Here is a 144,179-nt window from a genome sequence, read left to right as displayed (position 1 = left end):
CTAGCCACTTCTAAGTCAGTCACTGATGTGACTGGACAATCTAACAGGGCTGAAAGTAAACATCACACCATATCCAGAGCCAGTGAAAGACACCTGGCTAAACATATTAAGAAATCATGCAAATGGTATGCCAAATAGATATGCCTGGCAGTCCATCCATTCCAGAATAGCCTTCCTATTTGTGCTCCAAGTCCCTAATATTCAAGTGGGTACTCAATCTCAAGGAAGTAATAATTGTTCGGTGAATCAAAGGTGCTGCTATTGGCTACATTGCTACTAATAAGCTTTCCCGCAAACTTATTATCTTGTGTTTGTTTTTCTATTATATTTTGTATTTTTCTAATCTTTTTCATATTTTGTTTGAATTTATGATAACAATTACCTTAATTCAGCCTTGGAGACAGTAAGAACTGCAAATGCTGGAAGGTAGAGTCAATAAACCCCTGTCTGCTTTCCACAAAGACCACTCACCCTGCGGCTCCCTCATCAGCTCCACACTCCCAACCAACCCCTCCACCACACCCGGTACATTTCCCTGCAACTGCAGGAGGTGCTATACGTGCCCCTCCACCTCCCCTCTCTCTTCCATCTGAGGCCCCAAACAATCCTTCCAAATCAGGCAGAGATTCACCTGTAATTCAAGTAACCTCATCTACTGCACCTGTTGCTCCCAATATGGTCTCCTCTATATGGGGAAGACCAAACGTAGACTCGGGGATTGGTTTGCAGAGTATCTGCACTCTGCATGCACTAACCAACCAACCTTCCAGTTGCTTTCACCTTTAACTCCCCCTCCCACCTCTCTGGTGACATATCCATTCTTGGCCTCTTCCACTTTCAGAGTGAGACCATATGTAAACTGAAAGAACAACACCTTCTTATTTCGCTTGGGAGCTTACAGCCCAATGTCCTGAATTTTGACTTCAACAGATTCAAAATTTCTTCTCCCTCAACCTGTCCATCTTCTAACTCACCTATTTGCCCCACCCTTCCCACTGACCAACGACGATAACCCCCTACCTGCATCTACCTATCTCCATCTCACCTACCATCACCTCAGTCCCAATTCCCTCCCTCTATTTATTCCTGGGCTCCCCTCCCCAGTCTTGATGAAGCGTTTCAGGCGGAAACATTGACTTTCCTGCTCCCGAATGCTGTCTGACTGGCTGTGCTTTTCCACCTCCACATTTATTGACCTTAATTCAACCTCTAGCTACAACAGTGGTTGACGTGAATAAAAATTTTCATGAATGTAAAGAAAATTACACACTGTCAGAGTCATGGACATTGTGCTAGAGTTTTTTTTAACTGATCATTACATTCTATTAATAGGTTAAATGACTGGGAAATATATACTTATCCACTTGGCAGGAAGAACAGAAAAGCAGTATGCTGTGTAAATGGAGGAACCTTATAGAAGTTGGTACAGAGGTATTTGTGATCCTGAATCAGGATGCAGGTGCAACAAGTAATTGGGAAGGCAAACGGAATGTAGGAATTTTTTGCAAATGCAATAGATGTGAGTAGGGAAGTGTTACTACAGCTGTACAGGCAATTGGACAGAAGACATCTGGAGGATTGTACAAAAACAAAGTTGCTGCAAAGACTCAGCAGGTATGGCAGCATCTGCGAAGAAAAAATAGGAGTTAATGTTTCAGGTTCAGTGACCCTTCTTCAGAACTGGAGAACTGTGTAGAGTTTTGGCCTTCCTGTTTGTAAAAGGTATAGGGGCAGAGGATTCCAGAGGAAAGGGTGGAGTCCCAGAAGGAAAGTTGGCAGCCAGCTGACAGAAAGAGCCTTCCCACAGCTATAATCACATTAGGTGGGCTAAATTGCTGCAGAGTGGGACTTGGTCCCATGAATGGGAGAAAGTCTCTCAATCTGGCTAGCTGCAGCAGATCTGGCAAAACTAGAGCTTTCTACTGGATGTCACCGAGGCTGCAATCAGTACCCATGAAGGAGGCACACTGGAAACCTAGACCCCAGTAAGCTGGAAGCATCAGGCAAGGAGGGTTTTGCCACCTTAGGAAGGAGACAAGGGGAGTGATGAGGTAGGATTCTAACTTCTGGGAGGGTTCCCTAAATGTGCATCAGGCAACCCTCCAAGTAGTACCCATCTTCCTGCCATTTGCAAATCTGTATTAAGAAAAAGGAATGCCCAGTCTTGCCCACCTGCCCATGTCATCTGTGTTGTGGCATGGTCCATAACTTTGGTGTCAACTGAGCTTTCAACAAGCTAACTGATAATAAATTAATTATTTAAAAAGGTGGGTGGACTACTGACTTTTGGCATCAGACCATTTCCGTATTATAGAAATAAGCTCAAAGATGAGCTGGAAAATGGTGGGCTGGGCATCTACCCTATTTTATGTAACCCCCTCACCATCATGAAAACACAGGCATGTAATATCCAACCTAAAACTTCTTTCAAGCAGTTCTGAGAAGGTTCACTCAACCTCACCCCATGATGGACGTCCTATCTTATGAAGGAAGGTTAAAGCAGTCTGCCCTTTACCCATTGGAAGGTAGAAGAATTAGCAGCTATCTTATTGATATGCATAAGTTCTTGAGGGGGTTGGATAGGATAGACTCTTGTTGGGAAGAATAAAATTGGGAGATGTAGCTTAAGAATAAAGGTGCTGTCTCTTGTTAAGACAGAGCTGAAGATGTATTTCTTTTCTTTTCATAGGCTATTAGACAGTGGGATTCTCTTCCCCAGAAGATAGTGAGGCCAGGTCTTTAAATTTATTTGGCACTGAGTTGGATAACATTTTGATTGACAAGGGAACCAAGACATTTTGGTGCAAATAGGAGAGAGAAGTTTAAACCACAACTAAATCAACTAGACCTTACTAATTGGTAGAGCACGCTCAAAAGGCCAAATTGTCGACACTAGCCTTTTTGTTCTTAGGTTCTAACTGGTTGACTGTCACATACTGGGGAACCAGGATGCTGGTTGTGTGATAAGGAAGCTGAACATGAAATTCTGGGCCCTAAAAAAGTGTTGAAAAACTCCAAAGGGATTACAAAAGTTAGAAACCCCATATATTGATGTGCCAGCAAGAGATAATTAGTTCATCCTCAAAACTCTTCAAAAATGAGAGAAGATAGAGAGAAATATATCAATCTGGAAAAACATGCAGGATCTGCAGCCAAACTATGAGTGGGTCACGGAAAATTACGAGTGTCAGCAAGCCTTGCTTAAGGCAAGAGTGCCTCCTTCTTATGCTACCAATTTTCCTCCACCACAGTAGAGAAAGCAGCAGCTGTAGATCCTGACCAGGAAAGAGGATAGTGGCAACAAATCCCCCGATAGCTCACACGTGACTAATGGTTAGAGTTGAATTTATTAGAGACATCTGCTTAAACAGGTTGGACTGAGAGAATACTTTGGTAGAATATCACACTCACATGGATGGAAATGCAGTTCAAAAGTGATCTACACAGATATCAGAAGTACAGTTGTAATCAATGGCTATGAAACAGGAAGCATTTTAATCAAATTTTAAACCATTTAAAGCCGTTGCACCCCTGTTACTCAGGATTCTATAACTCAGGTGCTCATAACAAGCCAAGTATCATCTGCTGCTGGAAGGCTAGCTGAAGGATGAAAGATCATTTTTTGATCTACTTGAAGTATGTTGGTATTCCAGTGTATGGCGTTGCCAATGACAGCGTATTCAAAAGATCAGGACAACATATTGAGCAATGCACTGATGCTTGAGGTAGCTACAGCAAAAAGCTCAATGGTAGAGGACCACAGCTCAAAGCTCTCCCGTCATTGTCCAGTGAGTGACTGGAATCAGTGCACACCTCTTCAGAATCTATGCATCAGAAATGTTTAAGGCAAAGTAAATGTAGATACATTGTAAGTGGAGTGAGGCAGCCTTGATTGTCATGCACTGTTTTCAGCGTAAGCAATCCATATTCCCCTTTGTGTATTGTGACATTGGACAGTACCGTAATGTTATCTTACAAATATTATACTTAAAGTATGTTTTTGAAAAAAAAGTAACAACTAGCTCCAAGATAATAAAATGTGAGGCTGGATGAACACAGCAGGCCCAGCAGCATCTCAGGAGCACAAAGGTGACGTTTCGGGCCTAGACCCTTCATCAGGGAGGGGAATGGGGTGAGGGTTCTGGAATAAATAGGCAGAGAGGGGGAGGCGGACCGAAGATGGAGAGAAAAGAAGATAGGTGGAGAGGAGAGTATAGGTAGAGAGGTAGGGAGGGGATAGGTCAGTCCAGGGAAGACAGACAGGTCAAGGAGGTGGGATGAGGTTAGTAGGTAGGAGATGGGGGTGCAGCTTGGGGTGGGAGGAAGGGATGGGTGAGAGGAAGAACAGGTTAGGGAGGCAGAGACAGGTTGGAATGGTTTTGGGATGCAGTGGGTGGAGGGGAAGAGCTGGGCTGGTTGTGTGGTGCAGTGGGGGGAGGGGACGAACTGGGCTGGTTTTGGGATGCAGTGGGGGAAGGGGAGATTTTGAAGCTGTTGAAATCCACATTGATACCATTGGGCTGCAGGGTTCCCAAGCGGAATAAGATTCCTGCAACCTTCAGGTGGTATCATTGTGGCACTGCAGGAGGCCCATAATGGGCATGTCATCTAAAGAATGGGAGGGGGAGTGGAAATGGTTCGCAACTGGGAGGTGCAGTTGTTTATTGCAAACCGAGCGAGGTGTTCTGCAAAGTGGTCCCCAAGCCTCCGCTTGGTTTCCCCAATGTAGAGGAAGCCACACCGGGTACAATGGATACAGTATACCACATTGGCAGATGTGCAGGTGAAGCTCTGCTTAATATGGAAAGTCATCTTGGGGCCTGGGATAGGGGTGAGGGAGGAGGTGTGGGGGCAAGTGTAGCATTTCCTGCGGTTGCAGGGGAAGGTGCCGGGTGTGGTGGGGTTGGAGGGCAATGTGGAGCGAACAAGGGAGTCACAGAGAGAGTAGTCTCTCTGGAAAGCAGACAAGGGTGGGGATGGAAAAATGTCTTGGGTGGTGGGGTCGGATTGTAAATGGCAGAAGTGTCGGAGGATGATGCGTTATATCCGGAGGTTGGTGGGGTGGTGTGTGAGAACGAGGGGGATCCTATTTGGGCGGTTGTGGCGGGGGTGGGGTGTGAGGGATGTGTTGCGGGAAATGCGGGCAACGCGGTCAAGGGCGTTTTTGACCACTGTGGGGGGAAAGTTGCAGTCCTTGAAGAACATGGACATCTGGGATGTGCGGGAGTGGAATGCCTCATCCTGGGAGCAGATGCGGCAGAGGGGGAGGAATTGGGAGTAGGGGATGGAATTTTTGCAGGAGGGTAGGTGGGAGGAGGTGTATTCTAGGTAGCTGTGGGAGTCGGTGGGTTTGAAATGGAAATCAGTTACAAGCTGGTTGCCTGAGATGGAGACTGAGAGGTCCAGGAAGGTGAGGGATGTGCTGGAGATGGCCCAGGTGAACTGAAGGTTGGGGTGGAAGGTGTTGGTGAAGTGGATGAACTGTTCGAGCTCCTCTGGGGAGCAAGAGGCGGTGCTGATACAATCATCAATGTAACGGAGGAAGAGGTGGGGTTTGGGGCCTGTGTAGGTGCGGAAGACGGACTGTTCCACGTAACCTACAAAGAGGCAGGCATAGCTGGGGCCCATGCGGGTGCCCATGGCCACCCCCTTTGTCTGTAGGAAGTGGGAGGAATCAAAAGAGAAGTTGTTGAGGGTGAGGACGAGTTCGGCTAGGCGGATGAGGGTGTTGGTGGAGGGGGACTGGTCAGGACTGCGGGACAGGAAGAAGTAGAGGGCCTTGAGGCCATCTACATGCGGAATGCAGGTGTATAGGGACTGGACGTCCATGGTGAAAATGAGGTGTTGGGGGCCAGGGAATTGGAAGTTCTGGAGGAGGTGGAGGGCGTGGTGGTGTCACGGATGTAGGTAGGCAGTTCCTGGACCAAAGGGGAGAAAATGGAGTCCAGATAGGTGGAGATGAGTTCGGTGGGGCAGAAACAGGCTGAGACAATGGGTCGACCAGGGCAGGTAGGTTTGTGGATTTTGGGAAGGAGATAGAAACGGGCCGTGCGGAGTGGGGAACAATGAGGTTGGAGGCTGTGGGTGGGAGGTCCCCTGAGGTGATGAGGTCATGAATGGTGTTGGAGATGATGGGGGTGGGGATCAGAGGTTCACCTGCACATCTGCCAATGTGGTATACTGTATCCATTGTACCCGGTGTGGCTTCCTCTACATTGGGGAAACCAAGCAGAGGCTTGGGGACCGCTTTGCAGAACACCTCCGCTCGGTTCGCAATAAACAACTGCACCTCCCAGTCGCAAACCATTTCCACTCCCTCTCCCATTCTTTAGATGACATGTCCATCATGGGCCTCCTGCAGTGCTACAATGATGCCACCCGAAGGTTGCAGGAACAGCAACTCTTATTCCGCTTGGGAACCCTGCAGCCCAATGGTATCAATGTGGATTTCAACAGCTTCAAAATCTCCCCTTCCCCCACCGCACCACACAACCAGCCCAGCTCTTCCCCTCCACCCACTGCATCCCAAAACCAGTCCAACCTGTCTCTGCCTCCCTAACCTGTTCTTCTTCTCACCCATCCCTTCCTCCCACCCCAAGCCGCACCTCCATCTCCTACCTACTAACCTCATCCCACCTCCTTGACCTGTCCATCTTCCCTGGACTGACCTATCCCCTCCCTACCTCCCAACCTATACTCTCCTCTCCACCTATCTTCTTTTCTCTCCATCTTCGGTCCACCTCCCCCCTCTCCCTATTTATTCCAGAACCCTCACCCCGTCCCCCTCTCTGAAGAAGGGTCAAGGCCCGAAATGTCAGCTTTTGTGCTCCTGAGATGCTGCTGGGCCTGCTGTGTCCATCCAGCCTCACATTTTATTATCAGAGATAATGGGAACTGCAGATGCTGGAGATTCCAAGATAATAAAATGTGAGGCTGGATGAACACAGCAGGCCAAGCAGCATCTCAGGAGCGCAAAAGCTGACGTTTCGGGTCTAGACTTTCTAGACTCTCCTCTCTGATGAAGGGTCTAGGCCCGAAACGTCAGCTTTTGTGCTCCTGAGATGCTGCTTGGCCTGCTGTGTTCATCCAGCCTCACATTTTATTATCACATTTTATTATGTTGGATTCTCCAGCATCTGTAGTTCCCATTATCACTAACAACTAGCTCCACCTGCCCATCAAACACTGTTAACACAAGATACTTTTACTCAGGCTTTTCTTTGTGTTGAATATTGTAACTAGTAAAGAATGGTTAAAAAGAGCCCTATAAAAATGTGTGTTAAAAGAATGCATATTCTGCCATTCAGAAGTCAGTTACAATACCTCTATACTTAATTCATTAGATATATAAAATGCTTAGAGTCAGACTTAGCTATCTGTCTCTGTCTTGGCTATGTTAGCCAATCCCATTCAGGCTAGTGGTGGAGGAAAATATTCTGATGTTGCCAGGCTGGGGAGTTACAAATAAAAGAGTACATGCCTAGTGAGCCCTGCTAAAGTGTATGACACTAGATTAATATAGAATTGAATTCAGTTGTAATGGTCCTGTAATCTAACAATGGGTCATGTTAAAGTGAGAGGCAGGTGGGTATGTACTTATTACTTTATTTCACTGTCTTGTCGCCTGTTCGAGACATCCCATTGCACTATCAGTCAGTTAGATTTCCTGAATGCTGAGACCTCTTAAACCAGAAAATCACCCCAAATTAAAGTTCGCAGGCTGACAAATTACACTGATTCCTATTAATAGGTCTCCCAGTAGTCAGAAAATACACCATCATGATAATTGGTTTTTGTGTGCAGTTTTTCTGTATGAAATGTCATGTTTTATTAGTGATTCCAATGTGGCAACAAATTTTTATTGTGTCGGTCTCTGAAATATATTGCAACAAATGCCTACTTTGTGTGACATGATCAAATGGCCTGACTTTTAAGAAGAATATCTTGTTGCACATGGTGTTAGAGAATCAATGTATTGGTAAATGTGTATAACATACTCTCACTTCTGATTTAAGGGAAAACTAGGAAACTCAGCCAAGCAGCTGCTAATGTTTTTCTTTCTTTTGGTCACTGCTTTTGTCTTCCTTTTCATAATCCCTCCCACTATGTCAGTAGCATTATCAAAGAGTTGGCAACATCTCAAACATATGTGGTTTATTTTGATAGTAAATTGGTACTTTAACACCTTGCATTGAGTGAGTTGTTTTACATTTTGACAGTAGACCAGGAGACAGCATTTTAGTGAACTTAATATGTTTTATTTTACAAAGTTATGGTACTTATATAAGTATTATAAATATTAAATAACAAATATTATAAATGATCCAGTGTTACAAACTAATAAACTGTCTATTGTATTTGATGAAGGAAAATAATGGCATTTTTTTAATAAATGCACACGTAAAATGCATGCAACTAAAATGCCGTAATGAAAACAACCGAGCTAAGTATGATATTACAATAATGTACTGGGAAATATCTAGAATGATTTACCCTATATTTCTGCTTTAAAGTAACTGAATGAATTGATTTAGTTACTATAACTGATAGAAGTCTTTTTTCCTTTGCATGACAGTCTGGTATTCCCACAGGACATCAGTGTTCTGATAGAGGTCTACTCCTCCTCCAAAATTGTATTAATGCTCCACTGAAATAAACTTCATTTTGTAATTTATGGACAGTCAAAATGGCAGGAAATAATGTAATTTGCCATATTCTACACAACAAACCCTGCTTTCCTATGAAAGGTAATTATCTCTAAAAAGAACGACATCTTATATTATGCTAAAGTCCCATCAAGAAGAGAAAGAGTGCCTCATTCCATCAAGAAGAGAAAGAGTGCCTCATTACATGTAATTACCAGGGAATTAGAAACATCATTTAACTTAATGAGCGAATAATGCTCAGGATATTGAAGAAACTTGCCTGCACTTCTCCAGAACACTCTAAGACCCATTACAAAAATTGCACCTCTTTAATGGAATAATTTCAGGCTTGTCTGCATCACTAGAAAATAAAGGGTTTCCAAGATGGAAAAAGGGACACAAAATACTGTAAACAACTGTTGAAAAGAGCTAGAAGGATAGAGCAGTCTGCATTGAATACAAAAATCAAGGCTGACTCATAATGTAACATAATGATGACAATACAGCTAGTGGGTTGTTAAAAAAAAGTGCAGCAGCTTTTTCAGGCTTCACCATGTGTGCTTACTGAGTCTGCACTATTGACTGATTATATTGAGTGCAAGGATCAGCAATTGTATGTCCATCATAGCTTCATATAGTCAGAAAGCAAAGTTTCTCCTTGTGAAGTTGTGATTTCATGCTATTACGCAAGGAAGAATATGTGCGTTTTTCTATCATTTTAATTCTTTTATTTCTGTGCTAATGCTTCTGGTGTATGTATCAGAAACAAAGCTATTTTGGCAAAACTAAATACATCTGACAAGAACAAATCTGTTTAGCTATTAACAGCATTGTTCCAAATAAACTAATACCTATTAAGACAAATTAGGAATTCCATTAAATATTTGTTATTCTGCATATGAACCATAGGATCCCTACAGTGCAGAAAAAGGTCATTCAGCCCATTGAGTTGACGCCAAACAGCATCCCAGTCAGACACAGAGCCCCACCCTATCTCCACAAACCCACATTTTCCATGGCTAATCCACTTAGCCTGCATGTCCCTGGACACCATGGACAATTTAGTAAAGCCAATCCACCTAACCTGCACAGCGTTGGAAGTGGGAGGAAACCGAAACACCAAGAGGAAACCCACACAGATGCAGGGAGGCCATGCAAATTCCACACAGACAGTCACCCAATGCTGTAATCACCCCTGTGTTCCTGTCACTATTAGGTAGCAGTGCTAAATACTGAGCACCGTGCCGCCCAATATGGTTTTTATTATTTTTCAAAATTATCATGACAAATTCCAATCAATGAAATAAGATGAATAGAAGAGGTTATTAATTTAAGAATGTCAAGAAAAGCAAGCATTTAGAGCAGAACCTTGCCAAGCGCTGAATAACATGGCCATTGGCAAGAGTGTTGGGAGAATTGTGTCAAGTCATTAACGAGGAGCTTCCACTATTGAGAGGATAAGTTCTTATTTTTCAACCAAGTGTTGAACACCAAGATGAGATTTTCAGTACTTAGTCGTGAGAGGCCTATTTACATCCATTGCATGCAATAATTATTCCATTATCTCACCTCATCGATATGCTGCTGTATCATCCACTGGGCTGGACAGTAATAATTCCGAATCTGAAAGTCAGAGTGGTAACTTTTGACTCCAGGTCTTCATCAGTCGCTAACATTTCAAGCTGGCTCCAAGGGCAACACCTGTACACATCTCCAACCAGCAAGACATCCAGGCCCCTGCCAGCAAAGTGGGGTCCCATATGTCCAGGAAAAATAAAGCAAACCGTGCCCATAATGTCCAGGGATGTGCAGGCTAAATGCATAAGCCACGGAAAATGCAGAGTTGCAGGGAGAGGGTAGAGGTTGTTGGTCTGTGTGGGATGTTCTCCAGTGGATTGGTATGGACTCAATGGACCAAATGGCCTGCTTCTACACCATAGGGACTCTATGGTTCTTTGGTTGGCCGGGTACAGGGCTTATTTTTAAAGATGGCACAAGTGCCAGGAATCTCAGGACATCCCAGCAGTGGCCAGGAAAGCAAGATGCCATAGGGGTGTGGTGCATAGCTAATGACACTATTTTGAGAAGGTACTGCAGAAAAGTCACTTTGACTCAGAAGTAAAAGTTATGAATTGCATGAAGTCCAATTTCAATATGATAAGATGGGATTTGGTAAAAGTGGACAGGATGTTTTTTTCACTTGAAGAATGAGGGACAGCCTGGCAGAAGTTCATGAAATTGTGCGAAGCATGGGTAGGTAGTTGGAGTCTTTTTCCTCGGGTGGAAATGTCAATTCCAAGGATACATGAGCTTAAATTAAAAGGGGATAAGTTTAAAGGACTGTGAGAAGCAAGTACTTTTACACAGAGGGTGATAAGTGACTAGAATGTGCTGCCAGAGGGGGTGATGGAAGCAGATGCAATTGCAATGGTAAGAGGAATCTTGACAGATACATATTTAGAAAGATAGTAGGAACTGCCAATGCTGGAGTCTGAGATAACAAGATGTAGAGCTGGATGAACACAGCAGGCCAGGCAGCATTTCTAGAGATGGGTCCAGACCCGAAACATCAGCTTTCCTGCTCCTCTGATGCTGCCTGGCCAGATATATGCTTAGGCCTGGAATGGAGGGATATGGACCATTTAGAGGCATAAGGTTTAGTTTAGAAAGAAATAATGCGTTGGTGGAGGCTTGATGAATGGTAAGGCCTGTTCCAGTGATATCTGAGGAATGGTCACCAGATTCTGAGGAAGGGTCACCAGATCTGAAACATTAACTCTGCTTTCTCCCTCACAGATGCTGTCAGACCTACTGAGCTTTTCTAGCAACCTTGTTTTTGTTCCTGTTCCTGTGATGTTCTGTTTGTTCTTTGTTCTCTTTGTTGAAGCAGCTATTGGGTGATAATCTATAGCAGAGCAATGGGAATCATTTAAAAAAGGAAACTGTTAGAGTGCAAGGCAAACATGTTCTTGTAAAGTTGAAGGGTGGGACCATTAAGTCCAGACAGCCATTGATGCAAGAAAGTATAGAACGTGCAAGGGGTTACTTAGAATGAAATTAAGAAAATAAGGGAAAATTCAAATGTGCTTTATAGGTAAATTAGGAACGAGACAATAATCAGGAAAAGAGTACGGTTCACCAGGGACAAAAGTGTAAAGATGTGGATGGAGCTGGAGGAGAGAGATTAGGTTTAAAATGAACGTACTGTATCTGTATTCACAATAAAGAAGCTTGAAGAAAGAACTCATGTGGGTATCTGTAATATACTTGAATGAATCAGCATTGAGAGGGGGAAGTATTAGCTGTTTTAGTGGGCTTAAAAGTGCTTAAATCCCTTGGCTGAGGTGAGATGTACTTGGGGCTGTTGTGGGAGGCAAGGAAGGAAATTGCAGGGATTTTAACATTATTTTTCCAAATCTTCTCAGGCTGAAGGAAAATTGCCAGAGAACTGGAGGACAGCTAATGTGGCATCAGTATTCAATAAGAGTGGTAGGAATAAACCAGGAAACTACAGACTAGAGTGTCTAACAATAGGAACCCATTTGAAAAATATACGAGGGACAGAATTAAACTTCATTTGGAAAGACAAGGATTAATCAAGGATAGTCAGCATTACTTTGTCAAGGGAGATCATGTCTAAAACATTTGATTGAATCTTTTGAGGAGGTGACTAGGTGCATGGGTAGAGTAGAGGGTAGAGTAGTTGATGTAGCCTACAAGGGACCCAAAATGGCTTTTGACAAGGTCATGCATGGCTAAACTGGTCAAGACAAACCCATGAGATCGGGGGCAATTTCATAAATTGGGTTCAAAATTTGCTCAGTGGCACAAAGCAGTGAGTTGAAGGTTGATCTTGTGACTGAAACCTCTGCCCAGTGGCATTCCATAGGGTTCAGTGCTGGGTTCTTTGCTGTTTTCTGCATGAATAATAATGATCTAAATACAAATTTAGCAAGTATGATAAGCAAGATCACAAATGACACAAAAATTGTGAATGAGATAACTAATGAGGAGGAACGCCTCAGACTACATAATGATAAAGATGGGCTGGTCAAATAGGCATAAATTGGGAAACCAGGTGATGGATGTCCCTCATCCTTTAATAATTATATGTGACATTGCTTCATCTGATACCATTCTCTTCTCTGACTCAAAATGTTATAGATTCAAACCAAACTGCAAACCATAACTGAGCTGGATGTTTTAGTTCATTAGCTCTACATTGTTAGAAATGCTAGATTTTGGAAGAGATATTAAGCAAAGGGCCAATTTCTTTGCTGAAGTAGGTGCAATAATTTCAATGTTCATTTCACAGTCAACGTTCCTCCCTCAGCATGGGAAATATATTTTACAACAAGCATGTCTATTAAGCGAATAAATCATTTTAACTAAAATTACTGGTTGCCATAAATATAAAAGTAATTTAATCAATGAGCTTGGATTACATCATAAACAATTAAATAAAAACTCAACCAATTTCCAATGATGATCAGGATGTGAAATCAGGTCACACTGTTCTTGGTACTAGGTATAGAATATATGTTTTATATGTTTTATATAACATCAGTTTTGTGCAGATAATGGTTTTATATTTGCACACTAACTTTCAATAAACCTATATCCAGGATGATGTTCAGACTTGAAGAAGAATGACTCCAAACTCATTAGCACAGGATAATTTAGTAATATTCTATAGCTGAATACCAGGAATTGCATTATTAATTATATAGTTTAATCTCCTTCACAGATGCTGCCAGACCTACTGAGCTTTTCTAGCAACTTTGTTTTTGTTCTTGTTCCAGTGATGTTCTGTTTGTTCTTTGTTCTGTTTGTTGAAGCAGCTATTGGGTGATAATCTATAGCAGAGCAATGGGAATCATTTAAGAAAGGAAACTGTTAGAGTGAAAGGCCTACATGTTCTTGTAAAGTTGAAGGGTGGAACCGGTAAGTCCAGAGAGCCATTGATGCCAAGAAAGTATAGAAGGTGCAGGGGGTTACTTAGAATGATTTAAACACACAGATAGCCCAAAAGTAATGAAGCAGGGACTCTTCATTCCACTGGGATCTGGCCTTTACAAGCATGAAAATTAAAGTGAGGAAAAATGCAGTACTTACATGGAATTAAGCCTGATGTTCACATCTGGTTGAGAAAATTCTGTCTGTCTCTCCCTCTCTCCTTGAGGCCTCTTCTTGGCGAAGACATCCTTTCTTTCAGAGAAGATGTAGTGAACCCATGGAGATGAGTAGGACTTGATCACATTCAAAGAGGACATAGTATGGAGACTAGGCTGTGAGATGCTACTGTAAGCATAAATCAGTTCCCAAAGGTAATCAGGCCACTTTTGTTGACTCTTATGAGGCAAGGTGCACAGCTGGTCAGCTCCTACGAATGCTACAGATCTTGTAAAGCTCCTGCAGGATCTTGTTCTCAAAGTTGTGCCCAATTCACAATGAATCTGACACAGAACACAAAAACAACAAGCCAAACCCATACCTACAATTTGGTTACAGTTGAGGCCTTTTAATCATAAGTGAGAATGAGTACATCCGTTAAAGATGTGTATGAATGACCTTGGTCCCATTATTGCTGGGCTTGAGGACCATAAAATGCTCTGCAAGGACCTCAAAAAATATCTTGATATTCAGAAATCTAAAGCATGGGTGAAGTCACGTTCCAGCTTTGACCAAGATACACCTCTCAGAATTCCAACAGTAGTCATCGATATCAGCAGCAATCCCAGGGTCTCTGGTCGGGACTTTGGCCCTTTCCAAGCTTCATGTCCTACTTGATCATGAACTGCAACCAACATTATCACATGTGGCTGTTGGAAAGGATGTGTTGCTTCACCTCTCCGACATTTCTATGAACCAGCCAATAAATGATTTTATTTTTGAAAGATTTTAAATGATTTGACATGATTTTATTTTGTTGTCATATGTATTTCATGGTGAGAAAAACAGTAAAATAAAGTGAAAGGCTATCCCACTGTCACCATGATCAGGTGCCATTTTGAATAGTTCTCAGAATCAGAAAAAATTCGAAAGATGGAGGTTAAAGAGATTGTGTCAGTCCTGAGCCAGCTCATCATCAACAATGCCTGTGCCACTATCCCTCCCCCTTGCTGCGGCCCACACCAAACCCAATCAACGTTGAAGTTGCCACTTGCAAGACACCATCTTTTGCCACCGGGCTGATTCTCCTCCACCACTGCCTGCACCGGACCTACTAATGTTAGAGTCACATCTCTCACCACTAGGCCCACTGTGATTTCACATGATGCCCTTCCAACATGGCTTTGCCCTTACCAGTGCTGACCCAAGTGATAATAAAGTCACCAACCCGTCAGGTACCATCTTTTGCCGCCTAGCCTACCTTGTTGATATAGCCTCCGGCAATGTGACAGCCACCAATTCCAATGCCAGGCCCTGTGCCCGCCATAGAAAAGTAAGTAGGGTCTCGCTCGCCACCACCATGAGGTCCCTGCTGGGTCTGCTCAAGTCCATGCTGGAATTCTTTGCCGCCTTGCTGTCTGAACTCAGGACAAGAGCTAAGTTTAAAAAAAAGAAAAGAAAGAAAAAAAAAATAAGCAAGAGAAATGATCAGAACGGAGGAGCTCCTTTGTGTTGCCATCTTGATGATGTGTTTTGATAAAGAACTCCATCCTCTCCCGGAACCTTTTCCAGCATCGCAACAGTTTATCAATTGACATTTGGTCACCGGACACTGGGTCTTCCAGTAGTGCTGCAGTCCACTGTGTTTGCCTACAGAGGTCCTCCCCAAGATAGACGGCAAATGTAAAACCACACCTGACTCTACTTTTCTGGACCTGGTTTTCATCTCACCCTTAAGCAACACTCTACTGAATCTTAGTCTGAATGTCTTTGAGAAATGTATAATTCTGTAAAACATAATTCTGCCTTTGACTTGATGCATGGGCATGCCACCAACCAAATTGGCTCGTGAATGGACAGAGGTGAGATCCCTCCATGGTCAATCTTGCAACTAAGGGCACTATGCTATGATAATAAAATGTGAGGCTGGATGAACACAGCAGGCCAAGCAGCATCTCAGGAGCACAAAAGCTGACGTTTCGGGCCTAGACCCTTCATCAGAGAGGGGGATGGGGGGAGGGAACTGGAATAAATAGGGAGAGAGGGGGAGGCGGACCGAAGATGGAGAGAAAAGAAGATAGGTGGAGAGGGTGTAGGTGGGGAGGTAGGGAGGGGATAGGTCAGTCCAGGGAAGACGGACAGGTCAAGGAGGTGGGATGAGGTTAGTAGGTAGCTGGGGGTGCGGCTTGGGGTGGGAGGAAGGGATGGGTGAGAGGAAGAACCGGTTAGGGAGGCAGAGACAGGTTGGACTGGTTTTGGGATGCAGTGGGTGGGGGGGAAGAGCTGGGCTGGTTGTGTGGTGCAGTGGGGGGAGGGGATGAACTGGGCTGGTTTAGGGATGCAGTGGGGGAAGGGGAGATTTTGAAACTGGTGAAGTCCACATTGATACCATATGGCTGCAGGGTTCCCAGGCGGAATATGAGTTGCTGTTCCTGCAACCTTCGGGTGGCATCATTGTGGCAGTGCAGGAGGCCCATGATGGACATGTCATCAAGAGAATGGGAGGGGGAGTGGAAATGGTTTGCGACTGGGAGGTGCAGTTGTTTGTTGCGAACTGAGCGGAGGTGTTCTGCAAAGCGGTCCCCAAGCCTCCGCTTGGTTTCCCCAATGTAGAGAAAGCCGCACCGGGTACAGTGGATGCAGTATACCACATTGGCAGATGTGCAGGTGAACCTCTGCTTAATGTGGAATGTCATCTTGGGGCCTGGGATGGGGGTGAGGGAGGAGGTGTGGGGACAAGTGTAGCATTTCCTGCGGTTGCAGGGGAAGGTGCCGGGTGTGGTGGGGTTGGAGGGCAGTGTGGAGCGAACAAGGGAGTCACGGAGAGAGTGGTCTCTCCGGAAAGCAGACAGGGGTGGGGATGGAAAAATGTCTTGGGTGGTGGGGTCGGATTGTAAATGGCGGAAGTGTCGGAGGATAATGCGTTGTATCCGGAGGTTGGTAGGGTGGTGTGTGAGAACGAGGGGGATCCTCTTGGGGCGGTTGTGGCGGGGGCGGGGTGTGAGGGGTGTGTCGCGGGAAATGCGGGAGACGCGGTCAAGGGCGTTCTCAATCACCGTGGGGGGGAAGTTGCGGTCCTTAAAGAACTTGGACATCTGGGATGTGCGGGAGTGGAATGTCTTATCGTGGGAGCAGATGCGGCGGAGGCGGAGGAATTGGGAATAGGGGATGGAATTTTTGCAGGAGGGTGGGTGGGAGGAGGTGTATTCTAGGTAGCTGTGGGAGTCGGTGGGCTTGCACTATGCTATGCATTTGTTTTAGTCTGACCTATACCAGATTTGGAACCAAACTGAGAGAATGCAGTGGACCATTTGCTCCTTCTTGCTGCCAGCTTGGCAGAAGTTAGAAATTAGCTGAATGAGATGTTGTCTGTAAATATTTCACACTTTGCACCAATCAGAATGTTTCTGAATTTCTGTGAAATAGACCACCTCAATGCTTATAGTTAAAGTTTCATTTTGGAAAAACTTGGCACATTTCTTTCTTTTGGCTTAACACTCCAACTGACATAATCGCTAATCACTCTTCCTTGCCCATGAACCTGTAGTAGTGCTACTTTATGGCCAAAGAAACTGATATTTGTGCCCAGTATGAAAAAGGAAATGAGCAGCTTGGCAACCAATGGAAGGTGATGAGACAAGCTTCTCCAACAACCAGTGATGTTCTATGAAGTATCATTCCTTGTATATCCTCTTCCGTTGGCTTCTTCAGCATTGTCTGATTACTTCATCAAGTCATGGAGTGAGGTGGTCAACTGTGAATAACCTTGCACATGCGTCCAACCAGAAACAAGCAATGATCCATCGTATTTCCATAGGCCAAGGCCACTCCCATTGTCAGTCGTAATGCTTTCCTTAATAATGAAATGTCCAAGGTTTTACTTTTGTCTAGAAAGGTTGGCAGTGCTTTGGCTTGACTTTTAGTTGAAAAACAACAAGTGAGCCAAGACAACATCTGGTCTTTCAAAGGTCTCCTTGAATATCAAGTTAAAGATGAGTGCTTCATCCAGATAAACAAGGTGGGAATGGAAACAATTAATGTTAACATCTTTATCCATCACGTGCGTAAAGTTAACAGAACCCAAAGTGGAATTCAGGTATTACAGAATCCAAAGTGGAATTCTTTGATCTTTGTAAAGTCACGTGGTGCCCATTCAGAAAGCATTTTTTCAATAATGGGTAGCAAAATATAGACTGCAGAAATGCTTTGCACTTTCAGAACTTCTAATGCTTTCTCAGTCCTAAACTGCTTTATGGTTATTTGCATTGGTTGCCAGGTAATCTGGATCGATCCTTTAGTTTTCTATCCATTTTCCTCATGAAGTTTATGGGGCAGGCATAGGAACTTAGATGACACTTCACTCAAAGACTTTCATAGGTAGACCCTCCCAGTGGTGGGGTGTGATCCAGTGGTAAGAAATCTTTATTCAATGTTGTCCATGTATTTGGTGAGTGTAGAAACCTCTCCTGGATCTCTTCCAACTCACCAATGTCGACCTTTGAAATGAGTTTTGAGATGTCTCCTTCAGTTGGTCTACTGTCCACATCACTGGCAGTTTTACAGAGGTTCATAGAATCCCTACAATGTGGAAGCAGACCATTCTACCATTGAGTCAACACCAACCGTCTGAAGAGCATCCCACACAAACACAGTCCCCTACCCTATCCCTGTAACCCTGCATTTCCCATGACTAATCCACCTAGCCTGTACACCTCTCAACACAATAGCCAATTTAGCATGGCCAATCCACCCCACATTCATGTCTTTGCACTGTGGGAGGAAACAGGGCACCCAGAGGAAATCCACACAGACTCAGGGGGAATGTGCAAACAGACAAACACATAGTCACCCAAGGTGGAATTGAACCTGGGTCCCTGGTGCTGTGAGACAGCTGTGCTAACCAATGAGCAACTGTGCCACCTGCAGGCATTCACCATCAGAGATAAATATCTTTGTCACTGAAATGGGTAACTGCATGGGTACTCTTCCCTTTCTCTCACAATGATGAGGTTGACTTGCTGAGTTACACCAAGTCAGAATTCTGCTACATGTGACACGTGATCCTCAATCAAGATCTGACGTCAACAGTTTAGAGACAGCAGGCCTGCTACTTTAAGAGTTCATACAAGATGACATGTCTTGCGTACATTGAGCAAAGCCAGAGAGACACGAGTCATATCTGCCAACAATATAAAGTACTACACACAACAGTCATTGTACATGGTAAGGATGCAAAGATATCTCTTAACATGTTTGGCCCCAACTCTCTGGGCATTCTCAACCTCCTAAATTCAACTGTGTATCAATTGCATTATGAACTAGGAGAAACCCCAGGCTATGAAAGGTCTGATGGAAGACAGATAGGGAGCCTGATGCAGCTGTGAAAACAGATAACTGACCCCCGTAAATCAGAGATCCAGATAAGAGAAGAGATGTCAGTCAACTCACATCCTGCAGTTCACAACATCGCACCACTTCCCTCAAAAAAAATCTGCTGAGTAATGGTTGCTGTCTACCCTTCTTTATCACTTGGGCATGATGCTTCCACTTTGCCAGATTTCACTTTCCCTGTCAGGCAAATCCCTATCACTCTACATTTGACTGAGCCCTGAAGGAACCTTGCTCCCCTGGCCGATATTTGGTGAGAGGTCCAATTAGTTTAACATCTCATGACACTGAAGGCTTGTGTTATTGGATGGGGTCTCTGTTTCTAATGGCATCAATAGCTGTGGTTGTTGACAGCAGCATAATTAAGTTTCAGCCCTGTAGCAATTCCAAATTCTCTTTGGAGCTTCCCTTGGGTGAGATTGACCATGAACATTACAGCCAGTACTTGATCTGTCCTTGTTTGGAGGAATCTGCTCTGCCTGGATCTTCAGACTGAGGTCAACATCCCCATCTGCACTGATAGTCACCCCTTTAATGGTAGCTTCTTTCTTCTTCTTAGGAGCCTCATCTTTCCCCTTGATCTCTGGATGATGTGATCCTGAGTTTCAAAGAATTAATATTGAGGTTTGTCACAATTTGGCCTCCTCAACTTCATTTGGATATTCCCATCCCTCACCACTTCCACAAGAGAACTGTTCAGCCAACTTCCTTGGTCGCTTTGAAGAAGGGATCAGGATGATGAGGAGGTTGAATAATTTCACCAGCTCAACGGATACGAGGTCCAGTTCTTTCTTCCATTTGCTTGTACACATAAAAGCTCTGCTATAACTGTAACAGGCTACTGCTGTTCTCAAAAACCCTTATTAGGTGTGGAACATGGCGGGGTCTTAACTGGAAATGTCAAGAATGAAGACTGAAGTGGCTCCAGTATCATTGGAGGCTCAAGGGGCAGTGGAGGAAATCTCCTTTAGGCCGAGCCTAGGCAAAGATTGTATTCTGTTGACACTGCAGAGGAAGGAATCTATATTCCTTATTCACTGTGGACTTCTTTCAATGTCTGTATCTCTCCCCACTGTTTTCTGATGCACTTTCCCACACAGATATTCCATCATGAATGACAACATTTCACTCAGCATTGAAGCCCCAGATGTGATAACCAGCTCAATGCAGTCTTTTATCATTAGATCAATGAGGCATTTAGAATTAGGTTTATTATTACATGTACTCACATGGGAACAGTGAAAAATTTACAAAGTCACTATTTACGGCGCCATATTAGGTACAAAGGTACCTAGGTGGAGGAGCCACTGGTGAAGGACAATTGATAATCAGCTTTCTGATCAACATAAGAATCATCTGAATAAATCCAGTTTACAAGAACACTGGCATTTGCGGTTTTCTCTGAAATTCATCAATTTTCCTAGTCATCTGTAAATATAAAATCAGACAGAAACATAGCATCCTTCCTCTTCAGTGTGTAATAAGCTCTTGTCTGCTGAGAAGGATACTTTCACTGTTGGGAACAAGAACATCCATACGATGTAAAGGGAACAGTGTGAGAACAGAAATCACTTTTCCACCTGATGTGAAAATAAGGTAGTGGGTCCTAGAACTTACTTTTGATGAGGATGGATTTTACATTGCCAAAAGAATAAAAATAGGGTCCTCAGAGAGGGGGGAGTTTTCCAACAATAAAGTATTCACAAATAACTTGCATGAGTTTTTTTAATGTTATTTGGTCAAGCAAATACCTTTGCAAATTTCTGTATAGGATGCACTTACTGCTGTATTTTAATTCCACACAATTTTATTCTGAAACAATGTACAAAGGCTTTTCATTCTGACAGAATCACAGGCTGTGCCCAGTCTATTATGGGATTTCATAATGATACCAAGTAAAATGATATCCCCTCCCATTAAAATAAATAAAACAGTCTTTGGGATTAGACTTCCTATATTGCACATGGTGACTTGGCATGAACAAAGCATCTCATGTCTGACCACAAATAAATTAACTCCTTCAGCAGATAATTGTAAGGCTAACCCACTTCCAGCATCATTTCCGATATACTGGCCATTTCACAAATGTCTGTTTGATTTTTATCAGGGGTTCTGGTCAAAAGGGCAAGTACAATAGACTTCAAATGAAAGGTTCAAAAGAAATGTACTCAGATTATCCACCTTCAGACAGTATGACTAGACAACTGGTTTGGTAAAGTAAGTGATAATGAGCAGTACTGAGAAGCTTCACATTTTAAGGATGATCAAAGCAGTGCTCAGTCATTGGGCATAATATAAATTAAATTAGTTTTAACTCTGAATGTATTAATATATACAACATTTTCTTCCATTTTTAAATTATTTTAAATCAATCAGAAGTGCTCTCCAAAAGCCAAAGACAGAGTGGCTCAAGGTGAAATACACTCTGTTTCCTTCCTTTCCATACGAAAGCATCTTGCTCTGGCTAATAACAATCCCTGAAGGCATATTTGGGATTGCAGGAAAAGTATTTGGTGAATCTCAGCAGCATTGACACATTACCTCACTCCTCATTTATCATTGAAGCTACGGGGAGATGTAATTTAAAAAATGAAGATATAAATAAGAGGAAAGAATTAGTGTAAAATGACATATCTTGGGGGAACAAATTAGCATTGTTTTGTTTATGTGTAAATGCATCAAAAAGATTCCTAAACATCAACTGCAACGTACCAAGCAGGATATCATACAATTTATCATATACCATATACCATCATATACCAGGACAGCATGGTGGCTCAGTGGTTAGCACTGCAGCCTCACAGCGCCAGGGACCCAGGTTCGATTCCAGCCTTGGGTAACTGTCTGTGCGGAGTTTGCACATTCTCCCCGTGTCTGCGTGGGTTTTCTCCAGGTGCTCTGGTTTCCTCCCACAGTCCAAAGATGTGCAGGCTAGGTGGAATGGCCATGCTAAATTGCCCATAGTGTGCAGGGGTGTTAGGGTTATAGGGGGATGGGTGTGGGTGGGATGCTCCAAGAGGCGGTGTGCACTTGTTGGGCCGAAGGGTCTGTTTCCACACTGTGGGGAATCTAATCTAATCTAATCTACCATGATGCATCAAATACGATAATGTCGTTAGGAGGATCCCATATTCATAATCTTCAACTCAGTTTGGGGTGACAGCAGGGTCACTATATTTTGATCTAGAGTTTCCTATTGGTGAGATAGTGAGCGAGGATTTCAGTAAAAATTCTGGCACCTGATCATTATTGAATAGCTCCTGATGAGTGGAGAGTTAATGTGAACATTTGCTGAAAACAGGCTCAGGCTTGCCTCAATTGTTAAATACCTAGGCAACTGGGAATATGTCCACTCATGTGAAGTAGTAGCTGCCCAAACATTACAATGCAAACATATTCTCATAGGAGAGGGGAAGAATGATTAAAACATTTGTCAAACAAAACTTTACATTTCAACTTTGATAACCATATAATAGTATTCTTATTAAATTATACTATGCAGACAGCAACAACGTAAAGAATTTGTGTATTCTCTACAACTATCTTTGTCTACAACTTTTCAGTTTAAATGCCACACAGCAATAAGCATAAAAAATGCTGAATCCTGCTGTGGGACAAAGTACAAAGCCCTGACTATGTTCTTTTCTATTTGTACATCAGTTTTGAATCAGGAATAAGACTCTCACCTCTGAAGCAGAAAATCATGGTTTCAAGTCCTACCAAAGCTTAGCAAACCAACCCATGCTGGTAGATTTATTGCAAAAATGAACCTTGATGGATCAAAAAGATCCCATTGAAGAACAGAAATACAGTCTTCCCATCTTCTTGGCTTTTCCTTCAATAAATGACCAGATATCTTGTTATTTTGAGGAGCTTTGCAGTGCACAAATTGACTGAAGATGTAAAAGCCAATGTATAAAAACATATTTATTAGACCGATTTAAAAAGAACGTGTCACAAATAACGTTATTTCAGTCAAGAACTGTAGTTCAGTTTGTTTACCATCCAGCTCATGATGCACACAATAGTTGGCATTCAGTTCCTACCAAAGAATCACTTTTCTTTGTTAATGGTCGGCTTGGGGAGGCAGCATGTGTAATCTGACTAGTTAACCTGTATTTACATGTTAACATGAAATTGTTTTGATTTATATCAATTCAAAGAAATTCAGTGTATATTTACTGTCAGGGTTTAACTTGACAGAGTAATGACAGTCCATCTTCTGGCAAAACTCTTAATCCACAGGAAATAAATATAAACAGTCTAAATTCATTCATAAATGTCATTGTGCTTCAGTACACAGAAATAGCAAACAAACTTGCAATTATAAAACACTTCATGCATTGCACCAAAGTATTTTCCAACTAATTAAGTATTTTCTGAAGAGAAGTCACTGTTGTATTGGATGAGACAATTCGTACATAGCAAACCTTCATAAACGGCAATGTGATAATCATGAAATAATCTGTTTGAGCAATGTTGCTTGAGAAGTAAATGTCAGTGAAAACATAGTTGGGTAAGAAGATTAATCTTCCAGGGGTAAAAGAAAAGGGCAGCCGTTTTGATACTGTGCACTCTATACTAAAGCCACCATTTCAATCCCAAATTTAGGGGTACTACCTTGACTGTACATGGCACACAACTGGATGAACCATCCACTGTTAAATCAGGCTGAATTGTCTCAAATTCTATTGAGCTTCACATTTCTCCTGATGAAGGGCACCGATAACCATTGACACCTCTTCTTTCCCAATACATTTTTCTCTTGCTGTCTCCATCTTTAGCAGGTAAAGGAACTCATGGATTTTCTATCCCTAAGATAAAGGTTATTCATTTTGGTGCCTCTGTTAATTCTCCCCTTCTATTCTCTACCAAACTAAACCATCTATTGATTTTCCGTATTAGTCATCAACCTCAATGTCTCTTCAGTTTTGTCCATATCTCTCTGCATCCTTCCCAAGCTCATTTTGTTCATGAGTTTTACCACTAAAACCCTTGCCCTTATCTCTACTGACATCCAACTACCATGCTTCTCTCTCTTGTTCCAATGCTAGCTAAGATTGTAGGTGGTGGCTTTGCTCTTTTCCTTAATCTTTAAACCCATCATCATTGCTAAAAATATGACTGTTGACCCAACAGCTATAAAGTGGAGGTTGACCAAACGTACAGTGACAACTAAAACTGAAACACCCAAAGAGGAGCACTTGATCCTATAATCTGCAAAAGGAATGTGAAAAGTGGTTTAACCTGCCTTTTCTGATGAAGGGTCTAGGCCCGAAATGTCAGCTTTTGCGTTCCTAACGTGCTGCTTGGCCTGCTGTTTTCATCCAGCTCTACACTTTATTATCTCTTATTTCAGCCACTTCTACTGGTTAAATGAAATTAATCCCTGACAAGTAACTTTACAATCAACAAGAAACAACTTATTTATCTAACTCTAACAATGAACAAATTAACTAAACTATTAACAAACTAAATAAACCCCTTCTGGCTACTAACCATTCCCAAATAAAACAGGATTCTAATGGTATGCCATTGCAATAAACACCAGTCCCACATACACAAAAAAAAATTGAAATTGCAGCCAGTTTCTGTGTTTCCAAAAAGCTCTGTGCCTTGTCTGTTAATTCTTCTGTAAGGAAGGCCTTTCACGTTGGCTTTACTGTCGAGAGTGTTAACTAGTTGTGCCATGGATATCTTTGGTATTTAGATCGTACTTTCTTTCAGACTTACAGGAGACTGTGAGAGTCAACAATTCCCTCTTGAGAACTGAGGGCTACTAACTCTGGCAGATGGCAGTTAGCTCTTCTGTATCTGTCCAACTTCCTCCTTCTTTTATACCCTTTATGAGATACCATTTTCTTATAATTGGATTGGTCGTATGTTGTCAAAACCATCAGGTTTAAATTTAGTGATAATGGGAACTGCATTGGGGAAACCAAGCGGAGGCTTGGGGACCGCTTTGCAGAACACCTCCGCTCGGTTCGCAATAAACAACTGCACCTCCCAGTCGCAAACCATTTCCACTCCCTCTCCCATTCTTTAGATGACATGTCCATCATGGGCCTCCTGCAGTGCCACAATGATGCCACCCGAAGGTTGCAGGAACAGCAACTCTTATTCCGCTTGGGAACCCTGCAGCCCCATGGTATCAATGAGGACTTCAACAGCTTCAAAATCTCCCCTTCCCCCACTGCATCCCAAAACCAGCCCAGCTTGTCCCCTCCCCCCACTGCACCACACAACCAGCCCAGCTCTTCCCCTCCACCCACTGCATCCCAAAACCAGTCCAGCCTGTCTCTGCCTCCCTAACCTGTTCTTCCTCTCACCCATCCCTTCCTCCCACCCCAAGCTGCACCTTCATCTCCTACCTACTAACCTCATCCCACCTCCTTGACCTGTCCATCTTCCCTGGACTGACCTATCCCCTCCCTACCTCCCAACCTATACTCTCCTCTCCACCTATCTTCTTTTCTCTCCATCTTCGGTCCTCCTCCCCCTCTCTCCCTATTTATTCCAGAACCCTCACCCCATCCCCCTCTCTGATGAAGGGTCTAGGCCCGAAACGTCAGCTTTTGTGCTCCTGAGATGCTGCTGGGCCTGCTGTGTTCATCCAGCCTCACATTTTATTATCTTAGGTTTAAATTTAATTGGTTTTTGGTATCTAAGTGCCTGGCTCAAATTGTTTGGCCAAATTCAAAACTTGTTGTGCTCATAAAAACTGCTACTTGGCCTGCCAACTGTATGGTCTTTTGATACAAATGTTTTAATTCAAGTGCTCTCTGTGTACTTGTAAACTTTCAATCTGTTGCTCACAGACATCCTTTTTAAACCTCCAAGCATAGAAAAAGTACAATTTTAAAGGGACCATGCAAGCTTTCCCCCCTAGCATTTTACAAGCACAAAATTCTAACTTCTTGTCTCCCAACCTACAAGTACTCTACCCAACTTCACAACAAAGACAAATGGTCCATTCACTTTGAACTAAAATTCCTTTGCAAGGTCCTTGATTGCATCCTGAGTGTACAACCCTAATTTAATGTCAAACACAAGGTTTCTGCCTTTTCCACAACACCAGATCATCTCTTACAAAGTCAAAAATAACAAAATAACAATAACAAAAATAACTAACCAAGTTGCATTTATTCTCTTTAACTTCTCTGGAATTCTGACAGTCGACCATAACTTCCTCATCTAATATCTCCTCTCCTTTGTTATACTGCTATCATTCTGGAAATTAAACTCCCAAACAAAAACAACTAGAATTCAACAACAATCTATTAAATCATGTGCCAAATCCCTTCAGACGGTTAGAAAAAATCCCACTTGCAATTCTTAATTTATGCTGCTCATTAGTTAGTCCCTCTGAGATGAACAAAAGCAACAAATGACCGTTCAATTACCCATAACACGGGTAGCATCTCAGATTGCAATGTTTTTGTCTTGGAGATCATGGTCACAAATTTCCTATCACTTCTTCATGGTATAGTAACTTCCACAAGCTGTGAGTTCTTTACTGGACCAGTGTCATGTTATTAATCAGTAATTAATGTTCCTCAAGATTTGGAACCATTTTTTACATTACTATATTGTATTGTAGCCTGGATCTAAAAATTATAGCCAACAGGTGTCATACTTTAATAAAATTGATATTATTGAGAATGGCAACAAGTCCCACTAAATCCCCCTTTGTTGAGCTTTTTGTAGCTAGATTTCCAGAGGTAACTAGATAGTAGACCATGTCTAAGAGTGGCCATTTATTTTAATTCAAGGCACAAACAAACTGAGGCAGTTTCATCAGTAGGATCTTCTTTACTCTTTGTCAGCCTGCAGATAAAATGGTTTCCAACAGAAAGAGTGTAGATAGAAATCAGCACTGGATCCTTTCACTGCGGCATGATGTTACAATATCTTCTTTCTTTTGTCAGACAGGGGTATGCAGCAAAAAAAGTTGTTGTTGCCTATACTTAGCATTTAGTCAACAGAGCCCCGTACTAAAAAAAGGGAAGCTTTTTTTAAAGGTTTTGTTCTCTGATTTGGCATTGTTGTCAACAATGTCTTTTTTGGGCAATTATCATTCTATCAGAACCATCAGCATGTGCAGATCAACAACATATGTCTTCGCAAAGGCATGGATAAATTTCAAGATTCCAGGAAAACTGTGCCAAGTCTGATTTCTCATTAATTTAGCTCAAACTGGAAAAATATTATTAATACACATGGAATGACGTTGAATCTCAGAAATAAAATGCTTTAAATAATTGTATATGTTGTTTTTAACTAGTTGTGATACCACATTAAACCATTGATCAGAATGAATTATTAAACTTTCCTGTCTACATTAATGCCACTGGTCTACAACATCTAAGAGGCGCTCCTTCATCCATGAAAATTAAACTAATATTTCCTCTTCATCTTGAAGAATTCTCAAACTAAGCAATTCCCTGAATACATTCAACTTATTTCCTGAGTGAATTATTTTATTCTGTGCATTAACTCAAAAAATGTACTAAACAGTAAATGCACCGAATTAAAGCATTCTTCATATGGGTTCAGCTCAGTCACAAGTCCAAGAAGAAAAACTTTATGGATCATACTTCAGAATTTGAATTTGATTGTTTTGGTCATAGAACAGTAAAGTACAAACAATTATTTTGACTCATCAAGTCTGTGCTAGTATTTTTCTTCACTTAAACTGCCTGAACTAATCCCACTACACTGCTCACCCCTCATAACCTTCAGCCTACCCTTTGCACAAGATAAATGCAGACAATGAAGTTATTTACTTCCATCTAGAAAGACCCCATATTCCCAACAGTGCAGTTAGTTATGTTATTTATAATATTTCAGGCTTTTTACTATCACTGCTCTTAACCTGAAATTAAACTGCAAGTGTTGATCAAATTTTGTACAAAGAATTTTCCAATGTCCTCTTTAAATGTATCTTTATCAGTTCAAGCCTGTTTGGCTTTTTCCTATATTATAATTTACCTTAATTCCAGAATATCTTCCATAATCTTAACTAATTTATATACCTGTAAAGAAATACCTGAAACATTACTTTGCCAGGATTGAAATGCTCAAGTTTCTCAGTTTTTTTTTCGGAAATTAATCTCTTACGCGTAAGAGTTCTAGTTGGAATCTGACCAAACGTGATGAAATCTATTTTTAACAATCTGTGAGAGTGTACCGATCAAGGTATGTTCCAATGGTTGAAAATATTAGTAACATTCTATTCTGCCAGCAAAATGGGAGGGACTTGTGTTGCAACATTTTCAATGGGTCACTCAGGACAATTTGGGAAGAGGGTGGGGGTATGCTTATTGGAGAAGTTCAAATGATTGAGGCAGTTAATAAAATCAGTGGCTATAGAAGACAGACAGGGCAAGTGTAGACTTCATTTTGGATGCATTGCAGTTAGCTGTAAAACTGTGAAGGCACCTGACCTTCATAGGTTCTGTGTAAAGGACTCAATGAAGAGTCAAGAGCTGTTAGATGGCTCTGCGCTGCTAGAATTTAAGAAGTTGCAGGCATTAGCAGGTGACTAAGTGTTGCAGTCAAGTCTCATGTGGGGAGCTGAGAAAGTGATAACATCACTAGTTCTATGGTGTGGAAAGCTATTTGGGGCACTTCTCAGAAGAGGGCTGCAAGAATTAAGTGAGCAAGTGGGGTTGAAAAATTCACAAGTAACATTTGCTTGATGCTAACAAACAAGACTAGGGAAAAATAAAAGACCAGAGTGAACTAATTGTCAGTGAATGGCTGGAGTTACATCAGAGAGTTTTGGAATGCAGCTTCCAAAGTTTGGAGAAACATATGTCCAGGAAAGGAGGGTGATTGACGAGAATGGAAGCTGCTATTGATGCGGCTCATAATAGAACAGTTCTTGAGGGGGAGTTTCAAGATCAGATCAGCAGAAGTGAAGAATATGACCCATTGGGAAATTTAATAAGATTTGATGACCCACAATGTCACTGATGTCTTGGAGGAATTGCTAAGAAATCCATTTGATCTATCTTGATTGTATTGCTATTTGATGTACACCATGAGGTGTTTGATCACAGTGTGTAATCCCAGAATCACATTTCAATTCATGTGCATGCATTGGAGATTGTATTACTATTCTAGCATAGTATAGTAAAATTTACTGTTTGTTCAAAACCATGGAATCTTGTGCCTTTGTTCTCTTCGAAAGTTCCTTGGATCTCATACTTTGCATTAAAAATAAAAGTTAGTGGCCCAGATTCAGATCATACCATAAACTTGGGCAATAGTTTCCATCAATCTAACACCAGAACGCTGCAGCCTGAGATCTGATCTTCCATCACAAACTGTTGTAGATCCAGTGATGGGCTTTTTATCTTCATCAAGGATTTATAGCTGATAAAACAATAGTTATGCTAACTCTTGTCGCATATAACTAGATGTGGGCAACGTAGTACTGAAATGTTCAACAGATTTTTATCACACCTCCTGGTATCTGATATTACAGGCCAGTCCTATGTCAGTTTTAATACTGAGTAATGTGATTTCAAAATGCAGCACACTTCCCTCAGTGAGTCATGCTACAAGAGGCCCAGTGAGGTGGAGACTGAGACTTTTATACCATCACATGATAAGATTTGGTAACTATACCACAAGCATGCCTGCATGTATACTGCACCCCAGTAGTGAGGGGAAAAAACAACCATTTGGTTGTGACCTTCATTGACTTAGGTTCTGCTAACGTGTATGTTATTAATTAAGAAATGTCAGAATGGATTTTTTACAGGGTAAATAGCGTTTAAGCTAATTTGCTGGAGTTTATGATGAGATAACAGTGAGGGTTGATGCAGTATTTGGGTCTTCCAAAAGGCATTTGCTGTAATGGTGCATAAAAGACTTGTGAGGCACCTTATAACTTGGGCAATGAAATTGTCTTCGTGACAAGAAACAGAAAGTAGTAGTTAATGAATCTTTTCAAAACTGGAGGAAGGTTTGCAGGGAAATTTGCTAAGATTTGATGCTGGTTCTCTTTCTTCTCATGATCTGTATATATTTTAATGGCAAACACTTTGGTTTCATAGAATCCCTACAGAGTGGAAACAGGCCATTTGGCCCATTGAGTTCACGCTGACCTTCTGAACAGCATCCCATCCAAACCAAACCCTACCCTATCCCTCTAACTCTGCATTTCCAATGATTAATCCACTTAGCCAACACATCTTTGGTCTATGGGAGGAAACCACAGGACCCAAAGGAAACCTACACATACATAGGGAGAATGTGCGAACTCCTCACAGACAATTGCCTGAGGATGGAATCAGATTCAGATCCCTGGCCCTGTGAGGCAGCAGTGTTAACCACTCAATCACCATGCTGCACAGTTTGCAATGCTCAATTTTGAAATGTGCAAATTATTTGAAACCTGAAAGAATTGAAACAGTAAGGACGATAGATCTTCTAAACAGCAGGATCGAGTCAGTAGAATGGACCGACTGGCAGCAGATGAACTCAGCTGTGGTGAAGTATGAAGTTATTAATACTGGTAGGAAGACTGCAGAGAGACAATATATAAAAAACAGCACAATTATAAAACAGGCAGAGAAGCAAAGGGACTTAAGTGTACATGTACGTGTCACTGAAGATGGTAGGACTGGTTGACAGTGCAGAGTAAAGTAGATGGAATTCTGGGCTTTACTAAGAGGAATGTACACTACAAGAGCAAGGAAGTTATATTAAATTTGAGTACAAACAATAGTTCAACCTCAACTGGACTAATATGTCCATTCTGGGTGACTTACTTAAGGCAAGATTTGAAAGCATTAGACAGAGTGCAAAAAACATTCACAAAAATGGCCCAGGGCCGAGGAACTTCAGTTACATTAATGGATTAGAAAGATTGAGACAGCTTTCCTTGGAGAACATTGAGGGGAGGTTTGATAGGGGTATTCAAACTCACGAGCCCGATACAGTGAGTAGTGAAAAGCAGTTCCCTTTCGTAGAAAGATTGTGAAAAGAGCACAGCAGAATGAAGAAGCAATGGTAACTTGAGAAAAGAAAAATTATCACACAGCATGAGACTGGGATCCAGAATGTTCTTCTTAAGAGAGCATTAAAATAGGGTCAGGTGAGGAATTTCAGAGGAAATTCAGTTATCATCTTGAGCAATGTGTCAGCTGACACCTACAACTCCATGATGAATGATGACTGCTGATGGTCACATCAGATGTTTTCAGACTGTGCATACACAATATGATGCTGATTTTTTAAAAAAAGACTATAAAAGGAAATCGACTTTGTTTAATTATTTACTCCTCTTCAGCAATATACTCTTTCATTACTTTTTTTCAATTTTGTGTTCTTTAGGTATTTATTAATCTTCATTTAAATAATCTTTAAATATGTCACTGCGCTGAGCATACTCCTGGGCGTCTGCAAGCATGGCCTATTCGGAAAGAAAGAATGTGCTGCAGTATGGGAAAAAGGCCAAGGAATGGCAATTGGTAAATTACTCCTTTAGAGAGCTAGTGCATATACCACAGGCTGAATGACACCCTTCTCTACTGTACTATTCTGTGAATTAGTTCAACATTCCACTAGTTTAGTTAATTGTTCCAGAACATTATCTGAAGATGCTTTATGTAAACAAATGAAAATTGTTCTATCAGGAGGAAACTTTCAGGTGGAAACGTTTATCAGCTTTTGTTAATTCACACACGGCTGGGCCAGAGTCTATTGCCCATTGCTAGTTGCTCTTGAAAAGGTGGTGGTGAGCTATCTTCTTCAATCATTATACTCCATGGGCTGAAGATACGCCCATAAAACCATTAGGGAGTTAATTCCAGGAGTTTGACCCAGCAGCCACGAGAAACAGTGATATATTTCCAAGTCAGGATGGTGAGTGGCTAAGAGAGAACTTGCAGATAGTGGTGTTTCAATGTATCTGTTGTCCTTGTCCTTCTAGAAGGAAGTGATTTGGGTTTGAAAGGTGCTGTCTAAGGAGCTTGGTAAGTTTCTGCAGTATAGTTTGTAGATGGCACACACTGCTGCTACCATGTGTTGGCTTTAATGTTTGTTGATATAGTGTCAACTAAATGAGCATTTTTGTCCTGGATAGCGCAAGCTTTGTGTGTTGTTGGAGGTGAATTCATCCAGACAATTGGGGAGTATTAAATCACACTCCTGACTTGTGCCTTGTAGATGGTGGAGAAGCCATTGGGAGCCAGGATATGAGTTACTCACCGCAGTATTCCTGCCTCTAATGTAGTCTTGTAGCCACTGTATGTGTGTCTATACAAAATATACATATATATGTGGTTCATCCAGTTCAGTTTCTAGTCAATGGTAAGCCCTAGAATATCAATAGTGGGAGATTTGGTGATGGTATTGTCATTGAGTATCAAGGAGCAATGGTTAGATTGTCTCTTATTGAAGACATTCAATGCCTGGCATTGTGTGCAGTAAATGTTACCTACCACTTTTCAGCCCAGGCTTGAACATTGTCCAGTTCTTGTTGCATTTGAACATGGACTGCTTCAGTATGTAGGAAGTCGTAGATGGTGCTGAACATTGCTCAGTGAAAATCGCCACTTCAGACCATATGATAAAGGGAAGGACATTGATGAAGCAGCTGAACATGAAATTGGCCTGTCTATTCTCTGTCCAGATGTTCATTGATGTGATGAATTTTCAGCCCAAATTTTCATCTGCTTTCTACTTGTACTTATACTTCAACTTCATCCTCAGCTATTTCAATTTCACTGATGACAGTGGATTTGACTCCAATTTTCCTCCCAATGTACAATAGACGACACCAACTATTTCCTGCCCACTGACAAATTTAACCAAATTATTCAATTTCTGAGTTTCCTATTTGTCATTAGTTATTATTGACGGACGTACCTTCAGTTGCCTAAACTCCCAAGCTTTGAAACTCCCTGCATAATCCTCATCATCTCACTTTCCTCTTTTAAGTCATTCTAAAACTCTACCTCTTTATCCAAATTGTTGGTCATCTGACTTTACGTTTTCCTTAAGTTGCTTTGTTTCATACTTTGCTTCATAATGCTCCTATGAAGTGTCTTTCAGTATGGTAAGGGTGCTATGTCAGCCTAAGTTTTGCAGTGTTCAAATTTATTTACATTGCATTAAGTTTCTAAATTCAAGTTATTGTTATAAATTAAACCGAGGGATTCATACGGCACAAATACCCAGATATAAATCCTACCTGCTCCAGAGGTGTGTCATAACATCTATGAACAGGATGATTATGAAAACATTTACAAATTAGACAAAGCAGTGTTCCCAGTACGCAGACTTGAGGAACCTCGTTCAATATATCCCTGTCTCAGCATTACGTCTTAAGCAATTTGTGTTCTACCTTTGAGAATCGGGCAAACGATGCCACTTTTCTGTACATTATGACAACTTCTATATTGAAGTGCAAGAATGATTCATTAATGAGAAAATAATTCAAGCCTTTCTGATGTCCATGTAAATGCAAGTTCTTCCAAACATGACCATGAAGTTTTGCATCAATGACATTAAAAATAGGGAGAGCTGTCTGCAGTTTATAATTTGCATTTGTAGAACATTAGCAAAATTCCATACAAAATATTTATTTCCAGGCTGACTTTCAAAAGCATTTTTAGACTCTTAAAACAATGCTAAATTGAATGATACTTTTCCTTTACAGTATTTAAGTCTAATGCAATAATTTCAGCAGGGTTGACTTGGTTATTTCTTTCTTATTCTGCTGTGAAATGAAAACTAAATAAAATGGGCATTAACTAAGTTAAATAATTCCATTGGTAATGGGAACTGCAGATGCTGGAGAATCCAAGATAACAAAAAGTGTGGAGCTGGATGAACACAGCAGGCCAAGCAGCATCTCAGGAGCACAAAAGCTTTCTGTGCTCCTGGGATCCTGCTTGGCCTGCTGTGTTCATCTAGCTCCACACTTTGTTATCTTAAATAATTCCATTGTTAGCCACACTGTAAATTCAGTTGTCCAAGAGGCTCAGTAGAAAGGAAGTGAATCTAAATCCCACAAAATACTGCCCTTTCAGTTCCCAAGCTACCAATAAAATGATAAAAATTATTGCAGAAATTACTATCACATCATACTTGTTCACCACTGACTGCTCACTGATTCCCAATTTGGATTTTGCCAGGACCACCCAGCTAAAGTACATTTACACCTCAAGGTGATATTACAAATACTACACTTCCCTATGCCCATAAGTGGCCCCAGATTCAGAACTATTCATGGAAACATTTGGACAATGGAAGGCTGAAATCTTTACATGGACATGTTCAGTAGGCAGATAATAGTGTATTTGTATCCTTCATAAAAACTAGGTGCCTAGGACCTTTAAATCAGAAACATACAGTCTAATAGATTAGCCGTAAGAAATTTACTGACAAATTAAAAGTAGCACATCACTGTTTTGCTACACAGGGCTTTTTTTCCCCCCCTGTTCTGATATAACAATATATATCTTTCATATTCTATTATAAATTCTTTGGGTGGGAAGCTACCTCAAAGTTATGTTTACATTAACGAGCTTTGAAAATCCTTTACTTCAGAGATTATTACTGATGAGGTTCAATTGCAATGATTGTGTGTACAGCATGGCATTTGGGAACCATAAAAATGGTTGGTGTTTTCTATCCTAAAACCCTGGTGTATACAATTACCAAGAACAATTGCTCAATGGCTTCACTAATCAAACCTTGTTATGTAAAAAAAAACTTGTTGTGAGATTAGATATCAATTTTCATAAATTTGTACAGATAGTGTTTGCATGCAGACAACACAAGCTGAGCATCCATCTATTTTGTTGATGTTTTAATGTCTCTCAATATCCAGCTATTTCAAGGCAGTCAATTATATGCCAGTTGGTCTGCAGAGTTGCAGAAGACCTACTACATGCATAAATAATTATGAATAATCCATTCATCATCTACAGTGGTATTACATTTACTTGCAGAGACATGCATTAAGTAGCAGCTGATATCCACAATCAAACAATAAACAGCAAATAACATCGACTTTATATTTTGATCCTGAAATGTCTCATCTTTGGCAATCAAAATAATCACATTTCATGATCATTTCGGAAAGAACCAGATGTTAACTTTAGGAGTTTTTATATACAAACTAAATTGCTGTTTTGCAATAGTGATTTGAATCTAAAAATATCCAAACTGAAATAATCTTGTTAACACCACCACCACAGACAATTTCCTGTTTCAGTATTTGGCAAAGTGCTATCTGATTTTTTTTTAAAAGAACTCCCGTCTCCAAATAAGGGCGTACTGCGTGTATTGTTGCAGATACTGAGAAAATAATTTCTAGAGATTGTTTACTCTTCCCTTACAAGGAGAAGCAAAATATATTTCCAGGAAAGTTTTCTTTAGACACGTATGTTATATACTTAGACATTTTTGTTTCAAATTTACTGTCTCTACTAAACATTCACAAAAGAGCAGTAATAAATAAAAACCTGTGCGCATGTGTCTATAACTATGTTAGCAGAAATAAAAAAGGTGCTTCAACTTGTATAGATGTTCAATTACCAACTTGCAGAAGATGCCACTCAGTGAAAGAAAGAGCTGTGACAGTGTTAATAGTATACGTGACAAGCTAATTGTCTGATACTAAAGGTATAACTGAGGGCTCTTTGTGCAGTGGTAGTAACCCTCTGAGCCAAGAGTCTCTGGGTTAAAGTCCCATCTGCTCCTGAGGTGGAACATATCTCTGAACAGGTTGATTTGAAAATATTTAAAGTTACTGCTGTATCCACTGATAAGTCATGTAAATTACAAATTATACTTTGTGCAAAATTAGCTCCTCTGTGGCTTGCTAACACAGTGAGATCCAGATTCAGTCTCCAGGTTTTTGTTGAGTTAGTCCAATGATTGTATTAATGCTGACCATTTAATGATATTTTCTTGTTAATTGCAGTTCACTATATTAGGAGGCAATGGCTTATCCAAAGTCTCCTTTTGTTAAGCAATGGTAATAAAAGTTATGAAACTGAGGCAGGTAAATGGAATTTAAACTGGGTTATGATTCAGATTAGCCATGAACTAATTAATGGGTTAATTCATTCAAGGAATAAAGTCATATATTGATCTTCTTTAACTGCCCTTGAGGCAGTGGCGGTGAGCTGGCTCTTTGAACTGCTGCAGTTCTTGGAGTGCAGGGATACTCAGTGTTCTTAGCAAGAGAACTCAATTTTCATCCAGTGGCAGTGAAGGAACAAGTCAGGATAAGTGGTTTGCAGGAAAAAATTGTACATAGTACTGAACCCATGCATCTGCTACTCTTGAGCTGTTAGAGGTCACACATTCGAAAGATACTGTTTAACAAGTCGTGGTGAATTACTGTGGTGCATCTTGTAGCTAGTGCATATACTGGTACCACTATGGATCAGTGGTGAAGGAAGTGAATATGGAAGTAGGTGGATAGGGTGCCAATCAAGTGAGCTGCTTTTTTCACAAATGTCAAGATTGAGCATTTTTGGAGTTAATCTATCCAGTCAACCTGGAGAGTATTCCCTCACACCCCAGACTTGTGCTTTGTAGCTAGTAGACCGGCATTGGGAAGTCAGGTGAAGGCTTACTTGTTACAGAATTTGTTTTATTTGTTCTTATTGCCGAAATATTTATATGGTTGTTCCAGTTCAGTTTCTGGCCACTGATAACCCTCAGTATATTAATAGTGGGGGAACTCAGTGATGGCATTGCTATTAAATGCCAATGGGTGATGGCCAGATTCTCTCTCTCTCTCTCTCACACATTTGAGAGCACTGACAGTGACTTACAACTTATCAGCCCAGGCCTGCACATGAACACAAACTGTGCTGGCTCCTGAGGAGTTGCAAATTGTATTGAACATTTGCAATCATTAGCCCAAACTCTGATCTTATGATAGAGGAAGATCATTAATGAAATGGCAGAAGGTGTTTAGACCTCAGACACTGCCCTGCAGTGCGAAGTTACCTTCAAAATCCACAAACATCCTCCTTTCTAACAAGTATGGCTCCAAGGAGCATTCTCCCCTACTCTCATTGATTTTAGGTTTGTTAGGATTCCTTGATGCCAACTAGATCAAATGCTGCTTAACAATCAAGGGCACTCACTCTCACTACTCAGAGTTCAGCTAATACTGTACATTTTATGACTAAGGCTACAATAAATTGAGGTGAGTGGCTCTGGCAAAAAGTCAAGCTAAACATCTGGGAATAACTCATTCAGCAACAATCTTCAATTAATAATGCTGTTGACAATTACTTATTACTTTGCTGGTGATTGGAAGTAAACTGGGAAGACAATAAATCCAATCCAGCCAATTATTATGCTTTGTGTGTTCAGGACACACTTGGGTAATTTTGCACATTGGCAGGTAGATGTTAGTGTCATTTCTTGTATAGGGATGTGGCTAGTCCTGCACTACATAGTCAGTCTTATTGCCAGAATGTTGACACATTCTAGGTGGTCTGGGATCACATATCACATATGATGCATTGTTTTCTTAATTTGACAGGGAAGTAATCCAAATGTTTTATCTTCACCAGGGTGACACTTCATTTCTTTTAGGCATGCTTGGTGTTGCTCCCAAATTGCCCTTCAATACATCACTGAAGTCAGGCTGAGTGGGAGATGTGCCAGGCCATGTCATTACAGATTATGGCTGAACACAATCCTGTTGCAAACACAGCAGAAATTGATGCTTAGTTATGAGCTGTCAAACCTATTCAAAGTCTGTCCTATTTAGCATGGTAATAGTGCAACACGACAAGGAGAATGCTCATTGGGAAACAGAATTTTGTCTCCACAAGGACAGACGCACCTATGACAGGCAGAATGGTGAGGATTGAACAGTTCTTCCACACAGACATCGAAGTGGCACGCACGCACACATACACACACGCATATGCTGCCATCTCAGCTGACCCTGACCGTGCAGTGGGAGTTGATCTGCTGAATTGGTTCCAGACTGAACAACTTATTCCAGTTTCTTTATTCTTACGAGTGAACAATCAGAGCGTGAAGATCACATTGATGAAGAAAGCTGAATCTGGGCATTTGTGATTTTAAAAGGTATGCAGATTCAAATTGAAAGAATGATATGGTACTGCAATTCTTTGGAAATACTTAAAGTGAAACCAGTCTATCCTACAAAATTTCATGATGTTCACAGAACACTCATTTTAAAAAAATACTGCAGGGATGGATTCATATTTCATGAACCTGTTTTTAGTATTCATATTCTTCAAAGGATTTAAGCCCTAACAGAGGGCACTGTATTTGATAACAGCCAAGATATTGGTAAAAATAACTTTAGACAGACCTAAGACAGCAATTATGCCCTTGGTCACTGAGCAGACTCTGCTGTCAATGTCTCCCAAGGCAAGGCCTGAGATCATGAAGCAGGAATCCCACTAAGAAATCTTAATTGACTTGATGTTTGCTGCCTACTTGCACAAAACCGCATTGAGAACTGTTAAGCAGCCACAATGAATTTGTGCACGAATAATTACATTACCAATCTGTGAAATCCACTGTCTTGAAATACTAGTAAGATTTGCACTGTTAATGCAAATCAAAAGGATTGGCTATTATTCAAAAACATCTAACAGTCAGCAAGAAAAATAGTTATCTAGAAAGTATTAGCCAGGCTTTAACTCTTCAGTTATATTTTGAAGAACATTTGCCTATTTCTAAATGCAACTGACAGAGATCTACTTATGTGCAATAAGTTTGAAAATGGCTGAATCAGGTTCTCTTCAACCTTCCTTCAAATCATTAACAATAAAAAAGACAAATCATTAAATCAGTGATCAATAACATTCATTTCTTAAATTCAGGGTATAAGTCAGTTGCTGGGAACTCTAAAATTCATGTTTAGTTTGTTCATTAGATTTTGTTAAATACAAATTGTCTGAGTCGACATTTGCTCTAATGCAACGCAATTATCATTTTAAAAAATTATAAATAAGTGGTTTAACTCTGCTTTTGGCTGAGTATTACGGAGTTGCAGTTTTTCCACTGGGACCAATTGTTTGCCAATAGCCAATTGCTTCCAGTCACGAAATGATGCCACAATTACTATTAATGGCTTTATTTTTGTTACCTAATCAAATTAAAATCTCAGCAATCCCCAAAAGACCAACCTTAACCATACTGCTCTGGAATAACCCAGGAAATTGCAAGCCATCTGCTACTTCGAAAAGTAGAAGGCGCTTGCAAAATATTACCATGCATCTGTACACTAACCTTGTCAAATAGTATTTCCTTTCAGTAGCCAATTACTAACAAATATAAGATCATGTTTTACAGGTAATTTAAAATCCTACGTGTATTTACAACACAGACACCAGCTAGGAAAGAACAGTGGTGTCAAATCTGAAAAAGACTCTTACAATTTGGACATCAACACATTCAGGTTAACACCTCTGCCAAATTCAGATCAAAAAACCATGGGATGCAATTATGTTAGTATACAGATTTTAAAAATTAAGACTTCATGCACAGAAAAATACAATCTTTACTTAGAGGCAAAACAATTTTCATATAGAGTAAATTGCTGTAATTACTCATCTTTATTTTCCACCCCACTACGTTTTAAATACTGTTTCACACAGTACGGGAGGAAGGTGCCCAGAAGCTGCATAATACTTTGGTTGTCAGAAAGAGAATCTTACAATATGGAACAACGAATGCTTCATGGAGGTAGCACTAAGATAACATTTTCAAGAATTCCTATCTCTGTATTCATTATTGAAGAATGAATCAAGGCACCAAGATAACTGGTAAAGTACTGGTTTGGTCTTATAATTGCACTAGAGTCCGACTATGATTAACACGGTATAAAACCCAAGTTCAGCGTGGCTAGTAAAGGACATTATAATGAGGGATGATCTCATTCCAATTTGTACCTGTGTGAAAGGTTGGAGACTGAAATAGAGACAACATGCAATTTTATAACACCTTTCATGATCTCAGGTGTCACTTTAAAGCCAATAAAGCACTGCACTGGCTAATAACACAGCAGCTAATCTTCATAATGCAAGATTTCACAACCAATATGGCCAGACAATCTGATTTTAAGACGTCATTGTTGAGAGTGAGCACTAGGGTGAATATGACTGCTCATTTCATAGCGTTAAAAAGACCACTTTTTTTGTATTTTTAGTCTTGGCTGAATTGGGAATAATTACTGAAGAAATTCTTGCACTTTTTTAAAAAATACTTGACCCATTGAGGAGATGTTTACTGTGCTGCCTGTTCAAACAATGGTGTTGGTAAAGGGATGTAAAGATTATAGATGGGCTAGGACCAGGGGTGTGTACAAATGAAGATTCAACCAGCAATACTTAGCTGATTGGTTGTGAAGTGGTGGCCACTTGTTGATTGCAAAGCCAGCAAACAACTCAATTGGACTTCCAGGAGACTGAACACAGTGTAGTTGTAAACATCTGGTCAGAAGCCACTAAAACCTCAAAATGAAAGGGGCTGTCCTTTTCTTTGCAATAAAAAGTCCCTAAACATCAGACACAAGTTTCTACATGCTGTAGCAACAAAATATCATGCAGAAAGTACCTTTAATATCAGCATGAAGATGTATCCACCAACTCTGTTTATGCACATCTCTGTATCCCACACTTCTAAACATAAGTAGCAACACAAAGTGCAGTCTCAAATCTCACACTAACCACCTAACTGACGATTAATTCAGTCTCTGGGGCTCTTCCTTCTGGGGTTCTATCTTATAATGGAATATAGTTCCATTATAAACTACACTATCTCCAAGTTACACATATTCACAGCCCTGCAGTTTAATCAATAGAATTCAAGTAGACTGTGAACAGGTGCATTGGTGATAAAAACTTCCATTGAGATATGGATTTATCATCTTTCTCCAGTCCAGTAAGATCAAGTTCCAAGACAACATACCATTCTTATTTAGACAAGCAGATCCAAAAATTTACTGCAAGTTTTACAGAAATTACCAAACTTTACACTCAGCTTTCTCCAGGTTTAGTTCACTATAGCTGTTTTTATTCTCGTTATCAAACTGCAAGGAAATGGAAGCTCTCAAACAAACACTTTTTCTAATAAACCAAGAACTGCTTTTCTTGAAGTTAATATTCAGCGTGTTTTTTGCATCTTGAAGGGACCACACCAATCCCTATTTACAGTAGTTTACTGGAAATGGCTGAAGAGAAAACATAGGATTAAAATTAGCACTAGCTTCTTTTAAAATGCAAAATAATTTTATGAAAACTCAAACCTATGGACAATGAAACATAATGACCTAGTTTGATAGCTTATTTCTTCAAATCACAACTGAACAGATTTATCTTAAACTACAAATTTGCAATGTTGTTACTCAAGTATGAATTCTTGACATTTTCCTTGCTATTTGCCTCTTTTCTTGGGTTTCACAACTTGTGCCTATTAAAGTTATCCCTATGTAATTAATAACAGGCATTACTTTTTGTCGGTCAACATTCTACAGATGCAACCCAACAAGGAATTCATAATCTTGACATGTTTTCCTCAATGCAAGTAGTTGACTGAGCATGTCCATGGTAATGCACAGGCAGAAACCCATCAGGATTAATCTACAAATGAAGCAAATGCAAAGTTTACAGATACATTTCCTGATTGGAAGGTAAAAGCACAATTGCCACACATTCCAAATAGACAGAGGAGGCCTGTTGCCCAAATAATGAAAATTTAGGCTATAAATTGATAAAGACCTGAGCATTCAAGTCTGTGCAGGCATACTGGTGATGTCCACTAAAACTGTACAGTTAGTAAGAGAACACAGGTAAGGTTCTTACTGCAATCAATCAGGATAACAGATGCAGGTTAGGGATAGGAACAACCTTTATTTAGAATACTGAAACTAAACTGCCATCCTTTCACCTGAAGCTCTTGGAAGGGCTCACTTACATGTCATGAAGAAACTTCCCTTGGAAGCAAATTCAAAGAAAAGTCAGGAGAAATTCTGGTATGACCAATAAGTATTGGTTTCTTTTCAGTTACACAAATGATGATGGACTTGGTTTAGGACAACCTAACGTGAGGCTGGTTTTTCAGCAATAAGAACCAATGTTGAGCAACAACGTACATTAACCACAGCATGCATGTACAGTTGGCAGATACTTCCAAGGACTTGACAATTACTTCTCACCATATCAACAAACTTCACTCATACATAAAAAAATTACATAATTACATAAACAACCTCTCCATAAACATGTTACAGGGGTCTATTTTTAAAAGATGGGAAGAGAGAACTCAGAAGATGTTTTTAAAATCTTGACCAAGATGACTAGAAATTCAAAAGCTGTCCCAGGCAAGGAATTCTATCTTTAAATGTGTACAAAGTGAGCTAGTCATGGCAGTTGTTGATGTTGTTATTTAGAAGGCAATGTGAAACAAATGGTACTCCTGATAGGACTGTAGACACATGCAGTTGCTTCTGAATGTCTACACTTCCAAATAGTGGAATAACCACAGTGCTGTTCAGATGATGGCAGCAATTCATTTGCACATACCATTGTTAATTGAAGAGTGCTATGGATGTCTGCACTGGATGCTTATCTAATTAGCCATTCTTTACAAGAATACAGAAAACAAATTCAGGTGGCTTTTCATTGATAGAATTACAGACTCCAACTTGAGCACTTTCCAGAAGAATACAGCAGCCAAATACAGGATCTTCATCTAATTTCTTTTCTGTCCCCAAGTGCACATCTCAGCTGAAATCTGCACAAGCTAGAAACTGAACTTGGAATCTACTTTATGTTCAAAATTCCCTGTCATGGGTCATAGGGTGAATGCAAATATTTGCCACTGGCAAAAAACAAACAAGATCACAAATTTAATTAATGTTTTTATTAAATTTAAAGCAAGACATGTAACACTTTCAGAACATAACTTATTAAACAATGATTACAATTCAATTTTAATAGAAAACAAATTGTAAATTTACTCAAATGACTAGAAACTGGTTATTTACAAAATGGACATTTAAAAAATCCTCTGCTGATGGCAGTTAACTATGTGCTATCTTATCAATCCTTTGCCAGCACTAATTCGGATGGGAAGCTAAGTGAACTTGAGAACTGTTCATTAACATTAAGAGTTCAGTATTTCTATGCCAATTAAATATTTCACAGAACGGTGAAAATTTGATATAGGAAGCAGAATTATGCCAATTCAATACTTGCACAAGTAGTCGCCAACTGAATTTCCAATTCCCCTTTATCAGTTATTGTCTTAAATTTTTAAAAAATTCCATTTGGAGAAAATATTTCTAATGCAAAGGACCAGTGATCCAAGCTGCATTATATAGAAAAGACAATGACACTATTTGACATGCTGCCTCAGAAAACAAGTAGGCACATTTTTATCAATGTGACGTCTATCATACAACGGATATTGAAAGCTTGGGAGAACAAGATAAAATCAATACTAACTCTGCTGGGAGCTGTTATCTACTGAACATCAATATTTTTTCATGAAATTAGGAAAATTAATAAATGTTTGGATAAACGATAGAAAGGATAAAACCCCGTTGCAGAGAAACTCACTTGGGCTTTGTTTCCGCATCTGTCACTTGTCGAATATAGATACTGTCTTCAGGATGCTCAATTTCACCTTTCTCGTACATGTATGACGATGCTATAGCAATTGCAGAGCCATCGTTGCTGAAAGCAAGAGATGCAATACTGGTCGGGTAGCGGTGGAACTGGCACAATCTTTTCTTATTGAAGGGGTCCCAGATATTCACAAATCCATCAGAGCCACCTAAAATGTAAACATCAAAAACAAACAGTTCAGTCCCACTTGTTCAATATTAGACATGGAACTTGTTGGCTTTGTCTGATTATCAAAATATCACCTTAGTAAATTGAGTTATTAAAGAGTCACATTATCCTGTATTTGAAATCCATTCAATTTTCGTTTACATGCAAATACTTTAGACAAATGACATTTTCAAAATACGTCAGAGCAATTTACAAAGAAAAAGGAGAGCTGGAATCACAAAGATGTAATATTTCAAATCAACCCTTCAATTGGCACATTTCAAATGTTCACTATTTTTCTATATTACTGCCAATCTGGCTTGTTTCAATTTTTGGTTATACAATAGTGTTATAATGCAAATCTGTGTCAAAAAGGAGAATACAGCAAGTGTGCAGCAACACCATCACTTCAAAACCACACACCAATCTAACTTTTAAATATATTGCTATTATTTTATTATAATAGGCTATTATGTTCCACGAATTTAACCTTATCAGCATCACAGCACCTTTCATCACACTGGCTGCAGCTGCTCAAGCAACAGCTGAAAGGAAGCTAAAGATTATTAATCTTTTCAGATGCTGAATCCAGAAGAAATCAACCAAGTAAAATAGCAGCAAAATTGTATGTTTTGAAGTAACTCAGGTTGGCTTTCATCCCTTCCCTCCCCGTCTCTTCGAAATCAAAGCTACTCTTAAAATGTAAAATGAAGACAGCTTTTTTAAAGTCAAGGGTCTTCTTGTATACATTTCGGTGATTAATTCTCAAAATAATTGAAACATTTGTCTGCATATCCAGATACATATGTTTCCAGCTCAAACAAAGAAACATAGGCAGAGTATCCACTTTGGAGCCAAATCTGTAACCCATGTGAAAATGGCCCTAGTTTCCAAAGTACTTTCTGAAAATCAAAATTTCCACTCAAAGCTTTGTCATATTAATGCCAGCATAAAAACATGCAAAAAGACTAAACAGCATGTTCAGTCAACACCTTTAGAATTTTTTTTCAAATTTTATTTTCCAAAAATATCAATAAATTTAGGAATAGTAAATCAGTGCAGTTTTATTAATCCAGCTGAAAATGGACTTCATCATAAAATAGCAATTTTGAATCAGAATACCTCAAATCATTTGCCATAAGTCAGATTTTAAATAACAAGCTATTTTAGCTATACAAAACAATTTCCTGGATGATTGATCTAGTCAATACTTTGAGCAAATTAAAATAAAAATTACACAAAATATTCTTAAACTGTCCTCAAGAGTTCAGTCAGAACTGGCAAGTGGATGATCTATATCAGCCTCTTTCAGGTATCCCAGCAACAGAGGGCAGTCTTCAGCCAAAACCCAACACACAGGAAGATGGCTGTGGTTTCTGATGGTCAGTCATCTCGGGAGATTCTCAAGGAAATGTCTTTCACCCAATCATATTCAGCTGCTTCAGTGACCATCCCTCCATCATAAGGGGGAGGGGGGGGGGTGTGGATACATTTACTGTGCAATCATCAATACTGAGCACTTTGCACAACTTCTCACTGAAGCAGTCCATGTTCAAATGTAGCAAGACCTAGATAATATCCAGCTTTGGGTTGACAAGTGGCAAATAACGTTTATACCACACAAGCGCTGGGCAATGGCCATTTCTAATGAGAATCTTGACATTCTTTACATTCAGTGTTACTATCACCAACTCATACTAAATCTCCTGGGTTTACCGTTAACTATTAACCGAATGACTAACCATATAAATACACTGGCTACAACAAGTCTGAGGTCGAGAATCTTCAATTAATTAACACACCTCCTGACTCTCCAAAGCCTGTCCACCATCTGCAAGGTACAAGTCAGCAGTGTGATGGAATACTCTCCACTTGCCTGAACAAGTGCAGCTCCAACAACTCTCTAGAAGCTTGGCACCATGCATGACAAATTAGCCTACTTGAGTGGCACTAAATCAGCCAACATTCAGTCTCATCACCACCGATGCTCAATAGCAGTGAGTACCTTCTACAGGACGTACTGTAGAAATTCACTAGGTATACTTAGACAACACCTTCAAAACCACAACCACCTCCGTCTAGAAGAAACAGAATAGCAGACACACACACCTGTAAGCTTTCACCCGAGCTACTCAACATCCTTGCTTGGAAACAAATCATTCTTACAAGCTCAATTTTAGAATCTTCACCAAGGTCTACAAATCAGCACATTAGAAAAACTGTGTTGTCAATTGATTAAAGGTCACGCACACATCTTACAGCACTGCCTTTTCCAGCTAAAAAGATTGTGGAAACTACTTGCACTAGATGTCAGAGATAATGGGAACTGCAGATGCTGGAGAATTCCAAGATAATAAAATGTGAGGCTGGATGAACACAGCAGGCCAAGCAGCATCTCAGGAGCACAAAAGCTGACGTTTCGGGCCTAGACCCTTCATCAGAGAGGGGGATGGGGAGAGGGAACTGGAATAAATAGGGGGAAGAGGGGGAGGCGGACCGAAGATGGAGAGTAAAGAAGATAGGTGGAGAGAGTGTAGGTGGGGAGGTAGGGAGGGGATAGGTCGGTCCAGGGAAGACGGACAGGTCAAGGAGGTGGGATGAGGTTAGTAGGTAGCTGGGGGTGCGGCTTGGGGTGGGAGGAAGGGATGGGTGAGAGGAAGAACCGGTTAGGAAGACAGGTTGGACTGGTTTTGGGATGCAGTGGGTTGGGGGGGGAAGAGCTGGGCTGGTTGTGTGGTGCAGTGGGGGGAGGGGACGAACTGGGCTAGTTTAGGGATGCAGTAGGGGAAGGGGAGATTTTGAAACTGGTGAAGTCCACATTGATACCATATGGCTGCAGGGTTCCCAGGCGGAATATGAGTTGCTGTTCCTGCAACCTTCGGGTGGCATCATTGTGGCAGTGCAGGAGGCCCGTGATGGACATGTCATCTAGAGAATGGGAGGGGGAGTGGAAATGGTTTGCGACTGGGAGGTGCAGTTGTTTGTTGCGAACTGAGCGGGAGGTGTTCTGCAAAGCGGTCCCCAAGACTCCGCTTGGTTTCCCCAATGTAGAGGAAGCCGCACCGGGTACAGTGGATGCAGTATACCACATTGGCAGATGTGCAGGTGAACCTCTGCTTAATGTGGAATGTCATCTTGGGGCCTGGGATGGGGGTGAGGGAGGAGGTGTGGGGACAGGTGCCTGGGATGGGGGTGAGGGAGGAGGTGTGGGGACATTCCACATTAAGCAGAGGTTCACCTGCACATCTGCCAATGTGGTATACTGCATCCACTGTACCCGGTGCGGCTTCCTCTACATTGGGGAAACCAAACGGAGGCTTGGGGACCGCTTTGCAGAACACCTCCGCTCAGTTCGCAACAAACAACTGCACCTCCCAGTCGCAAACCATTTCCACTCCCTCTCCCATTCTCTAGATGACATGTCCATCATGGGCCTCCTGCACTGCCACAATGATGCCACCCGAAGGTTGCAGGAACAGCAACTCATATTCCGCCTGGGAACCCTGCAGCCATATGGTATCAATGTGGACTTCACCAGTTTCAAAATCTCCCCTTCCCCTTCTGCATCCCTAAACCAGCCCAGTTCGTCCCCTCCCCCCACTGCACCACACAACCAGCCCAGCTCTTCCCCTCCACCCACTGCATCCCAAAACCAGTCCAACCTGTCTCTGCCTCCCTAACCGGTTCTTCCTCTCACCCATCCCTTCCTCCCACCCCAAGCCGCACCCCCCGCTACCTACTAACCTCATCCCACCTCCTTGACCTGTCCGTCTTCCCTGGACCGACCTATCCCCTCCCTACCTCCCCACCTACACACTCTCCACCTATCTTCTTTACTCTCCATCTTCGGTCCGCCTCCCCCTCTCTCCCTATTTATTCCAGTTCCCTCTCCCCATCCCCCTCTCTGATGAAGGGTCTAGGCCCGAAACGTCAGCTTTTGTGTTCCTGAGATACTGCTTGGCCTGCTGTGTTCATCCAGCCTCACATTTTATTATCTTGTACTAGATGTCATTTGGGTTGGGTGGATTTCAGAAAAATTGCTTTGATTTATGCAATCTAGCAGTAACTCCAAGGTTGAACAAATACTGCAGTACCAAAGAAATATTAGTGTCTCAAAATATAACCTTTCATAGAAATTAGATTGCTAATACAGAGGCTCTATCCCTTTATCTCATCCCAGCTCTTCTTTCACACCAACAGTCACCCAATGTATTGGTCTAGACTAAGTTAAATAGGACTAGAATTCTATTTTCATATTCAGTCCCCAGAGATACTGTTAGACCTGCTGAGTTTCTATTTTTAAATCTGGACTCCCACCACTAGCTCATCCTCAATTGTCTTCCCACTTCAACTGGTAAGGGAACAAACTGTTAACCATTTGGATTAATCTTCAATCTGACTAAAAAAGCCTTCGGCCACTTGGATCGACTCCAATATTTGAAAGAAAAAATAAGTTGTTTTAATGTCCCTAGATTTTCTCCTGAATTTTGCTCTCAATGAGTATTCTGAAGAGATTACAATTTTATATTTCTAGACACCTAAAGGCAATTCTGAAGGAGCGGCAATGTTGCTCATCAGCCAGCCCTCAGCATCTTCAACTGCTCTCAAAAACAAACATGCAAACTTCCACTACTGTCTACTTCATCTCTTTCTCCAAAATCTAGTAACATATATTTTATCCATATTTTCTTTCTGAAGTCCTCCAATCTAACTTCTACTAACCTGTCAAATAGCACTGGGCAACATGAAAAATTATACCTTGTACCTAAGAGGCTCAGTTTTTTCATTCTCCTTCTGCCTTTCAACTGCTCTAAGATTTCTCATCAACTTATTTCCATGATCCATTCTTATTTCTATTAGTAGTCTGCACAATGACATCAGTGACTCCAATAGTTTTGCCTTCATAACCACATGCTCATCTGTACTTACAGCTTCACCTTCAACTTCCTTTTCAAAAGGTGTGAACATAACACCTAGTGATAATTCAGAAGCACGTGGTCAACATCCATATACAAATAATCAAAACAGCACATTCAAATGTTAGTTATCTTTATTTATAAAGTGTCTTGATGGCCACGTGAAAGGATATCAACTGAAAGAAACAGCGTTAAACTAAAAATACCTTAAAAAGATGGCTCGGAGCAAAGAGGAGGCTCTGAGTAAGCGTTTTGAAAGAATAAAGAGCTAAAAGGTTCTACAAATAACAACAGAGGCAAAGCAAGGGAGAATATATTCAAAGTGCTCAAAAACATAGAAAGAATCTACAGTTATGGGAGGCAATGTTGCCATTTAGAGGGAGGTGTTAAAATATGGTAACAGCAAGGAGTCACCACTGGTTTAAGAATAATGAATATAATCAAATATGTGGAATTAGTCCCCATATACAGACCCAGAAATGACAACCAAACTTAAACAGACTGGATCATATAAATAGCAAGCAAAGTAGAACAACAGCGCTTCATTGGAGGCCACAATGATGATGTTACCTAGCATGGTGACGAAATGTCTGTACGATAACCAGCCAGCTCGGCAAGCAAGTCAACAAGCTCATTGGTAAAACTATGGTTAGGGTTCTTGCAAAGATTTTTAGCTTGGGTTGTCAAAGGAGCATTTCTTTCCCCACAGCTACTGTTTGCAAGATCACTTCTGCTTCTAGCAGATAAACAAAAATTGTTTTTACATGAGGTTACACATATTCAAAATTCAGCCACATTTAAAAATTAGCTAAAATTATCTGGCCAAAAATGCCAGAATATTCCTGAACACTAAAGAAAATTAGGACCTTTTTGTAAAGCTTTCAGCAGAATCAAAAGCATAGCTTAATAAGAAACACTGATCAATCAATCAGGAGATGCACTTTCCCTGAAAATGTTACTTTGGAAATTTAAACAATAGTAAGTTTAACTTTAATACACCACCAAGCTTCAGAAAAAAGTGTCACTCCAGGGCTCCAGTCCATTAACCAAAATCTTTTATCGGTTTTTAATCACAAACATTTCATTAACTTGTTCTATCGACATTAAAAATTCACATCAATTTTAAAGTTCATGTTTTCTAAATAGCTTTGATTAAATTATCTGCAAAGAAATTACTTTATTCTTTAATGGAATGTGGACATTATTGCAAGTCATTTGTTGTCCATCTCCAACTCAATGCTGTAGACCACTTGCAGGGTCACTGGGAAAGGAATTCAATGGGTGACAGTGAAGGAAATGGACTGATGACAAGTCTGGATACTGTACTGCTTTGAGCAACATACATAGGTATCCTTTTATGTGCTGCACTTGTCTTTCTAGGGTGTAGAAGTCATAGGTGCTGCTGAACGAGCCTTAGAGAATTGCTGCAACAGATGCTTAAAATGCATGCTCCTGTCACTATCGGTGGCGGAGTGAGTGAATGTTCAAGTTGGTGGATGGAGTGTTGATCAAGTAAGTGCTTTGACTTCGATGGTGTTGAGCTTTAATTCTGTTCAAGCCGTACTCCCAAAGGCAAATGGAGAGAGTATTCTGACCTTGACTTGCAGTTGGAGGGCGGGTTTGGGAAGTTAGAATCTATTTTTAAAACCGTCACATGGTTAAAGTGATTCCAAATCACACAATAGCGATGAATATTTTCTGAAAACTTGTAAAATTTCACATGGTCAGGATGTGATTACTTACAACTATAAACCATAAAATAATCTGGTGTGATGATTGAACTGCTGTCCGGTTACCAAGGTGCGAAAAGCAGACAGACTTTTCCTGTTTTCAGTGCTACTTAACCCACAAAACTAAAAACAAAAGCAGTATAAAACAGCCTCTATATCCTCTGGCATTTCACTGACAGGTTTTTGAAGCCCAGCAGCTGGTATGGGAAAGTAACAACAGAATGCACAGTGGTGAGTCAGCTCCGCTTTAAAACATTTTCAAAATTAAAAAAAATGACAGGTATTGGTGGATGTGGGTAACCAGCTGAAGAATCCAAGTAGTAGTCAACCGTGCCAAGGACAGGAGAAATATAGCGTATAAAAAGTAGCTTTAATTTGATTATAGAAATCAAACCAATTTGGTGTTAACAAGCATGAAGCAGATAAAAATCCAAAACAGTATGAACTGAAGTGACAGTCTTGATTTCATCCAACAGATGAAGAATTTCAAACTTAAAAATCAAAAATGTTTGTATGAACAAAGACATATCTGACGAAAATGTTCAAATTGATTCAGCCTACTCGAATTCAAGTTTCTATACATGCAAACTCGTTAATAACTACAAACATTAATTTGAAATAACAGAAAATGTAATTAGATAAAAATATGACTATTTCAGAAAATTAGTTAATTCATGTTTTATATTACATCGTACCTGTAGCAAACGTGTTATGAACGCTGTGAAAGGAAATGGCATTGACAGGATAAATTTGTTCAAGGTTGTTTTCTTTTAGTCGGTGACATTTAAAAGCATATTTTTTCTTTTGCACTTCTGGGTTTGGATCAAGGTACTCCACTGCAACACGTCCTTCAATTGAACTCAGAACATAACCCTAAAAAGCATAAAAGATTTGATCCCATGAAAACTCCAGAAGTTACCAAAACTAGTTAAATGAAAACCTTTCCGCATAAATCAACAGCTGTCGATCCTCACAATATTCTAATACTTCTTCATTAGATACAAGACAGGAGAAATCAATACATAATTTAGCTCTCATTTAACACTGCTCAAAACATATTGCGAATACACTAATATTAGAAATTACTGGTATCAGCTAAATGAGAGCAGGTAGAATTGACATGAACACACAAAGTACTTAATTAATAGGCTAAATAGAATCACCATCTACGTCTTGCTCGTCAATAATACCTTTCCACATGCATTTTTGCTTGAACCCAGTGACCTTCATATCCTGTTATAGTCTGCTTCCCTTTCAACATTACTGGAGATATTTTAATGTCACAAAAGACACAAGTAGAATGAATCTTCTGGATACTACTCAAACATTGGTTTTCACTGAGCAGGAACTCATCATGATGTCAAGTCAAAATCATCATTCAATATCTAGTAGATATTAACACTCGTCAGTGCTTTCAGGTATTTAACCATATCGCAGTGGGCACCTATAGCTACCTTGTAGCAATTTGCAAGTAGTTTAACAAAGCTGTTTAATTACAAGTCCATCTTTTGTATCACCATAATCAGAAAATAATTCAGTTTTTACAGAATGAATTGTAGAAGTAGCTGCAGAGAAAAAGTCAACATGAAAAATTGTTGCCATCAGGCTGGCTGCCATATGTGCAACTGAGCCTTCTACCTCATGCATCCTATTAGAGCATGAGGAAATCCATAAACCTTCACACCCTACATTACATATCCAAGGACCACATCAATTATTTATTTTAAGAAAAGTCAAAGCACTTGTACTTTGTATTGGTAAAGAGAGAAGCTGATGGATACTTCATGAATACTCTAGTAAGCACTGCTGCCTGCCTTTGACCAAGCCTTTAATAAGGCATTAAAAACTGAAAGAATTACGGATGCTGTAAATCAGGAACAAAAACAAAGTTGCTGGGAAGACTCAGCAGGTCTGGCAGCATCTGTGAAGAAAAAAACAGTTAATGTTTCAGACCTCGTGACCGTTCCTCAGAACTTGCATTATTGTTTTACTAGCTGAAAAAAATTAGAAGTATAATAAGTTGGGTAAAGTGCAACAATTGCGGTACCTCAAGGTGGAAATGGTAACTTAAAGAAGGAGCTTACTCAAGAAACATGAGAAAAAGTTAAGAGCTTATAGCTCACAAGGTGCACCAAGAAAAAGTGTAGTGCGTCCCAGACCGTTTAACAGTAAGAAACTCAGACATCTGGAGTGCAACAATTTGGGCCAATCACAGATAACTTGTCCAGTATTTTAATACAAGGACTGATAACTGTCACAGAACTTTCAGATGCTGGTGTCTGTCCCATTCTCATCACTGGCTCAGTATTCTGACATTTATAAACTTGATATATTAGCGATATTTAAAAGTCAAACTTTTTTTTAAATTTAAAAAAATGTCATAACTGGTTTAAAATAACTCTTCTGCCAATGAGCTGAAAATAGGCCTCAAGGGTTGGTCTCTAACTCCTCAGCATCAAGGTTTTATCAGTATAATGTTAACAGCTTGCAGATTCTCCCGGTGCTATGCCCTGCTGCAGCAAGAGAAAGTTCTAACTGCAGCCAAAAAAGCAGGTTAAGGTCACATCTCTGTGAAGTCAACAGACACTAATGCTTCTACAATGGCCACGAAATCCAGAACTCAAGGTTAAATTATTAGGACTGCTGAATATAAAACCTAGACCATACAGGGTTATTGTAAAAAAACGAAGTAATGGAGATTCTGAAAACTTGAGATAAAGTTAAAATATGCTGGAAATACTTAACAGGTCAGGCAACATCTATAGAACAAAGGATTTTTATATATTTGCAATTGAAATCACTGATCTGTTCTGGAGCCCATAGCTGTAAAATAGGGAAGCTGTGGAAAAGTTGCAGAAGACAATTACCAGATGGAGACCAGAGTTTTCAAAGAATAAAATTTCAAAATACCGAGGCTATTATTTTGGAGGAATGTATTTTTAAGCGGTAATTTTTTTTTCCAGAAAGGTTCCAGATACAATTTCTTTAGATAGTATTCAAACACATTTCAGTGACAGGAAGTCAGGGGCAAGTGTGCAAAATAGGTAGCTACCAAGATGCATTTACAGGATTTACTTCAGAATCAGCCATCTGCAACCAACTTCCATATTTCGAGAAAACAGAGTTTCCCACAATCACACGAATTTGACAAGTTTCAGAGAGAAGAGAACATTGCCAGTTAGAAGATAAGGAATTAGTTCATTCACATTGCAATGTACAATGGATAAGTCTCTTGGAGCTTGCATGATTTCCTTCAGCCTAGGTTTTACACACCCCTAGATACAGCCTTATATGGAAGTTAAAAATTGTATAAAGACATGCCATTCTATCAGGTGTAATAATCCTAAATGCATCAAATCATCCTTTCTAACCCCTTCTCAAAGACTTTAGGAGATCCTGCTTTCTATACTTTGATATAGAGTGCAAAGGTCAATAGCTCACTTCACTGGACCACTGGTTTGTGATGCAGAGTGATGCCAGCAGCATGGGTACAGTTCCTGAGCTGGCTGAGGCTATGAAAGCCTTCACAATTTCTTCCCTGACCTGACGTGTGGTGACTCTCAGGTTAAACCATCACCAGTTGTCTCTTGAAGCAGAGGCCTACCCTATGGTCTCAGAGGGCTATAGTAACTAACTTTACAAATTAATTAAAACACAATTGAGCCAATTATAAAGTCAGATGCATAAGTCATATGACTATTGTTAAACATGGACAATACATTAAATACCTGTTTATTTGGAAATGCTCTAATGCAGCGTGTCTGATACTTCAGGCTGGACTCTCTCCTTTGCTGTACGTATCCCATATTCCTCAGGTCCCACACCAGTACACGGCGACTAGCAGTACCCACAATTAGGCGATCTCCAGAAACAGAAAGAGTGTACACCTAAAGCGAAAAACAAGTAACGCTTTATATTATACTTGCTCATATTAAAGAGAAATAAGAAAATACCGACGCAACACAATCCTAATTTATCTAGGAATGAAAATAGCAATTAAGTGGACAGCCCACTCTTTATTTGATAATGGCAGCAGACATCTTAAGGCAATCTGCATTTAGCATGTCATGTTATAAACATCCAGTATATAACTAAACATTTCACACCTCATTAAAATCTGAAGTGACAGTACTAGCTCTACACAGTTGGTGCATTTTCCAAGAATCTTTTGGATTGGTTTTGAAAATTATATAGCGTCAAATACACTTGCATTCCAATCATTATGATTCAGGCTAATGGCAAAACTGCTTAGAGACAAAATAAACTGCAGATGCTGGAATCCAAGGTAGACAAACAGGAGGCTGGAAGAACGCAGCAAGCCAGGCAGTATCTGGAGGAAAGAAGTCAATGTTTTGGGTATTATCCCTTCTTCCAATCCAAAAACATTGACTACTCCTTTCCTCCAGATGCTGCCTGGCTTGCTGTGTTCTTCCAGCCTCCCGGCTGTCTACCTCTAATGGCAAGACTGGACGAGCCAAGTTCCAGATTGGAAAGCAGTCTGATAGATAAGTTTTATTTTTTCAGATGGTCAGTCACAGAACATGTTCACATGAAGCTGCTTAAGTTTTGTAATACAAGAACATAAAAGTTCACAGCGCAAAAGAAAAAAAAGACAACTTTGAAAGATTTTAAACAAACAGTAAATAAAGTTTCAACCACTTTCTCTTCAACATCTCCACAGATATTAAGTCCAAGAGAACTATCACTCAACACTTAACTTTACTAATTTATTTTTGTTCCCTAGTTGTTCTTAAATTGCAGTTTACAAAAGCTTTCCAGTTCAGTTGGCCTTTAGTTCCACCAAGTTGAAAATTTCTATACAAATATAGTTTAGACTTCACAAACTAAAATTCGAAGATAAGAAGTTTCTTCTGAACTAAAATCTGGATTCTTTTGCTCAGCGGAAATTGTTCTCCGGAATTAAACTCCCAATTCTCTGAACTGAAGTCAAACTAAACTAGTGACCCCAGTCTATTATCTCTCTGTCCTAAGCTCAGCAGTATAAAGAATTCATCTATAACACACAAGTATCCTGTTAGACACTTAAGTGAAACATGCTTTCTTATTCATGACGTATTTAGGTCACCATTCCAAACAACTTTCTACTCTCAAAAAAGTTACATTCACAAAAATTAAAACCAAAATATATCTGTTTCCATTTTAAAAATCCAAATTCCCAAAGACAATCATGTTGTTATTTGTTAAAGGGAAAGTGGACATCAGCGGCTACACCAGCATTTATAGCTTTAATTATCGTGGAGAAGGTGGGCGTGAGCTACCATCTTGAACTACAGCAGTTCTTGGGGTGAAGGAACATTCACTGCTATTCAGATGCGAATCCAAGATTTTAACCAGCAACAGGGTTCCAAGTCAGGATGGCGTACGGCTTCATGTGGAACTTGCAAGTGATGGTGGTCCCATGCATCTGCTGTCCTGATCTTTTTAGACAGTCAAGGGTACGGATATGTAAAGTACCAAAGGATCTGGGTGGGTTGCTGCAGTCAGTAATAGAGGCAACAAATGTTATAGGGGCTGAAGGAATGCTAGTCAAGTGAGAAGCTTTATAGAATCAAGAGTAAAACATAAGTGTATTGGAGCTGCACTGATCTGAACAACTGAACAGCACTCCATCAGTCAGCAGATACGTGCCTTGTAGACAATGGACTGGCATTGGGGAGACAGGATGAGAAATACTCTCCAAATTACCAGCCTCTGATCTGTCTTTAAATTTTACATCATGGAAATGGGCCCTTTGGTCCAATCTGACCACGCCAACCAGATACTCTAAACTGATTAGTTCTATTTACTAGCATTTTGCCTCTATCCCTCTAAAGCCTTCCAATTCATATACCATCTCAGTGCCAATTAAATGTTGTAATTGTATTCATTTCTACCACTTCCTCTGGCAGTTCATCCCACACATGCACCGCCTTCTATGAAAAAGTTGCCCCTCAGGTTCCTTTTAAAGCTTTCCCTTCTCACCTCAAAACTATGCCCTCTAGTTTTGGACTCCCCTACTTTGGGAAAAGGCCTTGACGATTCACGCTATCCATGCTCCTCATAATTTTATGAACTTCTAAGGTCACCCCTCAACATCTAACACTCCAGTGGGGGGGGAAACCCTGCCTATTCAAACTCTCCCTATAGCTCAAGCCTTCCTACCCCCAACATCATTGTAGATCTTTTCTGAACCCTTTCATGTTTCACAACATCTTTCTTCTAGCAGGGAGACCAGAGCTGAAAGCAGTATTCTAAAAGTAATCTAACCAATGTCCTGTACAGGTGCAACTTGACATCCCAACTCCCAAACTCAACGCACTGACCAATGAAGGCAAGCATACTGAAAGTCTTAGGTGTAGAGCTGGATGAACACAGCAGGCCAAGCAGCAGCGGTGCAGGAAGGCTGACATTTCGGGCCTAGACCCTTCAGGCCCAAAACATCAGCCTTCCTGCTCCTCTGATGCTGCTTGGCCTGCAGTGTTCATCCAGCTCCACACCTTGTTATCTCAGATTCACCAGCACCTGCAGTTCCTACTATCTCTGCTACTAAATGTCTTCTTCACCACCCTGTCTACTGGCATCGCTAGGTCCCTTTTTTCAGCAACACTCCCCAGGGCACTACCATTAAGTTTATAAGTCCTGCCCTGATTTGCCTTACCAAAATGCAAACACCTCATTTATCCAAATTAAACTTTGTTTGCCACTCCTCTGCTCATCAGCCCATCTGATCAAGGTCCATCATACTCTGCGATAGTCTTCTTCACTGTCCACTACACCACCAGTTTTGGTGTCACCTGCAAAGCTACTAACAAGATACCCTACATTCACATTCAAATCATTTATATAAAATGATGAAAAACAAGGGATTCAACACCAATCCTTATGGCACAACACAGGTCAGTCTTGTGGCCAGTGTTTATATGTCTAATCCAGTTCAGTTTCTGGTCAATCGTAAACTCTAGTATGTTGACAGCAATTCAGCAACAGTAAAGTCATTGAATATCAAGGGACAATGTTGGGCTCCCTTTTGTTTGAGATAACCATGGCCTAGAATTTGTATGGCATGAATGCTACTTGCCACCTAACAAAGCCAAGCCCTGGGATGTTGTTCAGGTCTTGTTGTAATTGAACAGGCTGTTTCGGTATTTGAGTAGTAATAAATGATACCAAACACTACACCATCATTCAGAAACATGCTTATGTGTTAACCATATTAAAAAGGGAAGGTCACTGACTTCATCCAGAGCCTAAGGGTAATATTCTAGGCAGAAGGATTTTATACCCATTACAGCAGATGGTTAAATTTGAATTCAATAAAATCTAAGATCTAAATCTAATGGCAACCTTTCACTGATGTCATTTTAGGGAATAAATCTGTCATTGTGTCTGTTCTGGCCTACATGCAATTCCAGGCACACACCAACATTGTTGATTCAATGATTCTATGACTTATTGTCTCAAAATGGCCTAGTGAGCCACTCAGTTCAACTGCAACTAGGGATGAGCAAAAAAATGCTGGCCTTGGTAGCAATGCTCACATCCTATATAAGAGAAACTGATTGATGGAACTAGAACACTAGTTCCTGTCCTTGCTATGCTGCTTACACTGCTCCTTGATGAACTTCTGTCATAATGTCCGTTGCCTAAGATGACTAACTCCTGACAGCCACAATCACTTTCCTTGATACTGAGTAACTCAAACCAGCAGAATGCCATTGACTCCAGTTTAGCTAGAGTTCCTTGATAACAGACTTTGGTAAATGTAGCCATCTTCCCTTCCCTCGGGTTTAGTTCTTTTGTTCGTGTTTGGGTCAAGCATGAATGAGGTTAGGAGCAGAGTGGGCCTGAAAGAACCCAAATTTAGCAGGTTAATGTCAAGCAATTGCCATTGTGGCACAAGACAACACATTCAGGGTCCATGATCAAGATTAGAGTGGTGGGATAGTAGTTATCTCACAGAATTTATCCTGCCTTTTGTATATGGACATACCAAGATAAATCTGTCACTGCCAGATAGATACCAATGAGATAAACTATACTGAAAATTTGAATCAGGGCATGGGTAATTCAGGAGCATAGCAAATTATGGGCACGCATCTGTAGTTATTTTGCTGGGAATTTGAGGAGGGGAGCAAGAAGGATCAGCCATTTGGCACTTACATCTGAAATGCTTCAGTGTTACCTTCTGAACTAATGTTTTGGGGTTCCCAATTATTGAGGATGGGGATGTTTGTGGAGGTCCCACCTCATTAGTTATTTAATTCCAATCATGACTACACATGGCAGAACCGCAGAGCTTAGACCTGTTCTGCTGGTTTGGGGACACTTAGCCCTGTCTACTCCATGCTGCTTACAACTTGGTATACAAGTGATCCTGAACCATAGCTTTCCCAAGTTGATGCTTCAAATTTCAGTTATAGTTGATGCTGCTCCTGGTACGCCATCCTGCTCTTCCCATTAAACCAGTACTCCTGGTCTAATGGTAGTGGTATATTGGGAGATAGGCCAGATCATTAGATTACATATTGTGCTGATAGCCCACAGCACCTAACGAAATGCTCCAGACATGAGTTGCAAGAATCTGTTTGGAATCTATTCCAGTCAGCACAGCAATAGCGTGGTTGTCAATACTCCTAAAACATCTGTGGCAGGCGAGGACATGGTCAAGTAGATATCTCTCACATTGGTTCCTTCTCCATTTGCCATAGACCCAGTGTGACAAAAATCAGCAGAAGGCATGGAGGGCTTATTAAGTTTGCATGTTCATATATCCATCAGTAAGCATATGAATATTAACAAGATTATTGTATGGCAAGGAGACAACGGAAGTTGGTACGGGATGTAGCTCTGCTACAGGTGTTACACCTCACTGAGGTACAGCACTTTAAAATCAGGGTCTGCTATTCCCGGAATCACCACAAAAGTCAATGTAATTAAAAGGTTGGCAAAATTTCTTAGATTTATTTGTCTTTTTAGGCCCAGGTTCACAGAAAGCTGGGCCGCGTTTCGCTGCTCAATAGTTACTATGTCAAATAGATTTTAAGTAACTAGGTGGTGTATTTTAACCACCTACAAACACATGCAGATACAGAGACAAATACTGGTGGGAGAGAAAAACTGGAAGGCAGTTCAATTGGTTCGTCTCTACAGGGTTCATGGAGATGATCCTTTTGGGATGCAAGGACCTGCTGCTTCTCAAATCAGTGATCTCCAAGTACTTTCACTTGCTTTCAGGAGGCAGAGTGACTTTCAATTGCAAATTATAACATCTCTAAACTATGGGTTAAAAAACCACAGCTTACAGCAATTGGCAAGGAAATTAATTTGGTTTTCTTCAGGCATCTTTCATTGGAGAGAAAAAGACAGCACTTCGCTTTCTGGAGGTTGAAGGATTTCTGCCTATCTCATTCACGTCCACAAGCTGTATAGCAACTTGAGAGCCAACTACTGCTGCCAGGCACAAGGCCAAGTGTCATCACCATCTGATCACCACTCCACAAACCAAATCAGCTGCTTGTTGCCTGTCAAATTTGCTTTTGTACACAAACCAGTACCAGTTTGTCTGCAACTAAAACAACTCCCAGACTGCTTAAACAAAACAACAGTATAAATAAGTGCTTTTAAGTACATCAGTCCCTTCCACAATCCTTAAATTTTAAAAACAGTCCCTTCCCTTTTTCAGCCCACAATCAAAAACATAGTCTTCATAAAAGTTGGACAAGGAACCCACAAAAGAAGTTTATCTTGGAACTGATAGATATAACTGACTATTTCATTAGCAATGACATAATGGTAGCGATTGAAGCAGTCATTTGGACTATCATGATTTCTTAACTCCCCAAAAGTATTTTAAAGCCAAGTACTTCTGAAGCAGAAGCAGTGCTGCATGCAAAAACCACAATAGCTAATGTGTGTTTCGGCAACTTCTACAGATGTTAGTGGTAACTGCCAGATAGTGTTTTTTTTGTGATGTTGCTTGTTGGACAAATAACAGTAGCACACAAGCAATAACTCCTTGGTGATGCAAGTTGTGACATATTTCAAATCCACCCAACAGACAGAGCCCTAGTTTAAGATCACACCTGAAAACAAGCTTTGAGGCAGGAACAGTATTCAAATTTAAACACATTGAATAATCAGGCAACAGAACACAGCAGTAGAATGCAAGATTAAGGGAAACTGAACATCTTACTTGCAGAAATCAAGAAGGCAGTAGGCAACTAGAAGCGGGAGTCAAACAATTATTAAACTCTTGGGATGTACCCCTTGAGGCCACTGGCAGAAAAATCATGGCAGGAATTGCACAAATTACATTGCGACAAGGAGAGAATGAAAGTAAAGATTCACAGAAATGCATCAGCAGAGGTTTAGAAAGTGCCATACACAATGAACTTGATAGACTGAGTTCCTTTCTTCTCTGCCAGAAATAAATAGCTCATCTTTGTTTCAGTCACGAGACTCTCAGAATTGATTTTACCAAAGGGCTGATAGTTTTCATCCTCAAATGGACCTAAGAGGACTTATTGCGATCATTTGTGGTGGAGGGTCTGTTCTGAGTTGGCTTTCAGCTAAGCTTAGTCACACTTGCCATCTAAGAATTACTCTGAAAGAACTGACTGAGCATTTAACCAAGTAAAAAAACTGGAGTACATCATCCCTTTTATCTATCTTCAGTTCTTCTTCTCCAAATATTTAATCTCAAGTAGCATGACCATATCGAACCCCATAAATTATCAAGATCATGATATAAAAATTGTAGTCACTCAGCCTTGGCAGTGTGATCTCAAAACCCAATCAATTGCTTTCAATTTGCACTTAATCCTCATTCATCGCTTGCTTCTGTTTGAATTGTGCAGCCTGAAATTTGGAAAAGGGCAGCACGTGATACCTTACTGAAGTACGAATTCCAAATTGCTTAATGCTCAATCTATGATTGAAACAAATTTAACACCAATAAGATAGCTTTTCATCTTTGGCAGCAGACAAGAATCTTAAGTAGCTGAGACCAATATAACATGATTTGGTCAGATTTAAACATGTGTCAAGTATGAGAGAAAAACATTACAGACAGCCCTTTCCAAACATCCACAAAACCTGGGCAGACTAGCAAATGAAGCAACATGTTAACAGGAGCAAAAGGTTCAAGCTTTAAAGAGTAGGTGAGCATATCCCAAAGAGTGAAAAAAAAAGTGAATGTTAAGACTACACATAATATACTAATCACCTCAATCAGACGTTTTATAAAAACCTCACCCAAAGACAGTGGCCTAGAGATTTTGTTATCAAAACAAAGATGCTCTGAACTTACTGCAAAAGAAAGTTTGGTGAAACACCTTAAATTCTGCGTCAAGAACTTTCTCACGGCTTGATTAGTTGCAGTATTGTTTAATAGGAATACAGAGTCAAGTTCAAGTGACGTCTTCAGCTATGCAAGCAGCAATTCACATTGAGGAATGCTCAAAAAGCCAACTAGGATATCAAAAGCACTTGTTTTTTACATTGATTAGAACACACAAAGATTGAGACAAAAACAGGGGCATAAATTTGGAAGCTGAAAGACCATGAACAAACTTTAATTTCAATTATTTAAAATCTAGATCTGGAAACATTTATCATTCTACAAATGCAAGATTATTTCTGGTGATCAAATTGGCTGTTCAGCAGCAGTTATTACCAACAAAAATCCAATTACTTCATTAAACAGAGGAGGGTTTTGCCATATTGCTAGCTCTGATGGGACAGTAGGATCACAGTGCTGCCTGCAGCAAAGCAATGAACGACAGACTGCAAGTTCAGGACACATTAATCTGCAGTAGATCTTGAAACTGGGATCACAGTCCACCATCAAAAACCCTGCAAATTCAGAGCATTTATCATTGCTTTGAATCTGCCTAAAAGCAAGTAAATGGAGGATGCTGAACAGATTAAAGAATTCATCCAACTGAGCATTAGGCCCAGAGTGCAACTGAGTTTCTGCAGAAAATACTAAATGACAATGTCATTTATCTCAATTTCTGATCAATCTTACTCGGTTGTTCTGGACCTAGTGGGTGTGACCACCCATTTGTCAAGTGAATACTGCCAGCAGGGCTTTTATGTTAGGGATGCGCTCTTCTGGCCTGATTGGAAAAAGTGGAGAATGTAAAGGAATGCAAGAAGCGTTAGCCTTTAGTACAATGCACATTGTCAAGTGACAGAAACTGAAACCAGCACTGACAGATCTGTACAGTCATTAAGACTAGTGGATGTATGACAACAAATTTAATCACAAATTTTGTTCTGAAATTCTGCAGGGATTCTCTCAAGATAGCAATCTCAGCTTTCTCATTCCAAGTGCAGAATTAATAACTTCATAAATATCTGACAATTGGCCATCTCCCTTTACCTTAAGCTACATTTCAGATTCTCCTTTCCATGATCCTAAACACATTTAAATTGAGACCTACCCTTTGGCCATAATTTTTAAAATGTCATCTTTATTCGCATCACCACAACTCCAAACCACAATTTGCTTAGAATATTTATGATAATTAAAATGTCAATTATAAAACAGGCACAGGGCAGTTTCATGAACTAAATCAGTTGTTTTCAGTAATGCATGCACCTTTTAAATCACATATGCACACTATTTGGAATGTTTGATTGCAGTTAGAGCAGACCAGCTATTTCTCATACTTATATTCCCAAAAGGAAACACCCATAATTAGCAATCTTTTATTTATTCATATATGTTGTTTTAAAATTTTTTCACTGAATTCAAGCTTGTAATTTGGACTAACAGATAATACATGTGCCTCTTTAGAAATACTGCTTGTCAAGTACTTTCCACACTGCAAATGTGATCTTCCGAACTCCTAAGCACTCATAAATCAAACTGCAGAACTGATGGGTCATGCAGATTCTGCCAGTCTACTCTGTGCACACATTCATCAGGAGAAGTATTACTCACTCAAGATAAAAAACCTGATGCCATAATGAGCCCCTATGAACCAATAAACAGCTCCATTGACAATGCCTGTCTGTTCCACTCCATTCTGTCACAGATTCATCACTAGCTCTTGGAAGCTAACATGCAATAAATCATACTCTCATTCACCACAGGCTATTTTCTTTAAACTAAGATCTTACTAAAAATTACACTAAGAGTAATGGAGTGACTTCATGGTCACTTAGTAGATAATACAGTAAGAATAGGGTGCTTAAGGTGAGCAGCTGATTACACAAAATTTACCTATATTACTATGCATGCATTATAAAGTACTAGATTCAAGCCTTAGCTAGAATTACTTGGTCAAAAGCAAAAACCATTAAAATGTAACCCCACATTGATAACATTGTTTATTCCACTAAGAATGTCAATTTATTTTCCACAATACTAAACCACATTTAAAAATGTTCTACCTGGAAATGGAAAATAACGTAACTGCATATCAGCAAAAGGAAGTACATAATCTATTTAAAATGGCAATGACTATACTTTACGCTGGAGTGGAGCCTGTTTCTTTAATGCTTTAGTTACAACCCCATTCTTCATTAATGGTCTTACATCAAAAGCATTATCTTAAAGCAAGATGGTAAGACTACACATTTAAGTATTTTTCAAAACTTTTCAAATTCGAGAATTTTCCCCTCAATTACAAATTTATTCAAGCAAGGGATACAGGATTTTCGTATTCCAAAACAGAATTAGGTAAATACCTCTGGAAAATGCTGCTCTTTTTTATATTTGAGTACACATTTTATACTCCAGTTATTTTTAAACTCCTACCAACAAAGTAAAACAAAATGAATATGATACTAGCCGAAATCACCTTATGCAGAAACAGAAAGTCAGCCATTTTGCCTCGGCAGCCCTTTCGGACATTCAATTTGGTTACACATAATATGTTTTCTTATAAGCTGCACCTTGCCTCATACTTTAAACCTAGCCATACAAATGTGCAATCCTGGGTTAAGAAATTTTCAACAGATCCAAGTTCAGTTTTCTGGGAAAGAATTCCATGACTTCCACCACCCTTTATGCGAAAGAATACTTTCTGATATCAATTTAACCATGCTCAAACACATCACCCCTTCATCTTCTATATTCAAGTGAATACAAGTCAACATAGTGATTTACAATATAGTTACCCAATCCTACTCTATACTCCAAAAGATAAAGCTAACATTGTGAATAATGAAAATAGCTTTACAGAAACATGCAATTGCACCTTTATTTACAATCAATCAATGAGTATTATGTCATAAACAATATTAATGCATACCCTTTCAGGCTGTGCAAATGTTCCAGCATTGCAAGGTGTTCTAGGATCCCATAGCTTGACAGTTTGATCCCAACTTCCCGTCACCATTACATTCACTTCTGGGCAGTATTCAACACAACGAATTGATGCATCATGTGAACCCACAATTGATTCTAAAAAAAAAAATTGATTTCGTTTAAAGGGAAAAAGCAGGTTATTTATCTTTCATTGGAGAAAAGTGGGACTTGTTTATTGTCATTATAACTACCAGTGTGAAGGTCTGGGGATACATCCTTCAAAGACCAGCAAGTCTACGATGGGTCACCCACGTATTCCATCTCAGGTTACATTGGGACTAAGATATCCATCTCAAGTACAGGAAATATTGCCTTTTCATAACATGTTTTCACTATCTTGTGGTTCTGGATATTAAAAATGTTCACAGGTTCACAATTCATCCAGCCATGCACTGAGCAAATGAAAACCACCATGACTTAAAGGTCACATCATCAATTAGAACAGAGCAGTGAGCCAGAACTACAAATGGTGAACATAACGTAGAGACATGGACTTCAAGGTTGCCAACTTGGCCACAAAATGAAGATTGGAATCTCGCTAGTCTATATGTTCATGCGTAAAGCATTCCTCCAACGCTATTTAGATTAGAGAATAAATCTACTTAAAAATAACTAACATTTCTGCCATTAGCCCACTTCAGTGACATCAATAATAAGGAGCGACTAGAGTGTAAACCAGGGGTAGGAGTGGAAAGAGGTCCAAACCAATCCAAGGGTCATTCAGGGATTACCCTCCTCCAAAACACAAATCAATTGGTATAATAAGTCTACTCCATAGACTCAATCTTCCATGTGTTTGCAATGCAACCCATCTTTGACATACCGGTTTTGGCTCACTGAAATGAGGTGTACTTATATATTAACAGAACAGCAAAATCATGCCTCAACTTCATTTCTTCTTCAGCTTTATTGTAATGTGCCTTGCATTTTATCATTCTTCAGCAGTTTTACAATCGACAGTGAAGACATTAAAGAAATTTGGCCATTAAGCAGTAAAACATTATATCTTAAACTTATAAAAGCAGATTCTTAAAGATTATGAAAATGGATATATGTACCATTTTCTTTCTCAACCTTTAAGTACAAAAAGAACATCCATCATAAGGTCACCAAGGATATCTCAACAATGTACACTTCTAAACTGCAACTAGAATCAGTGGATACCAAATTCTACATCAGATAGTAGAAGGAACACCAGAGGAGTTTAAAATTATGAAGGATTCAGAATGTGGAAATATAAACTGGCTTCACAATAGTTGAGTCTAGAGCAATGGTATAAAACTGAGCAAATCTGAGCTGGTAAGACAAAAAAAAATTTCATAGAAGGCTGAAAAACTGCACAATGTGTGATAAGTTATCAAAACTGAAGAAATGACAATATTTAAGAATAGCTTAGAAAGGTGTTTGAAGGGAAGAAAAATAAAGCGATAATGGACAGACTGAGCAAATAATTAGACCTACTGTTAGTAGGATAACACTAGCATGGGCTGTTTAGGGCAAATAGAAATTAGAACAAAACATTAGGCTATATCAAAAAGAAACAGGAGGCACTTTTATAGATAACAAAGGGTGAAGCTGGATGAAAGCAGCATCTCAGGAGCACAAAAGCTGACGTTTCAGGCCTAGACCCTTCATAGGTACTTTTTGTTTTGTTTGTTTAACATAATCCGTCAAACTTGTTCGACTATTGAAAGTCAGAGTCACACAGCAGGGAAACAGACCGTTCCGAGAACTCACCCAGGCCGGTTTTCCTAAACTAAAAAAAAGTCCCACTTGCCTGTGCCTAGCCTACATCCCTCCAAACCTTTCCCATTTGTGTACCTGCCCAAAGTCTTTTGGAATGTACCTACATCTACCAATTCCCTCTGACAGTTCATTCCACGGACAAATCACCCTCTGAAAAAGTTGCCCATTGGATCCCTTTTAAATAGTTTTCCTCACCTTAAAAATATGCCCCCTAGTTTTGATCTCCCGCACCCGAAGGAAAATACTTCTGCCATTCATTTTATCTATGCCCCTTCTGATTTTATAAAACTCTAAGGTCACCTCTCAACCTCCTACAGTCCAGTGGGTAAGGTTTTGGCCTATAGTGTCTCCTTATGATTCAAACCCACCAGTCCCAGCAACATCCTGGTGAATCTTTTCTGAATCTTCTCCAATTTAATTATTCTTCCTGTACCAGAGCAACCAGAACTACACACAGTACTCCAACAGTGGCCTCACAAGCATCCTGTACAACTTCAACGTGACGTCCTAATTCCGATACTGAATGCTCTGAGCAATGAAGGCAAGTACGCTAAATGCCTTCTTGACCACTGTCTATCTGTGATGCAACTTTCAAAGATACATGTATCTGAACCCCTTGGTGTCAATGAGGGTCCTAACATTAACTGTATAATTTCTGCCCTTGTTCATTTTACCAACATGCAACAACTTGCTTTTATCTAAATTAAACTCCATTTGCCATTCCCCAAGTCATTGGCCCAAGTGATCAAGGCTCTTTGTAATGTTGGATAACCGTTTTCATTGTCCACTATACTATTAATTTTGGTACCATCTGCAAACTAACCATGCCTCCTAAATTCTCATCCAAATAGTTTATATAAATCACAAACAAAAGTGGACCCAACGCTGGTCACAAGTCTCCAGTCCAAAACCTTTCATCACCAATTCTCTGTGTCAAGGGAATTTTGTATCCATTTGGCAAGTTTTCCGTGAATCCCATGTGATCAAACTTTACTAATCAGTTTATCATGCACAGTCTTGTCAACAGCTTTACTACAAAGTCAGCCATTCTCAACTTGGAAGCATAATTTGTACAAAAACAAAAGCTATTCAAGAACATCATGCAACTCCTTAATAGCATATTTATTATAAATATTTCTCACCCTGGTCGGTATTTAAATCACGCATTTTCAGCGAAAGGTCCAACCCGCCACTCCATGAATGAGTTGGATCCTATTTACAGGGGTAGAGGGGATGAAGGTGTTGAGAAAAATTAAACACCGTTACAGCACAGCTTAATTTGGTACTTTGATGAAACAAACATTGATCCCATGTTCACCACCAAATAGAAACATTTAAGTTTATTCTTTTCAAAAATCGCCCTGCACTTTTAAAAACATCTCAAATAAACATACTTTTTCATCTCTAGACAAAATGAAACGACCATAAGTGATTACAATCTGCATTTCACACTTCAAAATTAAAATTTTCTGTAACTTATAAAGGGATTAATGCCAACAAACACCAACTTATTGAAATGGTATATCAAGTACAACAATATTCCACTGTGTCTACAAGCATAAAAGTTTAAGCTATAAAAGTTTGCAGTTTCAACGCTTTCCATCCCAAGTTAGAGACTAGGATTTAGGCCACAAGGCCAGAGTCTCAGAATAAAGAGCTAATTGTTTATGGCTCAGATGATGAGTAATTTAACTGAAATGGTTGTGAACATTTGAAATTCTTTACAGAAATTAAGGAATATGGAGACCGTGAAGCATGGAAGAGTTCAGAATTAGATTTGGCAGAACAGGCTCATTTGTTTTTTAAACGTTCTCTCAAATTGACCGTGCCTGTATTGTACTATATGAAAACTATGTGCATTACCTTTAAGGTTACCAAAAAGAAACAGTTTGTCAATCTGCTGACAGAAATGTGGAGATCAATAGGGACAAACAATGCAGTTAAATAACTGCAGAAGGATCGTGATTAGCTTTGCTATTGCAAACAGCAAACCATATTTAATATTGATAAATGTAAATGTTTTGCACAGCTATTTTAGTCATTTTTCAGTACATGTTTTTGATCTATAGCATATGATGATCAGAATAAGAGTTTAATTAATACTTACAATGTGCTAGCATTGGGTCCAAACACTTTAATATTAGCAAAAATGCAAATACAGCAGACCACAAATACTCAAATTATACCAAACTCTCGACAGCATTAGTGAGTCCCCCATACACATACTGTACATTATTCTAGTAACTTTAAACACAGAAGTAGTCATGTAGTTTTTCTTCAGGAGAGTAAACACACACTGTGTAGTTGTCATGAGTGGTGAGGCATCTCCTAGGTTAAACGGTTAAAAACAAAAAACTGTTAAAGAGAGATGGTAATGAATGCCCTCATACCAGAAGAATAACGAATGCTCTGCACAGAAAGTAACCTAATGTGACAAGATAAAAGAAAACACACAAAGAAACAAAAAAGGAAAATTAAAGGAATAAGAAAACAAGAAAAAGTTAGAAAGCAGAGGAATTAAAATAAGCTTATCAAACAGGGAGCTTTCAGTTTAAAGTATAATGCAAAAAAAATTAAACTGTGGTACTCATGATACGCTCAATTGCTTAATGGAGTATGGTATATTAACACAAACGGCTTAGGCTCAGGCTGATGTTGAAGACATTTGACAGTGAACTCAAACTGGCAATATTATACAGCTACCCAAGATAGATATCCATGTTGCTAGCAGATAAAACAATTTTCAAACATTCCAGGTAATCAAAATTCAGCAGCACAATAAATCCCTTCTTACATGAAAAGCACAGTCCAGGACAGCTGCTGAATGCTGGTACTTGAGGCGCATGTTATTTGATGTGATATCATACAAACGGACAGTACAATCCCAGGATGACACCAACAGGAACTGAGAGGTGTTCGGACTGAACTTAATGGCAGAGATCCCATCTTCAGGGCACTGGTTCAGTTTGAATTCATTTGATCCAGTCATCTGGAAAAAAGCAACATAATATTTCAGCAATGTCAGTTCTAATTATTAAATTTAAAACTAAGATCAAAGAAACAGTGTAGAGGATTGATTTGTTACAACCATCAATAATGATCACTACTGGTTTAATGTAAATATCACTTAGTACTTTGAGGGAAAGCAAGGACAAGGTAAGCAATTTCTTCAGTCAATAAGCCAGAGCTCTGTGTTCTTTCCCATTATGGTATCAACTACAATAGCTACAGCTATCTTTACCTTAAAGATGAAGACTTAGTAATAGGAATGTTAATTTCAATAAGGAGAATGACCAGAAGAGTAAAATGGGTCATCATTGTTCCAGAAATACAAGCCAAATGCAGGCAACTGAACTAGCTTAGTCGACATGGACGAATTGACTGAAGGGTCTGACTGCTTCCTGTATAACTATATTATTTCTTAACGGGCTTTACAAAAATTGTCTCCTTCGCATACTAATCAAACAGTGCCAGAGCACAACTGAAAATAAAAGCTGAATCATCCTTAATGCATAATAAATCAAATGAAAGATGAAATTGTCAATATCTTGTGAAAATACATAATATATGCACCACCCATACATGCTGAATGAAGTTGTTTTAAAAGCATTAACCTAGTCAAATATAACTTTAGACCTCAGGATACCCAAGCGCACAATATCAGTTGTCTCCCTGGCCAACATCAGCAACACTATGAACTTATAGAGTTAATGGCCAACTTCTGCACTGAAAATTCTTAGCAATCAATCCTGTCTAACAGGCTATTCAGGCAAACCATTTGGACCAAGAAGTGGATAAAATGCAATATACTCTGTTCTTCAAGCTACATTAAAAGTCTTAATGATAATGGGAACTGCAGATGCTGGACAATCCAAGATAATAAAATGTGAGGCTGGATGAACACAGCAGGCCAAGCAGCATCTCAGGAGCACAAAAGCTGACGTTTTGGGCCTAGACCCATCAGAGAGGGGGATGGGGTGAGGGTTCTGGAATAAACAGGGAGAGAGGGGGAGGTGGACCGAAGATGGAGAGAAAAGAAGATAGGTGGAGAGGAGAGTATAGGTGGGTAGGTAGGGAGGGGATAGGTCAGTCCAGGGAAGACGGACAGGTCAAGGAGGTGGGATGAGGTTAGTAGGTAGGATATGGAGGTGCGGCTTGGGGTGGGAGGAAGGGATGGGTGAGAGGAAGGACAGGTTAGGGAAGCAGAGACAGGTTGGACTGGTTTTGGGATGCAGTGGGTAGAGGGGAAGAGCTGGGCTGGTTGTGTGGTGCGGTGGGGGGAGGGGACGAACTGGGCTGGTTTTGGGATGCGGTGGGGGAAGGGGAGATTTTGAAGTTGTTGAAGTCCACATTGATACCATTGGGCTGCAGGGTTCCCAAGCGGAATAAGAGTTGCTGTTCCTGCAACCTTCGGGTGGCATCATTGTGGCACTGCAGGAGGCCCACGATGGACATGTCATCTAAAGAATGGGAGGGGGAGTGGAAATGGTTTGCGACTGGGAGGTGCAGGTGTTTATTGCGAACCGAGCAGAGGTGTTCTGCAAAGCAGTCCCCAAGCCTCCGCTTGGTTTCCCCAATGTAGAGGTAGCCACACCGGGTGCGAACCGAGTGGAGGTGTGTCTTAAGATCTTTTTAGATTTGCTCTGGAAGCAAATATCATTGTATATTAAAGTGCCTGTGCTGTGTTTTGTCACATAGTGACAGTATTTACAACTGGTAACACGACAGTGGCAGCAAGTCATAACGGAGCAATAGGTACTAAAATAGTAGTAACTGAATATATAACCCTAAAAACACAAAAGTAATTTCCTGATTAAACAAAAACTGGTCTTAACTATAAATATACACAATTTTTAAAGAAAGGCTTCGTGTTCATCAGCAAACATGACCCCGAGTCACAATTTACTTGCCATTTAACTCTCCAGTTCCCTGGGTTGCTCCATACCTGGCCAACTACACTGTTGCAATAAAGTTCAACGTAAACTTAAGGGATATAATCTTTTCATTAGAATTTTTTTACAATGTTTGAGCCTTGACCATTGCTCCCCTTCTCTCTTCGACACCAGTTGTTGTCCAGAGAGGATAGCTGTATCCAAGTTGTGAGGCTGGATGAATGCATGTATTCCTACTGATGCACTGTTGTGGGATGGTGCATTTCAGCTCTGTCTACCGTTCCAAGGTCAGGCAAGTATCTCCATCCTGGTAGATGCTGACATTTTTCTGCCCCTCAACCAGTATGTTTTAAGTTTCATCATTTCTTTTTACATTAGCACCATTATTGACTCCTTTTGCCAGGGATCTTTGCCCCTTTCATAACTTAGTTACATAAGGAGTGCTGTGATTAGTAGATAATTTCTGCTCATCTTAATGTTGTGAAGAGCATTTTTATTGTATTGGAGCAATTTAGTATAATACACAAGCGCAATATTAGGCTAAGCAAAAGGCATTTCATTGCCTAGCATGCATCCCGCTGTAAAACACAAGTGAAAATATCTAATTATAATAAATCTTTCAAAATGTTTCAGGTATAAGAATAATAGGGCTTATAACATTAGAGGATTTAACTTTCCAAACATGGACTGGACTGCCACAGCATTAAGGGCTTGGATGGAGAGAAATTTGCTAAGTTTGTACGAACACATTTTCTTAATCAGTACACAGACATACCCACAACAGGGGCAAAACTTGACCTTTACTTGGGAAATAAGGCAGGGCAAGTGACAAAACGTGTCAGTGGGGAAGCCTTCTGGGGCTAGTGGCCATAATTCTCACTGTTTTAAAATGTCATCAAAAAGGAGACAACTGATCTAAAAGTTAAAATACAAAAAGGACTAAGGCAATTTTGACAACGACTTTCAAAAGTTGATTGGGGGAGGCTATTCACAGGTAAAAGGATAGTTGGAAAGTGGAAGGTCTTTTAAAATGAGATAAGAGTTCAGGGACAGTATGTTCCTGTTAATGTAAACGGGAAGGCTGGTTGACTAGTGAAATTGAGGCTCTGGCATATGTCAGGTATAGCCAGCTGGGACTGAGTGACTCCCTACAGGAGTATATGGGGAGAAAGAATATGTCAAAGGGGAAACAGGAAGACAATAAAGGAAACATGAGATAGGTTCTGCAAATAGGGTTAGGGAGAATTCAAAGGGATTCTACAAATATGTTAGGGAAACAGTAACTACCAAGAGAATAGGGCACCTTAAAAATCAACAAGGCCACCTATGTGGAACTAAAAGAGATGGGCGAGATACTAAATGAGCATATGCGTTAGTATTTACTGTGGAGAATTGTACATGGAGGCTACAGAACTTCAGAAAATAAAAAAAGTGACATCATGAAAAGTTTCCATATTATAGAATACGTAGTAGTGCTGGTTGTCTCAAAACACATAAAAGGTAGGTAAATCCATGGGACCTGATTATGCGTATCCCAGAGCTTTGCGGGATGCTGGGGAAGTGATCGTTGGGTCCCTTGCTGAGAAATTTTTATCAGTAGCCATGGGTGAGATGCTGAAAGTCTGGAGGGTGGTAAGGAAAAAACAGGGAACAGTAGACCAGTGAGCCTGATGTCAGCGGTGGGTAAGTTGTTGGATGGGATTCTGAGGGATAGGGTTTAGATGTATTTGGAAAGACAGGATGGATTAGGGATTGTCAGCAGGGCTTTGTGTGGGAAATCATGTCTCACTGATAGAGTTTTTGAAGTGACAAAATTCCACTTCTAACAAGATTAGAACACATGGAATCCAAGGCGAGCTAGCCAATCAGCTCCAAAATTGGCTTGAAGGTGGGAAACAGAAGGCAGTGCTAGAGGGTTATTTTTCTGCCTGGAGGTCTGTGATTAGGAACTCAGATAGCAAGAACTGCAGATGCTGGAGTCAGAGTCAATAGCTTGGAGGAACACAGCCAGCCAAGCAACATCAGAGGAGTTGGAAAGTCGACATTTCTGGTCGGGACCCTTCGTCATGACTGCGGAGGGAGAAGAGAGTTGCAGAATAAATAGAAGGGATGGTGATAGGTGGATGCAGGTCAGGGGTAGTGGGGATTGGTCAGTGGGAAGGTTGGGGTGTTTGGTGGGAAAGAAGATGGACAGGTTGTGTCAGGTCAAGGAGGTGGGGAAGAGAGGGAGGGTTGGACGTGGAATGAGGCCAGGGTGGGGAGATTTTGAAACTGATCAATTCTACGTTCAGGCCATCAAGCTGCAGGCAGCTGAGGCAAAATGAGGTGTCGTTCCTCCAGTTGGTGCACAGCTTCATTGTGGCACCGGAGGCGATCCAGTATGGACATGCATCAAAATTTGGGGGGGGGGGGGGGGGGGGGAAGAGAGGAGGAGGAGAGAGGAAAGAGTTAAAAATGGTTGGCAATCAGAAGGTGTTGCTGGTTATAGCATATACAGCACAGATGCTCCGCCAATCAGTCACCAAATCTGCACTTGGTCTCACCAAGTCACCAACTTCCACATCCAACACATCATCTGCCACTTCCACCACCTGCAACTTGACCCCACCAAGGAGAGATTTCCCTCCCTATCCATATCTACCTTTTGCAGGAACTGCACACTCCAGTAGCCTAACTACTCTAAATACCTGCAGATACTAAACAAATCTGCCATAATTTATAAGCCCGTCTAAGCAAAATATTTGACATAACCTGCCATAAATACCATCTAAAATAATCTACTATTGAAACTCACATGGTGTTATTACCTGTTCCAATATATTGTTAGACATACAACATACCATGTAACACTTATACTCCTATTACATTCCACAAATTCCACTCGGTGACCACCTCCCCCCTTACTAGCCTATGTGGTCTTTAAGGGACAACACACTCAATTTAAATCCCTCATTCCCCTGTTCAAATTTCTTCATGAACTCTAAACTTCTTTCCAAACTCTCTCACACCCCAACTAAAGTTTGCATTTTCCCCCACCGTAGCAAAGTGAGTATTTCTCCCTTTCGTAAGGAATGGCATTTCAATGACAAAAAAGTTGTACTTCATTGAAAATAATTCTCCCACTTACAAACACAATGTTACAGCAGACAGTCAAGCTGACAGAGAGGATATATTATTTCCTGAAATAACATGTCTCCAGAACAAAACAATAGTATCCCTTGTTTCTCTTCTACCATTGACACCATTTTGATTATGGGCAGTTAGCATCTCTGGCTGTCAGTGTTACAACAGAAACAAGGGGCAAACTACCATTATTAAGACATACTAACCCTTCTATTTATGCAGTTTAATAACTACATTGTAGCGACGGAATTAGCCATACAACCGTCAGTGGTTGAATGAACTTTAAACATGAGGGGATAAAACTGACGAAGGGAACAGCTATTTGCAAGAGGCCTCAATATTTGGAAACTAAAATTGAACTGCATCCCACCATTAAGATGGCTGCCGTATTAAACTGACGTGAATGCCGGCGCTCAGCCTGAGACGGAATCCCCAAACGCCCTTCGTTTCGCCAGCCACCAACCTGGCGGAAACGAGATAGCGACGTAACGCCGCACCCACTGCCCGCGACACTAGAAACTCCTGACGAACAGACACGGAAACTGAGCCGCAGGCGTCAGCTGCGGCCTAGCGGCGATGGCGCCGGCCTCCAACACAACCAACGCTACGGATGATAGGGAAGCACGAGGCCGACAATACAGCCCGCACTGAGTGAATAACCGGCCTGCAACTTCTTGTTTCCCGTCACCTACCTTGTCGTCCTCTTTATTTTGAACGTAAACTCAAACCTCCGTTAATTTCACTCGGATTGTTCCAGAAGGCACTACCACCGTCCCCGTCGCCGCCGTTCACAATTCTTTCGCCTGATTGGTCGGTTCGAAGACGGGCGGCTTTGGCGCCTATTTGGGTAGCGGATGTGACGTCATGGTCATCAGCTCACGTGACGTTTCCTTGTCCCTGTTTCTTCCTTAAAGCTGCAGTGTGCCAACTTCACCTTGAACTCAGAGTATGGTAACATTGAAATAGAAGGACGTTTTCGTTTATAAGGAAGGAAAGTGCTATATAGGAACCATAAATTAAAGATGATATTGTTGCTTTTCTTTAGGATAAACTGTGCAATCTCGTGATGAGCAGCAACTTTGGAGAAATGCAACAGTTCAAATACTTTGTAAACGTGGCATTCATAAAAACACAATATTAATGTCAATGTTAAAATATTGTAAATCATTACATCAAAAGGTCATGGTTTTTATTTTCGATCATGAAGGAAGTAACTCTTACACTTTTAATGGATCCGCAATACTGTAACGTGTTATGGATGGAGACTATATTGAGTACATCAGTAGTATATACCAAGGAAACATCATCGATGAATGTTGCCTTCCTGCGTTGTTATCCAGACATTTAATACCATGAGCTAATGCACACTTATTATCAATGCATGTTATTAAAACTTATTGACGTTCTTCATAAAATGGACATATATATTTGAATTGCGGTGGTTAACATTCAATACCTGTACTTCATTTTTTTTTGTTTTATGTTGAACACCAATGTATTTGTAATACCTATTATTGCTGTAAAAGTAAGTGCCTCCATCTCAAAAATGATCCAAGGAATTAGTACAAATGAAGACTTTGGAATTGTTTTCAGTTGGTCAAAATGGTTTTCTTGATGAGACATGTCTATTCCACATTTCAGAGCATTGTTTAAACTTGCCACAGTTGAGGATTCTATCAGTTCTGTTTGAATATTCTTGTTTAAATGTCAACAATGCTACATAAAGATGTTTTAATATACTGTGTAAAAGTCGAGTCTGATTCTCGTGAAAAACCTCAATTTCCATTTGTACTCATTCACATACATAAGTTCAGAGTACCTTATATTGCATTGTACTATACAATGGAAAATTTGAAACTATCATAACCTTCCTGCTGCCACGCAACATTTTGAGGAGCTGTTACAATTTTAAAATAATTTGTTTAATGAAAATAATACATCACAGACTTTTTTTCTGACAGATTGGCGTATGTTCTGTATTTTCGGGAGCTGTAAATTCGCTGTCTTATATTCTACACTATTGTTCAAATGTCTTGATTGCTTTACTATGCAACATGTTTATGACATTAAAAATCTATAAGCAACTTCCAAATACAAGAACAGCTTATGTTATTTCAATTAAAATTCAATTGAGTAAAAATAAAACCGAAATACCATGTTTCATAAAGAGGGTAAAAAAATCAATAGAAAAAATGTTTTTTTATTAAAAAGTAACGCAAGTACAATGATCTTTGGAGAACATGCTCCTACAATCTTAAGAACGGGTAATTAAATGATAAACGATAAATATTATCGTAATTTGTTTTATGCTGATAGAGAATAGATTTCTTGCAAAAAGGTGTGGAGTTTCAAACTGGCCTGAGCATCACATTAACGAATCATATGTTGATTAGCAATTTCAACAATTGTTGAAAATAATAATTATTCATTTTAGAAACTTATCAGTAAAGTAAAATACCTATTTTCACCAAGGAGAAATGTGAATATATGTGGTGCATGACTGTAATAATACATAATAATACACATAAACCACGTGAAAATTACTCCTCCACATTTTCTTAATTATTTGTTGCATCCAAAATGTATTAATGTGTCTAAATTATTATAATAAATATATTAAATTTAAATTTTAAGAGACGCGCAACGCGAATTTGTCTATGATAAATGTAATTTTCTGTCACGCCATAGTTAGTTCAAAAATTCAATCTTTGCTCTTTTCCATTATTTAAGACTGTCATTCCGTTGCCGTGAATAATGAAATACGGTTTAACATTTTTGAAACTGAGTTTAATAGAGCGAAAAGATGCCTTTATTAATTATTTAAATTAGCAAACATTGCCTCTCAAAATTTTAAGTGAACATCCTAAATTAATCTTACCTTTACCCAATGTATTATTCCGAACATTCTAACTTAAACTTAATCCTGATATTAAAGGTACTGAATTTAAAAGTAAGCAAATTATCTGAAGTATCCATTCTTGTACGTCGTTACTGCATTATTACTTCAATGTTTCAGTTTTTTATGTTAATTTCATCATAAAAGTTATAAGATTGGAAAGTACTGGTTGTGAAAATTCGGAACTATCATCTGTCGCTCAGGAACTTTCGGGGTCAGCTGAGAAACATGCAGGTTACTTTGTGAATACAACGTTCTGGTAACCGTGCACACAACATTCTAATATGTTTTCTCTGTTTCACATTTTCAATGTATTAATACATTGCATCCTTAATTGTATCTGACCATTAGTAAACATTTGTCCGAGTTTCCTGTCGTAAATAACATTATGTCAGATTTTTTCGGCGAGTGAACAAGTAACTCTCAGTGTGTAAAAAAAACAAATGCATGTATACTTCTTCTCCCGTGTCATTGTTGCTTATTAATTGCCCCTTGTCAAAAATGCTATTATCTCAAAATGAATTCCTATCAGGAAAGTCCATTAATACCATCAGATCGGAAGGATATCGGATGGTTTCCTGTCAGACACGAAGAAATGTTCTTAAAATCCGTACTGTCATGTTTTCTTCATGTGTGTTTTTCATATTCTGATCGGTATATTCATATTAACATTTTTATCATAATGCGCCCGTCTGCAATTTTAAGTGTCTCATTTTCAAATAAAAACTGCAAATAATCCATATATGCACTGTATATTTAATACAATTTATAGAGAAGCACATTGTCTTTATAATTATGCAAGTGGCTGCATATAAGAAAGATATATTTTAAACAGATACGGATATTATATAAATATACAATTTAATTGTTAAACAGTTATAAAGATACGTGGAGCAGAAAATGTCAGTATTCGATTTTGTTGTAGAGATTGTAGAAGGGAAGAGCTGTAAGATTGTTGCCTGGGTAGTACAAAGGAGCTGGGAATGCAATTGATCTGGGGACTGGAACCCTCAAAAGAGAATTGTCTCTGAAAACGAGTGGCATTCCGACCAGAGTCTGCGCTGACGCGTGGGCCATGTTGGCTGCTTCGAGTTCTGCTGAGAGCTGTCGCTTCCACTTGTTCCTGCGGTTCTGGAACCAGGTTTTGACCTGCGTCTCTGTGAGCTGGAGGCTGGTGGCGAGGCAGGCTCTTTCCGAGCTGCTAAGGTAACGCTTCATGTCGAAGGTGGATTCTAGTTGGTAAACTTGGCTGCGAGAGAAAACCGTGCGAGTCTTCTTCTTGGTCGGATTCCCTTGTCTGTCTCCCTCTCGTTGTCTGTCTGTTGATGTCTGCATGCAATTTTTCTCTTTTTCTTCTTTGTAAACCTGACCATCTTGCGACAGGTACTGCTGCTGCCTTCTCTCCGCACTTTCCTGCCCAGCGGTGCCAACTCCTTTAGTATTACCTAAAAATAAAAAAAAAGTATGTCTCAGAAATGTTCTTTGTATTCCTCGTCTTTTCGCTATTACTGTACCTCTAGAAGAAAAGAAAATTCACTCGTATTGCCCATGCGGCCAGAATAACGCGCTGATACATAAACCCTCCCTCGTTTTAAATTCTCTTTCGTTCTGGAGTGCATAAATGCGTCACTGCCTGGAAACTTCACGTAAGAAACCCCCTTTAAGTATAGTTAAAATTATACAAGCTGTCAAAAAAGAATGAGCTTTATTTGACACTTCATGATGAGAAAATGCATTTTCTAACTCTCTGGCTATCTGTACAATTAATTAGCAAAGAACCCCAAACGCGTCCCACCTGTATTTACTGTCATAATCTTGCAAAATGCCGCTGCTTGGCTCAGTTAGTCTGGCGTTGTAAACGCTTAGCTAAATATGACCACTAAGCTCATTGCCTAATTTCTATTGAAATATATCGTGCTGAATTTGATTTCAATAAATAGTCGCGTATATATGTTATTATCCAGAGTCAATATGTTGTGAATGATGGAAGAAACAGAATTGCTGTTGTCGTGTGCTACCTGGGTTCCAGTCACAAAGTAAACTATTAATTGTATTCTGTTTACTGAATGACCATTTTATTTTGTGTAACTTAGATGTCGAAAGCAAATTGTGTGAATGTTCTGTCCGCAGTAAAATATGAAAACCCTTTAAGTTTGCACAATGCAATTTCACCGACTAAACCCCATCCCAAATGTAAGCAGTCGGTAGATGTTATCTGATCTACCCAGACCTTCCAGAATTTTTCACTTTTTAATAAGAGTCATTGTTGACGTGGTCGATAATATTGGTGCCTGCTTGGACGTTAGCGATAATAGTGTAAGATACGTGTATACGCTCTATGAAACTATGTTAGGAGAGCGCCACAAAAAAAAATCTCATTTACAGGGCAAAGGCATTGTGCCTCATATAAAATTATCTTTTCCTAAACTATTCACTGAAAGAAATTGAAGGCAATAATGGACCGTAAAAATAAAGATTCTTGCTTCACTTACTCACACAAGTGTAGCTGATAGTCTGGTGTCTGCGACAGGGCTCTGCGGGGCCAGCGTCGGAACAGAAGCAGGCGAGGTCTTTGTATCCTTCCTCGATTAACTCTTCGTCCGAGGAGTCGGACAAACAGCGCTTCCTGGTATTTACCTTTGCATTGTCATTGCAACCTGTGCGTTCTTCCTCCGACGATGTCCCAAGTATGGACTGTATCGTAAAGCTGGAGATCGGGGCAGGGGAACACTTTGTGATGTCGTCTTTGTTGCTCATTCTGTGTTCATAAAAAAAGGAAAGAAACTTACTTACAATCGCTTGCAGGCGTGTTAGGCGGCGTAAATTGTTGTGGCTTTGTTCTGCAGTCGTTTTCCCTGAGCATGCACTAGCTGAATGCATTCTCAGCGTCCCGTAAACCTGTATTGATCTGCTGCCGAGGCAGTGGCGTTGGCTGATTTGCATGTAGGTTTGAGTTGCTGCAGCCAATCAAAAACAGCAGTCAGTCCCGGAAATTTTTGAACTTTACACGAGCTGAGGGATGATTAGGTTAAACCAAGACTTTGATTGATTGTTGATGTTTTGAGATGGTAAGAATAATTTTGCTTTGAAAGAAGATGATGCAGTGCTGTGTGACAATAGATAGTGCCCCAAAAGGCGCACGCGGTGACTCTGATGTCTTTAAAGTTTTACTGACCTATAGGCTGCGGTGCTGGTCAGTGTGACTGTCTGGCCAGATCCTCGCCTCAGAGGAAATTACTTATTGCTCCTTGAAAATCAGGACCGGGGCGAGTCATAGTTACAGGCGTAAAACAAATGGTAGTTTCAGTTGGTAAATGGATTGCACCTGAGTTCTGGGCGATGTTGCTTTACGTGGGTTGAGTAGATAGTGGGTGTGGGGTACAAGAGTCGCAGGAATCCGAATTTTCACAATTATGAAACGTTTTGAATGATTTCAAAGTAAACACGATTCGCATTGGAAAGTAAATCACAAAATTCACGTTGTTTTTCTTACTAAAAGATCCAGAAAATCTCAAAATGGTGAACGTCTTCACTCTATTGTGTCATATTTGACGTGGAGTTTAATGTAAGCTTTTCCGCGTTCATTTACAATGCAGGATTGGTGGTGTAAGCAGTTACGAGACTGTAGCTGGAGCAGATAGCAATAGTGTCCCCAGCAACAAAAAATGGAATATGCTTCAACCTGGAAATCCGCGAAACACTTATTTCTTAGATATACAAATGAGATTGCAGTTGAGTTTTCATTTCACATTTGGTCTGGGAGTGGGGATGAGGATCGTGATCTCATTTGAGCTATTAATATTGTAGTGGAAAATGGTGACAAAAGTCAGCAAAAAGCACAATACATTCGAGATTTGTAATTAGTCTGATTTCATGGCGAAGGTACTGTGACTGCGTATCGAGACAGTTCACTGACTGTTAGTTTGGATCAAATCTGGCTACCAGCCTGTGACTACCGGAATGGTTATAAATGGGTTACAAATACTCTTGAACTTGTACAAACTTTTGATGGATTTTCGTTGATGATAATTTCTGGTTGCTAAAGATGCGAATGATGTCTATAAGTACTTACATCTTAAATGATACTTAACCGAAGGCTGAATAAGCTTGATCATTTGCCACAATCAAGTTTAACGAAGTAACTACACATAACATTAGGGGTACTAGTATTGAATGGGAACCTGGTCACAGTGGGCAAGTTTGGTTGAGGCTGAGTCATTTGAACGTCACCAAAGTCTGGCTGCTAACTAAGGGGATAATTGTAAATTCGTTTCCCAATCTGTCCAGTGGTTTGAAGCTGGAAGCAAGATTCATCTAACATTGCACGCTGAGATTGGAGGAACTGAAGGATGCTTATTTTCCTTTTACGGTGGGTTTGGCATTGGAGTTGCGTTAACACACAACTGAATTTATGAATAGTTGTTTTTGCAGTTTATAAAACGAAGGTTCAGTACGGCTAGAGGATCATGTACCAGGTACAACAACTGCATTGGATGTACATTTCTCGGCGTCAGGCATCACGGCGACGCCGGGCAAGATGCAATACGAGAACGCAACAGACGTTCAACAAATTATTGATATAATAGGAGGAAAAAGAAGATAAACAACTTAGTAAAAGGAATTGATGCTAGTATTTTAAAACTCGTCATTAGTATTCAATTAGACCAGGATTATCAGTGGCCAGATACAGTTACTTGCCTTTCCTATTGGAATGGATGAGATTGAATAATTTATGTCAAATGAACCTTCCTTTATGCTTGGATCGATGGTTAATTCGCCACAGAGATTATAGTGTTTTGGCCACTTCATGTTCCATTCCTGAGGTCAGGGGTAGAAGCAAACTAACTGGAATAAAGTTTCCGGAAGTTAAATTCCATAAAAGCATTTGAAGAAGCTGCACGTCTAGTTGTCGAAATAAAATTCCAGGCGTTGAACCAAACAAATAGAGATGTGCTGCTGGGTATTTCTGGAATTGCATCTAATCTGCATTTAACAATTTATCAAAGAATATAGATCCCGCGGAAGTACGCAAGAACAGGCATATGAAGCACTTTTTTTTAAAAAGACACCTTATAATAAGTATTAAACACGATTTCTGATCGCTATCACCGCGTTGTAAATGTTACTGACACTTTGCAGTCTCATAGAATAGCAAAGTCGAGCAACATTGGCAGCTGTTGTCAGAGACACAGTGAACAAAGTGTAGACGTTTTCAAATGCCAACAGACATGCAAATACCAGTAACACATCCGTATTTGGAGCACATTGGACAGTCAGTTGATTAGTGAATAAATTAATCAGGTCTTTGATCGATGGTAAAATTTCCAACACCCCAGCTAGATTAGTAGAGGTAGATGTACCATTAAGAAGTGGATTAATTTATGACTGTCTAATTGAATCCTGGGTTTAATTAAGGAACTCTGGTTAACCGGTCATGCACCTATCCCATAATCTGAGTATCTCCCATGTATAGATATGTGAATCATTAGAATAACACATTAACCGCACTGACCAGGCAGAGTTTATAGCATGACATGATTTTGAAAAATAATAGTAATGACAAGATAATAAACACAAGCTAGAATTTTGCCGATTAGATTTAAATCACTTTCGAGGTATATCAACTCCCCCAAAGTATCGCATTGCTGACTTGACTGGCAATTCGAGTTTGCCTATAAACTTGTTGGATTGTCGAAAGATTAGTTTGATCTCTTCTATTGATTACCTCATTACTCGTGCTCTCCTGTAAGCATGAGATTAATTGAAACTAACTTTTGAGGGGGTTGTCATGATCATAAAATTGCACTGATCTGGCTTTTCTGATCATCAGAACTTTGACATTAAACTTGACTTTCAGCCCAATTATATTCACTTTCCTTATAAATTATGGACCTTGGCGACTGTACTTTAGTGAATTGTCCCGAATCTACATTTGCCAAAAAGCATCTCGATTCATAAATATACTTTGATTGTCATAGGTATAGGGCCTTGCTCCAAAAGTGAGTATTATTTATTACGTTAGATTAATTCCAATACAGCAGCATCTAATAAGATCGCCTCCTGATGTATCTTGTGTTATTTGGAAATGTAGGTCCAGCTAATACTTTGCTTCTAAAACTGGAGCTTTCTGTATTAATCCTGAATCGATCTTGTTGGAGTTCGACTTTGTTTACTTGATTATGGTGCCGGCTGCTGAAAGCTGATTGCGGAAAGGGCATGGTTAATTGATTGATTGACAGGGGCTGAGTTCTTGTCCTGCTCTGGGCGGCAGGTGTGAGAGCCCTGCACCGTTCTACCACATTAACCTTTTCATGCTTTCACGGGGTCGCGACACATTACAAATGGTCAGCTTTAATCATTGTGTCAGCTCGTTAACGTGGCGCGCCCTTGCAAACAGCGCTGCATGATCAGTCTTCATTCCGCTCTCAGTCAGGCTCTGGGGCTGCAGCCAGTATTTAAACTACAAATAGAAATTGTAGCAGTCGCAGAAAGTTACAAACAGCGTAATTATGCCCTGGGTTCCTAATGTGGACACTAAACATGGTTGTGATACTTCTCGTTATGTGACCACACAATCTAGTCCAATTGATTTGAAATTATTTAGAACTTTCAAATAGTATGATTTGTAATGTTAAACACATTTCGCCGAAGCAACGTTTCCATCTTTTCTAGAAGATAACAAAGATACATTCGCTGCAAGCATTGTATCGGGCGTGGAGTTATACTGTACCTTACTTAGCACACTCTAGTTGCAATAGTATTGTATTTAAATTAAGCTAATTGCGCCGTATATAAGTCCTGATAATTAAGTTTCCCTTCAAGTTACTCAACTAAAATCCAAATCCGTCACCATATGTGCACGGGAGCAAACATTTTATCATGTGATATATTGCCTGCAGCTAAGCCGGAATTTGTGTTTGAATGGAGTTTGAAGGTAATAAAGATAAAGCGTGAAATCTATCTTGGCGTCTTAAATAGCCACATTTTGTGAACCTTAACTATTTAAATGCCTCTTAAAAAGCGCGCATCTGCTTAAAGAGAGCGCTTCAAATCACCTATTTTGAAACGGGTTCGTCCTAAACCCAGTTCTGCTGTTTTATGTCCTTACAGCTCGTGTAAATAGCACTTGAATGTGTTCTCCCCCTCGCCTTCCTCTGATATTTTCTTTTGTACTGTGGAGAGAGGAAGCCTGCCTAAATTGAAACTGCTCTGTAATCACTGCGAATGTATCACGCCTGTTAAGCGTTAAGCACAGATTGCAAAAGCACAGACAATGGATTCCTCCCGCCCCAGCGCCCCCCGCCCCCCACCGAATAAAAAAGTATAGGGTTATGTCAGGCGCGCATTGTTGCTAATGAAAATAGATCTTCAGTGGGTTTGTGCTGCTGGAAAATCGCCTCCTGACCGCCTATGATATTGCAAAGGTTCCACCTGCAGTGACAGATGAAGTCATAAACAAGTTTGATCTGCGAATCAAGCTTCGATAAATATTAAACACAGTCCTTTTACACGTGTGTATTATGATGTATGGCGCGTCGAACTTTAAAATAAGGAAATTACCGAAGAAAATGATATCAATAAATTTTCTAAGTATAAACGTTGATTATGTTTCGATTTTCGTTCAAAAGCTTGCTGTTCTTGGTACAAATGACATCTCACAACGGGCTGCAGAGAGCCTCCCTATTCCACTGGAGCCTGGAGGTGTACAATTTATGTAATCGGGGCTGGAAAATGAATTGTGTAATTTATTGGAAAACAGAAGTCATCGAGATTAGATCAGCATAGCCTATCAAAGGGCCACAATCCATCAAGTTCCAATTAACAACCTAAGACGCGTAAACCATAGAGCGTTAATGGGTTTCCAATCTACTGGACTGATAGACTCATCAATTCCTCAGGGATGAATTAAGAAAATCGACCGCCCCGTAGCGTGTAGTGTCATTCTTTTCAGCAACTATATGTCAAATTAAAAACACAATTAAAATTTAAACTGTTTCAATCAGAGGTGCCCTGCAACCTATGTTTCACTTAATAGAACTTTGATGAAAATCTGATGGTTACACTCCATCATTGAGCGAATGGGACTCGGAGGTGCAACGGATTCTTTAAACTGCGTTTCTAAAAAAAATAGATCCGGGTGATGCTCGATCGGGCTCAAGTCTCACACCAGGTACAGCAAGGTGCTGTTTCCCAACTGAGCATTAGATACTTCAAAGCCGGAATTTATTTTGTCTATCTAATGATGTTGTTGTGCAGCATTAAAGAATCGAGTGTGAATCCTAGTTAATTACTGAGTCAACCTATTTGAGAGATGCCTTCACAAGAGACAAAATACATCCATTGAATGAAGACATTCAATTGAACTGCATTCGGGCTTTGCTTGTTTCCAGTATGATGTGTCTAAACATATAGTGTGTTCAGGCAGCAAATTTGAAGGTACCTGGATATCATGTGCTAATTTTGACTCCCTTTTACCCCTCGTTGCCAACAACCCAAGGTCACAAAATTCCAAGAGCAGACGGTGAACAATGCAGCTCATTGAAACAATATTTTACAGACATTTTGCGATCAATACGTACTAAAGCATAATGCTATGCCAATCTATTAATGCTCTTTAATGGCCCCTCGCAGAGCTTGCATCGTCCAAGTCGATACAGGAACGTGATTATTTCCAAGATACGTTGCAATTCGCCCCCCCCCCCCTTGATAATATAAATACATTTTGCATACACAAAGTTTGCAACCAAACATACTGACCTATCAGATGCCACCGATTTGCCCTCGAAAGTCACTAAGTACAACTGAAAGTTCGGTACAGATTAATGCCACAGTTAAACAGATATTTTGGACAGATCGACGCAAATTAGTGCAGTTGTTAAACTGTAAAATAGCCGCAGGCCGCCGAAGCTGAACTGAGCTCAGCACATATGATCTGCATGGTGGTTCTGAATCCTGTTTTGGGGGAGTGATGGAAAGGTTATATCTGTTTGGAATTGTTGTTGTGTTGGCTATACAAAAGTTCACTGTATTTTGCACCAAATAAAAGAAATACATGTGTGTATAAGGTACAAACATGACAGCGGCATGTCTGCAGCCATGTTTACTGATTTGAGCAGGGATGACGATGCATCAAACAAAAGCAGAGATTTTGAAACCGGAACGTTTAAGTGCAAAGCAGCGACTGTTCACATTCATGATAAGCCTTTGTACATATTGTGCCCCTGATTTCTGACAAACCACTCTGTGTAACAAAAACGATCCTTTTTCTATATGCAAGCCAATGCGTTCAAAGTATAGCTTTAAAACATAACTGTTGTTCATATTTAGCATAAATATATAAGCTGCATTTTTTTAACATTATAACGACGGTTGCTTAAGCCTTGCCTAAATAATTATTCACATGCTTAGTGGGCATGAAACAAGCTTCAAGCACTCTTATGTTCTCTTAAAAGTAAAGTTCTGCCGAATAACGGAACAGCTGGTGTTCATATAACAGCGATTCTTGGATAACCATTGTGGTAAAGGTGCAAAGGCTTCTTAGCTACATGTTCTGAGCAGGATGATTTCATTGATGCTGGTTTGTGGAAGTGATATTCAGAAGGTATTTTGCAACGCAATTTTCGCGCAATGGTAGTTGTGTGCCAATGAATTTAAACATCGAGAGAGAAAATTATTAAGTGGGGGTGATGAGGAGTAACATTAGTGGCTAAGATAGCGCTGATGAGAAGCTTTCTATAACATAAGCCAAGAAGATAAATTAAAGAAAGGCCTGAACAAGAAACGAGTCTACATTTTTCTGTCAAGTATTTTATTTTGGATCAGTGACATTGTAGTGCCAATGACATAAGAACGAGAATGGAAAGAAACCGATTCTTTTCCCGAAATTGTATGGAAAGTTTGAAGAAATGCCAGTCTACTGTTGTGAATACAACCTGAAAAACTGAAATGCACCCGAGTAGAAAGAACTTAGTAACCGTGAAGCGACAAAATTACTAAAGTAATAATATAATAATTTTGAAGAGGGTGGATTGCTGCAAAGCGTAAATCTTCCATATGGACTTATAGTTAATTGATTTTAGCTCTATTTAAAATAATCGCATGATCAAAACTGTGATTGTATTTCATTATATTTCCACACGGTCTTAATTAACAAATAGATAGTAGTTCTACATAAATATAGAATCCAATGAAAGAGGGCGCGTGGGGTGGATCACGCAAAGACAAAAATATCCAACAATTGACTTTTAAATTCTTTTATTTCAAGTTAAATTGAATTGAATTGGCGTGAAACAGGTTTCCACAGGTTGGTAATGATTCAGTAGAACACAGTTACTGTATCAGTAAAGCAGCATCAGTAACAGGGCACCACGTCTTTCTCGTAGAAGAGCGTCTGCAAGAAAATGCTTCACAACTTGATCAATTCTAAAATGCTATCAACGTGCAAGATATTATGTATAACCTTGTTTTTATCGGCCAGTTCTTGATAGAGCGTAGATTAGGTTGGACGAAGTAATTTTAGGACACTCAATATAAAGTAAAAGTACTTTTGTATATTTGCAGTCGCTGCTTTTTGTTGATTAAACGGTTGAATGTTTGCTGTATAAACCTCCTAAAAAGTTCGTGCTGACACTGTTGTCATAAAGTTAGTATCGCCAACAATACAAGGCCCAATTTTGTTGTTACTTCATACAAGGAGCGACATATTTTGGCTTCTGTGTTGTGTTTATTTTCAGCCACGGTGCATAACAAATTAAAACACAATCAAAGGCGCAGAGCCTCCTTTTAGCGCTCTGACACTTGTGAATCATCTGACAGCTCTGTTGACAGCTTTCACGCGATAAACCAACAGCAATGCTATCTGAAAATCAGAACACGACGCTGCTGGTTTCTTGGACGTCAACCATAAAAATATACACGGAATAACCTCGAGTTGTTCATCTGTAAAGGACTTTAACTGTGACCTTCTGTAAAAATGGGAATGGTTAAGATATATTATCAGTATACAAGAACCGGCACATATCTGTGCGTTCAATAGTTTACTGAAAGCAGTTGGTCTGTACTTGATCAAGCAACGGCATTTGATCAGTTTAAAGCTCTCATTTAAAAGACCTCGTACATGTAGCAGTTTCACTTAATAATAAAGAACTGTCATTTAGCGTTAAGTTTTATTATTTAATTATTAAATAGATTCATTTCCGGTCTGTGAACAACCACTTACCAGGTGAAATGCACCGTGACGGACCTCTCCAGCTACTGCGAAATATATCTACAGGTTATAGCTGTTATTTGTAAATAGTCGCAGCGTAGCAAACTCTTGGAGAATCAATCAGTCCTCCCAATATTCTTCATTGTCAATTAAAGGGGCTTTTGAAAAATAAAGTTTTGTTTGGTTTTACAGCACTTTCCTAAGTTATGTTACAGTTAGTTTAATTAAACCCTGTCTGAGATTTCAATGCTACATTGCCAGTGAAGGGAGACATTTAGATGTGATTGTTTTGCGAAATGTGGCTCACCAAATAAACGAGAACCTCTCACTACACCGAACATGGAATAGAATACACCCTGTATCAGATAATCGCTGGCTAAGAATGCTTCAGAATAATTATATAAAAGCTGAGGTGGGATTTCTTCTGTCAAGTGGAATAACGTATTCCCCAGATTGGGTACCCATAGTGTAAAATATCCATCCAGCTCGTTTCCCGCTAAATAATTATGTCCGCAAGCATGGACGCCATAAGAATTTACTTCTCAGCAAATATCGTGTCGTTTTTGGCTGCTAGTGTTGTTAGTCATAATTTATTAGCAAAACAGCATCTCCCTGTTTCTTGAGTTAATGTTTGTACGAAACTACACATTTTAGCAACAAGGACTGCTTATATTTTATTTTAGTTCACAACAAGTCTGTTCAACAAAATTCAGCATTACAATATCAAAAACGCAAGTATTTTATTTCATTTTTCGTCTAAAACATACAGAACACGCATTATTATCGCAGTAAATACCTATGTTACATCTGGTGAAATAATCAGAAATAATAAACGGAACAGTAATATTTGAAAAAAATTAGAAATTTTATCTTTTGACCTCTGTCAATAAATTTACAATCCAGGTAAATTAACATACGTTGTCACCACGTAAACGATACATTTATTAAATAAATAAAAAGAACCTTAAATATTTTTTGATTGTCCTTCAGTTAAAGCGCCTTGAACATTACAAATTTGATAGCGTTCAGAATCGCTACTCGTCACACGTTATTCCAGTTTAGACCAATATAAATTGGGTTTCAACTTGCAATGATTTTTCCGTAAACTCCAAAACAGTGCTTTAACTTCTATAGTACAATATTGCACAGATACGTGAAACCATAATAAGGAACAACATTTTCACCACTCCTTTTAAGTACTTACAAAAAGACATTTACAGCAGATCCTCTCAAAACTACATGGCTTGATCTTACAAAAAAGAATTGGTCAAATAAAATGAGAGTAATTGATAAATTCAGACTGGCCTTTAAAGGGGTACAGCTGAAGTTAAACGATGTTAGCAATGTAGACATTTATATCTGGTCTTCTTGTGATTCGTTGCTTCAAAACTACAATGTCTAATCTTACAAAAAAGTAATAACAAGTTAAATATTAAAATAAAATCACACTGGCCGCAGGAGGGGTACGGATGTGACTACAGGATGTGAGTAATAGGCTGGATGTGGGAATGTTAGTAAAGGCTGGGTGACTGGTGCGTTACCAGGGCTCCCAGACTCCGAAGCCGAGTTCTCATGGTACAAGATAGGCACCCGAACTATCCTTTGGGCCGCGTGGCTCATGTTGGCCGCTTCCAGTTCGGCAGCCAGCTGCCTTTTCCACTTATTCCGGCGGTTCTGGAACCAGATCTTCACCTGGGTCTCAGTCAGGTGGAGAGAGGCGGCGAGCCCCGCTCTCTCTGAGCTGCTCAGGTAACGCTTCATGTCGAAGGTCGACTCCAGCTGGAAAACCTGACTCCTCGAGAAAACTGTGCGAGTTTTCTTCTTCCTACACGGCTTTCTCTCGGGACTTTCGGCTCTCTTTTTCCAGTCCTCGCTGTTATTATCTTCCTTCTTTTGTTCCTCCGCGTCGCTCGATTCCTCCAGTACGATCTCTTCCAGGCTTTTGGTGTCTTCCTTTTCTTTGCCGTCCGGCTCAATTTTGAGGGCCGGCTCGGGAGAGTCTCTGTCCGGAGAGGAGTCTCGGGCACATCCGCTGCTTTTCTCAACAGCTAGCAGGATAGAAAAGCACTGGCATTAGACATGCTGCAGGCCACAGCTATAAGAAGACAGGACAATCAGAAAGAAGACCGTGCTTAAAGATCACTTACCTTCCGTCCGCGGGAGATGCACCCCTGATGTGAGTGTGCAGGGGTACCACCAGGCGGGGGACCTCTCCAGATAGTGCGCCGGCAAAGCAAATCTCTGCGCTGGGAGTTCAAACCTGGGGAAGCCGGGCTCCCTGCAGTGAGGTAAGGAGAAAGTCGTGCCCTCGACCACCCCTTTCACTGCCGACAGCAAAGTCTTGGGCTTCGACGGCTTTCGATCACAGTTCAGCAGGTTTTTGATGGAGAAGGAGGACTCTTTAGGCTGGATGGGATTCTCCTGCGCTGCTGTCTCGGGCATGGCTGTTTGACTCCGAGCAGTCACTGCAGGCACCGTGCGGAGGCTCGGGCAAGAAAGCGGACTGCGTTGTTCAGAATCCCGGGAGTTCAGAAAAACGCACCAAACTTTTGCATGTGGGGACAGTGGAACTCCACACCAATTTGCAACAGAGTCGGAGGCATTCAGCCTCAATCTGGCGCCAGATGATAATGATGAAATAAAAATGTCATACAAGTTAAATGCAGAAAGTATACGGCGATTGGGCACGCACAATGGCAAATAGGATTATCGAAGGAAAAAAAAGAATGGCATGTAATGAGTCCACCTCCCTATACTTTGCGCTTCGCTTAAGGCTATAAGAGCTCGCCTGTTATTGGCTTTATATAGTCCAATTAGGCAGCAAATGAGGACGAGACTAATACCACAAAAGAAACTCGTCCTGTAAACCACCACTAGACGAGCAGTAGGCAAATGACTTACTCCTGTCCATTGGCACAAAACGCTGCTTCATTTCCATCTGGAGGGGAAATTTGTTTAAAGTGCCCAGGCTTTTCCTCCTCTGTCACTTTGAGCGCCTCAAGCCTTGGTTTGTGCCCATTGAGGCAGCGCATTTTACAATGAGAAAACAAAACAACCTGGTTTCTATAAATTGGTTACTTTCCAGGCTTTGTACTCATTTAAAGGCTAGTTTCTATCTTGGCTGGATGGTGTAATAACACAAAATAAAGCTACTGCGCCTACGAAGCGGCCAGATTCGCAAAGAGGTGTAGGCAGTATTCCATGCGGTTTTGAAAAGAGACGTTCAGTTTGTGAGGTTTTCGTGATAAAGTGTTATATGCCAGGGATATATGGCACATTAAAACGCGATTTTATGAAGTGTAGCACTGCAAGAAATAGCAATAATTTTATTATGGAAGCAAGCCCAATTTGTATATGAAGATTTATAAGTAGAACGGATATGCTGTGACCTCAGATTGAAGCTGAATTTCGCATATGTCATTTTAATGTTATATTGTATTTCTCATGAGTTCATTTAATAGAGACAAACCATTTCCACTGTTTGCCTGGCTTTAACCTCCACTTCGCCAGCCCCCCTCCACCCCCCACACAAATATCTCGACTTGCTTGCGCACATTTACTTCCTAAAATACAAGCAGAAAGGATTGTAATATTTTTTCAAGCATTATTTCTGGCAAAGCTTATAACCCAATGGAAACAAAACAAAACGTTACAACGTTAATTTAGTAGAAGAGTTGAAGAAGGTGACATATCCTGTCAGTAAACGGGAACAATTTTATATTGAGCTACCACTTAGATATAACATTTAGTTTTGGTGAATGTCAACTGAGGACTGCCTGTTTTGATTATTATTATTCTAATTTATACAGCTGCAAATCTCACGACAGACCTTTCATTCTACACAGCGCGCCAACTCGGTTTGGCTAACGACATAACAGGGTTTTGTATGGGAATTCGATTGTATTTGCTTTGAAAGCTTTAATTAAGGATTTCATTTAGTTTATCTACATTTTCATATTACACATGCGTTTCCTTTACGTTAACCGTGAATACAGCACTGTTTGTATTCTTACATATTTACATAATGTTCCAGAACTGTAAGCAGATACATGTCGTCAATTTGCAGTTTGGCCCGAGAGTATATAATAGAAAATGATTGCTACAGCCCAGCTTTTATCTATAATTCAGATAATTTATAGCACTGACGAACATGCCAACACATTGGGATGGGTGAGTGTCGAAATTGAAATACCCATCATCATTCTCCGCATATAATTTGCAACCTACAGCCTTTGCTGTTTACTCAATATTACATTTCGTTTCATTTGGTTGAGTGATAATGTGCATACCTTAGTGCCATTCCACAGATTACTAGGCTGTATCTTACTGCAAACGGCCAGACTAGTGTACCAGGTATTTGCCGTTGACTCTTGCATTTAGTTAGTGGCATCTACAATTCGACAACGTTTTATCTTTCAACACCTGTTACAATTATATCATTGTCCATTCTGATAGACGCAAATTAAGCAATACTACACGCCATGATACCCAGAAAACATTTACTCAAATCTGTTGGGAAAATGAATCATGGGTGCACCACTTTATATATCAAAATACATGTTAACGATTATACAGGGCAGTAAAGGTAGCTGCTGCAAAGATAATTACAACTACAATGCAATACCCCACGGGCTGCAGCATAATTCATGATTTGCATTTACAATTAATTTGTCTTTCAAAGAGAGAATCACCTGCACGCACAGACGGACTGTTGTGTTTATAGTCATTGTAAAAAGGACAGGACTTACTTCTAAAGTTCGAACCTCATTACGCCAACGCTATAAAGCTCCTTTGTTCTACAATATTGCATATTTGCCTGAGAACTGAAATATAGTCAAGCAGACTGAACGCGATTGTTTGGAAGATTCTATGCGGCGGGGGGGGGGGGGGTGTTGCTGCAAGATGGGTGGCAAACCAGTTGGTTGTTTAAAGGTACCTGCTGAATGATCGTATACATATGTGTAATATCCATAGGTTACTCAAATGGAAAGCAATGTATATTGTCTCTTTCAGACAAATCTAAAATAGGCGCCTTCAAAAGGATCATGCAATGGATGAAGTTGTGGAAGAATGATCCAAATAATGTTCGAAGTAGGACTTTTAAATGAAATGTGAATACGTTTGGAGTTTCTTCTGATCGATGCCTTCCTAGATTAGAAATAGAATTAGTCGATTATAACTTTTGAACACCGCAGTTCCTCATTCAAAATTCGGCCACTAGCACCACTCCCAGAAAGGTTTGACATCAAAACATGAATCTCAGTTTGTGTAGGCACATGCAGGTGACTTGCGCAGATTTTCCTTAGAATCAGCCAAGTAACACATTTAGCCTTTGTTATCCTTTGGGAACTTTTCTATCGTCTCTTTATATTATAGTTGAATTAATTTTCATGTTGATAGGAAGTAGATAGGATGCAACACCATTAATTACATTAACAACAATCAATGTGTGATAGGGTCAGGCTAATTGATACAATTATGTGAAATAACCAGTGATAATGAAACTAAAATCGGAATGCCCTTATGTGTAACGAATGCCATAATTTCTATAACAATTTACAGTTTTTGCAGACCAACAAGCGAGTCTAGTTTAAAGTTTTAATGCAAATGGTCCAGCAACTTTAATACATTTGAGATGCTAAAGATTTTTAAAAATCTTATTCTTATCATATTCACCTGCACTATCTAGTCCTCGCTTTCTTAGATTCCATGTCCTCATCGTTCATCATGTCTTTAATACTTTAAATATCTTATTAGTGAATTATCTTATCAGATGTTTGGAACAGTGCTGTGATATCAGATGGCTCAAGTAGAGTATATAATAGCTGTTTTACGCTTTCAAAGGCCATAAATACAACATTATGCTTCTCTTTGTCAGTTTGGCAGTGGTAAACAGATTAACAGCAATGTAAGTAGTACCTTGGAAGATACATGCATATATTATGAAAGACTGGTGATTGAGATAAAAGGCTGCTCTCACGAGACAGGTAAATGTTCATTTATGATACTTTGAATCACCCGGACTCCTGAATATATTTTAATGATTCAATTGATGAAGTCTCTGTACTTTTCTTCCACCACATATTACTTAGATGAATTCGTTCCCTTCCTCATTTAGCAAAGCACTATTCAAATATAAGGATAATACAGAGATTCCCAAATTACACCAAAGTCTTCTATTTGAAAATAAGGTTCATAAGTGTTGTCGACGAAGCCACAATAAATTCACGTATAGACCAGAATTCTGCAATCATCAGTGTACTGCAAACCAAAAAGTTAGACAAAATTTACAGTGACTTTTCTAGAACTCGGCTAAACGTTTGGGGCTTGGGTATAAAATCGTGAACATCATTCAAGTGAATGAACTGGATATTTATTATTAAATATGATACAAATATTGCAGCAGTACTCAATCCATAAATTAGACAGTCATGCTTAAAAGCATCATTAACAGACTTTGATTCAGCTTCGTTTTGAATGCGGCAATCAGTGGTTAGAACAAACTATTGGACATCTAATTTGGACGATGTGTTTCTTTTCACACGGCCAGCTTATTAATTACATGACTTTCACTAAAGGAATGCATTGTTCTCTCTGATGCTGCTTGGAGATCATCTTCGTCCCTCTATTGTGTTACACACTGATCTTTTTTGCTGCTAATCATTTCCCTTCAGGTTATGAGAAGACAGATCAGAGAGGTACACCTTTAGAGGTCTTAAAACAACCCCTGAGGAGAAGACATCAGAAACCGCGAACATGTCCATCAGGGCAGTCAATCTCTCTGACAGCAGATACTTATCATCAGGGAGCTCCTTTGTAATATGAAGTCTTGAAACAAGAGATAAACGAGCTGCTTGATACTTAGGTGTTGTCCCTGAATGTGGAAGGCTTATATCGTTTTAGAGAATGATTCTTTTTTCCCTCTTGTTTTTCAGTTTCTTCTTTAAAAGATGACAATCATGTCACTAGACAAAAACAGAAGGAAGCCAAAGGCAATTAACCTTTTGTCTGCTGCAGAAAGAGCAGTGAGAGTTTGAAACCACACTTCGGAATTCTATTTTTCGTCGGTGTCGTGTGAGCAGGGTTATCTCGGCGAAACTCTGCCGTTTGGCATACGTTCTTTCATGACTAGGGGATAAGTTACTTCTTGTGGCAGGAAACAGAGCAGTTTAGTGGGGAAATACACCATTAATTCTCGGAGTTTAAAGTTATGTCATGAATGTTAAACCCTTAACTTTCCTCATCTGGTTGATGAAGCCATTCACGAAGGTTGTGTTCAGGAACAAGTTCCCGTCACTTTTGGCGAAGAAATACGACAGATGGAGGGCTTGAGTGATTCACAATTAACACAGGGGTTGTGTGCTGAACGTTTTTTGTACAGCACCCCCTGTTGATAAATATGATCCTTATCACCAGTACTTTGCAGGTCAACCACACGTATTTTGCTATTCTATTTGGAACAGCAAAACCTGGTGTACATTCTTTCAGTTTTGTTGGAGTTGGGAGCTATAAGAATAAAAGCATGTCTGGCATTAGCCGAAAGAAGACTTTCAGAATCGTATCTGAAAACCAAAAGCAAAGTTTGTGAAAATCTGAGAAAGCAGTGTTTATGAAACTGAAAGGTGCTGGATTTGCCATTTCCTAGGGATCGTTGCTTGTATTGGACTTGTTTTCCTTACATAAATCTAGTTCTTAATGTAACGTTCGGGTTAATTCCAAGACTCGAGACGAGCCGGTAATCACTGAATTCGGGGCTGATTTACATGGAGCACATGATTCTAATAGATTCTTGACAACATATATGTGAACTGACGATATTGATTCAAAGCGATCCCGATGGAAATTGGAATCCTTTTCCAGCTCAATAGTAACAATGAACGAAAATGAGACCTGTATTTTTAAACTTGAGAGTCATTACAAACGCTCAGGAAGAAAAGAGGGAGTGAAATCAGAAACCTTTCTTTATAATTCCTCTGATGAAATGTTAGCTACTTCGGATTGTTTTTACGCAGTGTCAGGAAATTACTTACAAAAAAAAGAAGGCACTTCAAAATTTTATGTTCAGCACCCTTTAGCTGCTTTCAACATAATGGGCATGAAAGCTAGAAGGGACCCCATAAAAAGCTGACACAAATTTAAACGTGAATGAATCGATCAACAATCCGCGAAAGAAATATAATTTTAGATGCATTTCAAATCAACTGGTTTGATTTTGGGGTGTATATGTGTACGTGTGGTGGTGGCGGGGGGCTTGGGGCGTGTCGGGGTGATCAATGAAGGCCTAATTTGTTCAGAAGGCTTTTAAAAAGAAACGTTGTAAGCAAACATATTTGTAAATACGCAGAATTGTTTGTTTACACATGTCCAGATTAAGAACCCAGTGGAGAGAGAGAGAGAGAGAGAGGGAAATCCTTGGTTTACTCGCCCTTTTTATGATTGCTTGAATAGGTTGTTAGAACTCAAACTAGACTTGGTGTCAGAAATAGGGAGTAAGCATTGCAGACCTGAGGCAAAAACAGACGGTTAGAAGTACACAGCAATCCAATGTGAGCCGTAGGCATTTATAGTTGTCTCTGATTTGGTACAAACTGGTTCCATCCTACATTTACTCAGCTGCTAGACGCATCAGCAGCTGGGTTTAAATTGTGTACGCCATTTGATTTTCTGTCTTACACATTGTATTAAAATGTAGAAGTTATTATGATTTAGTCTCGAGGTCTGAACATTACCAAATTGAATATTTACTGTGCAGATCAGGCTGATATCAGGAGCACAACAATATATTGCCAAACCAATCGTCGTTCTTCGATAATTGTGACGGTGGAGTTCCAGTACTTTACCCAGGCTATTTAACATTTTAAACATTGTATTGTTGTTAAATCCTTTGCACAGTGTTGCATGAAAACATCAGTAACACAAACATTAATTTCTTCTGGATTGCCTGGTAAGTTAAACATTAAAAAAAACACCCGAACGCCAAAGTAGATCAGAGTCTTGGAAGAAAAGGCAGAACTGGAATGACATAGACAGTAACAATAACGTGTCGGCAAATGCAAAGTTAAATGCGAATAATTCCGTGCTGCAATATTCATCACTATAATTAGAGCACTTCAGGAATGCCATCAGTATCAATGCCATAATTCCTTCATTGGCAAAAAGGCAATGTCCGATCAAAACAATTTCGAGGTTGTGTGAATAATTAAATATTATTGTATTATCGCGCTCGGTCATGATGAATGCTCCAAGTGAAAGCTCTGAATCATGATAAGGTTGGGGAATGCGTAACAGAGAAAATGCTAACTTCACCTCTGTTCTAAATAATTTATCCAAACGAACGTTCAGTGGCTCATTGGCATCTAATATTGGAGTCGTCGTTCATTGTTAAGACCTGGTTTAGGCCGGAGAGAATATAATTCAGATTTAGTTACAGAGATAGCGTGAGTTATTCATTCAGTGTTGGGACCCCAACAGATCGCTCCACTCAATATGGCAGTAAACGGACGCAGGCGTTGTGACAAAAACAGAAATTGCCAGAGAAACTCTGCAGGTCTGGCAGCGTCTGGCAGAGAAAGCAGAGTTAACCTTTCAGTTCCAGTGATCTTTCCTCAGACATTGTGATAATGATTGCCACATTTTTTGCACCAACAATGTTAGTGCGTTTGATTTCAGGCTCGATTTGCAGTAGAATCAGCCCAGAAGCGAACCAACATTTCATATTGGGACTGTTATTTTTCTCCCTCTGCGGTTACACTTGGACACGATAGTTTGACCGATTGACGTTCGTTTTTTTTAAAAAGTTCTTGAAGTGCATGTTCCTGATTAACAAGGCGAGGAAAGGCATGTTACGAAAATGTTCAAGGAAGACATTGACTAAAATAGAGTAATGCAGTGTTTCTATATACAACAGCATGTGCATCTACCGCTCGATCTATCCGATGTGTTTGCCTAAAACAAAGGCAACAGTTACGCAGGGTATCACCAAACATTTAATACAAGCTATTAATATCTTACTTGCTAGCTTTCTCTTAATCAGAAATCTAACCGGACCCCGCCAGGCCCCAATTCTGTAAATCAAAATGTTATTCCTGTGCCCATTGACCTGATGCCAAGGACCCTTATTGATTAATCTTTAAAAGGATTTCGAGGGGGAAAAATACCACTTGGAAAGCAGTGAATTTCGGATTCTATTAAAACTGCAAGTGTATGAACCCGACTTTACAGCATAAATTCAGATGTCCAAAAACGTGCAGTATAGAGCTGGCTGAGTAAGTGCGTGTGACTCTGAAATCATTATTGTGGTGGGGAGCAATGCAAAACCGTCCTCTCTAATGCATAACGTTAACAGAATTTCGTTAGTTGCTAGAAACTGCGGATTTCCATTCAATATTATAAGGGCTGGCTCCAATTAAGTACAATCCTGGGCAAAAAGACCTCAATGTTGTTTTAGTCCAGACATGTTCCATTGAAATTAGGAGGTCCAGATGAATTCATACAACACAGATGCATATGATTTATGGCATAAAGCGCATAATTTAAAAAAGGATAAAATATTTAACTAAAGTTAAATAGAACATTTACTCAATTTAATTATAGAACTGCAGATTCTCTTCAGCTATTCATATTTAAATGCTAAGCACAGGCAGCGCGTTATTACTTTTTGAAATTTGCCTGTTTAATATTAAAATCAATAATAAGTATTTGTTCGTTGTCTCACATTAAGTGTTGGGGGAGAAAAGGCTGTAACCGGCGTGGCTTAAAAAAAGCATCGCTGTTATCTTTACTTTTTAACCCTGCGTCTGTTTATTAAGCCGAGAAATGACAGTAAAACATTTTACCCGTGGCCCCTGATCTTACTCCTTTCTCAGAAATCTTCATTGCCAAACTGAGTAATTATCCAGCATTATCGAAATGATAAGCACAGTTCCTACTGCTGAATGAAGCCTGTGTCAACATTATTCTGACAATTATGGAAATTGGTATTCTTGTAGTCTATTTTGCCTCGAATTCTTCAAGGCACAGGGCGTAGAGAAAAGAAACAACACGGCAACAATCGGTCAACATGTTTCTTTCAATTAAATTCGCCCACATTCTAATCAATTAGTTCACCGCCCTCAACAAATGCCCACAATCCATTCGAAACTTCATCAGTGTCTGTGAACCTGAATTCCACCAAACACTAGACTGCCAGAGTAGGGAAGAAAAGTGATTTCTGTTTTTAGAATTCGCAGCGAAAAGACGAGAACAGCCCTGGGTTCCTCAACACTTCTGAAAAGATATACACCGCGCACCGACACCAGTTGATGGCGCTACAATTCCCTGCATCAGGTTGCATCTTAGTTAGTTGATTTTATCTTATGCATGAAATGAGTACAAATTACAAAAAAAAACAATTTGGGGAACTTCAAGTGCCAGCACTGTCATCCGTATTTAGTCTAATGCGCCAAATTTCTCTTGACTGTATACGGTATGATGAAGAGCCAAATGGCCTACTCCTCTTCCTATTTCCTATGTTTCAAACATGCCCTATGAGATGTCACGGTTATTGTCTCCTCGATCGAGCTGTCGCTCAGAATTGTCATTTCCTGTTCGTTTATTGCTGCCTTTAATGGTGCTTTTATTTTGCTGAATTTTGGTGGCGAGAAACTGGCTGATGGATGGGTTCGAGCCATAAAATGGTGAGCAAGATAAGTGAATACGAACAGCGGACACTGAGGCCCTGCTGGGTTCATGATTATCCATTGACACTAAATCAATTTATTCACGCTGTCCACTCAGTAACTCCTTCCAGATGTTTGCCAAGTGAATATATCAGTGACCATTGTTTAACCAAAAGAAAAATGAAACTGACACACGCACACACACACACACACAAAGATGCTGGTGTAAATTTCTGATAACTTCATCCGAGAATTTAGTTTTCAGTTCTTCTCTCCCCAAAGGTAACAATGATGGTTGTGCAATGAGGTCACCTCCTCACCCAAAGAGCCAGTGGTTATTCTTCCGGGTCTGGGTGGAATGCTGTGAGAGTCAGTGTGGACTAGTTGGGCTGAAGGGCCTGCTTCTACACTATATGGAGTCTAAGTTCTAAGTTCTAATACTGGAAGGGCTCAGCAGGCTTGGCAGCGTCTGTGGAGAAAGAAACAGTTACCATTTCAGGTGCGTGACCTTTCATCAGAACTCGGAAAAGTTAGAGATGGTTTTAATTAACGAGTGAAGATAGGGAAGAAGAACAAAAGGAAAGGTCTGTGATAAATTGGAATTAGGAAGAGTTACACGACAAAAAATGTTCATGGTGTAATGACAAGTGTGGAAAACGAATGCCTATTTCAGTGTGGAGTCATCTCAGGAGACTCAGATTCAAGAGCATTGCGGAGAAACAAAAATCTCTCTGTGAGACCTTATGGTATGCGAGCATCCAAAACAAGTGGAGGAAATTGATGACAAATTGATATCAATGGAAAATATAGAAAAGATTAGAGTCATTACCTATTTCATTGCAGCTTCTTTGATTATTAATGCAGGTGTACTGTAACTTTTAATTTTTGAATGTAAAAATCATTATGTTTTCAATAGAAAGGCATATGTTTAATGGCCTTTGTACTGTATGAACAGATCATCATCGAGAAAGGAAGGATTATAAAAACATACCAAGATATACTTACAGATGCACTAGTCTGAATTAATATTTAATTTTGAAGTGAAATTCAGTGCTGTGTTTTAAAAGAGACATTATTGTAATTGGGTAAGGACAGCAGAATACTCTTCTAATGAACTCTTATATTTTTAAACCAAACTTTCATTATAACAATTGCCTAAGGACTATTGAAGCTGAGCCTGAGTTATATATGTGAGCATCAACCACATCTGTGGACTAATTTAAAGAAAACTAAATCTGTTTCCTTTAAAATACTGACAATTAAAAAAGTATTTACAAAAGATAAATAAGAAAAAGGCAATTGCAGAGTAATGTCTGTAAGAGGAGTGAATTGCCAGAAATGAATTCTCAACCTGCAGGAGCAATGTATAAATGTAATTTGGTACAAACCTAGAATGGATTTCAGCCTGTACTGCCTATGCTTCTGTACTCAACCACAAGTGGTTTGCTGAACATGCAAACTGACAGAGGAACATCAGGCAGTGGTGTCCGACATCCTCAGTGGATGAGTGCAAATGATTGCGGAGTCCATCCAAGTTCTGTTTACTGTCATGGGTTGAGCATGTGAGCATTTCACTGTCTCAATGGAGAGGGTGGCAACCATTTTTGACACAAAGGTCTAATAGCACACTCAGTGACTACCAACCATGCAGTGGCACCTGCACTCCTGCACACCCATCAGTGATTAAACAAGAGAGGAATGAGGTACCACTACCTAATATCAGGTGCCCCTTCATCTTATGGAGACAGGGTCATGCCAGTAGGCATTCATGGCAAGGAGGGATGCCAGCCAAACTAGGAGATTCACCTCAGGATGCTCCCTGCATCTCTATTTTCCCTTTTCCAATGACCTCATTACCTTTAGTTAATTAGGCCGAGGAGAATGCATCTGCACCAGGAGAGAGACCCTGAACAGGCCAGGACCGTTAGGGCTTTGAGCAACCAAAGACCGACTGTCAAACACATCACAGTCTACCCAGCATATAACTGGGCAGGCTGCCTCCACCTCACTGGAGATGTCAGGCAACACCTTGACATATTGATTGGCATAGAATGATGATTTGAGGGTCCATGGCTAGTACAGAAATCCATTACATGTATCTGGCCTGCACTTCTCTAAATATATATTTGTGTGCATGTTGTAAGCTCATTACACCACCTGGCGATGACAAGATTGGCTAAACTGAAAGGGGTGGAGTACCTTCCCCATCAGAAGGTGATGCTGATGTTCCATTTGTCTGTCTCAATGGAGAGGGTGGCAACCATTTTTGACACAAAGCTCTAATAGCACACTCAGTGACTACCAACCATGCAGTGGCACCTGCACTCCTGCACACCCATCAGTGATTAAACAAGAGAGGAATGAGGCACCACTACCTAATATCAGGTGCCCCTTCATCTTATGGAGACAGGGTCATGCCAGTAGGCATTCATGGCAAGGAGGGATGCCAGCCAAACTAGGAGATCTCTCATTGTCTAACATCATCAGCAATGTGTGTGCTTAAAGTTGTTCTCAAATTTCAGCAAAACAAAGGGCTTTCATTTAAGGTTTTCAGTCAAGACTCACAAGACTGATTTCCAGGTCAGAGATCTTGCCTGTCAAAGTAAGAACTAGAAGCATGACATTGCAGAAAACATAGATTATCAGAGAATTATCACCAGGCTCTACAGGGTTAAAGGAGGAAGGATTTTTCTCTTGCCTGGGGTCTCCTTTGCCAGGCCAAACATCCTCAGAAGAAGAGATAGGCGATGCTCTGTTCAGGGGTTGAGAACTTTATTAATGTTTAGATTTGTCCAAATCACAGTAGGGGCAGTACTGATTGAGGGGTGTATCACAACAGTAGTCAGAGGTGAAATAACTAATGGATCATCCAATGAGGCTTTGTGGTTGAACTAAAAAATAAGAAGGGAATTGTGACACTTTGGCAGTTGTACTAAAAGGCCCCTAAATAGTCAACAGGAATTAGAGGAACAAATATGCAGGGAGATTGCAGAGACTTGCAGGAGAAATAGGGCTGTCATAGTGGGGAACTTTAATTTTTCTAACATAGACTGAGACTGCCATTGAGTTAAGGGCTTAGGTGGGGTGAAATTTGTTAAGCATGTTCAGGAAAATTTCCTCAAGTAGTATATAGAGGGTCCTACTCAAGAAGGAGCAAAACCTATTCTTCGGATATTGGGCAGTGCAGGTGACTGAAGTGACAGTGGGGGAGCACTTTGGGACCAGTGAGCATTGTTCTATTAATTTTAAAATAGTTATTGGGAAGGACAAAATTGGTCCACAGTTTCAAGTTCTAAATTTTGGCAAGGCAAATTTTGATGGAATTAGACAAGAACTTGCAGTGGTTGATTGCAATAGTTTGTTTGCAGGCAAAGGGACTTCTGGCAAGTGGAAGAACTTTAAAAGCATAATAACTCCAGTTCAAGGTCTATACATTTCTGTGAGGGTAAAAGGCAAGGTTGTCAACAGTAGGGAACCCTGGATGACAAGAGATGTTGAGGCTTTGACTAGAAAAAAAGGCTACATGGCTCAGGAACAGGCAACTGGGATCAAGGAAATCCCTGGTGGTATATGGGGTATACAGGAGGTTACTGAAGTAGGAAATCGAGAGGGCAAAAAGGGGGCATGAGATAGATTTGGCTGAGAAGATTAGGGTGAATCCAAAGAGATTCTTTAAGTATATTAAAGGAAAAAGAATAACTAGAGAGAGAATAGAACTCCTCAAGGACCAAAGCAGTCATGTATATGTGGAACCATTGGAGATGGGCAAGGTCCTCAGTGAATATTTCTCCTCTGTGCTTACTGTGGAGAAAAACATGAAGACTCGAGAACTTGGGGAATTTAATGACGATATCTTGGGGTCAGTCCATATAACATTAGAAGAGGTGTTAGAAGTATTAGAATGTATGAAGATGGATAAATCTCCGGGATCTGATCAGATATATCCAAGAACCCTGCAAGATGCTAGAGAAGAAATTGAGGGGGCCCTGGCTGATATATTTGCATCATTGTTAGCCGCAGGTGAGATCCCAGAAGACAGAAGGATAGCAAATGTGCTCTTATTCAAGAAGGGCTACAAAGAAAAACTTGGGAATTTTTGACCAGTATGCTTAAAATCTGTAGGAGGTATGTTACTTGAGATGATTCTGAGGGATAAGATATACATGCATTTAGAAAGGCAGGATTTGACTAGGAGTAGTCAGCATGGCTTCATGTGTGGGAGATCATGTCTCACAAATTTGTTAGTTTTTTGATGAAGTGACCAAGAAGGTTGATGAGTGTAGGGCAGTAGACATAGTCTATATGGATTTCAGTAAGGCCTTTGATAAGTTTGCACATAGGGGGCTGCCCTGGAAGTTCGATTGCATAAAATCAAGGGAGAGTTGGCAAATTGGGTACACAGTTGACTTGATGGTAGGAAGTAGAGTGTAATAATGGAAGGATGCTTATCCAGCTGGAGGCCTGTGACAAGTGGTGTGCCCCAGGGGTCGGTGCTGGGCCCATAGCTGATTATTATCTGTATCAATGATTTAGATGAGAATGTACAAGTCATGATTAGTAAATTTACAGATGACTCTCAGATCGGCAGTATCGTGGAGAGTGAGAAAGGTAATCAAAAACCGCAGCAGAATCTTGATCAGCTGGTGAACTGGGCTGAGAAATGGCAAATGGAGTTTAATATAGAGAAGTATGAGGTGTTCCATTTTGGAAATTCAAGTCAAGGTAGGATTTTCATGGTGAATGGTAGATGGGACAGAGGGACTTTGGAGTTCAGGTGCATGGTTCTCTGAAAATGAAGGTACAGGTAGACAGGGCAGTGAAGAAGGCTTTTGGCACACTGGCCTTCGTCAGTCAGGACATTAAATGATGAAGTTTGGAAGTTATGTTGCAATTGTATAGCACGTTAGTGGCCACACTGGGAGTATTGTGTTCAGTTTTGGTCACCTTACTATTGGAAGGATGTTATTAAACTAGAAACAGTGCAGAAGAAATTTACAAAGATGTTGCCAGGACTCAAGGGACTGAGTTATAAGGAGATGTTAGACAAGCTGGGTCTTTTTACTTCAAATGTAGGAGACTGAAACGGGATCTTACAGAAGTGTATGAGATCATGAGAGGCATGGATAGGGCGAATACACTCAGTCTTTTTCCCAGCATTGTGGAATTGAGCATTAGAGGGCATCAGTTTACAGTAAGAAAGGAAAGAATACATGGGAACCCGAGGGGCAACTTTTTTACATAGCGGTGGTACATATGCAGAATGATCTGCCAGCGAAAGTGGTTGAGGCGTGAACACTAATGACATTTAAAGGCATTTGGACAAAAAAACATGGATAGGAAAGGTTTAGAAGCATATGGGCCAAGTACAGGGAAATGGGGTTAGCTTGCATGGACATTTTGGACTGCATGGACCAGTTTGGGCTGAAGGGCCTGTCTCCATGCTAAACGACTATGTGACTCAATGACTCTTTATAATGGCAGATTCTCTGTAATTTCAATGGTAAAGCCAAGGAAACATTCACCAAATTAAGAATGCACCAATTAATTAAACCAGCAAAATGAGACAGTTCTGAACCAATATTTCATGCCCCAAAGAGGAAACAGTTGGTTCCCTGTAAAATGTTTTCCAAAACTATGTAGAAGCAAATGTGTGTAGGTGCCTCAATTGTCCTGGAATAGGTTATGTAAAAGTTTGTCATGGATCTGCCTGCCTCATTGGACCTGTCTGTGAGTGACATCCTTACCCATGTCACAATCATTATGTTCCCCTTCCACATTAGAAGAGATCTCTCACTTCTATATTTCTTCCCCTACCATTCTCCTTCGTCAAGTGATGTTGCGGAGGGCGTAGCCCACCATGATGATGCTGGACATGATGCGGGACACCACTTGGTATATATTTCACTGCATTGCCTGATTGGTCCAAGCATCAAATCTCATTTTCAGCTTTCCCACAGACTGTTTAATAATGGTCCTCATGGAGGCCTGTACAGGGTGGTATCTCTCTTTGATGTCACTTTGAGGAACCCTGACAAGTTTTATCAGGTAGGTCTTGAAGGGATAGTCCTTTTCTTTCAGAAGCCAGCCTGTCTCTGACTAGAGGCATTAATAGTGCCAGCCACATTTGTGTACTCCAGAATGTGGAAGTTCCCTGGATATTGTGTGCACACCTTTTGCATTTTACTGGAATAGAAGCCATCCATTGTTTGCATCAAATGTTGCTCACTTACACAGTACACTACTAGATTTTTTGGGATAATAAGGTGTAGAGCTGGATGAACACAGCAGGCTAGGCAGCATCAGAGGAGCAGGAATGCTGATATTCCTGCAAAAATGGGGGAAGGAAAGGGGGCTCTGAAATAAACAGAGAGGTGGGGAGGCAATGATAGAAGGTGGATAGAGAAGCAGATAGGTGGAGAGAAGTCAGACAGGTCAAGGAGGGGCGGATGAAGCCAGTACAGGTGAGTGTAGGTAGGGAGTTGGGATAGAGGTTGGTCAGTGTAGAGTGGTGGCGGGTAGGTGGGAGGGAAGATGGACAGGTCAAGGAGGGAGGGATAAGGCTTGTAGGTAGGAAGTGGGGATGGGGGTTGGTCAGTGAGGTGAGAGGAGCGGATAGGTGGGAGAAAAGATGGACAGCTCAAGGAGGTGGGGACAAGATGGGCTGGTCTTGGGATGAGGTCAGGGGTGGGGAGATTTTGAAGCTTGTAAAGTCCACATTGAGACCATTGGGCTGCAGGGTTGCCAGGTGGAATATGAGGTGCTGTTCCTACAGCTTTCAGGTGGCATCACTGTGGCACTGGAGGAGGCCCAGGATGGACTTGTTGTCCAAGGAGTGGGAGGGGGAGTTGAAGTGGTTCGTGGCTGGGAGGTGTTGTAGTTTGTCGTCAACCAAGTGTAGGTGCTCCACAAAGTGGTCTCCAAACCTCCTCTTGGTTTTCCTTTTGTAGAGGAGGCCACATCGGGAACAACGGATACAATATACACATTTGGGATGTGCAGGCGAATAAAGTGTTGACTGTCGAAGGTTTTCTTGGGACCTGGGATGGGGGAGACGGGGGAGGTGTAGGGGCAGGTGTAGCACCTCCTGCGGTTGCACGGATAAGTAACGGGCATGGTGGGGTTAATGGGAGTGTGGAGCTGACGGGGTGTCACGGAGAGAGCGGTCTCTCTGGAAGGCAGATAAGGGTGGGGAGGGAAATAGATCCTTGGTAGTGAGCTCAGGTTGCGGGTGGCAGAAGTGGCGGAGAATGATGAGTTGAATCTGGAGTATATGTGAAGATTTTTGTGATTTTTTTGTGTTTTTTTCATGGGATGTGGCCATCGCCAGCTAGCCCAGCATTTATTGCCCATCCATAATTGCCCTTGAAAAACAACAAAAACAGAAGTTGCTGCAAAAGCTCAGCAGGTCTGGCAGTATCAGTGAAGAAAAGATCAGAGTTAACATTTCAGCCCCCGTGACCCTTCATCAGAACTGCAGCCCTTAGAAAATATTGTGGTAAACCACTTTCTTGAATCTTGCAGTGTTTGGGTGCAGGTTCTCCTACAGTGCTGTTAGGAAGGGAGTTCCAGTACTTTCACCCAACAATGGTGAAAAAATAGCAATATATTTCCAAGTCAGGATATTGTGTGGCTTGGAAGGAAGCTTGCAAGTCATCATCAGGTCTGGCAGCATCAGTGAAATAAAAATCAGAGTTAATGTTTCAGGTCTGGTGGCCCTTCCTCAGAACAGGAAGGGTCACCAAACATAAAATGCTAACTTTGATTTTTTTCTTCACAGATGCTGCCAGACCTGCTGACCTTCCAGCAACTTCTGTTTTTGTTGCTGATTTAAAGCGTCCGCAGCCCTTTCAGTTTTTATTTTGCAAGTCATCATGTAGCTATGCCTTGTCCCAGCATTAAAGCACATCCTTAATATTTCTATTCTTCTTCCTACCTAGCCTTATGGACATTGGAGGTGAGAGTAAATTTAGTGCTGTTTAATACAGAATTGTGGACAATTTGCCTTGTCGGTTCACACCCATTAGGAATTTGTTTAAAGAAAGTCAAATACTATTCATGTGGAAATTTTATACCTTATAGAAAAATAAGGCTTTCATTCCAACAACAATGACAAGTTGTATTTTTATAGTACTGTTAGCATAATAAAACATCTCAAGTGGCTTCACAGGAGCATTATTGTACACAAATTGATGGAGATACATGAGGAAATATTAGGGCATATGACAAAAAGCCTGATAAAGAGATAGCTTTTAAGGAGTTTCATGAGGGATGCAAAACAGGGAAAGAAATGTAGAGGATTAAGAGAATTCTAAACATTAACCTCTTGGGAACTGAAGGCATAGTCGCAGTGGTGGAACTATTTAAATGAGGGATGCAGAACAGGCCAGAATTAGAGGACATAGGTACAGCGAAGGGTTGAGGGCTGACAGAGATTGCAGGGTGGGGAGAACAAAGTCAAGGGGGGATTTGAAAAGAGAGAAAATAATCAGAATTTTAAACCTGAGTCATTAATTAACTGACAGCAAATGTATTGAGTGAGAATAAAAGTGATAGGTGAACAGGATTTGGTATGAGATAGGATGAGGGCAGCAGACTTTTAAATTATCTGAAATTTGCTGAAATATAACAAATGAGGAGCGGCCCTCGTACATAGATAACAAACATATGAACGAGGATTTCGGCAGCACATGGAAGTGAAATGGCATGGAGTTGCGTGATTTTACAAAGGTGAAAATAGGTAGTATTATGATGGTGCCTAGGAGGTCATTTCAGGGCCAAAAATTAGGTCAAGGTTTCAAGCACGTTGTTTGGTCTCAGATTGCTGCTGGGGAGAGTCACTGGCTAGGAAGTGAAGTTTGGGTGGCAATCAAAGTCAGTGGGCAAAAAGTTGAGCATAGGTAGGACACATGCAGGCGCCCATAAAAAACATTTTTACAACAAAGTGATTGGAGCTAAAATTGTTCAAGGTGAAAACAAATTTGGTCAGTGGACTGATGGCCTCTGTTCAAGGAAGAAACAGGAAGTTCTCACACTGAAATAACCACTGAAAATTCTGCAGAAACTTGAAGAAGTCATATATTAGACCCTTGCTTCACTCTGCACAGGTGCTGCCAAACCTGCTGAGTGTCTCCTCTACTTTCTGTGTTTTTTTCAGATTTCTAGCATGCACAGTGCTTTGGTTTTACTTAATTTCTCATGCTGTTCAGGAGAGGTAAAGGTGGAGAGGCATTGAACTCTATTCTTGCCACTCTGCCCCTTCCACTTGCACAAAACCAACGACATTTCTAACTCTTACCAGTTTTGATGGAAGGTCATATATTTGAAGTATGAATCATTTTTTTTCCATGTATAGATTTTTCCTAATTGGCAGAGTATTTTCAGCATTTTGTTGTCTTTGGCCTAGATTCCCAGCATTTGCAGTACTTTGCTTTTTGTGTTTTTGTATTGATTCTATGTTGGCATTTTGCCACATTTCTTAACGTTAATTCATATTGGTGAAATATACACAAAATAAAGTCTGTTGGCCTCAGACAGCTACAGAATGATTGCATAGCATCCTGATTCATCTGTTACAAGTAAAATATTACAATAGTGCATTGACATTAATAGTAACTGCATATGGATGAGAAATAGAGCAAGTCACAATAACTAAAAGGCTCCCTATGGAGTCCATTTCCAGTTCACTTCTCACAGTCTATCATTATAAGAGTGAAGAATTTCTTGCATCTAACTGTATGAAGGAATTCACTAAAAATAACTCAAAACAACAGGCATCTTACCATTGCCTACAATGAAGAGGAAATCAAGATTTTCTTTGTTTTTCTAATGACAGCCTACAAAGGAAAGAAAGTCCAACAGACCGACTTATATTTGTGGTAAATTCTTTGGCCATCGGTTAGTTAACTTTTCCTACTCAAGATTGAAATTACTGTAGGTTTAGGTCATGAAATTAGGCCCCTTCGCACCCTTTTTTGACTCTACAAGAGCTGCTTTGACTGTCTAAAAGAGTCTGTGGTGCAGTGCACATTTCTGGTGTGAGTTGTCCCAGATATCATTTGGAGAAAGATGTTGGCATATATACCAGATGTTTCCCATACGCGTATGGATGGTGACCGTAAGGGTAATTTGAGACCAGCACCGTCATGCTGAAGCATGACACTTGCTTATATTTTCCAGTCAACCTGCTCGGAGATATTATTGCACACCTCTGGAGCAGGTGAGACATGAACCCAGGCCTTCTGGCCCAGAGGTAGGGATAGTCCACTGCACTAGAGGAGACCCTCCAACACTCTAGCTACCTTTCTCCTTCAACCTGGAGCTTCCAGCAGCAAGAACCAAGCCACTGGAATGATCTAAAGGGACCATTAAATAATTTCAGATTAATTGCCATTGATTTCCATTGGCTATTGTTATGATGTAGATGTCTTTAATGGTTTCCAGAGTGACTTAAATGTGCTGGCATTTATGGGAATTGGCATGGCAGGCATTGAATGTCTTTTTACTAACTTCAAACACTCTGTACAACCTGTTCCCAGACTTGGACTCTATAGGGCGGGCTACAACATGACAAGGATATTGAGCAAAGGTGACAGAACAGTGCAAGCTCCTGGATAAAGGAGAGAAGATAAAAGGAAGAAATACTTCCAGCAAGATATTATATTGATTCAGCATGATTAAGGAGAAGAACAGCATGCTGGACGTCTCCACTTCACGAAGGACATTCCGATTGAAATTTGTCATCATATGCAGCTACAAATGCTGCTTCAGTACAAACCAAGGGAGAGATTCCCAGCAGCTGTAATGGTGACCATGACCATGGCAAGGATTTAATGTGAATGATGTGTAACCTGCCCACTTGTTGCCGAACTGGTTGGAGATCTGCATCACTTTTCTCTTGGAGGCCTGAAGCAATTACGTTCCAGTCAGGGCTTAGCTATGTAGGGTCCTGTGCTAATTAAGCCCACGGCAGAAATCCACAACCAGACAGTTTCTGACCACCAAATGTCAGCAGCTCTCCAGTGCTGGCAGCATCACCAGGAGAAATCACCAATGGGGTCTTTACCAGGGATCACCAGTGGATTACTGGAGTGATGTGAGTATGGTTGGGATGGGGATTGTAGGAGGTTTTTGTTAGCAAAGAGGAGGGAGATTTTTGGAAGCCAGAGTAGAAAGGGATCTCCAGTTACAAATGGCAGGATCTTGTGGAAACTGAGCACCTGTGAATGAGCAATTTAGTAATATACTGTAATCCGATAGGATGAGATTTTTTTAAATGGTCGTTACAAGGCCAATTAATGATGCATTTGATCCAGGCAGAAAAGGTGTTCACAAGCATTTCTGCTCCTGATTTGATTTGAATGAGTCTGGATGGCAGCAGGATTTCCAACTGCGCCTTCCCCTCTGATCACATGTCCCCTTGCCCCCAAATGCATCTATGTGTATGGCATTAAATTCTGCCCAATGAGTTTTTATGCTTCTTTTGGGCAATATTTGCAACACCTTGTAGATTGCCATTCATGATTGGACAAGAGAGATCATTGGCGTTCTGTATTACAAGACAGCTGGGCCAAATACATTTCATACACTTGAGCACCTGTTAGAATTGGTAGCCTGTTCATATGAGACACCTCAGGACAATCCAGACACTTAAATCCTAGTGCTGAGCCATGAATCCACAGACTGAATTTTGTCAATCCGTTATATATTCTACTGTGGAATGACCATCTGTTTTCTGGAATCTATCAAAGTCTGACCATTCCTCAAAGGCATTCAACAAATCATATTTTTTGAAGATTTTACCCAAGAGCAATATTAGAGAAATGTTGGAAGGTCCAAACCTTCATCTATCAAATTGACAGGCATCCATCTCACAAAATAAATTACCTCTGATTTTCTTTTAAGAAATGAGATGCCAAGTTCATACATCATTTACATTTGCTTTCCCCCATTACCCCACAAGGACCACTGTAATTGTAGCTTTTGTTTGTTTCTAATTTTCATAGTTAGGCAACCATCCTGTACTACCATCCTGAAAGTCACTTAGTAAAGGACAAAACTGGAGTGAATAATTGACCAATTTTATAAGCATTTATTTACAGAATTATATATTACAAGCATGCAGCTTCTAACTTCAACAACCACAATTTCAATCCATTTATAGGAGGACAGTTAGGCCTGATAAGAGAGAATACAAATAAATTTAAAAGAGAGGTAAACGAAATGCAATTGGGATGGTAAAGCAGAACGATGAAACTTAATTATCAAGGAACATGAAACAAAATTGTAGAACATTTTACGGGCACATCAATTAAAAAAAACGCTCTGATATGAATAAGATAGCTAGGGAATAAATGGCATAATACCGCAGGTAATGACTGAGAGATAGCAGAAATACAAAATAATTGTACTTCCCAGGGCGAGAGAACAGATAGATTTGAATTTGAATGATGAGATGAGTAATAAACTAAGAGCATTTTAAATTTTAAAAAACGTATTGAATAAATGGAACATATTCAAAAAGGATCAAGCTTCTCACCTGGATGGCTTGTATCTGAATATCTTTTAGAAAATAATCTAGCAATGAAATAGCAGAGGCCTTACTGATCACAATTCATAATTTCTTTATAAAATATGTAGTACCAGTGGACAACTGGATAATTAATGTAGTTTCTGTAAAATACCTACAGTATGGAAGCATTTGGCCCATTGTGTCTGCACTGACCCTCCAAAAAGCATCCCACCCCTACACTATCCCTGTAATTCTGCATTTTCCATGGCTAACCCCCCCAACCTGAACACTATGGGCAACTTAGCATGGCCAATCCACCAACCAAGCCTGCACATCTTTGGACTGTGGGAGGACACACACACACACCACACACACCACACACACACACACACACACACACACACACACACACACACACACACACACACACACACACACACACACACACAGAGAGAATGTGCAAACCCCTCACAGAGAGTCACCCATGGGTGGAATCAAACCTGGATCCCTGAAACTGTGATGCAGCACTGCTAATGAGCCATGGTGCCACTCCTTAAGAAGGGGGACAGAAATGAAAATAGAAAATGTTGGAGAAAGTTCACACGTTTGGCAGCATCTGTGGAGAGAGCCGCAGAATTAAAATTTCAAGTCTAATATGATTATTCCTTGGAACAGAAGAGGGCTGAAGGGTTTTGGGCTGTAGAAAATGGTGTTCAGAACATGTCCATAAAATTATAGGCCAGTCAGCTTAAAGTTAATGTTAGAAAAAAAATGGAATCTTTACCAAAGGAGAGAAGAGAAATGAAATGAGAAACATAAAGAATTATCAGTATTGATTTTAAAAGGAAAATCTTGCTTGACAAGCTATATTTAACATTTTGAGGAGGTAACAGAGAAGTTAAACAATGGAGCGGCAATGCAGTGATGTCATTCATCTGTTTCCAGAATGTCTTCTCTATGGTGGTGGCACAGTGGCTCAGTGGTTAGCACTGCTGCCTCACAGTGCCAGGGACCCAGGTTCAATTCCACCCTTGGGATACTGTCTGTGTGGAGTTTGCACATTCTTCCCATATCTCCAGGTCCTCTGGTTTCCTTCCACAATCCAAAAATGTGCAGGTTTGGTGGATTGGCCATTCTTAATTGCCCATAGTGTTCAGGGATGTGTAGATTAAGGGGATGGGTCCAGGTGGGATGCTTTGAGTGTCAGTATGGACTTGTTGGGCCAAAGGGCCTGTTTCCACACTGTAGGGATTCTATGAAATCTATGGTGCTCCTTTGTAGACTAATGCTAGAGATCAAAGTGTAATCAGGGAAATACAGGAACATTTGAACAGAAGTAGACCATTCAACCCCTCAAGTCTGTTCTGCCGTTCAATGAGATAATGTCACTTGTGCAAGAGAACTCCAAACATTGACCACCCTTTGCATGTAGAAGTGTTTCCTAACACCTCCCCAGAGGTGCACTAATGATGTTACCTAGCAGGGTGGTGAAACATTTACAACCAAACCCACCAGCTTGGCGAGCATATCTACAGCCTCAACAAGCTTAATTTGTATAATCTCTCCTCATGACTTAACTTTTGAAGTCTGGGTACCATTGTTTTAAACCTATGTTGTACTCCCTCCAAGGCCAGTATTTCTTTCCTAGGATGTGGTGCTCAGATCTGCTCACAGTACTCTAAGTGAGGTCTAACCAGGATTTTGTATAACTTAGGCATATAGTATTCCAGTCCTTCAGTTTTAAAGGCCAGCATTCCATTTGTTTTCTTGATTATTTTCTGCACTTGTTAGTGACATTTTGAAGATCTATATATCTGAACCCCCAAGTCACTCTGGACATCTACTGTATATAACTTTGTGCCATCTAGCTGGAAAATATCCCAATCGATCCAATTTTTAGTTTAAAATGGGCAAGCTCACATTTGTTTACATTGAACTTCATCTGACACAATTTTGCCTATTCAATTAGTCTCTCAATGTTTGTAATTTTATGGTATCATCTACATTGTCTACAGTGCCACTTCACTTTGGGTATATGACTTCCTATGCCATTATCCAAGTCACTAACAAATAATTTTTATAGTTGAGGCCCTTACACAGATTCCTATGGGACACCACTAGTAACATTCTGCCAATTTGAGTGCCTAGCCACTATCCCTACTTACTGTTGCCCGCCAATCAACCAATTTCCCAGTCATGTCAGTAATTTGCCTTCAGTTCTCTGGGCTCCTACCTCAGTTAGCAGTCCCATACATGGGACAGGCAACAGAATGGGTTACTAGCTGGCTTTAAGGAAGAAAGCAGAGAGTTAGAGTAAGGCATAGATATTCAGAATAACAAAGGTAGAACATAGTGTTCCACAAGGATCAATGTTGGAGGAATTGCTGTTTGATTTCCATTAATAACTTGGACTTTACAATCAAAAAAAAGTTTCTAAATGTATCGATGGAATCAAATTACGAATGATAGTGAACACAGAGATTTGGGCAAATAATTGATGAATGACATTAAATATAGATAATGTGAAGCAATGTATTTAGTAGGAAGAGTGGGAAATCACTTATTACTTGAAAGGTATAAACCTAAATGGGGAGAAGGGTATGCAAATACATCAATTACTTGAAAATGTACCTCAGGTAATAAAATACAAACCATGTAGTAGTCTTGATTTCTGGAGTGATGGAATTGAAAAATAGAAAAAATGAAAAAGAAGTTTTGTTAAACCTAATAACATACATTGTTTAGATCACTATCTGCAAGAAAGAGCTGCGGATGCTGGAGATCAGCTTCAAACACAAACAGAAATTGCTGGAGAAACTCAACAGGTCAGGCAGCCTCTGGGGAGAGAAAGCAAATGTAACATTGAAATGTTACATTTGCTTTCTTTGCACAGATGCTGCCTGACCTGTTGAGTTTCTCCAGCAATTTCTGTTTTTAATCAGTTAGATTATAATTGAGTATTATGTGCAAATCTGGCTGCCATGTTTAAATGATTTAGAATCACTGGAGATGGAGTAGACGAGTTACACCAAAAATGTATGGGTACACAAATCAGGGAAATATTGAAAGTCTGGATAGAATGGATACAGGAAGAATGCTACCTTGTGGGCAACAGCATAACTAGAGGCCATCAAGATGAGATTGTTATAAATAAATCCAATAGTGAATTCAAAATAAATTAATTCAGCATAAAAATAGTGAAACTATGATTGTGAGGCTTGCAGCAGTTTGACATAAATATTCTGAGGTGATGCTGTGATTTTAGATACCAGTCATGGCTACAGAGATTATTTGTAGTTGAATGATAGCATTCTGATTCATTGAACAGTATCTGATTCTAGTAGTGTAGTTGGTTGAAGGTAGTATGTAAAGATACCGCAGTGCACCTGACAGATCATACATATTGCTGCTATTGAGTGTTGGTGGAAGAGTGCCTGAAGTTTGTGGATGTGGTGCCTGAAATAACTTCGCAGATGCTGTATCATGTCACCAAGTCACCGTTTATTTATACATGGAAAGTCCTTGACATTGGTCCAGCTCTCAGTGTATCAGAATGCCTGACACTCCTCTTCTACCTGTCAGCCAGGGCTCCCTGACTGGGCAAGGTTAACAATCAGGGATCTCATATTCTATGAGGTCCACCAGGATCACCTCATTACAATCATGACATCCCTCCGCTCTGAGTCTGAGGACATTGGCTGATCCGTTATCTTGTAACACTGGGTCAGGTTCCTCTAACTCTGTGTCAGATGGCAGACCGGGGAGGGGGGGGGGGGGGGCATGTATCACACACGAGCTTACTTCTTGCCCCAGGAACATCTTGGGAGAAATTCACTCATCATTTGGTGGTAAAGGTGTCGATGAGGCGACATCCACTGCGTCCATCTCAGATTCAGAGGTCTCCAACACTTGATGGAGAGGGAGAACCCACAGATTCCGAAAGACTTTCCACTCATTCTGAGGAGCAGAGTACTTTTTGCTCCTGTACTGTTTGCAAGTTTGCAGCTTTCATATGGTCCATGTGCTCGACTTGGATCACAGTGTGTATCCAAGTGTTTCTTTTCAGAATCAGTTAAATCTAGTTAAGAACAGGCTCAACAGTAGCAATTTGCTTAAATATGAACACTTATTGAGTAATAATAAAAGACAAAAAAAGAACATTTATTAAGTAAATAAAAAGAATGAAGAAGAAAAGAAATAAACAATAAGCATCACACCCTTCTACCATCGGGGACCCGTTGATCATCAGCCGGTCTGGAGGCTGAGGTTGTTCCTGGCACTGTTCGGGATCCTGCTCTGAGGTGAAGTCGATCAACCCGGAACAAAACTTTCTCTCTTATACAGTGTAACAAACATCCAGGCACAAAAAATATTACAGGGAAACACTTTGATTGTGCTGTCTTCAGCACAAACAGGAATGTTCACTGGACTCATCCAAGGTCAGGCAGCTGTTGAATGTCATCAACACTTTTAGCCTTTCTGTCCATTCCATACAATCCACCCTTGATGATATTGACAACACATGTTACAATTGCAGTTGCAGAAGCAAATCAGTGACAGCCACATGAGAACACATGAGTATGTAACCTACACTAGAAGATTAAACCTACTATGAAAATAACTATAACCTATACGAGTAATACAGCAATAGGGTATATAATCAAATTAATGATTGCAGTGGCCTTTGGGGACCAACTCTTAAATATATGTTCCACCCCTGATGTAAGGTCCTGGCCATGATGGAACAAGCAAGTCATGCCGTGTGACTGAGGCGATCAGAATATCATGTACATTTTTTTTCCGGTTAATCTATTTACGTAATTTGCTCTAAAATTCAGTATATTCCAGATTCAGTTTCCTTAATTTATGTTCTTTTCCTCCAGTTCCCAATCCATAGATCATTTCACCCAATAACAGTAAAAAAAATCATAAATGAGCTCGAAATTTAACCAGCACTCTTCGTCTGTCTCAGTCTTGAGCGTACTTCTCCCATGTGTTTCCTTCTGTGCCAATTTTATGAATGATTGTGTCAATGAGTGGTAACTATCTCCACATGCAAGTATCCCCTTTGAGAGACAACATTCTTTGGACCAAATAATACAGCTCTAATGTTCATCAAGTTTTTCGTTCAATTTATGCTTCATACCTTTTATTTTTCTCAGGCCTCTCTTATCACAGACTTTTATACTGCTGAGTCTTAGCTCAGCCTTCTTTCACATACACTAACTGTACTAACATTACAATTTCACCAACTGGTTTAAACACTGGTATACATGCATCATACAAATGTTCAAGATGGAGTGTCAGTATGTCATCCAATTGGCCCTTTCACTCAGTCCACTATTACTCCTCCCAGAATCCATATTCTTTCATTTCTGTAAAACATTGATATAATAGCCCATCATACTTTTATTTTGATTATAATGTATTACATACCCTTCACTAATACTATTTCAATTGTTTTAAAGTCAGTTACTCTATGGATTTTGTATCAGTGTCTTATCATTTAAATTATGTTTTCATGCTTTTTGTGCAAGCCACACTAAGCCTTTAGTGAAGTATTTGTACATGTCTGAGACCCGTTCTTCAGTGCATGTTTTTGTACCATCTCATATTTGTTTCCTCCAAGGCAACATTCACTTTTGTACACTTACATTGGTGCCCCAAGACCATATCATGCAGTCTTGATTCCCACATGATCTCATAAAATGATTTATGAGTTTTACTTATCACTCCACATACGGTTGCAATGTCTTGAGTAATAGCTTCATCACTAATTCAATCTTTCTTAAGAAGAAAGACAAGGAAACAAACATCATAAAGAGAAAGCTATTAGGTTGGTACTCTCATCTAAACTTCCTTTTCACGATGAAGCATTTTAATCTCAATTTCCATCTCAACAGATTATTCTAAATCTTTTTCTTCTGCCACCAGACTTCACTGTTAATTACTTTGTCTTATCCAATTTTGCACCTTAATTATTAATGGCATATCTAATTCCAGAGATTTGTAGTCCATGGAACATAATCTTATAATATTTTAAAACAGAAGTCAAACATTTTTGTTCGATTCAGGCACAACATACTGTGGTCTTTCTCTGAGATAACCCACTTTTTTTTGAAGTTACTTGATGACTCATTCTGGATATTTAATATATCTCTATGTAAATTTATCTAAATTCAATATTCTGTTTACTCCCTTAAAGTCACTAACAATACGTTCATATATTGAACTCACTCAGACTGTGTGTATGTACTTTATCATTTCCCAGAATCCTTTTAAATTTTCAGGTAGCTATTCCATTTAGATGTTTTAGAATACTAGCTCATGTGAGCCTTAATATAGTTGCTGTCATGATATTCTTAAATGTACTTAGGCTCAGTGGTTTCAAGATTCCTGACACTCACTACAATTAATATATCCACAGTACTTCCCCCACTGAAAAGTGTTGTTGATGAATGGCTTGATGGGTTGAGGGTGCCTCATCCATCACTATGTTGCAATGTTGAAATTCTGCAAATGGGCTCAGCGTTCAGTGCCTCTAATTTCAAACAAAAAAGGCTCCATCCATTCCATATCAAGCAGAATGAGTTAATTTGTATCAATCTATTATGGATTCAAAGGTGGGGCGTAAACTCCTGTATCTAATAACTTTCCTCCTCCTTGAAGGAAGGAAAAAGCCCATTCCTTTGTTAAATTTGCCTTTCCTAAACTGCTCACTCACAGTGAGTTGTGTTTTCAATGTTCCAATGTCCCTATCACTTGCATATTAACAATGAGTCAATCTTGTCATCCAGAATTAAAGATTCACTCATGTGAATAAACAGTATTTGGAAGTTTACTCTGGCCAGAAAAAAAACTCCAAACAGGGTAATTTCTGGAATTAATATTTACCCAGTCCAAACACAACACAGAATCGTTCCATAAAGTAATTTTTTTTAACTAGTTTTACGAGCCAAATTTTTAAATCAACATTTTGAAAATTCTTTGGTTTACACAACTGCTGATAGTTTCTTAAAAGGACATTACATTAACCAAACATGTCCCACTCTGGTACAGGCACACAACCACACTTTCAATCACCATACGTTCCCAAAATGCAAACTAAAACTTCGAAGTGTCCCCAGATCTTATGCTCCAGGGAACAAAAAGGCATAAATTGTACAAGATGACATTTAACAACCAACAAACAAAGGTGAAGTCAAACCAGGCCACAAAGAGTTAAAACTTCTATAAGGTTCAATGTATATGCACAGCGCAGGATCCTGCCTTCCAGTTTTCTCTTTCCTTTTGGTTCCCCATCCTTTTGGGGTCCTAATTATGCTAACATATTAGCTACAGACTCGAATCCAGAGTCTGTTGCATTCCAACCTGGAGTGCAGAAGGAGTCCAGAGGATTAGGTTGCTTTTCCTTCTCTTAAACATTTTTCTAAATCCCATCCTCATCGCCAAAAATGTCTTGGATCACAGAGTGTATCCAAGTGCTTCTTTTCAGATTCATTCAAATATAGCTAAGAGCTGGCTTGACAACAGCAATTTGCTGAAATATATACATTTATTGAGTAACAATAAAAGACAAAAAATTGTACATTTATTAAGTAAATAAAAAGAATGAAGAAGAGAGGGAAAAAACAATATGTCTCATGCCCTTCTGCCTATCAGGGACCCATCGATCATCATCTGTTCTGGTGGCTCATGTTATACTTGGCGATCCTGCTCTGAGGTGAAGTCCATTGACTTGGAACAAAACTCTCTCTCTTATACAGTGTAACAAACGTCCAGGAACATAAATCAATTACAGAGAAACATGTTGATTGTGCTGTCTTAGCACAAACAGGAATGTTCAGTGGACTCATCCAAGGTTATGCAGCTGTTGAATATCATCAACACTTTTAGTTCTTAAGCCCATCCTATACAGTGCTTGATCAGGACCATCGCTCCTACCTGAACTTTATATGCCATTGGTGCCTCCTCCATGTCCAGGAAGATCAAATTTAACCTGGGTGGAGTTTTCACCCCATCAACAACTCTGCTGAAACTATCCCTGTATAGGTACGTGATGGTTGGTACCATAATTAAATAGGAACCAAGACAGTTTGCTATCTAGTGAAGCTGTAGGCTGTTTCTTCAAGCCTGCTTTCAAAGTTTGCACTGCTGTTTCTGCCAGGCTACTGGATTATGGATGATGTGGACCTGTCCTTATATGCTGGATCTCATTCAATTTTAGGAAATACTCAAATTCCCTGCATTTAAACATTGGCCCGTTATTGATGATCAGCACTTCTGGGATTCCATGTATTGCAAAAGATACGCACAGTTTTCCTATCGTTCCTGTGTTTGACAAATGAACTCCATGCATCTCCAACCACCTTGAGTGGGCATCTACAAGAATAAGGCCATTTAGCCAATGAAAGGCCCTGCATAGTCAACATGTAACTGAGTCTGGGGCTTACTTGGTTCTTCCCACGAATGTGGGAAACTGCTGGTGGTAATTTTTGTCTTTGTTGGCACTCTGGGCACTGCCCCACCAATGCAGCTATGACTGCATCCAATCCTGGCCACCAGACATAACCATTTGATAAAATCTTTGTTTTGGAGGCCCTGGATAACTCTGATGGAGTTTAGCCAGTATCCGGCAGTGACCTTTGCCCGGGACAGTCACTCTTGCTCCCCTAATAATATGCCATTCTGTACCCTGATGTGGCTGTCCAGGTCCAGAAAGGATTCACTCCTGGTTGTGGCAGCCCTTTGGTTTCCCCTACCGTCAGCAACTGTTTCAGTTTGGCCAAGATTGATTCTTTCTGCACCTAAAGTCTGATATTGTCAGCAAGGATTGGAAGTGTGATTAGAAAATTTAAGACACAGACTGTCCCAGTGCTGGTACCACCAATGGTGCAGCCACCAGCAGGAGGCAGCTCAAAACATCCACATTTGCTACTTAGCCTCCTGGATGGTGTTCCAACTTGTAATTATACGTGCTTACTATTAGAGCCAGTGGATGAATTCAGCCTGGAGCTACGTGTGGCACTGCCTTGTCCACTTTAAGTAGACCTAGTAAGAGTTAGCGGTTCATTATTATTACAAATTTATGCCCATAAAGGTATTGGTGGAGCTTGCTGACTCCAAATATAACTGCCAAACCTTCCTTCTCTACCTGGGTGTATTTAAACTCTGCATAGCCAAAGTCCTGAATGCATGTGCTATCAGGCATTCCTCTTCATCAGGCCACCTATGTGTTGATACTATCCTGATGCTGTAACAGGGAGGTATTGCATGTCAATACCAGATTTCACTTGGCATCACAGTGTACCAATACCTTAGAGGATGATAACTGTTTTCTTCACTTCCCATATACCAAATAGTCTCTCAGCATTTCATTAAAGTTTAAACTGAAGTCACATTCCTTGGCTAGTTGTCTCAACCTAGAGAAAAATCCCGATATGGATTTCCCTGGTTCTCCAATTGCCACGTAAAACTAATAGTGTCTCAGAATTAGAGGAGTTTTGGAGTTGTAATATGTGTCAACTAAATCTATCAACTCTTGAAAGGTTTTAGGATCTGATGCCCCAGGGAAAGTTAAGCTCCTAAAAATGAAAAAAGCTGTGGGACAAGCTGTCAGGCGATTTACTCGTGGCTTTCCATTGCCCCAATGTCATTTAGCTGGTATAAATAATACATTCTTTCCACAAGCTGGACCCAGTCTTCAATGGCAGGGTTGAACCAATCAAGCTTCCGAAATAACAGCATGATGCCAGGAATGCTTACTTCAACTCAAAGATGACTGTTGCAAGCGAGTTTCTTCAGGAACATGCTTTTTTCTTGTTGCCACTAAAATAACTCCATAGAAATCAGTATCTAGACACCAAGTCAGCCTTTATTTCTTATGGAAAGTCCTTAACACTGGTCCAGTTCCCTCAGAGCCAGTGCTCAGCATATCAGAATGTCTGATGTTCCTCCTTTTGTCTGTCAGCCAAGACTCCCTGTTTGGGCCAGATTAACAGGCTGGAACAGTCAAGGGACTCATATTCTATAGGTCCACATGGTTGACCTTATTATAATCACTGGAATGCCAATCAAGTGGACTAGTTTGTCTAGGATACTGTGAAGCTTCTGGAACAATGTTGGAACTGTACTCATCCAGCAAATGAGGAGTATTCCATCGCATATCTGACTTGTAACTTGCAGATGGTGGACAAACTTTGAAGAGTCGGGAAGGGAGCTATTCATTGTAGTAACCCTCACCTCTGAATTGCTCTTGTAGCCATTGTATTTATATGCACAATTCAGTGTTTATTGGTGTTTTGGCTATTCTAATGCCCAGAGAGTAGGAAGAAGGAGATCATCAATTTCCTTTGCAAGAGCAATATGCTCTTGTTTGGAGATAGTAAGAACTGCCGATGTTGGAGTCAGAGATAACACAGTGTGGAGCTGGAGAAACACAGCAGGCCAGGCAGCATCAGAGGAGTAGGAAAGTTGACGTTTCGGGTCAGGACCCTTCTTCAGAAATGTGCTCAAAAATTGACACTTTGCTGGACACGGATGCCACTGATCACATGATATAGGTTGACCACGATTTCTGGAAAATTCTGGTCAGCAGTAACAGAAACAAATGTTATCCTCCTGAAGTATCAGACTCCTTGAATTGGACATACTTTTCAGCCAAACCAATACGAAGGATAAAAAATGAGATGTATACCTCAGTCAATTCTGAACAAAGGAGACCAATATTATTGTTTGACTTGGTGCTAATGACTCCACAGTAAATGCCGCAAAACACAATATGTTTTATCGAGGTGATCAAAATTCACCTCTTTAGATGAGTAGCTAAAACAAACGTGTCCATAATCTCGGGTTGAATCACATCTCATTTTACGGTTTTTGAGTTATTTTGTCAGTCTTTTTTTATAACATCAAATGAGTATGCAGTCCTAAGCAGACCTCTCTGATCTCAATTTCTCTCAGCAGTCTGATTTCTGGAGAGAATCCTGCATTTTGTTGAAACGCGAACTGATTTCCAGCTTACAAATATGGCAGCATTAGCAGCAATTTCACTGCCCCTGTCCCCTGAGAAAGGAATTTTTGTACACAGAAGCTATAAGAACATTTGATGGGCATTTAGTTACTGCACTCGTGTAAAAAGTGTTGCTATCTTTGAGTTTAAGTAATTTGCAATTTGTAACTTCTCTTCTCCTTTCTTACTTGTTTGGGTGTGTGTGAAAGCACCATTTTACTGTTTTTTTGAATCCAGTAATAAACCCCACATTGTTACCCCTCAAGAATTTACTGTGGGTCATTTAAAACTGTATCATCCACCTTCCTTGCCAGCCTTGCAAACAGCAGGTTGTGTTGCAAATCCTGCAACAGTTTGGAAGCTCGAAATGCTTGTTGTGAATCAGACAATTAAAGATCCTGTAGATTGGTGAGCTAAATTTTTTGGCCCCCTCCCTCCCTTTAATATACATTAAAGCTTTTAAATGCCAATCCTGCTAAGGCACGCTGGCAGATCTGAGAGTGAGAATTTATGGTTAAATGTGGTCAGAACTGGTACGTTCATGTCAAAATATGATTTTGACTTTTAAATCTGGATACCTGCTAGTGCAAATACCTGGCATGTTACCACACAGGTCAGTAGAAATAGTTGGAAGGGAACAGGCAGGCCATAGTTGTGAATTTAACTATTCCATCCACCCTGTTCCTGCTGCACAGGGTTCAAAATTGGTCCCTAATTCATGATTATGGCTTAAATAATATGTCACTAGATAAGCAATAAGACAGATCTCACATTTTTAAGTGTGTGTTCTGTGGAGGATCAGAAATATGGGCTGCAATTTGTTTTGTGAAAATGCTGAAATTGACTTCTATTTCAACATGTGGCAGAAGGGGCTGTGATGATGTGATGATTTTGATGATGCACAACGCACCCTGCTGGTCAGACACCGTGCCTCATCCCTGAAGCTGGAGTGTATTTTTCAAATAAACGATTTCTCGAATTTATTTAATGAATATTCCAGGAGAATAATAGCATTTTTCTTTTTAAAAATCTGACAAAGCTGATTAAACTTGTGTACAAGAGGTTATACAGTTAAAAGGAATGTTCTTTTTTTAAAATAGGAAACCATAATATCTCCAGCTACTTGGGTTATCAAGACACCGTTTTATAAAGCATGTTTGTGAAATAATGAAAATTGATTGCTCTTCTGCAAACAGTCACAGTAACCTGTTGATCATCAGAGTAGAACTCTTAAGTCTTGGTCTGAAAGTGCTGATCCCTATTCAAAAAGCTCCTAAGCTTAGTTATATCTACAACTTGAGGGGAAGAGCAATACTTCCATTTGTATATAACTTCTGCAATTATCTCAAAGTGCTTTGCAATGAATTATATGCTTCTTGAAGTATAGTCATAGTTGTAATGTAGGAAACAAAGCAACAAATTTGCAGACTGTAAGCTTCCACAAAACGCAATGTGACAATATTTTTTTGCAATATTGATTTAGAAATAAACTTTGCCCAGGATGCTCACGGACAATTTCTCTGTTCTTCTTCAAAATAATGCCAAGGGATCTTTATCATACAGCTGACGGCACATACTGGGCCCCAGTTTAACATACCTTCTTACAGGAGGATCAGTCAGCACCTCTTTCAGTAAAAAACTTGGTCAGTAGTATATTGAAGAATCAGCCCAGATTATTGTAGTCAATCGTGGGAGCGAGACTTAAACCTATAATCTTCAGACTAAGAATTGAAAATGCTACTTAGTCACAACTGACAGATGTTAAGAAAGTGAAAGCCCATTGTAACAATGTTCAATACATCCCAAATATGGTGATGGAGTTTATTTATTCATTTGTGGATGTGGCTGGGATAGCATTTAATGCTCATCCCTAGTTGCCCTTGAGAAGGAGGTGGTGAGCTGCCTTCTTGAACCACTTCAGTCTGCCTGCTCTGGGTTGACCCACAATGCCATTAGGGAGGGAATTCTAGGATTTTGACCCAGCAACCATGAAGGAACGGCAATATATTTCCAAGTAAGGATGGTGAGTGGCTTGGAGAAGAACGTGATGTGGTAATGTTCCCATGTATCTGCTGCCCTGGTCCTTTTAGATGGAAATGGCTGTGGCTTTGGAAAGTGTTCTCTGAGGATTTTTGCTGATTTTCAGCCATGTGTCTTGTAGATAGTATGTTCTGCTGCTACTGAGTGTTGGTGGCAGATGGAGTGGATGCTTGTAGATGTAGTGACAATCAAGTGAGCTGCTGGACAGTGTCAAGCTTCTGGAGTGGTGTTGGAGCTGCTCTCATCCAGGCAAGTGGGGAGTATTCCATCACATCCTGAAATGTGCCTTGTAGATGGTGGGCAGGCTTTGGGGAGTCAAGAGGTGAGTTACTCGCCACAGTATTCCTAGCCTTCCAACTGCACTTGTAGCCACTATGAGATCTAGTGGCTCCCAAAAGTAGAAATGCATCTGCCCACCTGGCCATTATCATCTTGTCTCAGTAGTTATCACAGTAATTAGCACTAAACTAATGACAATTAGTGTCAGATGCGTGTGTAAGCAAACCTGGACTCAAGAAGTTGTTCTGCAGCATTAAAATGATGGGGAGAGGAACTGTTACAATATTCATATAAAACTCAGATTGATAAGGGAGCTACAGCCTGGGGAATTGCCGGCTAAGTTCAGCTCTGAGACTGGTGTACGAGCATCTATTTTGCAATGATTGTTCAAAAAGGGGGAGAAGCTGAGCTCACTTTTTTTGAAATGAGACCAGTGAATCTTCTGACTTTGAAATTCAACTAATAGTCTACCTGAAAATTAACAGTATAAACATTTTATCCATTACATTATGAGGTGTTCCTGCCAGTCCCTTTACTATCTTCACATGCTATCTTGAAATTGATGTATATAGGTCACTGCTCCAAATTTTTTTATGATCCGTTTGAAAAAAAATTCACAGAACTGACTCACATCCAATCTGTCTCAATTTGAAATCCAAATCCTACAGTATAATATATACCTTTCATCACACTGGAACCAGGCTTCAGGACAAGCTGAATGAGCAACTGAATAAGCACCCTTGAAAACTGGCCAAAAATATGGAATGAGTTGAAGAAGGTATTGCCCACTGCCTTAGGATAAGACTGAGCCAGAGTCTGGACAAAATATTGCTGCAATAACGACAATAGCAATCGCTGTGATCAGGTTTTGCACCTTCCTGGTATGGCTGACGCGCTCCAGGCACTACTGATCTCATCAGATCAACCAACTCTAGGCCCTAATACAGGTTACCGTCAAAAATCAAACCTGAAACAAGAACAGCAGAAAGTGATTGATCTTGCTTTTAAAGAAGAATTGAGACTGGAAGGTAATGCAGTGTAATATTAACTTTGAAGTTGAATGCTTGCAAATACTTAGCAAATTTAATATGATTTTAAGTTTTTGGAGTATTTTAAACATTTTAAATAAAACCAAGTCATAAGTTTTAAATATTATAACAAATATATCTCTTTAAACGAAACTCACTTTTCTTATGTCATTTTCACTCTCGCAGAGGATAACCTACCTGCAGTTCAGCTATCACAAAGTCTTGTTTTGTCAGTCCTGATGTATGTGTTAAAATAGACTTTCGCTGTAGCTAATATAACAGAAAAAAAAACAGCTATTAAAGGGCTTACAGAAGAGTTTAGAAACTATGGTAAGTGATACATATCTCAAATCCATTTTGTTTACAGTTAAAGACATTACTGAAATATGACTAAGCACAAAACTGCCAAAATTTCATGAATTCTTATAAAGTTGATCTTGTGGCATAGTGGATGATTACGAATGAATGTAGAATTAAGAAGCAAACCATATTATGCAATGCAGTGTTACAGGACATTGGATCACAGTTATTTACAAACCACTTGAATTTTACCATTAAGCTTTGAGGCATTATCTGAGCATCCTGTTTAGATTATGGCCTTGCAGTTCATTCCCAGTCATCCTACACAGAGCAGGAAATTTACAAAATTCTGCTGTGTATTGGATAGAAAAGTTACAATTATCAAATTTTAAATTGACATCAATTACTCACACAAACACAGTTCCCCATCGTGGTCATTCAGGTCATTCACTTGCTTTTAATTTACAAACAATGTTGCAGCTCATTTTTATCCTACTCAGTTTTGTGGTTTGTTTTTCTCAAATTGTTTTTCTTTTCATTTTTAAAGCTGTTCCTTTTTTCAGGTTACCCTCTATAACAGGTATTATTTTCAGCCAGCAGACCACAAGTAGATGATGTGTCACTAGGATTCTACCAATATTAATCTGCTACTCTCCACCATTGTCTTTTTACTAGGATGATTCTGCCCATTCTTTTTATCTCCACAGGGTATTAGATAGGGAATCCAATGCTGCGTTTGATATATAGTGCTGAAGATTCAGCGAAGATTAGGTATTCCGTGTGTGAAGAGTCAAAGACAAACTGGTGTCTGACTGCTTCATCCTGTACCATTGCATTGCACGATGTGGCTTGTTTCTTAATTCAACATTCAACTATACCAATTCGTTGTTCAGGAGCATTTACTTTACAATAATTCATGAAAAAATGTTAGCCGTTTTATTTTTTATCACATGTTGGTAATTCCTGAGACTGCAATCAGAATAGATTTGAAACATGAATTCTTCAAATTGGTTGCTAAAATACTTTTTTATAACTTTGTAACTTAATTGACTTAATGGTTATTACAACAATCTTCCATGCAATTACGTATATAACATACAATCCCAAAAGGAGGACAAACAAATGCATAAAGTAGAAGTTAGCGCACTGACTGACACTTCTAAGAGAGCAAAGTAACTCCTATATCAAATCTCAACCCATGTTTGCAATCGAGTTTACCCAAATGACAGAGTTAGATTGTTCTCGACAAGACTGGTAGAGGGTTTTGTCATGATATAGTCATCATATACAGGGGAGGCAAATATTTAACAGTATTATATTTGCTGCAACTGCTGGAAATCAAGAAGTAATAAAGAAATACTGGCTAATAAAGCATAATAAGATTGCAAAAAGATTAGGAGTCATTGCGAAGAGCTGGATGAATGCTGTCAGCCAAGCAGCATCAGAGGAGCAGGAAAGCTGATGTTTCAGGTCTAGACCCTTCTTCAGAAAGGATCTAGACCTGAAATGTCAGTTGTCCTGCTCCTTTGAGGCTGGTTGTTCTGCTGTGTTCATCCAGCTCTACACCTAGTTATCTCAGATTCTCCAGCATCAGCAGTTCCTACTATTTCAGGAGTCATCAAATGCTTTTAAGACAGAGATAAGTAAGTTGATTAGTACGGGGAGCAAAGGTTACGGGGAAAAGGTAAGGGAATAGTATTGAAAAACAGATCAACATTGGTTGAATGGCAGAGCAGAATTGAATGGCCAAATGGCCTAATTCTGACCCTATACATTATGGTCTTACAGGTTTGTGGTCTAGAACATTGTAGTTATAAATGGCATCTTTTAGACTGGAAGGCAGTGAATGTGACATTCGTCAGGATTGATATTAGGCCCAATACACTTTTTGATATATATTCATGACTTCGACTTAGGTACATAGAGCATAATTTCCAAATTTGTTGCTGATGCAAAAATCAGAACAGTAGTATATAGTGAAAAGGATGGTAATAGGTTTCTGGAGGATATAGGCTGGTGAAAAGGCCAGATATTTGGCAGGTGGAATTGAATGCAGAGAGTTGTGATTGATGCATTTTTGAAGGAAGAATGAGGAAGACTAAGTAATACAACTTTAAAGGGGATGCAGGAGATCAGAAGGTTTGCATGCAGAAATAAAGTTAATCAGATTGTCAAGAAAAGCATACAGGAATGATTTTTATTTTGGCTAAGCATCAACTTCATCGTGTTTTATGGAGCGTTTCTCTCTCTCAGGCCCAATGATTTTCTTTTCACACACTATCAGCCCAAACTAACCTCATCTATTACCTACCCTACTCCTCTTGTGCTTCTTACATCCGATGCTAACTGGATGTCCCTACTCACCATAGTCGGAAGAACTCAGCACTGGCTGGATATCTTGGAATAGACTGCATTCCTGGCATCTTTAAAATACTGTTGTGTACCTGAACAAATGCTGGTATTCTGAGACACTTAGCAGGCATGGCTGGTAAAACTAGATTGTACCATCATTTTCTGACAGGATCTGGGTGAATGGGTTGGTGGAGAGGATCATCATCTTCTTCCACCAGGAGTTTCAGAGGTGGCTGTGACACTAAAGCCTGCCAGCCTGGATTGAGGTTGCTATCTGGGTCAGTATGGTCTCAACTGTCCTGAGGAACTCCTAGCAATGCTAGGAAGAAGGAAGTCAATGATCTCCTCCTGAGTGAGTGCCGCCATCTTTCCTCTGCTACCTCACACTTATTCTATCTCTACAACTGCTAGCAATGATGCTTATACCAAACAACTGTTGCTGTCCCATGCAACATCTTCCCCTGCTCTCATCTACCTCAAGCCCCCGCACTGTTATCCCTGAATGCCCTCTGTGCTGCCTACTCACGCAATTCACCTCATTGGTTTTCCCCCTGTTGCGCCTGCCTGTTAGATCATGCGAAGCATGGATAGGCTGAATAGCCAAGGTCTTTTCCTAGGGTGGAGGGAGTCCAAAACTAGAGGACATACATTTAAAAGTGAGAGGAGAATGATTCAGAAAGGATGTGAGGGTAACTTTTTCACACAGAGGGCAGTGCGCATGTAGAACAAGCTGCCCAAGGAAATGGTGCAAGCCAGTACAATTACAGCATTTAAAAGGCATTTTGATGGGTATATGAATAGGAAGGGTTTAGAGGGATATGGGCCAAATGCTGGCAAATGGGTCTAAGTCAGATTGGGACAGCAGGTTAGCACATCTATGTTGGACCAAAGGGTCCATTTCTGTGTTGAATGGTTCTCATTCCAACAGAAAGCAGACCACAATAACATCAGAAGAGCCAGAACAGATAATGGGGTGTCTATCAACTATCTCCTCGCTTGTCACAAGAAGAGAATCCTGGCAGTGGCAGGAGAAGACTGAGACTACACCCGAGAAGATGCCAAAACATTTATATCCAGTCAACAGTAAGGAACCACATCCCTTGCATTATAAATCTTCTTTGCTGTCAATGTAGTCTTCACCTGGCATAACTCACAGCTCTTGGTATCACATACAGGGTAGACAAATACTTAAAACTATTATAAGATAATAAAATGTGAGGCTGGATGAACACAGCAGGCCCAGCAACATCTCAGGAGCACAAAAGCTGACGTTTCGGGCCTACTGTGTTCATCCAGCCTCACATTTTATTACCTTGGATTCTCCAGCATCTGCAGTTCCCATTATCACTTAAAACTATTATGTTTGTCGCAACTATTGTAGATCAAGTGGTGAGGTGTTTTCTCTCCCTTATGTGTTACAAGTACAAGCGTAATGTCCACAGTCTCAGCGGGCAAGAGTGTGTTAGCACCATATATTCCGTCTAGTATCTTTGAGGAAGAAGCCACAAATCCCTCAGAGGATGCACTATCAAGGCTGCCTCTTGCACACATTACTAGTTCAGAGACTGATGCCACAGTAAGTATTTTAGCTAGAGTACAGCTGGGGGCACATCATTTCTCTGCAACAGTTCAAGTAAGAAACATTTCAGGTCACTGGTACTCGGAGGACTGCCAGAGAGCAGGCACCTGCTCAGAACCAAGCCGGCAGGACCCCAATGGTGTTGACCTTTTGTGACTTCATGAAAATGCACATGCAGTCACAGGAGCAGCTCGTTAGGTTTGTGGGTTCGATGGCTGCTATATCACAATGGCTGCAGGAATATAAAAATGCTATGCTACTGCTAGCATGCAGCAGTCCAGCTACCTCTGAGGACAGGCTGGCAGCTGCCAAGGAAAGCCAAGTTCATCATCCTCAGAGTTTGCTGGACATCTGAACAGATTGGGACTCCATCGGCCTAGTCACGGACCCCAGCACCAATAGCGCAGCAAAATGGTCTCAGATAACTTTGACTTCTCTCCTGGTATCCCTTCCTCACAAGGGGACAGTAGGCACCCAACTGGAGGAGGAACCACATACAATATCACCCCTATCCCCAGAAGTCTACACTGAGGACAGTACTGAGGTGTTTGGGCCTTCTACCTACACCCCACCTGTGGGGGTCCGAGCTGATGAGGCTGTGCTTACCTCTGGTAAAGACGCAGTCAGCATATCTGGGCCCTATTCATGCAAATATCCCTTTGGTTAGCCAATGAAAGCACTGAGGCCAAGAGACTGCACTGAGGTGTACTGGTAATGAAAGGAAGATGACCTTCTGATGTTACTTGGCATGATTTTAAATATGTTCTCACGTTTGCAAGTATATGTCGATGAGTATCTCATGATCGTCTGTTTGTGAGAATGCCAGTGCTGCCAAAACCAAAGCTCGAAGGACCTGAAGCCACTGATCCTTAACCCTTGATGGTGTTCCATGGACCAAGACGTAAAGTCAACAGCTGCTGCCCCATGAGTAGGCAATGGGTGAATTGGAGGTGCCTGTGACTTTGGCAACTTGCCTCCATCTTTTCAGATGCATAGAATAGCTACTGCATGTCAGACATTAGCAGGATTCAGCTGTTTGCCAGCGTGAAATAGCCAGGAAAGCTTGACTCAAGGAGTCGGACTGCACACAGTAAGCTACCGCCTAAGGAATAACAAGGAACACTGAGCTCACCAGTGCATCTCACCTTCACTGTGTGCTGCCCTTTTTGAGCCATATATTGCTATAACTTGAAGGTCTGTTTCTCACAGAAGACAGCGTTTATCCTGCTTACTCAGGATGTGATCGCAGCCATTTCACTTTCCAAAGTGCACTTGCGATTTACAGAATGACGTAAGTTTATAGTGGCCATTCCTTGCAGGGCTGTGGGTTTCGGGCTGTGGAACATTGCTGTGTGGGTGAATACACAGATGTCAACAACCTCCTAATGATAGCCCTCCCTATCAAACTCTTAGATGTAGCAACTTTTAAATTCCTTGCCTAACCCTTCCGTCTGAATCTGTATCTGCCCAGTATCAGGTATAAGAAGCAAACAAGCCAAATTTTACAGTTTTCTGTCCTCCATTGGAAATCAGGACATTACTCACCATCGATGATCATGCTTCCCGCAGGACACCTTGTCCTCCTATGCTGTATTGTCTTCCCCTCTCTCCATACTGAGCTTCCCCCTTCACTGTAGTCTTCCTCTCTGCATCCCAGAATTCTGCCTCCATTCCCCATCATTAAGTTCCCAGCCTCTCTACAGTAACAAGCCTCTGATAAACCCCTACCTTATCCCACAGACTGTCATGGCCGACCTCCTTCAGCAACTTAGCTGAAAAGCCCTGAAGAATGACCAGACCTCTGACTGATAATTGTGCAGCTCCGCACCTGTATCCAGCAACTTCCCGGGCTGGATTCAGTGACCAAACGGATTGATTGTGACCCATGTTGTGGACTGCTTTGGTATGGACCCCCTGCCAATTAGCATCCCAGCTGGTTGACTGACCATCCCTAAAACCCTAGACTGATATTGAAGGCTGCCCTTTACTTAGTGTGCCAGGACCTTTTGACTGAAGGATGTCTCCTGGGACATCAGTGACGACACCTCCCCTAAGAATTTTGTGACATGGCCGTCTGTTTGAAGCAGATGCAGTTGGCATATCTACTGCTGTAATGTACCATACAGCATCATGTTCACCTTCTTGTGAACTGTGGCAGGCTTGCCTGGCTTTGTGTCTACACCAAATAGCAAGGCGATACAATGGTGCTATGAGCCTTTAGCCTCTGACTGACTGACAAAGCCCAAAAAGCCAAGGTAAGACAGAGATGTGAGCATCCAGAGGGGCGCTAAGTGGGTGAACACTAAGAAAGCAAGTGAGCAGCTAGTTGCAGTCTGTGAGCAAAGCTCTTTGTTGAAGCATTTCAGTGATAAATGCTGGCATGCTCCAAAGTTCAGCAATCCAGTGCAGCAGCATTATGCAAGAGTGTTGGACATATGCCATGAAGACATGGAGAGGCTGGCACGTGTCAGATGTCAGTGCCTGTGGATGTGGAGTGCAGGCTGCTGTTCACAGACCATTCTCTGAGGTGTTGGTGCTAGGTGTTCAGGATGGCGGTCTGGAGGAGCAAGCAGTGAGCTGGAGTCATTAGGCACTTCCAAATGTCAGTGCCAAAAATTGTCAATGTTCAGTTTCCTTGCGGCAGGTGGTTGAAAAGGATCTGTATGTTAATGAGGCAAGATATTAATTAGACTGACAGTGAGCAACAAATCCCCTTAATAAGTATTTTGCTGCTGCATAGTGAGAACGTCATCTTGATGACCAAAGTTCTGTTGCAAAATGCAACAAGTTGCGTATGTTGCTAAAAATGCCTTTCTTGAATTTTCAAGCGATACTCAGCATAGCTGCATTGTTCAGGCCCTATAATATTTTAGTCTACCAGGAACCAATCAGTTGTTTGATTGTTGAAAGACCTAGTGACTTTCATGTATTCAGAGGCTACAGGCTTCATAGAATTCCTACAGTGTGGAAACAGGCCATTCAGCCCATAAAGTCCACACCAGCCCTCTGAAGAGCATCCCACCCAGATCCACCTCCTAACCTATCTCTGTAACCACACATTTCCTCTGTCTGACCCACCCAGCCTGCTCATCCCTGAACACTAAGGGCCAGTTCAGTATAGCCAATCCACTCAAACTTTGCATCTTTGCACTGTGGCAGGAAACTGGAGAACCAAGAAAAAGCCCACACGGATACAGGGAGAATGTGCAAACTTGCCATTGACAGTCACCTAGGCTGGAATCGAACCCACATCCCTGGTGCTGTGAGGCAGCAGTGTGAGTCACTGTGCCACTCCACTCTCTTGCTTTCAAATTTAGTCCAACTCAAGAAGATACAAAAGGAGAAAGTTATGCTCAAACATTGTGTAGTACTGCTTAGACATCTTCTGGAGAATTGCATTGAACTTCAGGCACTACACGTTTGGATGCATGCCAAAGGTCTGGAGAAAGTGAAGAAAAGATTTATTAAAAGTATACTGCGGTCAAGGGACTTCAGTTGCATGGAGAGACCTGAAAAAGTGGAAATAAAGTCCTTAAAGGGAAGAAGATTAAAAAGAATTTAATAGGGATTTTCAAAACTGTGAATGGTTTATAGTATAAATAGGAGAAAGGTTTGCTGTGGTGAAAATGTGTAAAATCAGAGGATATAAGTTGAAAGTAAAATAATTGGACATGATTTGAGGGCATATTTTTGCAGCCAACAATTTATGCTAATCTAGAATTCACTGTCTGAGAGGTTAGTGTAAGCTGGTTGATTAACTCAATAGCAACATTCAATATTCGATGATAAATACTTGAAATGGGAAAAGTTCAAGGCTGGCACAAACAAAACAGGGGGAGGCAATGGCCTAGTGGTATTATCGCTGAAGTGTTAATCCACAGACCTGGATAACATTCTGGGGACCTGGGTTCGAGTCCTGCCATGGCAGATAGTGGAATTTGAATTCAATAAAAATATCTAGAATTAAGAATGTAACGATGACCATGAATCCATTGCCAATTATCAGGAAAAACCCATCTGCTTAACTAATGCCCTTTAGGGAAGGAAACTGCCGTCCTTACCTGGTCTGGCCTACATGTGACTCCAGACTCACAGCAATGTGATTGACTCTGAACTATCCTCTGGGCAATTCGGGATGGGCAATAAATGCTGCCTGGCCAGCAATGTCCTCATCCCATTAACGAATAAAGGGGGAAAAGAAATGATAGGTTGAGATAACAACTTCTGCAGTGTTTGATTCTGTGGAATAGCCGGGTATGCAGCTGGGAATACTATGGTTCCAAAGCAGAAATAAACAGATAATTCATTAAGAATTAAATCTGCTATCTTCTGAGTGAAACATATTGCTAATACCATCTCTGTAAGCAGTGTGCCGTATTTGATGTCCGGTAAACCAGATTAATTCAAATTGCTATTTCAAATTAGCATTAGAGGGGCCCAAAGATACAGGAAAATGGTGAAAAGATGAATTAACATTCTGGATAACACATTGAGAACGGTTGTTGAGTTTAATTCATTTGTATTATTGATTCATAATTCAGAAGCAGTGGGCCTTTCAGATCAAGTGAAAAGATTTCAATAATCACATTTTTGTAGGACTAAGATTCTTACTTTCTTCTTGGTGATATTAGTGGTGAATAAAACTGTTATGAAAGGTGAACACAAACTCTCATTAAATAGTCCATTAATTAAATAATATGGGTTCAAGAGACATTTAGCTGTAGTTCTGGAGAGAGAAAGATTTGTGAGGTATGGTTAATCTGTGAAATCTGGACAAGCTTGTTTGAGCTTGATATTTCTTTCCTGGTCCTGAAAGTTCTTATGGCTTTAAATAATGGTTTAATTTATGTTCAGTATCCTGCAGCTATAAAGAAACCATCTTGAACATGTAAGAAGTAAAGTATGAATGAATAAATTGAAGAGGGGTTGTTTAACTTTGGGCGATGGTGCAAAATGGACAAATTGGCCATGTATCACACACCTTGCTGTACTTTGTCTTCTGTTAAGTGTAAGGAAGAGTGGGTGTAGTGTATAATATATGGCTAATTTGATAGTTCTCAATTTACGCTGTTCTTGAAAGTTTAAACTATCCCTGTAAGGTTTAAACAGGAATAATGGCATGCTATCAACATGTAGGTGGGGTGGAAGCGGGTAGATGTTTGAAGTTGGGAAGTTTAGAACAACAGTTTGCCTCAGGTTTTTCTAAATTTACCAATAGGGCCTGATTTGCAATTTATGTCTTTTTCAGGGCCAGAGCTGACCAGATAGAAAACATGAGTGGCTGCCTGCCTGGTACCAGGCCACAGCTATGGAGTAGCGAAGAGGGAGGGGCAGTGAAAGAGGAGCTGGGCAGAAGACAGAGAGAGAGAGAGATAGGTTTAGGCCATATCTGTTGGAGATAACAGGGTGCTGGAGGCATACAAAATGTGGAACTAGGGTTACATTCGGTCAGCGAAAGGAGTTTGGAAATTGGAGGCTGAAGATGTTGGGAAAGGAAGAAAGATTGAAAGGCTCGAATAGATTGGAGATCATGGCTGAGGATATGGGCTCAGCGGGATGTGAGATGGGGCGTGGTTGGGAGGCAGGTTAGCTGAATCCAGCAGATGAGTGAACTCAGAAATTCTTTCCATCCTTTAACTCCTGTTTCCTGTGGCATGGGAAATCTGACCAGCTAGCATGCCATTTAGAATAGAGGTGAAATCTAAGGCAATCAATTTTAATGTAAAATTAAAACAATCAAACTATCTCTTGAGTGGAGATTGGTTGCTACCCCAACCTGCCTGTATTCAAACTGTGGGTGAGCCATTTGGATTCAGAGTTGAGAATGTTAAATACATTGACATTCGACTCGAAGTAAACCCATTTATTTTTGGGGGATTACAGTTCTCTCCTCAGTTAGAAAATCTAACAGACTTCTGAAAAGAAGCTAGGGAGGTGAAGGGAAGAGTTTGAAGTCCTTAAACACATTTCCCTTTGGATTTCTCCACCAAATAGAGTCATAGAGTCAAAGACTTTTTACCAACCAACATTATGGGAACTTGCACTTTCCCCACTATATCCAACAACTTTTCATGAATAAGCTTGATCATCTCAGAACTGCTGTTAAATGTAACTGAATACACCAGAATGTATCCAATAATGTCTATGGAATATAACTTAATCAGAGGTAGTAAGAACTGTCGATGCTGGTCAGAGATAACACAGTATGGAGCTGGAGTTCAGGGTTGAAGGGATTACCAGAGGGTTGCAGTGGGAGAGAGATCCACTGAGGTCTTACACTGAGCCCCACACTGTATTATGTCAATGGAATAGTTTTGAAGGAAAGCAGAGCACAAAATCTGGGCAGGAAGGGTCAAAAATGATCTCACTGCCTGCAGGCTGATTGGGTTACTTTAGAGCTGCAAGTCTTCAACTGCTGTTGTTGTATGGTAAACCCTGGCAGGCATACCTGTGACATAGAAGCAGAGGGAGATTAGCAGGGGTCCATCTATAGCTCCTTGTGCCCAATTAAGTGTCTTGTTGTCATGAAATGAAGAACCTGCCAGAAGCCACATCCCTGCACTTTACGTGGGCCCCTCACTTGACCTCCTGAAACCCCAGGTAGTACTGCCTATGTCCAAAATGTTGGGAACTGTGCTTTTTATATTTCTCAAAATGCTGATCCATCAACTGGATCTGATAACTCAAAATTTTCTGGTGGAAAGACCAATACTGGTGAATTCTGTCACATTGGCTGATTGATGATAGGTACTTGAAGTTATTGCTTAGTTTCTTGATTTAGAAGATGGTTATTTGGATTTTGATCTCTTTGTACTGCACTCGTTTTGTTGCTTTGTGATATTAGTTAAAGTTGTTTTATTCTGTATCTGCACAAGTTAGGATTTCAGGCTTGAAACTACAGGAGAATTACTATCTCCAACATATTACAATTCTCATGATGGTGTAAATCAACTAGGAGGTGAGAATATCTTCATACCTGTATTGTTGTAAAGATTGTTGCTGTAGCACTAAAACTGACTACTGTTGAAGTCTCTGCTATTTTCTATGCTGTTTTTAACCGTAAAGTTCAGTTTTTAATCAATATCATGTCATCAGAGAGATGAATAAAAATATTTCTTTTCCAAGATGGCTAAAGGGTCTCAAAAGGTCTGTGGGCTGAAATTTCTCAAAATGATTTTGCTCAATAATGTTCAAGGTACCTGATGTAACATCACATTGTTTTTTTTCTATGTCCTAGGCATATGCAATAAATTAGCCTCCACATGATTAGATTCATGTTCCTTTACTTTTATACAATTTTTCATATTTGAATGAATACAGCTGGTAAAACCTTTTAGTTCTCAAATAAAACTTTGAACTTAACATTCAAATTGCCAATAGATAAAGATTTCACTAAAATAAAACAAAAAAACTGTAAATGTTGGAGATCCAAAACAAAACAGGACGTGCTGGAGAAACTCAATAGATCTGGAAGCATCTTTTGAGAGAAAGATGGATTCATGCTTCAAGTTCAGGGACTCTATCATAAAGTTTGAGCTGAAATTAAATTTGCTCCCAAGAGTAATGAAATGTATTGCCAGGACCACAAAGGCCACATTAAAATAACTTTACCTCCCATAGGATTTACACCTTTATGAGAATCTTAACATATTGGAGATGATATCTCACCTGCAATTTCAAGCCTGGAAATCTTAAGTTATGCAGATACAAGATAAATGAAGAGGATGCTTTTTAAAGACATTTAATAATAGCTTCCACTCAGTAACGGGAAGAATTTCACAGGTATGTTATGTCTACAAAAAAAAATCAGTTGCAATCTGGCCAATTTCTACCTTATCTATCTATCCTTATTATCAGCAAAATGATAGAAGGTGTTGACGACAGTGTTATCAAGCAGCAGTTACATAGTAATAATTTGCTCACTGAGGCTCAGTTTGATTTCTGCCATTCTCACTCAGATCTAAACCACATTATGACCTTAGTCTAAACATAGACAAATAATTGAACTCAACGGGAGAGATGACAGTGGCAGCCCTTGGCATCAATGAAGCCTTTGACCCAGTATGGATTTAAGAACTGGTAAAATTTAAGCCGCAGGAAAATTGTGGACAAAATTTCCACAGATTGGAATCATACCTCATTCAAAGAAAGGCACTTTGGTTTTTGGAGAGTGAAGGCAAGTTTTTTTCATTCTCGGCCCTTTCTCTTGGCAAGTAATCTCTTGCTTCTCTTTTTTGTTTTACTGAAGCTTTGTGAGTTTTAAAAATATTTCTATAGATTAAATTCACATATATATGTATAGAGAGCTCTATATTTACTTCCACTGGTCTCCTCTTTCTCAAATAATTCTGCTCTATTTGTCTACAATTTGTTTTTTAACAACCTGAATAAGCCAAACAGTCTTGCTTGAGTGTGCTTTTGTTTTCAAACTTTGGATAAGAATACTCCTCAGAGCAGCATTAAACACACAGATTAGTATCTCGTTAACATAGCTTTTATAAGGCTATAAAAAAAGGAGCAGAATTAGGCTATTTGGCCCATCAAGGCTGCTCCATCATTCGATCATGGCTGATACGTTTCTCAAACCAATTCTCCTGCCTTCTCCACACATTTCCAGATACCGTTATTAATGAAGAATCCATCTCTATCTTAAATACTTGACTCAAGTATTAACTCAATCATTGACTCAATGATAAGCCTTCCGGAGACTTCTGCAACAACATGTTCCACAGATTCAACACACTCTGCTGAAGAAATTCCCTCTCATCTTAGTTCTAAAGTGTCGTCTCTTCACTCTGAACTATGTACTCGGGTCCCAGTCTCGCCTATGAGTGGAAACATCTTCTCCATGTCCGCACCATTAAGGCCTCTTATTATATAAATTTCAATGAGATCCCCCTTCATCCTTCCAAATTCCATCGAGTACAGACCTAGAGTCCTCAACCACTCTTCATATGCCAAGCCCTTAGTCCCGGTATCATTCTTGTAAATCTCCTCTGGAACACCTTCAATACCAGTACATCCTTCCTTAGGTACCAGGCCAAAACTTGCTCACAATATTCCAAATGTGGTCTGACCAGAACCTCACATAGCCTACTTTTGCACTCTAGCCTTTTCAAAATGAGTGCTAACACTACATTTGCCTTCCTAACTGCTAACTGACCCTGCATGTTGACCTTAAGAGAATCCTGAACTAGGACTCTCAACTCCCTTTGTCCTTCAGATTTCAGAAGTCTTTCCCCATTTAGAAAAATGCACTTTAAATTAATAAATGTGAGGTGTTGCCTTTGGAAGCGGCAGAGGCAAGTACAATTACAACAGTTAAAAGTCATTTGGACATTTACATGATTAGGCAAGGTATAGAGGGATATGGGCCAAATGCAAGAAAATGGGACTAGCTCAGTTTAGGAAACTAAGTCAGCATGGACAATTTGGGCTGAAGGGTCTGTTTTCATGCTGTGACTCTATGACTCTAAGTCTCTGACCCGTAATGACAAAATTTAACAGACCATTAAGCTCAGCATCATATAAACATACAAAAGTATGAATTAGGAGCAGCTTTAGGCCCTTTGCCCTCAGCCTACTCCTCCATTCAATAAGATCCTGGTTCATCTGAATACACCACATTCCTGCCTATCCCCAATTACATTTCACCTTTCAGTTCCCTTTTATTATCACAATTTTTGCTTACCAGAATCATAACTGGCTATTGCTTGTTAGCTTACATACTTGCAATTGAATTGACTAGTAAGAAGCAAAGTATGGATTCAGTTTGGACTGAAGAGTGGATCAAAAAGCAAGTTGTGTGGTAGAGCAGAAGTGGCCTAAATAGAGCCCAATGAGCCTTGACTTAATCAACAAAACTTATTTTTTTTAAGCATTGATTGATGTTGCTGGTGATATTTTATTGTTATGCCTGCACATTGAAACTGGTGCAATAACATCACATGGATAAAAGGTCAACTGATAACAATAAAAGGACAGTCTGAAAGTATATGATGTTGTGTGATTGCTGTATTTGTACTATTTTTTTTCCCTAAGAATGAAACTATTTTGTTTGTATGATGTTTTTAGTATCTTAAGATTGTGCATTGATAACCAGTTTATAACCCTTCACCCCATCAAAATTATATTTGTAGTCAGTTTTGGATCTCATTACATTTTTGCAAGGCTGAGAACAAAAAAATCAATATCATCTTTTTCAGGAAAACACAAAACACTGGCCAGAAACCCTACAAAAACCCTCCTTTTTCTTCAGACACCATTGGGTGAAGCATTTCTGTACATTTTATTGCTTTTCAGAAATCAATGTTCCCCTAACTATGGCAGATTTCCTACTTTACACAACAATGTATCCTTCAGGATGGTTGTTAACAAATATAGGTTTGAAATATGCACAATAACACATTTAAGTGGAGTTCCATGCCGCTGGTCCAGTTATAACAGTGACAGAGCCGATACAAGGCACGATGTGAGTCAGCAGGCATTTAGCAATCTGTATCATTTGCATCCATAAGGTTGTGCTTATTAATAATCATCCATATAATTATCTATAATTAATCACAGCCCTCTTTCTTCTGAATGTCACTAACCACATACAAGCAAGTAGTGTGCCTGATCATTCTATTTCTCCAGGATTCAGTGACAACAGGACTTTTAATGTGCATGGCCCATGCATCTGAAAGCACGCAATGAAATATAACAACTGCCATAAGCCTGGTCTGGAATGTTTCTTTATGTGGACCAAACTTTTGAGTAACTGTTGACTCAAGTTTTTATACTGGAGCAGAGAATGTTGCAACACAGTTAGACCTCAATGCAAAGTCAGTAGGGCTCTGAACTGTTAAGTCTGTACCACATTTATTCAATCACCGGCACAACTCTAGCACTAAACGAGTAGCACAATGAAAGCTTCTGATTGTAAAATGTTCTTAAGGGAAATATAGAGGAAATGGAATAAAATGCAATACTGTTTCAACCTCTTGTCTCCCCAAACAGAACTTTTGTATTCAATATTAGCCAGCATTGTGCTTTATGCTTCAATGTGATCATTTCTAGATGATGTAACTTATTGTGACAGTTATAATATATTATTTATTTCAAAGCCAAAGTATTGATTACCTTATGCTGAAAATGACAAATAGCACATGAGAAAGGATTTGGTCAGCGAGTTCTATTAAAGAAATCATTGTGTGCACTGGGGGGCTGTTAGCGGGTTCTTTTTAGGTTATTCTGACTCTTTCCATTAAATCTACTTTTTTTTGTATTTTCTAAGATCTAGAATAAAAGGCACAATTTGTTCAACTTCTGACTAAGAAACACTTCACTTAAAACCTGTATTGCGTTAGATTGTGTGTTAACATCGACAGTGACGTTTGTGGTTAACATTATCCCCAAAGCCAAGCGTGAACTAATTTCTAATTCATGATTTATGCTATTAAAAATATTAATTAACAGTGAGTTCATATTTTTCTAGATAATTTTGTGTCAGTGCTAATGTTCTAGCAGCGTTATTGGAAAATCTGACACATTTATAATCCCTCTGCAAGGCAGTTGTTGACATCAAAGTTCACAATTTGGATGTTTTGATGACCAAAGATTAAGTACCCCAATGAAATGCATTTTTCTAAAATTTTAATTTTATTAGCTGGATTGTTAAATGAATAGGGATAGAAAATATAATATTTTAACAAGGATGTTGCAGCATGTATAAACAAAAAATAAGAATAATGAACTATCTTTTTTCATAAAGGAGAGAAACTTGATGATGCACAAGTGACAAAATCAGCAGCAGGATAGGAAACATTTTATTCTTGAGTAGATTAAACTCGAATTTCCAGTGTTGCTTAACATGAATTTACAACATTTGTATGGATAAAAGATACTTTCCTTTTATAAAATTGAACCATCTCCTATCTTGCTACCTACATATCCATTAGCAATTTGAAAATCTCCGAAATGAAGGTTAAATATTACAATTCAAGGATTGTTATTGTCCTGAAGTTCTATTCCTTACATTAGTGAATAAGGCAACTGCAAAAATGCTTGCTTTCTTTGATGGCAATCAAAATAAATATTTACCTTAAATTAAAAATTTCAATGTGTAGAAAGAAAAGGAACATGTGTTTGGTTAAGTAGTGATTATAATTTACAGCTGATTTATAGTACAGTACATATTTTGTGGAATTAAAGTTCAAGTTCAATCATGACAATGTAATTTGTCTAAAAAGCAAAAAACCAAATTATACCTAAGGGTGATGATACCACCACACACCACCCCCCCCCCCCCCACCCCAGGTGCAGTGAGTAATACTAAATATAGAACTCCAAGTGAGGTCCAATCATTAATTTTGAAGTAATATCAACTCTTATCCTACATTCCATTCCTCAAATACAATCCTCTACCTTGTCAATACACTCCTCATGCACAACATCAACATACTGATCTGATTTTTATTACTGTAGCTCCCAATCCCTTTCCTGATCAATATATAATAGATCATATCAATATGTTGATCAGGAATATGATATGAATATTATTGCATGGAAAATAAATCACCGCAATTTAATTTAGATTGTTATGATCCTTGTAGAGAATGAAAGCTTAAAAAAGGTCTGAATTCTCACTGATTAATT

At 40.0% G+C, this 144,179-nt stretch overlaps 3 protein-coding genes across 4 annotated transcripts; all 3 read right to left on the bottom strand.

Moving 5' to 3' along the window:
* Positions 1-43,026: 43,026 nt before the first annotated feature.
* On the bottom strand, positions 43,027-75,522 carry bub3 (BUB3 mitotic checkpoint protein). Its single transcript, XM_048551487.2, has 7 exons — positions 75,380-75,522; positions 69,467-69,661; positions 67,815-67,884; positions 64,871-65,022; positions 54,335-54,493; positions 51,302-51,479; positions 43,027-43,961 (listed from the first exon to the last, which is right to left on the bottom strand). The coding sequence occupies exons 2-7, from the start codon at positions 69,659-69,661 to the stop codon at positions 43,741-43,743; spliced, it is 975 nt and encodes a 324-aa protein (XP_048407444.1). The 5' UTR covers positions 75,380-75,522; the 3' UTR covers positions 43,027-43,740.
* Positions 75,523-76,909: 1,387 nt separating this feature from the next.
* Positions 76,910-86,422, bottom strand: LOC125461934 (homeobox protein HMX2-like). Of its 2 annotated transcripts, XM_048551317.2 has the most exons (3): positions 86,341-86,422; positions 80,076-80,341; positions 76,910-79,028 (listed from the first exon to the last, which is right to left on the bottom strand). In XM_048551317.2, the coding sequence occupies exons 2-3, from the start codon at positions 80,338-80,340 to the stop codon at positions 78,487-78,489; spliced, it is 807 nt and encodes a 268-aa protein (XP_048407274.1). In that variant the 5' UTR covers position 80,341; positions 86,341-86,422; the 3' UTR covers positions 76,910-78,486. The 2 variants fall into 2 exon arrangements, with proteins under 2 accessions (XP_048407274.1, XP_059508899.1); XM_059652916.1 differs by lacking the exon at positions 86,341-86,422 and having other exon boundaries at positions 80,076-80,475.
* Positions 86,423-90,079: 3,657 nt separating this feature from the next.
* LOC125461901 (homeobox protein HMX3-A-like) lies at positions 90,080-91,475 on the bottom strand. The gene is made up of 2 exons (XM_048551250.2): positions 90,937-91,475; positions 90,080-90,837 (listed from the first exon to the last, which is right to left on the bottom strand). Exons 1-2 carry the CDS (start codon positions 91,229-91,231, stop codon positions 90,233-90,235), a joined length of 900 nt encoding a protein of 299 aa, XP_048407207.1. The 5' UTR covers positions 91,232-91,475; the 3' UTR covers positions 90,080-90,232.
* Between the last annotated feature and the right edge of the window lie 52,704 nt (positions 91,476-144,179).

Source organism: Stegostoma tigrinum, chromosome 20 (assembly GCF_030684315.1).
Source record: "Stegostoma tigrinum isolate sSteTig4 chromosome 20, sSteTig4.hap1, whole genome shotgun sequence".
In the NCBI taxonomy this organism is placed as follows: domain Eukaryota; kingdom Metazoa; phylum Chordata; class Chondrichthyes; order Orectolobiformes; family Stegostomatidae; genus Stegostoma; species Stegostoma tigrinum.
Note: the sequence above shows the minus strand (reverse complement) of the source record. Positions and strands in the feature narration are given on the sequence as shown.

Bases quoted from the DNA above. Each gene is read 5' to 3' on its own strand.
- LOC125461934 (XM_059652916.1), bottom strand. From the start codon at position 80,463: ATGCATTCAGCTAGTGCATGCTCAGGGAAAACGACTGCAGAACAAAGC. The intron at 79,029-80,075 runs GTAAGTGAAGCA...TTTTATTTTTAG, and splicing joins TATCAGCTACACTTGTGTGA to GTAATACTAAAGGAGTTGGC.
- bub3 (XM_048551487.2), bottom strand. From the start codon at position 69,661: ATGACTGGATCAAATGAATTCAAACTGAACCAGTGCCCTGAAGATGGG. The intron at 51,480-54,334 runs GTATTTAATGTA...TATGCTTTTTAG, and splicing joins GAGCATTTCCAAATAAACAG to GGTTATGTTCTGAGTTCAAT. The intron at 43,962-51,301 runs GTACGATGTAAT...TTTACATTTTAG, and splicing joins TCATAACACGTTTGCTACAG to GTGGCTCTGATGGATTTGTG.
- LOC125461901 (XM_048551250.2), bottom strand. From the start codon at position 91,231: ATGCCCGAGACAGCAGCGCAGGAGAATCCCATCCAGCCTAAAGAGTCC. The intron at 90,838-90,936 runs GTAAGTGATCTT...CTATCCTGCTAG, and splicing joins GCATCTCCCGCGGACGGAAG to CTGTTGAGAAAAGCAGCGGA.